This window comes from Gymnogyps californianus, chromosome 4 (assembly GCF_018139145.2).
Source record: "Gymnogyps californianus isolate 813 chromosome 4, ASM1813914v2, whole genome shotgun sequence".
NCBI classification, from domain to species: domain Eukaryota; kingdom Metazoa; phylum Chordata; class Aves; order Accipitriformes; family Cathartidae; genus Gymnogyps; species Gymnogyps californianus.
In genome coordinates this window covers 31,238,260-31,357,959 of record NC_059474.1, presented here as the reverse complement: position 1 = coordinate 31,357,959, position 119,700 = coordinate 31,238,260, and the positions used below count along the sequence as shown (strand labels likewise).

Genomic DNA, 119,700 nt, shown 5'->3' with positions numbered 1-119,700 from the left:
CTGTTTTGATTTTGTCAAATCCCAAAATGTAAGATGTGCAAGTCACAAGGAGTAATTTGCTACTGCAACATTGCAGTAGGCAGGTGTTACGCTCCCAATACATGGAAGGTGTGAAGGGAGACAGTACAGTATCTCTACTTTGTTCTTCTGAAGAATTACTACTGGTTACTAAAGATCTTGTGGCAAATTTGATACATACAGCTTGACGCTATTTTTAGCCTCTTGGTTTCTTGGCCATATTCTAGTTCTGGTAATTATGCATTTTTGTTGAAAATATTCCTGCATTTTCTCCTGGATTTTCCATTCCTGCTGTATCCTATTACCTTTACTACATTTCATCACAGGAGCATTATCCTTTGCATGAGTAATGAAATTATTAGTTTCGTTTATATCACATTTTCCTCAACTGAAAGCTAGAAATAGAGTATTATGAATCAGTAAGTAACAAAAATAAGTGTTTTTACTAATGCTTTTTAAAATTCTTCCAGTGGAAAAACTGAGCTCATGGTTAGCTCTTTAGCAGCGTTACTGCTAAAGAGGTTCCTGTCCCTACAATACCTTTGCGTGAGACTTTGGTCACAAAGTGAATCAAACGGGGAAACTGATCTACCTGAAAAGTAATCCAGAAGGAAAAATCCATGAGATTTTGCAGCCAAGTTAAGTTCCTTACTTCATTCCCGACACAAACACTAATTAAGCTTCTATAGATACACATCTGTAATTACGCTTTTAGATATATTGCTGTTTAGGAGATCAAGTGAAAAGTAAACATCCTTGTAACTGAGAAAGAAAACTGGGAATATTTACATACTATTACCACTGAGCGATGTTTTATTTTACAAAAAAACAGTTCGCTGCATGCAGAACAGGTTTATGCTAACGTAATCACTGCACATTTAAGCATATTCCAGTCCTGCAGTAGGCAGTATGGCTGGAATCCGTTACAGTTGTACGTAAAGACTGTGCAGTATCAGTTAGTCATCTCTCTGATTAACTCTGATACCTGATGCTGTTTGTATTTACTAGCTGGGCTGTTTCACAACTTTCTCTGCAAAGTCAGTAATGCAGGCACATCTCACAGCTTTTATAAGCTTCGCCAAACACACAAACACAAGAATGCTAACTTTTATTATCAGAGATAGTCCTGCAAACTCCTACTCCTCCTGTGTCTTCCTTTGCTGAAATGATACATTTTCTGAACAAATCTACACCTCATCACTGTGTAGTCTGCCTAACAAAAATACTTCAACCCCATACAGGGCACTTCAGTTTATCAGGTTCACAATTACTCTTTTACCTTGCAGCCACACAAAAAAACCCCAAACTGTAAGGCTCAGCAAACAAGAAGAACGGACTTAAATTGCTGCTTTTCAGGCAGAAAGCAGGAAACTTACTTGCTTTGAGCCTTCCACCAGTTTGGTGGTCCAGAAATCTCTCAGATCTCAACAGCCAATATTAGTACTGTACAACACAAATTGTACAAACCGTGCAGTATTAGTACAGTATTTTAAAAGTTACAGGATTTTATTAGGTGTTGAGATTTTAAACTCAGCTAGGGTCATTTCTTATTTTAACGTCAGGCAAGACTGTTTTATAAAAACGGTACTAAAAGCATTGTACACAGACAAAAGAAGAGGTCAAGTCTGTTCTCTGCCACTCCGTTAAGTTTTACCAGTTTATGGACACCGATAAAAGAAACCACCGCCCACCGCCAGGACGGGTTGCTTGTATCCCTAAATAACTTGTGGTGGCACGTCTGTAACCAGAGAGCACCCGAGGTGCTGCTTATCCCCCTCTGGGAACGAACGTATGACCGGGTACCGTGCCATACGTTCAGGCACTGCCCGGTTTGTACCAGGTTTACTGTTTCAGTAGGGAAGCGCCTCTGTTCAGCGGAACCCTCTCCGAGGGCTCGGCTCCGGGCTCCGCGCCCGCCTGCAAAACAAGCCCCGGAGCATCGCGCCTGGCAGCGGCGGCAGCCGCCCCGGCCGCCGGGCCACCCCGGCTGTGCCGCAAGGCGGCATCGCTCGCAGCCTCCCACGGCGCCGCTGTCCGGAGGCGGAGCGCAGTCGGGCACCGTCCTCGCTCCCCGGCTCCCCACCTCGCAACCCGGCTACCGTCAGCCCAGCGACCGGGCGAGCCCTGACGCTCCGAGCCGGCGACGTGGCGCTGCGGGGTCTCGCCGAGTCGAGCTTCCCCGGTCCCGAGGCGCTCGGACACGACCTGGCGGGAGCGCCGCCCCCGGCGGCCGATGGCCGAAGGCCCACGCCCCGCTCGGTAGCGCGGCCGCCGCCATTTCCTCCTCAAGCGCAGCACAACGCAGCGGGGCGAGGTGAGCCGAGGTCAGGGAGCCGCGTCGCCCACTGCGCCTGCGCAGGCGCCCCCCTGCCCAGCCCCTCGCAGCCTAGCCGGCTCCCAGGCGGGCGGGCGCGCACGCGTAGAAAGCCGGGTAGAGAGCAGGGGATCCCCTCCCCGGCCGCCGCCGCCGCCGCCGCGGCGCTGCGCATGCGCCGCGGCGGCGGCAGCGGCCCCGCGCGAGGGGCCGGGGTGCTGCGGCTTGCAGTGCGCCTCGGCGCACGCGCGGTGGCGCGAGGCGCCGCGGCTGCCGGCGGTGGGCTCGGCGGCGCAGGCGCGGTGGCGGGGGACTCCCGGGCCCGGCTGCTGGTGCTGCCGCTGGAGGAGGCTCTGTGCTGGCGGCGGGCTCGGGGCAGCGCGCAGGCAGCGGCTTTCGCCGGGAGAGGTCGGGCGGGCAGCGGCCGTGCGGGGCCGGGTAAGGAGCGCGTTGCGGGGCGGGGCGGGCGGGCGGCTCCGGCGGGCCCGGCTGCGGCGGGGAGGAAGGCGGGGGTTGCCGCGGAGGGGAGCCGTTAAAGTTTGACAGCGCTGGCGGGTCCCCCGCCGCCGCCAGGGCAGCGGCGGCGGGCGGGGAGGGCAGCGGCTGCCCTTGGGCAGGGCGCGGGCGGGGGCGGCCGCCGCCGGGGGCGGGGGGCGCTCGCGGGGCACCCGCTAGGCCCGGTGACCCACTTTGCTCCTGTCACAACTCCCGGGCACGTTTGGAGCCCTGCCCGCCTGGCCCAGCGCCCGCCCCGGCCGCTCCCGCCCCCGCCGCCCGGGCTGTGCGCAGGCAGGGCGGGCGCGGGACTCCCCGGCATCCCCCGCCGCCGCGCCGGGCCGTGCCGTGACGAACCGCGCCGAGCCGCCGCCGGCCCCTCGGCGGTGGGGCGGGCAGAGCCGCGGGCGGCGCCTCCCCCCGGGGCACGTCCGCCGCTGGTCCTCTCCGTGGGGCTGCTAGTCTCGCGGGTGCCGAGGGGCTCGCCCGCCCGCGCCGCCCCACGCGTGGAGGAGCTTTTCTGCGGCGGCCCCGCGCAGCGCGGTGAGCGTGTTTACACGGCGGGCGGGCGGCTGCGCGGGGGCCGCGGCGGTGGGTGCCCGCCCGCCCGGCGGCTGGGCCGTGAGGAGGCGGCTGGGCCGTGGCGGGCCCCCGGGCCCTCCCTGCGGCGGGGCAGCTTTGCGGGGCCTCGGGCGCCAGGCGGTTAGGGGGTGCCCGGCGCTTCTGCGGTGCGAAGTCTCCCTGCTGCAGGTGTGCGGGGTTGAGTACGCACTTCGTGGGCTTCTTTTTTTTTTTTTTCCCTTCTGATAACTTTATTGCGGTGCCTACAGCATGTTTGTGCCCTTAAACGTGAGGACTTCTCGGTAGCCCCCGGTCCTCTCCCGACTTATGTGCATCCTTAAAATCAATGTGTCAAATACTCTGTGCGTGCATGTGTGAAGTATGACCAGCGAGGGACTGGAAATCCGTGGTACTTCATTTTTTGTGTTTCTGTTAAGGTAGATTTGGATTTTTGGTTGGCTTCACTTTCAAATTCCTGGTACTTCAGGCCTGGATATAAATTCGAAATGTTTTTTTTTTCATGAGGAGGAGTGCTTGTAAACTAATCAAATGTATTTGTGGTGAGATTTTTATAAGGCCGTTGTTTTCATGTATATGTTAAAAGTTGACCTACTAAGAGGCGGAGGGAAAGTTGGGTATAGTTCCAGCTGGGATATGAAGTGGCATATAGAGGCGGAGTGGATGATCATATATCCTGATCCTCTAAATCCTTCAAGTAAGTATTTTTTTTGATGACACAGTTTGTCAAGCAGTGCTTTTGGTGGCAGTGTTGACTTAAGCAGGCCTGTCTGTTCCTTGCTCCCAGCTCTCACCTCTTTGCTGCCCCCCTCAGCTGTACCAGCACAACGGTTTGTGGAACCCTGTCCCGTAACTGGGTTGGGGAAATGATCCAGGTTAAAATTAACTACCTTTTTTTTTTTTTTTAATGTGGTTATATTTAACCTAGATCGTTTCTCTGTGTGACAGGTGTGCCAGAAGGCAAGAGGATTGTTTACGCAAATACTCTAGTAAAAGAAGTACTTGAGAAATACACCTCAACTGTGGTAGTCCTAGCAAAGTTCAATACGAGCAGTTGCAGTTGTTTCACACTGTTCAATCTTGCAGGAATAAAATTGATTTTGTCTGTGAATATCTGTGGGTTTTGGGCCTGTTATTTGAAATTAGACAGCATTTGATTGTTATAGTAGAGGAATTCTACTTGACAAGTAACTCTGCAATATTTTTTTTTAATAAACTATTGATTTTCATGTATATCCATTTAAGATACTCTCTCAAAAGTGTTACAGACACTGCTGTCAGATTACCAAACTTTACATGTTTGGGTTAGGGTTTTTTCATTGAATGTAGGTCTAGTGTTTTTAAGGTCTGAGAATTTTGTTGGTAAGGCAAGAGTTACCTCTTCTTAAGAAACAGTCCAAACAGGAAAAAATAACTCCCAGGTTGATATTTAATAGCTTAAGATGTCATTCAGCCATGTCTTGTTTTTTATTTCTTCCGCTTCATGTTGTTACATAGAAGAGTTTAACACACATAGGTAAAATAAAAGGATGTGAGGAAAGCAGAGAGTGTTTGCTTTATTAATGCTCCAAGGAGCCCATAAACTCTCTGTTGTAGCTAATTTTACTCTTTTTGTACTCAGCAATTTAAAAACTGAGTGGTAATTACTTTAAATTCAATTTGTAGTGTTGGTTAATTATCTTGTTAGTATAGAATTTCACCAAAGTCATGAGTCTTCATGGATGGATTGGTCTTGCCAATGAAATTGCTGCTTTCAAGAGCTTTGAGCTTTTGCTATTTTTTTGGACCTATTCTGAATTTGTGCAAAAAGATGAAGATATAAATTAGTAGTAGAGATATTGACCTCCACCCTCCCCACATGTTCTTTATATGAAATGTTTTTATCAACTTGAAAAGTTGTGGATTTTTTACCAAAAATAATAGACTTGTGTTGAAAATAGTTGTGAATCAAAAATGCAATTTTCTTCTCTACGTAATTTCATCATTTGAAAACAGCTCCTTTTTTAGCTATGCACCCCTTCAGGAGATATGTATAATTTGCTGTCTAAAGCCTCACAGCTTCAGCCTAATTTTGTAGATTGAAGAATATGGGTAGTTCTCCTCTTAGAATAGAAAATTGGTACCCTATTACAGTTTTTAATGCAAAACACAGAATATAATTAGGAAGAAGTGGAGTTACAGCTAAGGTGCCTTCCTTTTCATCACATTGTAATGAGTTAGTTTTTCTTGAGGAAAAGACTTTGGTAGATGTTTGAAGTAAAGAAAAGTGCATTTTAGTGTTTCAGCCTTTTTAAAGTACTAGTTTCCATATGAATGCTAGAAATTGTAAAGGCCAGATGGTAAAGCAGATCTAGAAATGTTTCCGAGGATAGATGGTGTTAGTAGATAGTTGCGTAGCAAAGACAGTAGTATTTCTTACCTTCTATTTATTTTGCAAAGTATTTTTAACCTTTCTATGTTAATTGAGCTGGTTCACCCTGTAGAAAGCTGTATTGTCACCACTGAAGGGGTGGCACAAGAACAGGAGAGAGTCGCCAGGCTGCTGGGGGAGCAGTAGCTGTTTTAAGGTAGCTTTATCCATGGAGGGGAAAAAAAATATCTGTGAGACTACAGATGGACAGTGGCCAAACCATTCAACTGTCTCTCTCATATTCTACTAATGCCGAATTATTATTGGTAGTATTGGTATTATTATTTTGCATTTAGTGCTCTTTCAGAATAAAAAGAGGTGGAGGAAGCGCACCTTCGGTCACGTAGCAGAGTCTGAAATGAAAGATTCCAGTGTCCCAATGTAACTCTGGCACAAGCAAGTTCAGCTATATACATTGGGAAGATATCTCATTCACTTCTGTGGGTGGTCCACCTGGGGAAAACAACTTACTATTGCAGTTGGTTATTTTGTTAACTCAGTTAAGGGGGGGTCTGTAATAATTTGAAACAGTTTGTCGGCCATTCCCCTGTTCATTTGTTGCAGGAGTTAAAGATGTGAAATGCAAAATCATGGAAGAGGAAGGAGACTCATGGTTAATGCAGCTGTGTGCTGCCCTGAAGGATTGAATTCTCAACCTCTACTGCTGCCACAAAATTCCTTTGTAATGCAAAAGCCACTTTAATTTTGGCATACCTCATGCCTGAGTGTTTAATTTTATAGTCCTAATATTCTCTTACCATACTTTTTGTGTATAATATAAATTCTTAATTATAGCCGCTTTCAGAATATATAATCATATATGTAAAAAGTTTCAGTGCTCTGCGGTTGTCATATATTTAGTATTATGTGGAAGCAACAAGGCTTCTCAGATTCTTTCAGTAGTTTAGCGTTGCACACTTTGGACTCTTTCCAACTGTTACATTTTGTCATTACAATCAGTGAATTAGTTTTCTTATTCTGCACTGATATTCTGAGGAGCATTGCTGAGTATATTATAAAATCATCATTAGCAGTATTAATATTTTATTAAATACAGATCCTTAAAAATTAGATATACCCATGAGATTCAAGACTGATAAAGACTTATATTTAGAGAGTGAAGCTTATGAAGCTTAGTAGATACTGTGGGCATTCCTCATCTTCATGATAAGAATGTAGCCAAATTAGCCATAAATGTGGCTACTTAAATGCTTTATCCTTAAAACTATGTGTTTAATAATCTCAGAGTACGTGAGAAAGCTTCAGTTTTGAAGCTAATATCATTTTACTCGTAATGGCAGCCTGGTATCACAAGATAAATGGCGCTAGACTATTATGCTTATGTTAAACCAGAAGAAAACAGTTCCTGGAGTAAGACAGATCCATTTAAAGTGGATTTTTAAAATAAATATATGTGGCCTTGCTCTTCTGTAGAGGTCTTTTTAGAGTTCCATTAAAAAGGATACTTGCAGGTATGTCTGAGGAGGTTTTTGATGTATGTTATTTTGATATATGGCCAGATACATAAAATAATATAGAGGAGTCAAAACTGTGATTGAGATGGATTTTAGGTGTCTAGCTCCAAATAAAATTGTAGCCATGTGTTGGCTAAATTTTACAGGTCTCTAGGTTTTCACTAGTAAAGTTTTCCAAACACCTTGAAGTTTTGTTCTCACTCAGATCTTCCATAATGTTGTCACAGCTGAGCATCTTGGCATCTAAATCTGTTTACTATTCATAAATTAGGCAATCTGTAAATTAGGCATTCACTTGTCCAAAGGCATGTTCAGACCACACCTCAGGCACACCTATGGGATTGGACTCAGACCAGAACCCTGTGGTGACTCTCCCTTTTGTTCAGAAATGCAAAGGGGTGAGGAGTAAGAGGTTTTGTTGATGTCTCCTTTAAAAAAAACCGAACAACAAACCAACAAGAACCCAAACCCTAAAAATCCACTTTTCCTTGTGTACAAGATGATTACAATCTAATTGGGCCAAAGAAAGATACTAGGCCAGTTATTTTCTTGGAGAAAAAGGAGGTGAGTACCTGTGTTCTGGCCTGTGTTCCAAAAACTGTTTTGTATTTTCTTCCATTTAAAATTTTAAATGTCATTGGGAACTGGAAACCAGGACTCGTCTCATTTGGGTGCCCTTCTCCCTAGGGAGGCATGCACACTGCTGGTCCTGCTCTATGCAGCAAAGGTTTACTTTTTATGTTTTCTTCCATGTTCTGAAGATTACCACTGAAATGAGAAGTTATGAGTTGATCCATCTTCCCAGTGCAGTGTGGAGCCTGCTGAGAGATTATGGTTTGAACCCCTTCTGGCACAGTAGAGATTGGCTTTCAGATTTGTCTGTTCCAGGTTACTGTGCTGTAGCCCTGTGCTGCTGGAGAAAATGAGAGCACATCTTTTTCCTCCTGCTGGCATGTTAAAAGAATGTATTACTCCAGTTTTGATGGTAAAAGCTTAGCTATGTATGTCAAGGACAGGGACCAGGATCATGACTACTAACCTTACCTGTGTCCTAGGCCTTCAGAAACAGGTGAAGGTGTAATATTGTGTTCAGTGGTTACCTTTATGGTTCGCATCTCTACTAACTTTTTCAAAAGTCTTCCTGAGCGATGCAACTCTCCCTGGCTTTGGTACTTTAGAATTGTGGATCCTATTGTATGAAATCCCCTTTTTGTGCCCTGCTGATAATATCTTTTAGTGAAGACTATAGGGTAGTATTGCCTATTACAGCCAGAGCAGGCAGCAGAACTTAATTACTAACTCATCGTGTGGTAGTGATGTTGCTGTGGGACACTTAGAAGACAAGGAGTAACTGGGAATGGGTTGCTCATCCAGCACGATGTCTGAATTTTAAGTGCTTTATAGTAGGGTATAGTATTGCTAACATCATCATCTACAAGAGCTTTTAGCTTGCAGCTCCACAAGTTTGTGAGTATGTCTCAATTGCTTGCAGAATGATGATCTCAGATCCCATAAGCATCTCATTATCTGCTGAACTGGTAAATATCCAGGAAGTTCCAGCACTTGCTTTTAAATACCATCGGGGCAAGTATTTGTGAACATAGAGGAGGCAAGCTGGCCTGTAACAAGTGGCTCTTGTAGGAGGTAGGAAAGTTAATGTGTGAATTTCTTAACATGTACATTAGAAATCTTGAGGAAATATATATTTTTACATATTAAATCATGATCATAGAGAATGAGGGTATGAGATACTAAAAAAAAAAAAGGATACTTCAAAATAAATTGTATTAATATAGCTAATTTCATTTTTCCAATTCTGCGAATGCTGCTGCTGTTGTAAATAAAACATAAGTTGCCATTTTTACATTTGACTAAAGTTTTCAATGACATAGTAAATACTAGTTTCTGGCATTTAAGAGCATTTGATGTGTTTGGTGGCTATTTCATTGCATGTTTAATGTAATGTTAGAGACTGGCTTTTGCCTTTTGAGTTGTGACTATTACTGACATGCACCCTGACAGAATAATATTCCATCAGTTTGGTGGCTGCTGGCGAGAAGGTGGTTGTGAATTTGGAGAGGGTAAACTGCTGCTGGTGTGGTAAGGTAGAAGGTTCGTAATTTTTCAGATGAGTCTTGTTAGAGAAATGCCAAAGGTTTGGATTTTCATCAGTCATCCAAAAGCTTCAAGATATATTAGGGGAAAAACTGTCTTGTTACGTAGAGTAACTTCCTCAGTTCTTAGTCCCCTAAAGGTATATTTGAAACCTAAGTGTGAAGTTGTAAAAAGTCAGAGAAATCGGAAAATGTTTTGCCAAAATCTGCTTATTTCCCTTGGCTCAGTAAACAACCAAGAAACTTTCTCCATTAAAAGCTGTAGGTAGTTGCCTTTTTTTAATCCTGATTTCCTAAGAAAACGTGATTTATGCTTTTCCGTGTGTTCTCTCATTCTTTCCTTACATATTCACCAATAGCTTTTTAAATCGTGGACCAATTGCAACCATGTTTGTAGGAGGGATAGAAACCTCAAAGACTGTAATGTTCCTACAAGTTTTGGGAAAATAGGCAAACTGAGTCGAGGGAAACGTGTCACTACCCTCTCTTGAGAGAGAGATAATGCAATGTAAGTTTGGCACTGACCTGTTTTTTTCAGTACACGCTGGGTCTGTCTGTGTTGGATAGGACAACAGGAGATAGTTGTATGTGCCAATGGGGCTTGAGGAGACAGGCAGAACATTGGGCTGTTTTGGACGGGGATGGGGACTGAGAATATCGTGGTGTGTCAGAGGGGATGTGTGATGACAGGAGGGGAAGCTGGCTTCTCATGGTGGGGGAGAGGAGAGTAGAGCTATCAGAACGGTACTGTACTGCCTGCTGAAGAACTCGCTTAATGATAAACTTGTAAAAGATATTTTGACTGTTAACCAGGGAATTATTGTCCTGATCAGAATTAGATGATGCTATGTTTCACTGACTGCAGGGTTGCCTGACTCTTAATTTGGTTTAGTATGTAAAATAAATCCTTCTGAAATTAAATTAATAGCTTTAAGCTGTGATTAAATTCATATTTTAACATTGTTTTGTGGAAGACAATGGTTTTGGTGTATTTCTTTGTAAAGACTAGAACTTAGACCTTGCTTTCAGCAGTAAGAGGAAAAGAAAGTGTGACTTGAGCTTAAGAAATAGGACTTAGTGAGGAAGCCTTAGCGAATAGCTTAAGGCCATAGCAAGTAAGTGCTTTTAATAGTGGAGAGAGAAAACTGAAAGGGTGCTGTCTAAAGATTTCTGTTTATACCAATTACTGTATGAAATATGTCCATTAATAGCCAAAGAATAAAATTTTTCTCTCAGCATAAGAACAAAAGGTAGTACCTCCCAAATGGGATTTCCTGTAAGCCCACTCCTCTGTCTTCTAACATGGAGTTATTAGTTGAAAAGCAGAAGGAGCTGGACCTCTGTCTAGAATGACATTTCTCTGGTTCTTTCTTGTCTTGCCTATATTTGCATTATCTATTAATTATTATAAACAGCAGCGTGAAATTTACCTCATGTTCAACTTGTAAGATTTTATCAAGTCTCAGTGGAGAGTTGTAGTGTGTCCTGCTGATCGGTTTAGAGAAACTTCTCATGGACTTTAGTAATGGTGAAAATGAAGAAAACTTTATTAGCTTGCTACTTTTGTTTCTAGAGAATTCCCTACTCAAGGACATCAAATATACTTTTCAAGCCTTCAGTAACCAATATGATCTTCACAAATTTTAATTCATTAATTTCAAGTATTAAAATACTTCAGTTTTAAAATATCATAATGGATTGCAAAATAGTTAGGTGACTTTGACTTGTGCTTATTTTAAAGTAGTTTTCATAGTAACAACAAATATTCTAAAGGAAACCGGATTTTCCTCTGACTGTGAATAGAAAAGCAAGTAGCAGCATGAATCACAGCTTCCAAGAACTGTCAGGATAAGAATGCAGGTTCTCCCCCCACACACGCTTTCCTCGCTGTCAATTTTAATGTAGTAATGTGATTTAATAAAGTTTTTCTTGCCATCCACAGCAGCAACATTCATTATATGTAATCAAGCTACTAATAGCAGTTGCATGGTTGAGGATGAAACTAGAGTTTGGAACTAGTATGGTAGTTCCAGTGATAACTCTCTAACATCTCAGCAATTTTGCTTAAAATACGTTTTCTGAAAATGTTTTTGTTGTTAAAATACTGTACTTCAGGTTTTTTTCAAATTGTTTTTTTTTCCAGCTCAGAAGCATTAGTTAAACATTTTGTGCTGCACTAAAGCTTTGCATGATGTTTCATAGATAATAAGATACAGTTCTAGCCTTGAAGAGTTTGTGATCTGAATTTCACTGACATAGAAAATGAGGCGAATGACCTCAGAAAGGGGGACAAGGAACCAAATGACTAAGTGAGTCATAGTGAGTGAATTAAACAAGTTGTCGTTTCTAAGAACAGAATAAGGTAGATCGGCAAGGAGGAAGATAAGAATATAGAAGCAAAAGACAGCATAAAGCAAGTCCAAATAGTATAGGGATTTGAAGGAAAAGAGGGAAAATCTGTTATTTTGCAGGATCTGGAAAGCATAATAAAATCAGAAGAGTAGTCTGAATCAAGATGAAGAGTAACTAGAAGGGGTTAGGAAATGAGGCAGGAAAAAGATACATAGAAACTTAAAAATTATGTTGATGGGTTTGGCTTTTATGAAGAAAAAAAAAGATGAGACAGGAAAAGGATTTGAGAATGTGCTGGTTTGATCGGTTTGGCAGGAAAGTCAGGCCACAAATTCTAATACTAAGAGGTTTTTTTAACCCCTTAAGAAATTTAGCTGTCAATTTAACTTGCTTTTAAAGTGACTGGCAAAACAACAGGCAACTGTGCCTGAAAATTCAATTCAGGCATTCATATTGATCTGTCACTACCTCCTATTACACTCAGGTTTTGTATAAGCTGGAGGACTTTTTATGAGTTTCAGTGCAATTTAGGTGGGGCTGTAGAAGCCTCTAACATCAAAGGTAATTGAGGCACTACCACTTTATCTAAGTCAAAAGGTTCACAAACTTTTTTTCATTAAAATAACTGAAATTGCTTTTCAAAATTATTTTAGTTAAACTGGTACTACCTTTATATGGACAGTTAAGTTTATGGTTGATTTATATTGAGTTATGTTAATCTTTGTATTGCTGGCATAAGAAATGAAAAATAATCTCTCATAAACTTGTATAGATTATTTTTTAAAATGGCACCTGGACACTTTTCCTGCCCCATAGAGTATAGTTTGCCATTTCTTATCTATATACTGGTATTTGATTCAAAACGTTGATTTCTAACGTTAGAATGTTTCATTTTGCTGTATAGAAAAGTAGATAAGTAGATGATAATGGTCTGCTTTTCTTATCCCATTAGGCTTGTCCAGTAGACGTTCAAACATTGACATTCTTCTTCCCCAGCTTGACAGCTGCTGCTTTCTATGTTGTATGTACTGGGGGACAAAGTGGTAAAGAACAGGGGTTTTGAAGTTCTTTTTTTTGTTATCTTATGTCAACAGAAATCTGCCTATCCTTGCATACGATGGAAGGAAATAGATTTATGTATGCCTTAAAGGATATACTTTGCCACATGGGAGTGCTGAATAGAAAGTATCAATAGTGATAACTAGCAGTAATTTTTCCAGTAGGATTGTCAGCAGTAAGCTTGTATTACCAAATTGGTGCATGTGTATTAAAAACACAGCACTATATGTAGGAATACAGAATTTGTGATCTGTAGTAGATGGGGAGCTATGTCTTTGTGGAATAAGTAGAGTGTTTGTGTATAGAAATACCTATTGTTTAGTTAGCTTCTGCTCAGTACAGCTTACTGACATTAGTTTTTCATTAGTGAGGGGAAGATGTTTGAGTCTGTCTTACGCTGTTGTGTGCCATGTTCTCTGAGAGTTTTAAACTGTTCTGAGGCAGATCACATGTCCTGTTTGAACCATAATACCCACACAGAGTTAAGATTGTATTGATGTATTTTCTTTCCAGAAATTTGCCTGGTGTATTATTGACGTTCTGCAAGGTCATAATATACCCCAAAGCAATTGTAATATAATAATTGTAATATTAATGTTTTGTAGGCAGTGTTAGAACTGTAACTTTGATGTTGCCATTAGGCTGTTGCATTTGTCTCGCAGATTTGTATTTCAGGCAGTGCCAGAGCTACGTAAAAGGTGGTATGCAATTTTGAAGTTCTCCTTCATGTGTATTTACTTCATTATGTTGAATAGAGGAATTGGAAAGTGAAATTGTGGACAGGTTAGGGATGGAAATAAAGTGACTGAAATGGCAGGAGAGAAAACAGAGAGCAGCAATCAAGGGCTCACCTCTAAAAGTTGTTTTGAATGGATTCATCTTTATAGAACTGTGGGGTTTTTTGTTGTTGTTTTTCAGAAGACTGTGCCAAAGAAGACTTTTGCTCAGATGACATCACATTTGGACTACTAATGCTATCCACCCACTCTACAAGGCACAATGCATTTCTAGGTAATTTAAGTAAGTATGTAGATTTTATTGCTACTAGAACAGTAATGCTTTAAACAGAAGCATCTCTTTTTCAACCTCAGGCAAGGTAGACATTCCACTTCAATTTAAGATTGAAATTAATGTTGTGTGGGGGCAAGAATAAACTTCAAATAAGCTTTTAATAAGCTTTCATCCTGTACGCGGGAGCATGGAATAAAACAATTGAACTAACTGTACCTGAGCTGCCTTGGAACCTAGAAGGAAAAAAAAACCCAAACCCTCATGATGGCACTGTCCCCAGCAATGAAGTGTGCTAATGTGGCCCTGTGGCTTCTGGAGACTGAATTGGTATCTCCCCCAGGGATGCGTTGCAGTGAATGAGCATATGTATTGCCGTGCTCACAGCTTTTTTGGGTGGGTGTTTTTTTCGCAGATGCTCTTGTTAAAGTGGAGATGGGCTTAATACCTCATTAATGTAAGAATATATAGAAGGCAAAAGAATGCATCTTAATAGGTTCAAGTAGCAATATCTCTGTTCACATGTCATCTTATTTGCAAAAGGGTTGCATGTCCCCACTTCCTTGTTTGGACACTATGTACTATCCAGCTGAAGATAGGCCAGGAGGTGCAGATTCTCATCTTTGCAAGATTGGTCTTATCTTGCAGTAAGGTTACTGATTGCTTTGTACATCCGTGGTCACACAAAGAGAAACACATGACAGATGGTGGTTTGTTTAAGGTTTGTCTTATGAGTGACAAAGCAGTTTTGATTCGATGTATCATGAGGGTCATGGCCATGGCCCCCTGTAGCCTTCATGTATGTGTTTATATGCTTTTTCTTTGTAAGTAGATATTACTATTAAACTTTTTCAGATGTTCCTTTGGTTTTTTTGACTGGGTCAAAAAAACCCAAGAAGCTAATCTATTTAGGTAGATCAGACATTGTGCCAATCTTGCTGAAACTGGATTATTTTGTTTTGCTGGCAGAAAGCCTTCCTGTATTCCTAATGGTTTATCATGCGTTGGAGACGTTTGGTCGTGCATGAAGTTTGGTCGTGAATGGAGTTACAGGTAGCAGTGCTTGTAGTTAATGACGCTTGACACTTTCTATTCTAAGACCCTGGTTTTAGTTGCTTATAATTTAGCAAGACTTAAATCATTGAGCAGTAATTCTTTGCATTGTATGTCTGCTTCAGCTAAAACTTTACCAAGAGTCAACCTGTGTCTGAGAATGAGATGAGGGGCAGGAACGTACTGTTTTCTTGATTCAAAATGCAGTGAAAATCTTACCAATGGAAAGATAAAGCACCTGCATATGTTAGAGCAAGCACTCAAGGTTTTAGGAGATGTTATGCTGCAGTATCAGGCTATTTTTTTTTTTTTTGTGCTATCCCAGACTTGATAGATTGGCATGATAGATTTCTGAAAATAAGGTTTGTACCAGTTCAATGATTTGCCTAAATCCATTTCATCTGTCCAAATCAGATGAGGTAGATATATTCCAAATCCTTTTAGTCATAACCAGAGCTACTGAGCATGTTCTAGCTGGACTGTGAGAGGTAAACAGGCCTAATCTCCTCCACTCCATTGTAATGTCAGGTACAAACACTGAGTAAGGAGACTTTCTTCTGCATTCCTTGTGCTTTTCCATAACCCCACCCCCCATCTACTGCTGATGCTGTCCTTCAAATGCTGCTTCAGCAGTATATTTCCATAACTTGTGCATTTTTGTTTCAACTTTTCTGTATTCTTTGATTTTTCTTCTTTATTGCTGCTCTTGTGTTTAGAACAGATCATAATAAAATAGATTGTTTTGAACAGTGCATGCTGTGTGTGGTTAAAAGTTACAAAAGACTTCTTTTTGAGCATCCTGAAAACTTATGCATGCTGTGCATCTTTGGTGTTGCTTTTCAAGTAATCTTTTTAGACCATGAGGATCTGCTTTGTTTTATTAAGAATTTGTGTTTTCCAGGGCATACTTCAGCTTTATTTACTGCTTGTCTCTCCATGGGCTGTTTTCCTTCACCTTTTACTTGTGTTTCTTCCTCAGAGCTTTTTTTTTTAGCTTGTGCTGAAAATCCTCAGTTTAAAACTGTTCTTAAGGTACAGAACTTTTGTATTTACTTATATAAAAACGTATTTTTATACTTTTTTTCTTAATGTTTTTCATAGAAGCATGAAAAGCAAATAACTAAATAGAGAGAAAATACTTGTGACACTGATTTATAGAAATAGACGAGAAGAGAGATTTGAAAGTTGTTGTACTCTCTCTCACTGACTTGTGTGCATGTGTGAGTGCTTGTAGTAGTGCCTCTGTGCTTCTCTGGAAACATGCCCATGTCACTATTTGTGCAAAACCACATTTACTGAGAACAGTGAAGTCAAATCACTCTCTTATTCAGATTTGTTCTTGTATGCCTGCTGTAGAAGTGCAATGAATAAGGAGTAGCAGCAGCACAATCAGAGCCCATCCACAAGGAATGGTAAATGTAGTATTGTAGGGTAGTTAGTTATCTTGGTCATAATTATTGGGACTGCTCTGCCTGTCACAGTAAAGAAAAATTGCAACTCATTAAATCAAAATTTGTTTAATAGGATATAGAGAGCTAATTATCTGAAAATGGTCTCTTGGTTCCTAACTGAGATTTAAGGGAAAAAAGAGATTGTTTCTGAGCAAGCCTAAGAGATTATCCTAGGTTTTACATTTAGATCAGAGTAGTTGACTTAAATTAATGAAATAAAGTAGGGGAGTTGCTGACCAAAGCAAAGGTATGCTCTGGGCCAGGCAGAGAGGAGGGAGAGGTGCTATGTAGGAGAAATCACCACCCTGTTTATCTAAAGATTCAAGTTATGAAACAAATGAAGACAGACTTACAAGACAGGCTAGACACTTCTAGTTCCACTTTCTTTTGCTAAAACTAGAATTTATAGTGTGGAGGATGATCTTAACGTTTCCACCCCTCCCTTTTGCTTATTATAGGACTGCACAGAACTTCCTTTTCAAATATTTTGGGTTTTTTGTGTTGAAGTGACCCAAGAGCGTCTGGTGTTCATGAGTTACAGGAAGATGGAATCTGTGTTCAGTATAGCAGTAAATGGAACAATTTATTGCTTCTTAGATTTTTATGGATTAAAAATGTAGTATTGAATTCATATTAAAATTCTGTAATTGCTTAATAGGATTTAAAAAAATCAGTGGAATAAGTTGTATTTAATGTTGATGAAAATTGCTGCTAATTGATTTTTTGTTACTAAAACCAGAATTACTTACAAACTCTGGGTTTTGCTTTGAAGCCCAGGTCCACACAGAAGGAAGCTTCTGAAATGAAAAGGATTGTCATTATACTTAAAATTTTCAGTTTATGTACATGTGAAAGTTTGTATAGTGTTGTTTTGTGGTTTGTTTTTTGTTTTTCTTAAAAGGCCATTTTTCTTTAGGAAATGCTTTAAAGACATCTTGATTTTCTTTTCATCTAAATTTTAGTAAATGCAGAGTGAAGCCCATTCTTTCATTTGCAAAAATCTTCTGGAAAATTACTTGGATGTTGTATATTGAATGTCAGTGAAACTAGATGAGTCTGAATATTTATCTAAGCAACCAATGAGTTAATAGTGTGTGACAAAATCCTGTTTATAACTTACAACGCGAAGAGAAACTCTGGCATTTAACCTAAAATCTAGAAGATTAAATTATTATGTAAACAAATGACATAGCTCAGAAAGGGAAAAAAAAAAGGCAAAGATTAAGCAATATATTCCTGGCTTTACTCCGAAGGTAAAAAGCTGTGTATATACCCAAATATATTTTTATCTAGTGTTTCTGTAATGAAGTTCTTCCATAACATAAGTTGCTTGATTAGTTTCCCTTAGCATTTCCGTGTTCCTGTGGCTGATCTCTGAGGTGACGTTTAGAACTAGGCTAATTTCAGTCTTACAGGAGACTAAATTCCCGTGTCATTAATCTGATTTTTCTCAATTCACATAGTTGCTTAGCACTGGATTTGGAGATCAGTTTGAATGATTGAAGCAAACACATGTTCATCTTTAGCCCTTTTAAATTTTGTTTGAGTTAGGGCAAGTTAAATCACAGTGGTAGTGCTTGCATGCCTGTCTCAGTCTACACCATCTGAATTTCCAAATAAAAAACAACACTGACAGCTCTGTCTGAAAGTTCAGAAATGCCAGAATCTTTAGTTTTCTCTTGCTGTATTTAATAGCCCAGGTAATAGGAGGAAATAAATAAATAAATGAGAGAAAAATCTGAAAAAATAAGGGGGAAACAAGAAAAGAAGTAAAATATTTCAAGTGAGAAAAAAGGACATAAAAGATGGATGAAGAAATGAAGAAAAGAGAAATTAAGCCAAAGTGATAGGGATATCCAGTTTTAATGTCTTCTGCTGAATTCTGGGATAGGGGAAGTAAATTCTTTTTGTGGTAGCCAGTAGATTGCCATGTACCATGATCTTTTTTTTTTTTTTTTTTTAATTGTGGTGAGGAGTTACGAAGAAAAGCTTACAGAATTTTTCTAGAGTCTTTCAGTGCCCTCCAGTATTCTCTTTTCTGAGGTGACACCTGCTTTGGTTAGTCTGGTTTGGAAAGGTAGGATATAATTCCAGTGTATGCATTACCATTTTGATGTGGATCATTAATACTGTTTTGGAGAAAATCCCTCAATTATCTCCCCTTACCAGACACTTGCTCAGGGTGTTCCAACTACATTCCTTTCCCAGAAAACTAGTTTGTAAGTTCTGCTGCAGGTGCAAAGTGTTCTTCTGTCTCTACTGGGGACATACAGGTCTGAATCAATTATTAAATCCCTGGAAAACTTTGAATGGCCTGTGTGATGGTGATGTTTGCTTCTGGAGACCAGATGAAATCTAATCCAAAATAAACCCTCTTGAGCAACTAGCATAGGAGTGTCAGCACCAGCTGCTTTGATCTACTGATCCATTTCTACTGTTCCAGATTACTTGCTAATGGAGACATAGCCAAAATTGTTCACTTTGGTTATAGGTCAGTAGATGAGGGCAGTGAACATCTGTGATATGTATCTGTTCTACAAATCCAGTTATAAGTTTCGGTGCTAATATTTACAACTTTCAAAGTGCCTTGGATGTTCTTTGCAACTTTTGTTAATACAAACTGTCAAGGAAACAAATACTACAAGTGACAGTGAATCAAATGACTAAATCGTAACTACCTTTTGAAATTTTGATCATTTAGTCTGTTTTTCTTACCTGCTTATATTCTTAGATTGTTAAAAATAGGAGTCTTCTGGTTTCTTTCATTTCATAATTTTTATATAGAATTCTAAAGTTTGTGTACTTCCCACTCGAGGTGTTTTACTTGAGCTGCTCATCTGCATTGAAAAAAACCCAAGTCCAGTGTTTTATTGCAGTCATTAAGTAGGAGCAAGACAAAAAAAGAAAAAGAAATGGTCTTCACAGGTGTTTGCAGTTATTACCCTCTTTCTGTGCATTGAGCTATCATGAATCAAGACAGATTCCCGCCCCCCCCCCCCCCCCGGACTGAATTCCTCAATTTGAGGTTGTAGATGGCAGTTGTTAAGGTTTTGAAAATTTAAGTAATATTTAGTTGCCAATGTTAAATCATTTTATCTTGAAGCAACAGTTGTAAGAGTTCTCCCCATCAGCTCCATGTAATTTTAAGCTCAGAGATTCCCAAGAATTTTGCACACTTAGTGCTAGTGTAATATCCCGCATGTCTAAGCCAATGATTAGGACTAAACTCAGTTATATTTCTTGTTTATTAAATCTTTGCAGAATCTAGGCCTTAGCTTTCAGTATTTTTTCCAGAAGATTTCCAAGATTCAAGTAAGATTTCTATTGTTAGGGACATTTAAAACAACATCCCTTTAATATAATAATTAAAAAAAAAATCTAAGGTTGTAGCAGCACAAGTATCAGCAGCATTTTGGAGAACTTTATATTTTTCTTTTATTAAAGCTGGTGATTTTTTTCAAACCAAGTTATTTGCAGTGTTATTTAAATTGTTTTTTTTCAATCTATTCCCTCATGTTGTAACTAGCATAAACATATTATAAAAGCTAGCATATTTTATTCTGCTAGGCTTAAGCATCTCCATTCAATTTGTATAATCCTTTCTAAAAGAGCGATTATTACTGTCAGGTGTGTATGTAGCATTTTAGCCCAGGGAGGTGGTTGAGTCACCATCCCTGGAGGTATTCAAAAGACATGTAGATGTGGTGCTTAGGGACATGGTTTAGTGGTGGACTTGGCAATGCTAGGTTAATGGTTGGACTTCATGATATTAAAGGTCTTTTCCAACCTAAACTATTCTATTCTTGAAAAAAAAAAAGCATTAAGTAAAAATCAAAATTTAGTACTTAGCTGCTTCATATAGCAGCTTTGGGAGGAGGCCTCATTGAGGCAGGTACAAGCCTCAATTTAAAATGAAGAAAAATGTTGAGAGTCAAAATGTGAGAATTGTAAGCCAGCAAGTTATGAAGAGTCCTCGTTATTTTAAGTAATCTTGTCTTACAAATATTGCACTGTTATGTTGAAGTGTATATTTCATTCTCACTCTATTTGCATACTAGTTAATGTGTCAGGCATAGCTGAACTGTTTGAAGCCTTAATGTATGCTTAAATACAATACAGCTGTTTTCATTAGCCTGTTAGCATGTGGCCTCATATTGATAGCTTTTGGAATCCCATTCCTCAATACCAGTGCTAAATAGGCTACTAGCAAGATCCTAGGTCATTGAAACCATATTCACAATGTTCTGAGCAGGAGAGAATCGCCATTGAAAATAAAACTTGATTATAGTTTTACTTTTTGATAACTGATATTAATTGAAAATTGGAACAGCTATAATGCTTTTATAAATACTTTCTTAATGTTACTTTTCAGGACTTAAGTGCTGGATGATCTAAGTCAGGTTCTGTTAATAAAGTGGGAAAAGAGCCTATAAGGGGTGGGTTACCAGATTTGCTTTGATCTAAAATATTAATTGTAAAATGCATCTAGTGCAACTTGATTTTTAACTAGGTCCTACTTGCTAGTTGAGATGGCAGTCTTTTAAGCAGTGCTAATTTTAGCATCTTCAGTAATGACCTGGAAGGGAAGGTTTTAAATGTTTGCAAATAAAATATGGTGATACTAATTTGGGAGGTGTTGAGAACTTGAGAGTGCAGAGAAGGCTTTGAGGGGCAAGAAGTAAGCATACCGAGACGTGTTTTGGTAGATAGAAATAGTGTCGTCTAATCATTCTGTGAAAGAAAAGCTTAAGAAGTGGTAAAAGAGAAAAAGAAAAAAGCTGAGGAAAAGAGTTTAAAGTCATGCAGTTGTAGTGAGTATGGTCCCAAGTAGCTGGTGTGATTTTGTTTTGAGTATTCTAGATGGTAAAAAGGACTAGTAGTTCTTACATAAATAACTTCGAGGACTCATTTGAAACTTTTTAAAGTTTATATGGAAGTATCAGGACAGAATTTCCAAAAATACAAAAAGGAGCTGAATTTGTGACCTTTTTTCCCCCATAACCTAATCTTGAAAATTCTTATCTCAAATATGGTAGCAGCAAAGCTTAAAAAAGCTTGGCTTAGAAATTCCTCAGTTATATTACGTTTTATGTCTTTCAGTCAATATCATGATCTTATGATATTCTTGAAAGAGCTGGGGGAATGGGAAATAATTGACAGAACTTTTGCTATGAGTGTTGAATTAGTCTGCAACGTCCCGAAAGCCTTCATTAAAAAAATTCCTAATGCTTGAAGAGTAATATTGTCATCATAATTATCAGCTTAATTTACAATTAAATTGACTGGGCCCAACATTTTGAAGATCGTACTGATCTATGGGAACAAGGAATTTGTTGGTTGTCTTTCGCTGCTTCTCTGGTGACCCTCAGAAGGTGAATGCAGTAGGTTTTCTGAACTCAGTCAGCATAAGCTCTGAAAGTTTCTGCTCGTGTCAGTAGCAAGCCACAAAGGAGGAGTGCATGCTGCTGGTGCTCAGGAGAATGAAGAACGAATTTGAGCAAATTTGATATCTACATAAATTGATAATGTTTCAGAAACACACAATGCTAAAAGACAGTTGGTTAAATGTTACAGTGCTACTTCAAACTATAATTTTCCTTTGAACTGTGTTTACTGAACATTCAGAAATTCAGTTGTGTTCAGTGCTCTAATATTTGAATACTTAAGTAAAGATGTTCTTCCTTTTTTATTTCCATATACAAAAGAATATATGCAGAATGATTACAGTAAAATTACATTAAATTTAGAGTTGACTTTATATGCTTTTTTCTATTGCTGCACTGCTGTTTCTGCTTAGTTCATGCAGTACTATCCGTTTTGTCAAAATAATGCCCAACCTTTCCTGGCTGAGCAAGTCCAATTATTGACTATACGTTGGCTGATGTTCTGTTTCCTTTTGATTCTTGCTTATAGCAGGGTGGTGAGAGGATACCTAACACCTGTCCCCAAAGTGGTTACAAAGTGTTTTGCAAAGAGTTTCCAGGGACAAGAAAAGTAAAGTTTTTCTGCCTTGGTTTTGTCCATTCTTTAGCCAAGACAACAGTTAAGACATTTCCTCTCTGTACCAATTGCAAAACCTTTTTGTTTTGGTTTTGTTTTTCCCTTTCCTGTTAACGCACTTCTTGCCTATGTAATATGAAGGACTCGTCCTGTATCTCAGGTTTTGTAATCACTGTAATTCCAGTTGAGCCTGGATTGTTATATTAAAAGTTCTGACAAAAGAGTAACTCCAGTGTTTTGTTTATTGAAATGAAGGAGTAGTGCAATGCAGGGGTTTGGAATTCTGTAACTATAGTATTGAGGTTTTTATTTAATGTGTAAACTTGCTCTTTCTGTAACAGGTAGTTGTATTGGGGGAAAAACTGAAGGATCCATTGGCAGACACCAGAATTTTAGAAAAGTCTTTACTTCTGTTAAATCTTGTTACTCTTATGAACATAACAGTGTCGTGGTTTAACCCCAGTCAGCAACTAAGCACCCCGCAGCTGCTTCCCCCTCCCCCCTCCCGGTGGGGTGAGGAGGAGGAAAGGAAAAAAAGTAAAACTTGTGGGTTGCGATAAGAACAGTTTAATAACTAAAGTAAAATATAATACTAACAATAGTAATAATGAATTATAATAATAATAATAGTAATGAAAAGGGATGCAACAAAAAAAGGAAGGCGGGGGGGGGGGGAAGGAAAAAAACCAGTGATGCACAATGCAGTTGTTCACCACCTGCTGACTGACACCAGAGCCACAATCCGCACCTCCTGGCCAACTCCTCCCTGTTTATATACCGGGCATGATGTTCCATGGTATGGAATACCCCTTTGGCTAGTTCAGGTCAACTGCCCCGGCTCTGCTCCCTCCCAGCTTCTTGCACACCCGCTTGCTGGCAGAGCATGGGAAACTGAAAAGTCCTTGGCTTAAGGTAAGTGCTACTTAGCAACAACTAAAACATCAGAGTGTTATCAACATCATTCTCACACTAAATCCAAAACCCAGCACTGTGTACCAGCTACTAAGAAGAGAGTTAACACTGTCCCAGCAGAAACCAGGACAAACAGTAAGCATGCTAATACAGAAGTGTATTTTGCCACATCTTTTTTGAATACTTCAGTTAGCATCCCCTAGTGTTTTCCTTGTTTTGTTTTGTTCTCATTTTCTACTACCTCATTCTTTTTTCTTTTGTTATCACTTTCTGGTCTCCAGGATGATGTGCATGACTTCTAGGGGAAGGGGGTGGGGAGAGGCAGGGAGGAGGAGCTGCTTGTTTGGTAATTTTTGACTTGGACTGTGCTTCAATGTTGGAGCTTCAAATGTTCCTACTCTCTCATTTTATGGAAACGTGAATGTAAAGTCTCACTTCTTTCTTTTTGAAGACACTTTCCAGTGAAGTGCACTGCCTACTCCGTTCTTCAGGCAGTCAAACAGTCCACTCTTCACAAAAGCTTTACAGAATAATTTAGCTGTGCATGAGTCACCCGTGCTGGGAAATCTAAGCATCAGAAGCACTTCCACAGCTGCACAAATCGAGGATTGTGCAATCAACTTGGAAAAAAAATTATGCCTATCACTGAATATTTTTAAAGTGTTTTATTTACATGTTTGCATTTCTATGTGAGGTGGATAATTAAGTTTCAGATTAAATACTAGCTTTCTGAAACACCTGTCACTTGTTCTTGGGTGTTACTGTTAGCAACTGTCCTAATCTTTTTTTATATATGTCCATTTGGAACACTTGTACGATTCTAAGAGTTACAAATAGCTGCTGTTGGTGTAAATCATTCTTTCATTAAATTTTCTCAGTTTCATATTATTCATTCAGGTGACTACACTTGTATAAGTATCTGTACTGAGGATCATCTTAAAATAGCCACAGTTCATGCTAATTGACATGTTATTTGATAGATAGGTTGGTAACTACTTAGCAACGCATCAGGTATCTATACTCCTGTGCTTTAAATTTTGCTTGACTTTCCCATTGACTCTAAGGCTGAGTTCTGGATTTTTTTTCATATCCAGAAGCTGATCCATGAGTCTGGATCAGTGTAGATAAACGAACCTCATTCTGTCCAGAAATTTCATTTGTCACGGGTTGCCACATGAGATGCAGCAATGCATGGGAGAGTACAGATGTTTCATTTAAATACGAAGCAGACTTGTCAAGTAGTAACTACAACGCTCGTTTCTTTGAGCACCAATTTGAATCTCATTTTTCCTAATTTTGTTCTCTGGTTGTAATTTAACACATGGTGTAGGTCAGCATGAAATGGCATTGTTGCCAAAAGATGTCTAACCTGGTGATTCACTGTTTCCCCTTCCCCTGTGCCAACACAGCTTTTGAGCAGCCATATGGTGAAACAAATGTAGTTGATTTAGCTGAATGAAACAGTATGCGGGTTAGTTTTAGGCTGGACCAGTTTTAGGCTGTGTTGACTGTGTGATCACAGATACTGATGCTAGCAGAAGAGAGGGAGTTTAATATGGGTGTGGAAATGAGTGGTCAAAGTAATGATCAAAGGCTAACATAACGAAAACTTTCAGCTTGACCAAGGAGTTTGGTAAAAGTGCTTACAAATATAAGTAACTGTTAGGGTGTGAAGTGCCTAGTGTCTGTAGCCATGTAGTTACCTGCATGGTCTGTGTATATATTGGTCTTGCTATCTTACATGTGGTAATTCTTTACCTGTGGACTGATTCAGAGGAAGTACTTAGTCTGTTTCTGCCACATTCTAGGTGACTACCATGTCCAAGAGTTAGGAATAAGTCTTTGTCTCCTGTTTAAAAATAAAAAAAAAATACTTGATTTCATTTCATTGAGTTGTCTGGTATGGCATGCCGCTTTCCCTCTGCCCCCTCCACCCCTTTTTAATGTGTGTATAATTGAGAAGCGGTAAGATGTTTCTGGATGTGCTAGATAATGGTATCTTAAAGGAATAAGTTGTTGATATGAAATAGTTGGTTATCCCTTAAAAGGTAAGGTGAATTATAAATCAAGCAAAACTGATTTAAGACTCATAGCTATATCCTTAAAATTTCTCCTAAATAGACTGTAAAGGCATTGGGTGCAGAAATAACTTGCATAACTTCTTACAGACCCTCTTGGCCATCTGTTGACTTCTTGGATTTCTGAAGATTTTAGAATGCAATAGTGAGAACAGAACAAGAAATTTTGACTGAAGGTTTTTCCAGATTAGTCAGTACTCTTTATGTAAAAAGTATAAGTGTTCCTTTGGATATAAAAGCTAATAAATCTTCATTGGGTAAATTTTTCTGGTCTAGGATAGAATTTTGGAAAGATTCATTTATGTGAATTTAAAAAACTGCTTTTTCGCTACCTTTCCCACCTCGCAACACACTCGCATACTAAAGTCCTGCAGTTAAGGTGCTCACCTAACATGTAGGTTCATGTTTGTCTGCAAGATTAATTGTAGTGGATACCTGAGTGTTGTTGCAGTAACAATAATTGTAAAGTCTCATTTTCTAAATTTAAACATGACTGTATATCAGTACCGAGCAGAAATTTTGTATGGCATGGAAGAATAATTTACTTGGTGTTATCTTGCTTTGACTGTGTAATAATTATGTCTGTTGAATTTGATAATAAATTTTCTCCAGGACAGTTTTCAACAATTGGTTTACTTTCTATATCTAGACATTCTTCCGTCTTATTATTGGGGTAGGGGAAAAACAATGTTTATCCCTTTGATCTGTCTCATTTCTTGGTGAATTTTCATGTATATTTTTCAGTGTAGGAATAAAGTGTTTAATAACTTTTTCCTCTTTGGTTAGATTTATTAGTATTCTTAGTATTATTTATCCTCTGAGGACAATGTGACAAACCATTTTAGACAGATTGTTGTTTAAACTTAAAATCTGTATCTGATACAAAACATTTAAAATTGCTAATGCTCTGTTTCATAAATATGCACATTTGTAATTGGATGAATTATTTCAAAGTGGTGTTAACTCCAGGATAGATATCTTGGTACCCTATTTTAAAGTTTTTCCTTTAAATTTCTGTTAATATTGAGAAATTATCAAGTGAAGAACTTTTTTTTTTTTTTTTTTTTGTCTGGTAACTTTATTCTGTAGAAAATCATTGTTTTGTATGTTGCAGATAATTTTCTGGGATAATTAGTAATATTCAGTGGGAATTTAAACTTTTGAGCGTGTGTGTGTGGCATTTTTTCCCCTTTTGAACTTCTGAAAAAACCCTGTCAACTGCCTGCCTTCTCAGTTCCATTTAAGAGGCTGGAAGAAGGAAGCTGGGATTTTATTTGTTCATTGTAAAATATAGCAAGTTTAGATGCCTCCTGTGAGAGAGAATAGCAGACTCTCCAGATTTTACACCATCTACAGCACTTTTTCCGCAGCACGGTGGGCGTTAATTTAGAATCTGTTCTTGAGCTGGCTGGCTGCAGGTTGTTTCTGCCCAGAATCCCATTAAAGGAAATGGAGATTTACAGAGATGTGAAGATTTTCAGGTTTGAGTTGTAACACTAACAGGTTAGCTTCTCGTGATTAAAACTCATGTTGCGAAGTATTGGTTTTTTGTTAAGCACCATTTCAGGAGGCAGTAGGTGTATTTTTCAGCCAGGCTTGATTATGAGCTAAATTGTATTTTAGATGTGCAAACACAATGCATACTCTTAAGTCTAACCCATGGTTCCCTGTTACAGATCCAGCAGTGGTAGGTGTAGTTAAGAGGTTCCTGCTCCTCTTTGTAGAGGGGTGCTGTTCCTCAGCTGTGCCAATTTTCAAAGGTACATGAAGCCACACTTTTTAATAAGAACAAGATAATAAAGATTGTATTTAAAACTATGTGATATGTGGGTTCTTTTAGACACATCATTTCACAAATCTGCTTAAGTGTGTGGCCAGAGCTGAAAGGGCGCGCACTTCCAGTGAGAGCCAAGGAAGGGTGGCAAGAAGCAGGGTGGAGCCTTATAAATACGGGTGCAAGTGGAATCGTAACGTGTAGCCACAGTCTTTCTCTTGTACAGACTAGTTGCACAGGATTTACAAGCATTATTTCTGCCACACTTACGGCTTTGTTGTTGAAGGAAGGGGATCTCCAGTAAGGACTGAGAAAATATTTTAAATGAGAATACAGAAGAATAGCGATTGTTTCTGACGGCCAGGTCATTAAACATGGCCTTTCAAATTTATCTTATAAAATTAGTTAGGTTTGTACTATTTTATCCTTTACGATTTTCTGAGACAGGGAGCATGTTCACTGACAAGCTCTGAAAATCAGTATTATAATCACTTTCTTTTAATATCTTTGTTAATAATTTGAAGGGGGCACATAAACAACACCTCAGGTATCTCTAAATGTAGTTAATTTGGGCCTTAGAAGGCAAAGATAATACAGGCAGCCTGGAAAGGGATGGAGGGGAAAAAAGCCTGATGAGTGCTTCAGCACCCCACAGCTGAGGACCGGTTATTGGAAGCATGACAACCTGCTGACCGCTTTCCTGGTGACTGCCAGGGAGCTGGAGGGGCAGGCTGTGCCCAGGGGAGGGCAGCCAGGCTCAGGCAAGAGCCCAGATCGCCAGCAAGTTCCTGGTGAGGAGACAGGTCTGAGGATGAGTCGAGAAGTTAAATCAGTGAGTCAGAGGCCAGATCAGTGAGGTACGTGGCCAGGCATGGGCCAGGCTCCAGTGTAGCCCGGGCAAAGAGTCTGAGGCTTCTTCCATCTTTCTTGCACGTATCTTCACCGCAGTCTGAACCAAGATGAGAGCTGCACTGTGTTGGGGAGGGAGCTGTGGGCTCATCTCTATGGTGAGGAAGGGGAAGGAGATGCAGACTCCAGAGAAGAGTGGAAGAGTGCCAGCAGAACAGCTGGTCAAACAGAGATCAGCCCAAATGATCTGGAACAGCGGAGTGGTGGGCAGGGGTGTTTTCTTTAACCATAAGCTAGAGAGATGGAAATTGCAAACTGCATTCAGTCCCAAGTTTACAGAGCAAAGTTCTCTCCTGATGGCAGGACAGTCTAATACATGAAGAATGCAGGCGAGAATTGCTTTTTCCTCTAATCCTCATCATCCATATTTCTGTGAGGATATTATTTACAGTGACTTTTAGCCAGACTTGTCAGAGCAGCTTGCTTAGGTCCATTACCTTTACAGGGTGTAGACAAGGACACATCTGTGTGGCAAACCATTTAAGAACTTTACCTCTTTTTACCTGTGTGGTTGCTACTTTGTTCCCACTCGTGGTGATCTGTAGGCTCTTCCAACTGCTGCTGTTTGTTTGGACTACGTACAGATAGGTCTGTGGGCAAATAGTATGCACTCTTTCAAGTGCCATTATAACTCAACTAAACCTGTGGTATCTCTGACCACTACCACAACAGGCCTCCTACCAGGCAGTTCATGTCTCGTATAGACTGCCTGGACTTAGCCTCTTTCCCAAAAGTCCCTCAGGAACAGACTTGAGACTGGATGAATTATTCTGATAATGGCAACCCACACCACCATCTGTCCTACTGCCCTTTCTTCATGTGTCCTTGTCTACTCCATGCAAAGGTAATAGACCTCAGCAAACTGCTCTGCCTGAGCAGGCTACTCATGTCCACTCACAAATTTTCCTATTAAAAGCCCGTCTGGGATCAAGTTGTGTGGATGTCTGTGCTAGAAGCAGCCCTCTCCTACTCTGTTTTCCTGTGAAGCAGCTGAAGATGTATACCTGCTGTTACAGCGTGTTTATCTACAGAAAATTACATTTCTGGTATATGTCAGCTCTTCTGCACAAGTACAGATGAAGATTACAGTTGGTTTGTTGACACGGTAGAGAAAAGGTTGCAATATATGACTGTTCCCAGCTGCTAGAGTAACCTTTTCAGCTGCAAAGTTTGGACACCATTTCTTGAAATTCTTTTCAGCCCTATCTTCTGATATTTTTGTTTGTTTTGCTTTTTTTTAATTTTGAGGTAGAAAATGAAAGAGACATATGTCAGTTTTAAAAACATAGTATTTTAACAGCCTTTGATTAGCGAGAAGTGAGCAGTCATTACCCTAATTTGCTTTCTGTTGGTGTGTATACCATTGCAAGCAAAGGACCAAGTATCTTGAAACCTGCTGGCTTGTTCTATTAGGCCAAACTATATCTGATTAGAGAGCAGGTTATGGTTTACCCTTCTAAAGATCTCTTGCGCTCTACAAAAGTCTGTGGTTACTAGAGAGGAACTAAACCAAAGCAAATTCTTCCCCTTCTCCTCCCCTCTATCCCACCTCCAAAAAAGAAAAAGCTAAAGAGGAAAATGGTTGGGCTGGAGGTAAAGCTATGAAGCAAAGAGCAAAATGGAAAACGTGAGTGATAGTGATGCGCTGTTCTGGGCATGAGATAATGGGTGGATCTCTGCTTGCCCATTATGGTGTAATATCCTAGTAGAGTAAAACCCCAGAAGTTCATAATCCAAGTTATCAGAAGCAAATGTGTCTTTGCTCCCAGAAAGGAGTATCAAGAAGGTTTATAATTATCCTCAGAATCTGTATAATGAATAGGGCTTTTGGTGCTGTGCTTACATTGGGAGTCAGGTTCTGGCTCAGCTGTTTGCTCACAGTGTGATTTTTCTGCTCCTTGGCTTGCTTACTCTGGTACGTAACTAGTGTTAGAACTCTGCTGGTGCATCAGGTGCTGTGGAAGCACAGACTGGTGTGCTGTGATTTTGATTCTTTAAACAAGATCTTCTCTAAAGCTAATCCTCAGTGATTATAATAACTAGTTTGTTCCCCCAGAAAAATAGGATTATGGCACAGAGATCAGGTTGTATTAAAGAAGTTAATCTATTTCTGTTTGAAGAAACTGTAGTGTTGGAAAACTGCATTGTTTCCTTTATTTTTCCTGTGGTCTTTCCTGGGTGAAATTATTTGTCTTAATAATATGTCACCTCACATTAATTATGTCTGAGGGCTGTAATCTGTAAAGTCATGAAAATATTACTTATAAAATCAAGACATTTATATAAAAATCCCTTTTACAATATAAGGGCAGTACTGATTCTTCCTCAAAAACATTTAGCAATGTTACCGTTAAGGTGAAGTGCTGGAGACGTAGAAGTTTCAGTCACTGACTATGTGCAAAATTAAGTACAGGCAACTCATTGACTATTGTCCCATCCATTTTTCAGTCCAGTCCTGACAGAACATCTGTCATGACCAAGACTGTAGTGTAATCTCACAGTTTGTTCAATCTTTGAATTTCTTTCTAAGATTTAATATCACCAACATGCATACCAGTATTGACGATAAAATTGGACTGAAGTTACTGAAATTCTTTCAGTCTAAGACATGGAATGTTTTATCAGACGGTGTGAACTTTTCACTGTTACCTTAGGTTGGATTGTGGCTTTTTACCCTATGATTTATTCAGAACCTTGTGTCTTTGGCCAGGCAATAACTTGGCACCCAATAACTTATTGCCTCTCCCTGAGTGGTAAGTCAGCATAGTGCAGAAGTTGCAGTGTTGCTCGTTTTTGTGATTTTGCTACAGATTGAGCAATGTTGTGTATTAATAGTTTGTATATCCATGGCAGCAGCTAAAGTTTTTGATTGAGGACCTCAGCTTTCTTAAAGATAGTAAGTTTCTAGCCTTCTTGGTTGCGGAAAAGTTTGAAAACATGCACTGAATGTGTGCAAAAGATATAGTGTCTGAAGACAAATACACATAATTCATTGTATTTAAAGAAACCTCATGAATTGTGGAGACGAATCCATGACCTTTGAACACTTGTGGCTGACAATGCTGGCGTGTAGGCGTCTTAACCTTTCTGCTGGCTTTCACACGCATGCCATTTCTACTGAGTTAGAGATCTATGTGGTTTTGGTTACAAAAGCTTTTCCACTGTGATTAGCTTTCCTTTTGGTTGGGTTTAAGCTTGCTTATGTTCATTTATGACATAAACATATTCCTTTCCTCCTCATTTTAAAATCCCTTTTTGAAATATCCTCAAAAACTTCTTTCTTTTTAAATTCTGTTTTAGACATTATCAAATATGGTTCTATGCTTAAGTCCTGTTGTGTTTGTCTTATGTGTTTAACTGTGATTTAAAAAAAAATACACCTCTGCATACTGCAGAGATGAGGTCTAAAATGTTCCTCATTAGAACTGTGAGGAGCTGGGTGAGAGTTGGCAGAGTTGTTCAACTCCAGGCAGTTTAAAAACACAGGTTTCATGTTGCAGCCTCTGTAACCTAGACTTCCATGGGACTCTTTGTCACTATTAATGTTTGCACTTGTCAAATGGAACAAAACAGAATAGGAGAGGAGGCTGTAAGCACCTAAAAAAGTAGGTCAATGGGCCAGCAGGTTATTTGGCCAGAAAAGAACGAGTGGCTTCATTGAATCATGCTGTTACTGTTTTTCTCCTGTTGGCAGGTTGTTCTGCTGTGCTTTAACTTCCTATGTTAATATTTGCATCTGTATTTTAACCACTTAAGAGCCTCTGTTAGGTGCAGGGGAAGGAGAAATTTAACTTTTCTAATCAAATAAGAGATCCTTCTGGTGGTTTCCATAAAATCCATTAATGAATTCAAGAGTAGCATAAGCTTAGTTTTTAGATCCCAGCTTCCTTTTTAGAATTTAATATGCTTTAAAATAAAATTTTTCGGAAGTGGTACAAGTACATTGTATAGTGAATACATTTTATTTTAAGAACAATAAGCAAGGCAGATAGAAATGGGATAAAGATGAGAGAAAAAACTGATTTCATGTAACTTAAAAATGTGGAAAGTAGCATGATTCAAGGGAAGAAACTGTATAAATGAAATGTAACGGTACAAAGAGACTGGAAGTTGGTGATCACTTATACTGGTGCTGAGTTTTTTTATGGAAGAAGTGCGTTTGTGAGTTTGGAATGCATTCTTGAAAGTGTTTTTGAAGTGGGTTTTGAAAGAAGGGGTTAATGGCTGTGTCTGAGGGAGTAGCAATAATGCAGCTGGGCAACTTTGCTAGTTGACAGCAGCCGCATTCTGCACATTCTGGAGTCCTGAGAGTGGCAATTTTGGAGACTTGGAGAGAAGACGTAACTGAGAAAGCCAGGAGAGGCCCGAGTAAGAGTTTCAGCAGAAAAAGTGTTTAAATAATGGTATAAAGATACACTTTGAAGGTAGCAAGTGAAAGTGAAGATGTAGATGGTGTGGGTGATACCGAATTCAAAAGTAAAAATGACATCAAGATTAAGGATAGGCATAAAGTGATAGCTTAAAGCAGAGATGAAATTGTGTCAGAATATCAAGGAGAAGAGCATTAAAGCAAGGTGAATTCGGATAGTGAAATACTTGGGATTTTTCTAATAAGCAGAATATTGCATTTATAAATTACTCTTGTTGGAATGATTACTTCTCTTTTATTAAAAAAACAAATAAATGATCATTTTAAAACTTATTGATTTTAAAACTCTCCTTTTTTATTTTTTTACAGTTCAGATTTTAATGCTTTTCTGCAGAAGAGGATACATCTAACTCCACATTGTTCTTCAAAGGAACCAGGTTTCATCCCTAAACCTCACACTTTAACAAGTCCCAAAGTTTAAAAGGTAAAATTGTATTCTTATAATTAATAAGGTTCCTATAGCTTTCAGTTATCAACACTGAAGGGCTAAGTAGCAGTGTTAAGTAGTGCCTTTTGTTCTCCAGAACACAACTGAATTTGAAACTTAGACATAGTCCTTGATGTATGTAGTGTTTGCTTTAAACTCGACTGGTTTCATTGGAATTATCTCTGCAGTCCAGAGATTCTCGCTGAGAATGTTCAGTGTCTTGCAAATCTGGATGCAAAGACAGAAGGGTCAGACCTTGAAAAGTGAGAAACAAATGCACTACAGGTGCATTTCCTGTAGTCTTTAAGTTCTTTTAACTATTTGTCTTGGATACAAATCTAAGTTGCCAGTTCTGACATAGGATCTGTATACTGTAACAAGTGAATGATTTTGTTGAATTCTAGAAATTGAGTGCTTTGTTAAAGTGAAAATACTGACTTTTAAATTCTGATCCTGCATAATGAAGATGTCAGTTATGTCACAGGTGAAAGTTTTTTGTATTTAGCTATACATGTATTATTCTTTTGCAGATTAAGGGAACAATGTATCATTTGTCCTACAGAATTTCATGTTACTCTTGATCCCTATAATGTTAGGTACCAAATTTGTTTAAAAGTTAACACAGGGCTAAAAGCTTAATTAGTGCATACCTGTATTAGTGCATACTGTGTAAGCTAAATGAAAACAACTTTCTAATTAGTGTCTTGATTTTAAACTTAATTCCATGCCAGTGATGGTAGTTTGCTTTTACTGCTGAGCAACCTGTCTGTTGTTGCATGCTTTTGACAAAAATTCAAACAAACGCTTCTTCATAATTTACTTTCCTCGTGCCATTTCTGCCTGGTTTTCAACTAGTGCAACTCCATTACTTTATAAAACTTGGCCAACTAATTTGGGGAACTTAATTTGTCGGTATGGCCAGTGCAATTGTTATTTTGAAGAATTGGAGTGAAGGAATGGTTTGCTTCCGGTGTGTCTTCAGAGCACTAGATTTTGGAGAATAAAGACAAGACGAAGTTGGGCCGTATTAATTGAAGAAGTGGGTAGAGGGCATTTGGGCAAAACTACATGCACACCTTGTGATGCACCTTGAAAGAGATTGTGCTGCAGCACAGCTCTCCCATTTACTTTCCTGCCGCACTCAAGTTATGAAACTGTGGGGAAAAATACTAGTTTTGTGAAGCTAACCTGCATAGGATGTGGCTGTTGTAGACTCTGAGACAGTTTGGTTGAAACATAAGCTTTCTTCCTCAGTTTCCCCATATTTTAAAAAACTGGGATAAGATTTTCCTGGAACATTTTGCAGACTGTCTGGATCATGGAGTTGCTGCCATATTTCTTGTGGTATTAACACTGCAAGTTCCACTGGATTTGGCAATCTCAGAAACAAACAAATCCTTCCTTCTCAGAAACTATGAGTCACTGAAGTGACTAAACCCAGCTCCTTTGAAATAAATGCAATGCCTTTTTACTATTAAGTTTGTAACATAGTAAAAATTCCCAAAGATCTGCAAGTTCAGCTCATATGAAACTTCTTGGTGCATGCAGTTGTTCCTTAATCACTGACAATGTTACAATCTTGCTGCTCCATTTGAGCAGCCTCTGACAACTGACTTTTCTATATCAAAGAAAAAGGTTTAATTGTATTGGTTTATGTTTGGCTTTCAGCCTTCCCATAACCCGTGTAATTTTATAATTTTTGGGTACCTAAAAGTAGGTACTTGTTGAATTAAATACTTATTTTAATTTTATATTCGTTCTCTCACTATTAATATTTCATTCACTTTCTTTATTCAAAATCATATGTACAGCTGGAAAACCAAAAACTTCCTGCTGAAACTTGGTAATGAATAAGTGACTGCTTTAAGAAACGGCCAGGTTAACTAGCTTGCTCTAGTAGTGAGATCCCATTCTAATAGGTATCTTATTGTTGTCATTTCACATGTCTATTATAACAATGTGCTCAAGAAAAAAATATAGTAAGAAATAAATTATAGCTGTAAAATACTATATCCCAAATGCTTTCTGTTTGCACAATTTCTAAATAGAATGCATTACTACTAAGGGGTGTATTTTACATCTGTTCAACCTTCAAAATTATGAGAGTCTTTTAGGTAAAAGTTGAAATAAAAATGAAAAGCTATATCTGAATTCCGAGTCAGAAAAAGGTTTGTATTGGTTTAGTCCAGATTTATTTATTGTGGCATTTAATAAAACAGTGTTCTCTTGAACTCTCTGTCATGTAAAATGAGATAAAGTCCAGGTTATGATGGTAATGGAGACTGCATTAGAGAAGGTAGGAGGGCAGAGCAGAAGGTTGGAAGAGAGGGGAAGATTAAGAACAGCTTATAGAGTAAATGAAAACTTCAGTATGCTCTAATGAAGAACATATTTGTTCCTCCAGAGTCACATTTTGATATTTTTTCTTCTCTTACAGGCAAACGTACAAATGTCTACCACAAGACTAAAGTGTGATATGTTATGTTTTTTACCATAAGCACCCATAAAATGAGCTCCATTGCAGACAGGTATGTTAATAGATACTGAGAGTTTTGGGGGAATTACTGTTCAATGCTTTCTTTAATAGTTTTTTTCTTATGGTTAATACGTAGAGATATTAATGTATGCAAAAAACAAGAGGAGTGAGTTTTTGGCTGTTTTTGACAAAGTTATTTTGGTAGTTGTTAGATGTGTTGTTTTGTAGTCATTGGAAATAGTGACTTTTATTGTTTGAGATTAATCTTAAAATATATTACTTTTTTTCAGCCGTGGAACAGCATCTGTGCAAGTTGAGCTGATTTTTAATGTTTACTTGAATTTTTCTTTTTTAGTACTTCAATACTTGTTTAACGAAAACACATACATTTAAATGATTAGTGATGCTGCAGATGATAGTAAAGTGACCTGCTAACCTATTTCAAGGGAAAAGTAATAGCTGAGACATGTTTTCTACTTGATTCCTTGAGCTGGACTTTCTTTGCAGCTTAGGTGAACATCTGTCCTTAATATTCTGTGTATTACCATTTTTGAGACTTCAGGAAATGAAACTTGCATCAATTTTACAGAAAGTTAAACCCGATTGAAATAAATAACAACAAACAAAGGGTAAAAATTCTAAAATGCTTGTCTGACTTGTAAATTCTTTTACTGAAGTTTTGTGGCATTTCACTGAAACTTCAGCCTTTTGAATATACGAATTCCTTTTAAAAGCTTTATGTTTATGTAGTAGCGTACAAAATAATTACTTTCTAACATCACTGCTTATCATAATGTACCACTGCTTGATCATTTATCAGTTATAAATCAGAGAGATGAGATAAGCTTTTTAGAAAGACTGTTACTTGCCTTAAGGGAAGCAAACATTAGGATAAAAAAATAAAGGGTGGACACACAGAGATCAGTGTGGACAGCACTAAATAGACTGAAAGCAGACAGAAGAAGTCAGAGAAATAAAATGTGAAAGTCCATTATACAGCAGTTTTGGAAAACAAAAGAACAGTTTTGACTTGACTTTTAAAACAAAAGGTAATGAAACAAAGGTGTTGTATGAAGTACACTGAGGCATCTTCAAAGGAAAACACGTTCTCATTTTGATATTTTAATATCTCTTTAGCAGTATGTGAACAGTTGTCAAGCTGAGGAAAAGTTATGTGATACTTGGTGAGGAAGCAAATATAATGAATAATTGCTGTTACTGTTTAACATTGATATTAATTGTGTATCTATAAAATTACATACGTGGATGAAGTATAGCATATTCCTCAGCCCTCTTCCATTAATAATACTTCAATATTTAAGAAAAATATACTTTCTTGCTATAAGTATTTCCAGTAATTGGAATAGAAGGTGCCAATAAGTAAAAATAAATTATATATGTCCTCTCATGTTTTCAAAAGGGTAAGGTAATACAAATAATCAAGAAGATAGAAAAATAAAATTAGTGTTCAGTTAAGCGTTTGCATAGGGTTGTAAGTTCTCATTAGAAATAATCTGAAAATCCTTTGAGTTGTGTTAGAAATGTAAGGTTTTTTGCTTTCTCTTTAGTAAACATTCTACAGAGAGTAAAAGTTCTCCTTGTAGAACTTATAGCAGACTTGGCTTCAGGTTATTGATGATGGTCCTTGTGAGACATCACAGTACAACAGTGCTTTGGTTTCTTGATGTAATGGAGATGATTAATGAGCTCTTCCCTCTCCCACCCCCTTCATTGTGACTGGACGCCACAAGAGAGAAATTTTACACTCCAACATTTATTTCGTTTCTTTCAGAAATGATGGAAGCATTTTTGATGGGCTGGTGGAAGAAGATGACAAAGATAAAGCAAAAAGGTAAGTTTTTAAGTTATTTAAAGCTAAGAACTGTTCTATACTTGTACACTTGAACTTATCAGGGTGATTTCTAAACAATAAAAATATGATTCTTTTATAAATAACTATATTACTCAATAGCAAGTCTTTTACTGTTATTCTTCAGATATGTTGTGTATTTATACAATAAATATATTTTCTGTGGTTCAATGATTTGTGTTTTTGTAAAAGGGTGCTTTATTCCAAAGGCTTAGCTGCACCCCTCCATGAGAAAGAGGAAGCCACTCTTCAAAAATGGTGTCTGAGATATGGAGTAGGTGTTTTTGTCACAGTTCTCACAGCAGAAATTCTTAAGGGGCTGTTTGCATCAGGAACCTGGCAGCAGTGTGCAGCTTATTATAAGAAAGTTTCACAGTTGTTATAAAACATTTTCTGTTTTGTTTTTCAGAGTGTCTAGAAACAAGTCTGAAAAGAAACGTCGAGATCAGTTTAATGTACTTATCAAAGAGCTGGGTTCCATGCTTCCAGGTAATGCTCGGAAGATGGATAAATCCACTGTACTGCAGAAGAGCATTGACTTTTTACGGAAGCACAAAGGTAATTATTTGTAACAAAAAATATTTGCAAATTCTTAATTTTTTGTAATGATATTCACTTAGTACATAAAACATTAACCGTTTTGCAGCTCTTTTAAGGAAATTGTCAAAAAAATGTAAAAAGCTCCTGAAGAAAGATATTCTTAAGATCATAATTTAGGTAGCAGAGATATAACTATGTTTTTGCTAATATTTTGCAAGAGCCAGTACTAATTTTTTTTTTTGTCCCATAGTTGTCAAAGAAGTCTGTTTCATAGAGAGAAGCGTTTATTTTTGAAATAACCTTGAAGTTTTTTGTTCTGGACAGATGGAGATCTTTAGAATATAGTTGCTTCGTAAGGTGCAAGTTGTCAAAGTTTTGTTTCACAGGAAAACTGCTGATCCATTTCAGTGGAAGCACTTGCTGGAAGTACTTACTTTGATATTTAGATAGGACTGGTTTGAACCGTTGGTTTGTCTCTCCAAGTTCCACAAAAGCAAGATAAATCACTGAAAAAGCTAGTCCGAGGGAACTTAGTGCTCCCTCTCATGTCAGGTATCTACACAACTGGCTGCTTTAACAAAGATGATAAGGCAATAAGGCATTGTGGTTTCCAGCAAGTGTTACTGGGTGGCAGGCAGTGGGCATACAGATGAGGAGCATGGGCATTTTCTTTTTTCCTTTTAGCTGGAAAAAAACCCCACAAAATCTATAAATACTTTTAGCTGAACTTTCTAATTTTCAAGACATATACACTGATGTATAACCCAATGAGTTTGTTGTTGTTTTGTAAACCGTCATGTGAAATGTCAAAACGATGCATGTCTTTGAACATCCGTGCTATATTTTGTTTCTCTGGTTGTTTGCATCAGCTGATGGTGGGATATACCTAGATATGTTGTACTGAAGTTCATTGCAGATCATTATTGCTGTCACGAAAAAATTCTTCCACCGAGCGTACACTTATTTATGGCTGTTTGATATTTATGTATATAAAAAAATCCCTGTTCCTGCTCCTACACTTGTTCTTAATATGGCACCTTGTGGTTCGCACTGCCAAAACCAAGATTAAAAATTCAAGAAAATGAACTCTTTCGCTAGTTAACCCATTTCCTTGAGTAATTTCTGAGCATGCATACTAACTAGAAAGCAGTAGGGACAAAAGAAGCAGCTATAAGATTATAAAATAAAATACGTAAAGCTATTAAGTGGATAAATAGGTATGCATTTATCAACAGTATGTGTGTCAATTTAAGGTATGTTAAGGTATGATAAATATTTTTCCATGCCCTAGCATGTCTCTTCCATTAGTGTTATGGTTCAAGTAGCACCAGATGTGTACTGAATAGTGCCATTAAAAGGGTAAACATAACAATTAAAATGGAAAGGGAGGGGGGAATAATTTGTGTGAGAATTCATAGGTTTGGGGTTTTTTTGCCAATTAAATATTGATTATGCTGTTTTAATTCTCTGAGACATGTTTGTCTCATAATAAAAAGAAAAGCAGTATGAAGGCTCCTTTTCTGTAAAAGTCAGTTCTGTAGGTTCTAAGGCCTTTGTGAAAATTGATTCTGTTTCAAAATCACTTTTATCTTGTATTGATGATTCCTGTCATAAAATATAGAGTATAGAATGAACACGCGTGTCAGCCAGTCAGCAGCACCAGTCATACTTTTTTCTTCAAAGTGCCTTCTGAGATTATTTTTTAAAATTATTAATATTTTTTATTTTTTTAGGATAAAGGGGAAAAAAGCAGCTCTGGAGATGGATGCCTTTTAGGGCATGGCGCTTTTGTCCTTCACCTGGTGGGACAGAATGCAGCTTTGTGTGACTGCACATACCATATTAAGGTCTCTAAAGCTCTGGCTGCCAGTGCTTACTAGCATTGCTCTGCACTGGTTTACATTAAAATGTTTTGGACAAAACGTTGGCAAAGATCAGAAGCATATTTTGCCTCCTGAGGTGCTTGGATCTGTTACAATAAAGCAGAGTGACCCTGGCAATAAATGAGTTGTTCAGCACTGATTAGCTGCTTTATTGTTGAAAATCCTACTGTGTTCAGCCACCAGGTTTTGATTAACTGCGTTGCTTCTGGTTCTTTCTGGACCATTTCCACATTGGCCAGGCTTGGTACTCTGGCAGCAGCTCCAGATGAACTATCTGAGCTGGTTATTGGCCAGTGTGGATTCTGTTTCTCATTGGGAAAAAAAAGCAGGCTAAACACACTGAAATTGTATTACTGAGAGCTTCTACTTGGCTAATACTGCCTATCATCATCCTTTGAATTTGTAAACAAGAAATTTTTGAAAATTATGAAATACTGAAGAATTTCACTGCTTATAATTATAAGTAGTAGACTGATATTCATACAACCCACAGATAAATGCTACAGATCTTGGCCCAGCTGGCAATTTCTTTTGAGGATGCTCAGTGCGGATGCAGAGTTGCTTCAGATCCAGGATTTGAAGACTGGAGTTTAATGTGCAAGTTTGGTTATGCTCCTCTGTCTGGTATCTAGTTCAGGAACATGACCTCAGTGCCATTTATCTTTGAATGCAACCTTCTGCCTGAATATTTAGGCATTTCTCTGAAGTTACCAAGTGAAACAAGTTCTTTCCATGTTACTTTGGCTCTGTTTTCCAATATCATACTTGTTCTTCTAATTACGGGAAATGTAAAAGCACCTGTACTTGTGGTTACATAATTCAGAACGGTTTGTTAAAGGCATGAACTTCAGCTTTTATTTAGTATAAATCCTTTCTACTGCAGAAGCCAGACTAACTTTTTTTTTTTTTTTTTAATTCTGAAGTAGGATGGCTATATGGACGAGAATGAGCCAATGAATCAGACTTTTCCAGTTCTAAAGTGGTGATTGTCTGTGTCCTAAAGTGGAGATTGTCTGTGTCCTGTGGACTGAATGCATTAAGTTCATTGAATTTTGCCTCTATTTTGGTGGCAGAGCTTTTCAATTCCGTGTCCTTTGACTTGCCCCTCAGTGTTCAGTATATTTGTTCTGACTGAAAAGTTATACTTAGGTTATGCTTATTCTCCATCCCACTCTTACTGCTTTGGGATACCATTTCAAAACAGATAACAAAAGCCTGATCAATTTATGTCTTTTGTGAGATCTGATCGTTGGAAATTCTGGTCCGTCTTATTTGTTGATATTTTTTTCCCCTCTCCTTACAGCTCTTCTTGCCAGTTTCTTGCATGACATTGCTGCTGTTTACTGTTCTTTTAGTTAAGTCTAAAGCTCTTCTGTAAAGTTTTCCTCCTTCAGTCTGGGAACCAAAATTCTGAGCTGTTCCAGCCCTTTGCATATTTAACTCAATTCCAGGTTTTCTGTGCTCCTTGAGGCATCTGAACTAAGAAACTAGCTTACGGCCTTTGTACAGTCTTGTCCTTTAGAAATCAAAAGCCTTAAAGACATGGTTTGGTTCTTTCGATTCATCTAAATACTTGATTCACGATTACTTGTTCAAGGTTGTTCTTACAACCAGTACTTCTGTAATGCCCTTGTTACTCATCAAAACTGAAGTACTACGTGGTCTTGCTTCTTCTTGTTTCAGTTATCAATTGATAAGGAAGCATCAGCTTTCAGAACCTGGGGTCTGATTTTGCTTAGCAGCCGTTGTTTCTCTCACCTACGTATTGGAAGTTAATCTACATATTTCTCCTAAGTCCTACAGGAATCTCTGTTCAAAATTAGTCTCTGTGTACGAATCAGACAGTAATTCTGCAGTGGAGTCTGTCATACAGCTCTTAACAGTCTTTGTTGAAAACCTACTCTTTTTTTAATGTAACCTTATTTCTTTACAGAAAAGAGTGGGAAGAAGAGAAAGGACAGTGACAATTTTTAGTGCAAAGATTAGAATGACCAGGATTGGCCAAGATACTTGAGGATTAGGCATTTTAATGACCTAAGCTGATCAGGAATTTTGGCTTTCTGGATCTTTGAAAACAACACTCTCAAGAAAACATTTCATTATAGTCTCAGAGGAAAGAGTATTTTTCCATTGTCAAAATCCATTACCTACTGTCATTAACTTCAGCGTTACCTTGAAGTCTGGCAGGACTGTAGCACAAACTGGTAGAAGGAAAGAGAAGACAAATCTAATTATGACAGAGGGGAGAAGACATTTATTTTCTTTTTAAGGAACAACATCTATATGTAATGAATGAACAACAGAGGAGACTGGAGAACCTTCTGCTATTTCCTACTGCGTATATGTAGCTTAGTGGGAAAATAACGGCTTTTGGAAGTGTGAATCCTTATATTGTATATATGTTTGATTGTAGAAATTACTGCACAATCAGATGCCAGTGAGATTCGACAGGACTGGAAACCGACATTCCTTAGTAATGAAGAGTTCACACAGTTAATGTTAGAGGTATATTATTTCTGGTTTTCTGGGAGTAAAATATTTCCTCAGAGGGAGTCATTCCATGATGAAATTTTTCAGTTTGATGACATAACTTTTTATTTTCATATTTTAATTCTAACTATATGTTTTCATGAAGATAGTCGAAATTCCTATGTATGCAGTGTAATGCAAAAGAGTTTTCCTTTTAACTGCATTTTCAATTACATAAAACATTATAACAGAGCAAGTCCACAAATGAACATATTTATTGTCAAAGTAAAGTGGATATTTTAAATTATCAACATAAGGAAGGTACTAGTTAAATAAAGAATTGCTGTGCATAAATTAAAATCTTAATTATAAAAGAGGCTCAACACATCCATGTAACTTGTGAGCAATGAAGTGTTTAATTTGTTTGCTTGCTACGCTTTCCAAAAATGGTGTGTGAGCATTACTTTGCTAAAGAAGATTACATGAGTAGTTGGATTACTACTAGAAATAAACTTTCAGTATAAGCTATCATTTCATTGGAAATGAAGATAAGTCATTTATATCTTGTTAGTGAAACAATTTCTAATAATAGTTAAATGAAAAATATTAAAGTAAATGAACAAGCACTTTTAATTTTCATTCCATAGTTAAACCTTTTCTTTGAGGCACAGATTAAAAACGTAAAAAGTTCTGATTTTCTGTAGTTAAAAAATTTTCAAAAAATCCTCTGTGGTGAATTTCCATATTTTTTCCAACAAGTTCGTGAAGTAGTTGCTTCTGTTTTTCAAGTTTTTTTGTAGCTGTTTTTGATGTTTCTCAAGTCCTTTTACAAAATATGTGTCCGCAACTGGTGACTGTAAAGCTAGAACAGTATGATATAACAGATTTTTTCAAAGATGTGAGCTTTAAAATTTCCTATTTAGAAATACAGTTCTGTCATGCTTTTATGTTTGGTGGTGTTCAACTAAAAGATAATTGTGTTATGTACAGTGGAAATAAGTTTGAGTTAAGTAGAAGATATGGCAGTCAGAACTGTATTTCACAGTTTTCAAGTCTCAATAAAATATTGCTACAAGTTTCTTTTATTGAGATTGGGAATATTGAGATTTTAAATACTGAAATTCATTGATTTCACCACCTCTTTTACTTGTTCTTCTCTTAGTTTTTCCACCTCTTCTTGCTTTTGTCTCTAGCTCATTTTTCTGAGTTTTCTGATGTTTAAAATGATGGTGGAATTAAAAATAACAGGCAGGCAGAGTGGGAGATGGGGGAAACTGTGGCTAGCTGTATATGGACTTGCTTCTGAAACCACAGATTATTTAAGAACAGAACAATATGGGAATTGTAATGCTTGTAGTGTAAAAGCAAGACTAAGAAGTTTTAGTAGTGAAAGGCATTCTCATTTTTACAATAAACTAAACTAAAATTGGTCTAAATTATTTTCCATGTTGAATATAGCTTAACATTCTTAATATGCTCTGTTTCTTTTTATTTAACTACTCATTATGTTTAATTTCAGGCTCTTGATGGTTTTTTTTTAGCAATTATGACAGATGGAAATATAATATATGTGTCTGAAAGTATAACTCCCTTACTTGAACATTTGCCAGTAAGTACAAATTGCTTTCAGTAACATATCAGTTTGTCTATGGATGGTGTTCTGCTATGAGTACTAATTAATCGTTAGCTTTTTTGGCATTATAGAACAGACGTATGCTTTGTTCTAATGCTTCTGCTTTTTCTTCAGCACAGCTCCTTCCTACTGGTCTGTCTTCTATATTAAACATTTCCTTTGGAAACACAGAATGCAGTCAGCACTCTGTTAGGCAGGATTATGAAGTGCCAGACTAGCATCAGTTTCTCTTCAACATAACTGAAATAACACAGTTGACTGCAGGAGACCCTTTAGAGTTCACAGCTATCACAGCCTCTACAGTAGAGTCAGAAGAGTATTGCTGAAGAGCTATATCCTTGGAATTTTTTTAAACTACTTTTTTACTCCTTTCTTCCCAAAGAACTCTTATAAGAAATACATTGCTGCTGGTTCTGCTTTTTAAGCTAGTGTCGCGGTTTAACCCCAGCGGGCAACTAAGCACCACGCAGCCGCTCGCTCACTCCCCCCACCCAGTGGGATGGGGGAGAGAATCGAAAAAAAAAACCCTCGTGGGTTGAGGTGAAGACAATTTAATAGGACAGAAAGGAAGGAAAAATAATGATAATGATGATAATAATAATAATATTACAATAATAATACTAAAAGAATTAGAATACACAAAAAAAGTGATGCACAATGCAGTTGCTCACCACTCGCCAACCAATGCCCAGTTAGTTCCTGAGCAGCAATCCACCCCTCCTGGCCAGCTCCCCCCAGTTTATATACTGGGCATGATGTTCCATGGTATGGAATATCCCTTTGGCCAGTTTGGGTCAGCTGTCCTGGCTGTGCTCCCTCCCAGCTTCTTGTGCCCCTCCAGCCTTCTTGCTGGCTGGGCATGAGAAGCTGAAAAATCCTTGACTTAGTATAAACACTACTTAGCAACAAGTGAAAACATCAGTGTGTTATCAACATTATTTTCCTACTAAATCCAAAACACAGCACTATACCAGCTACTAGGAAGAAAATTAACTCTATCCCAGACGAAACCAGGACAGCTAGGTATATACTTTGGGTTTTATCACGTTCACTCATCTTTAATCTTGGTGGCATTGCTCACTGGTAAATTTAACATTCTAGTTTTTGAAGTTACCTTTGAATAATGTTATTCTGAAATGAGGCAAATTAGTACTCAAAAATGGAAACAATTGATAAGTGAAACAGTGAGTTCTTTTCTAGAAGAGAAGGACAAGTTACTGTCAAAGGTTAGTTGTCCTACTGTGATAAGAGTATTTGTGAAACTTGGAGTGGCATATTTAAAAAATGATTCTGCAAAACACAAATTCCCCTAAAGTATGCATGGTATCAGCCTGAGAATTTTGAAAAATGTACAGGTAATTGTGATTTTTTTTTTTTTTTAAAGTAGAATTTACCAAGTTCTCAGAGGCACGTTTGTTCTTTGCTTTTAGGTGTGATTTATATATTCTAAACACATTCTGTGACCCCTCTTTTCTGAATACTTAATCAAATGCATTTATGCATATAATGAGTTGTTCAGTTGTTCAATTTTATTGCATTCATCTCTATTGTTCCCAGTTTTGTGTACATAGTTGCGGAACTGATTATGAAATGTATTCATAAAATCAATTGCAATTGGATATCATTATTGGTAACATAATAACCTATATGATGTAGGGAGGGGCTGTCTTTTGTTCCAGGATACCATTTCAATGTATTGGATTCCACCGACAGGTTACAGTGCCCTAGAACAACACCCTATAAATTCTAATTAAAATGCTCCTTTACTTGGAATTGTTGCATCCCAGGGAGGTTAATGCAAGCTCCATTGTACTTCAATGTGCATGTATATCTGCTGCGTTCATGGTGTTTTTCATTAAATGGTTCACAGTGTCAAAATTAAGACAGATCAGCGTGAGATTTTTTTCTTGCAAAATATTCATGTGTATTCCAGCAGGTGGCTTTGTTGAGTCAGTAATGTTCTTCTGAACTGTGGAATTGTTTTGCATTAAAATAGTAGGCTTTGTGATGTTGTACGTCTTGCATTAGTTTAATGCTTATTAAATCTTTTTCTTTCAGTCTGATCTTGTGGATCAGAGTGTATTTAATTTTATCCCAGAGGGGGAACATTCAGAAATTTATAAAATATTGTCTTCTCATCTGCTGGAAGGTGATTCATTGACACCAGAATACTTAAAATGTAAGTAGTTATTGAGGGTTAACCCCGGTAGGCAGCTCAGCCCCACACAGCCGCTCGCTCCTTCCCCCCAGTGGGATGGGGTAAGAATCAGAAGGGTAAAAGTGAGAAAACTTGTGGGTTGAGATAAAGACAGTTTAATAGGTAAAGCAAAAGCTGCATGCACAAGCAAAGCGACATAAGGAATTAATTCGCTACTTCCTATCGGCAGGCAGGTGTTTAGCCATTTCCAGGAAAGCAGGGCTCCATCACGTGTAACGGTTACTTGGGAAGACACATGCCATAAGCACAAATGTCTCTCCCTTCCTCCTTCTTTCCCAAGCTTTTACTGCTGAGCACAATGTCATATAGTATGGGATATCCCTTTGGTCAACTGTCCTGGCTGTGTCCCCTCCCAGCTTCTTGTGCACCTCCAGCCTACTCGCTGGCGGGGCAGTGTGAGAAACAGAAAAGGCCTTTGCACTGTATAAGTGCTGCTCAGCAATAGCTAAAACATCCCTGTGTTACCGATGCTGTTTTAGTTACAAATCCAAAACACAGCACCTTATGAGCTGCTATGAAGAAAATTAACTCTATCCTAGATGAAACCAGTACAGTAGTTATGTTAAAAATAATCTGCTTTGTATCACATGTGATCAGTTCTTTTCTTCCAGTGGTATTTAAGCAGAAACATATGGGTGAGCCCTGAAGAACAGAAGCACTTTTTTGTGCCCCCCCGTCCGTCCGTCCGTCCCCCCCCCAAAGAGTAAAATTTCCAGTGTTGCATTGCATTTCACTCTATGACTTTCCCATATATTAGGAATGTTTGTCTTGTTTATATAGCTTCTATTTAGACAGTTGTAGCAGTTGGCAAGAATAAAAACATAGCAGCCTAATGGGGTTTGGAAGTGCATGCTTTAGTAAACTTAAGTTTAGGGCAGCTGCTTCTTTAAAATAGCTCTAGTTTTCAGGGGTTTTCTATGTCATTAGCATTCAGACCCTTCATGTGCAAATTCTAAAGGAGTTCTCCTTTTCTGTAGGTTAGTTGATATCAGGCTGGTTAAAAGCAGAGGCTGTAGCCATTTGTAATCACAACACTTACAGTATCTCAATAAATATGCAGCTTAATTATTCCTGCTTTCCATTTCATGTTGCCTCTGCACTTCATTAAGCATGTAGCCTATTAATTTGTTTATTCTTTTCTCAGCAAAAAATCAACTAGAATTCTGTTGCCATATGCTGCGAGGAACAATAGATCCAAAGGAGCAACCTACATACGAATATGTAAAATTTATAGGAAATTTCAAGTGCTTGAATAATGGTAAGTCATTTCAGTGATGTTAGAGTGGAATATTTAGGCAGCTTCACAGCTAAACAGGCTTGGGACCATTGTGCAAAACTTAATGATGAACTAAAATCAGTCTTTCAAAAGAAGAGCTTGAAGCAGAGTTATATCGCTTCTATATTGTTTTAATGAAAAAGAAGAAAAACTGCCTATCAGGTATTATAGGTCTGTGCGTTTGAATGCAAAATGTAGTAATTATGCTTAATGCTTTCAATTAAAGAAATTAGTATCTTGTGAAACTTTTTTTTAAAAAAAATGTAAGAGAAATTTAAGCAAACGCTTTAAAATAAAGAGCCTGAATTTAGTTAAGCATCATCCATACCTAAGCAGGTGACTAAGTAACTTGAAGATCAGTGGTACTGAGTACCTGCAGTTCTCATTATGCAGTGAGCTGGGAAGTAAAATGTAGGTTTCCCCCCCATTTCAATTCTGTGCTTTCACTGACAGGAGTTAACACTCAGATGAGTGGACAGGCCAGTACAGTTTTCCGCACTGAGTTCCTTCTCCCTTCCATTGAAGTTATTTTTATTAGTTATGTACTAATATTATTCCTCTGTACTACATCTCTAATCTGTTTGGCCAGCCTGTGCTGACTAATTACTTGAGAGGCATATTTATTTGGTCAGCCAGACAAATGGGTTGTGCAGTGTGGTCAGTAGTAGATCTTCATAAAGATCACCCCCAAAAATATTATCAAAACCAGTGTCTTGTAAATAAACCTATGGTTTTTTAAGTGATACCAGTATTTTTCTCACAAAATGGGGAGAAGTTGAGTCTTAGTGCCAAATGCAGGTATGTAATATTATAGGAAAGACAAGAAACAGGCCTGAAAAGGCCAAATATGGTGCTAGTCTTGGAAAGAGGAGGAGTTGGGAAACTGCAGACGGTTTCAATTCAATATCAGTTGCAATTCAATATTGGGAAATATTCCAGAACAAATAATTAAACTGTATGTGAGCTTCAGGAAGCTAGCAAGGAATTGAATAGCAACCATTGTGGATTTTTTGGGTAAAAATAGCATCGAATCAATTCAGTTTCCTCTACCAAAGAGTAACACTCTGTGTGGATTAGAGGACAAAGCGCAAATAAATGATGGACTTTTTTAATATGCTTTTGACAGTTATCATGTTCTGTTCTCACAAGCGTGTAAGGGAAGCACATGTTAATTGAAATTGCTGGAGAGTAGGTGCAGAAACTGGTTGGAAAGGTTACCAATGTTCACTGTCAAAATGGAGTTTTAATGGACTTCTGGATTTGATCACTATTTTCATTAATGTTATGAATAATAGAACATAGTTTGCAGTCATGAAATGATGCAAGAACACTAAAAACAAGATAAGAATTCAGCCTCAAATTTAGAAAATAAATTATTTTGGGGGGAAAAAACCAGACAAATTGACTAAGAACAAATGCAAGTTATTACATTTAGGAATAACAAACTATATGAACAGGGGAAAAGCTTACAGTCAGCTAGATAGCAGTCCTTTAGAAAAGGGAGTTACTGTGGAATGTAAACTGAACATGACCAAATCACCATGACCAATCACCAAATTGTGAAAATGCAAAAGCCTTTCTAAAATACAGTCTAAACCACATGAAATAATCCCACTGCACTTCTTAGCATCCATATGTCCTCATCCGGTTTTTGACACTGTTTGTCGGGAGTAAGTAAAGCAGTTGGAGAGAGTTCAGAGTAGAGCAATGAAAGCAATCAGAAATTTAAAAATAGAACTTACAAGGCAAGATAAACTCTGAAGAACAAAGGAGAAGAGAGAAGATAAAGAGGAATGAAATTACCTGTTTTCTTTCTGATGGAAAGAGCAAGGAGCTGTAAGCTTAAATTGCATGAAGAAACTTCAGTAGAAGTTCTGATCTAGAGTTGAACTAGAACCAGTTAGGCTTGGAAGAGCCTGACAGCATTTTGGAGTCACCATCATTAGAGCTTAGTAAAGATAAACTAAATTGAGATCTGCTGGAAATGAAAGATAAGGTTAATCTGTTTGGAGGTCTAGTCCATCCTTTGCCCCCTTGTGATTCCATCCATCTCTGTGATTCCATCCATCTCTGTGATTCAGTAAGTGGAATTTGTTTGTTCTCAGCTCGGTGTCCTGATTCTTTCACGTACATAGTTGTTGTGCCTTTGATTGTTCTGTTACTCAGTATGTCTTCAGCTTGTGTCGTTTGAATGTCATGGAAGCCTAGAAAAGAAATACTTACCTCAGAGTTCAAAAGAAAAAGTTAGCAAAACCGGATACAAAAGAGAAATTTTAAAGATATTTTTGAAGAAGGTGTATTCCAGTCATTTTTAGTAGTTACCAAGAAGGATTAGAATTGTTATTAGTTTCTTAAAACTGCTTTGTCAGATAATATCATATTAACTCTAATTTTAGTTCTTTGAGAAAGTTACTTGATGGTTGTGTTCCCATTACTTCTGTACAACTACTATTCCTGTGTGTATGTGTATATATTATATGTAGCATTTTTTGTAATGCCTGTTAAGTTATAAGCAAACCACGTTAGATAAATATTGGGCCATTTGTCTTGTGATATTACTGCCATTTTCCTCCATGCTGATATTGTAATCTGTGTTGACCTCTTCTGTATCTTCCCTCAGTTCCCAACTCAGCGCACAATGGATTTGAAGGAACTATTCAGCGATCACACCGGCCTTCATATGAAGACAAAGTTTGCTTTGTAGCCACAGTTAGATTAGCTACACCTCAATTTATCAAGGTATGTACAAATGAAATCACTTTTGTATCATTGTTAAATGTACTCTGAACAGGAAAACTTCAGAGAGAATGCACGGAACGTTTCAAATATTATTAATGAAAGCCGTAAGAAATTTTATTATATGAAACTGAAAGTGTCTGTGTTTCTTACTTCACACACAAATAGGTTAAATGTTATGTGAAGCATCAAATGAAGCTGTTATGGTGAATGCCATTTCTAAATAGTCATACAAAATAGTAATATGCAAGAAATAAATTTAGAAGGAGTCCATAGGAATATAATTTAGCAAGCTTAACTTAAAATGAAAGTTAACATCGAGATTCCACTTTCACTGGAGAAATTAATAGTTTTAGTTGAAACTTGGATGTGAATTTTATGTTGCTGATAATCTTGCTGTAGTTTGACACAGAAGCAAATCTGGTAGGGCTTAATGAAAGTTTACATTACTTGTCAGTAACCAAGAGTTGGGTTTGAGGTAATAGAACTCTTTCATTTTGTTTCAGTACTGTTATTCAGTAACTCGGTTGTTTAAAAAGAACATTTTGCTTAACTGCTAATGTACAATGAAGATATCTTTCCAAGTTTAGAATTGGATGTGTATGAAATTTGTAGTTTACTAAGTATAATCCCATTCCTCACCAAAATCAGTCAAAATAAATACTCAGGATACAGTACAGGATAGTCTGTGATTGTGATTCAGATTATATGTTTTATACAAATATATTAATCAAGGTACAGGATAGTCTACTATCTAACATTTTTTTTTGCAATTCAGTTGTAAAGAAATGCCATGAAATGTATATGGCACATGGTTAAGCTGCTGTCTGTCGTGCAGAACTCTTTGAACATTTAAATATTCTGCCTGTAAGTTGAATGCACTGGTGTCTTAAGCTGAAGGTTGTTGGTGGTAGCCTCTGAAGACATGATCTATATACTTGGCACTTTGAAAGCATAGTAAGGAGCCGGTGGACAAATCATACAAACTTCTTCAGTTCTGGCAGGCTGAATAGGAATTGGATCTCTCCAGACTGCATGCCAGAGAGAGTTTGTTGTTTATTTTTCCTGAAGCCGTGGAAATCTTTCATCTGACACTTTTCTTCCCATGCAGGTCTAAATAATGTTCTTCCTGTTATGCCTACAGTTGGTAGAGATGTTAAATGTGTGATTTTTGCTTCATGAAATACTTCGGGAAAGAAGACCAACCCGGCACTATTTGCAAATATTTTTGTCTTTTAAATTCTGACAGTTTAGAATGTACTATAGTAAAACTTTTGTGCTTCCTACTTCTGGAACAGGACATTTGAAGTTGAGGAACATCCATTTACGATCTTTCAGGCCTCTCAGTCTCCTGAGGGTGAAAGCCTTCCAGATTATACTCTGGCCAAAGTTTCATTCCTCTACCTGAACTTCTGAGCCCCTAGTGCCTAAGGAAGCTTTCATGTTACAGAGGTTTTAAGATCCTCTCAAGGGTTTCAACTAGTGCTGTTCATCTGGGAAATCTTGTGAGGAAAACTAACATTCGAGTGAAGACTTTTAATCTGACGATACTTGTTTAGACTCCTTTGATACTTTCTGTCATAATTGAGGCTAGCATTGACTAGACTCTAGCAAATAAGTGTTATGTCAGGAACCTTACCATCCCAGTAACTTTACTAACAGATGTGTGATGCAGCCAATAATGAGATGTGTATTTGAGTACTGGATAGCCTTATTTAAGGTAGAACCTGCCTGCTTATCTGCCACTTTTTATTTCAGATGGTATATGATTCTGGATTTTTTTTTACCTAGAATGTCATTTCTCAAGGATATACAGTGCTTTTGCAGAAAGCCATAGTATTCATGAGAATAATCTCTAAAAATGCACATTTTTATTTTCTGCTTATGACCCCACCACTTTTGTAACAAAATATGCCACAAATTTTGCTCCCCAGTGAAGGGATTTGGCTCTACACATTCTTTAAAACATTTGTCGTGCATTTTGGCTGGTAAATGATTGAATGCCATCAAGAAGGCAGGATTAATCCAGCCAGAAGGATTCTACCAGAATACTTTTTGTTACAAATGAAAGTCCTTTCTTTTCTAGATGCCTTGTTGACAACTTCAACAAGATGCCTTGTTGAACAAGAGAGCTTCTGCCCAGGGATATTTTACAGTGCAATATCTGCAAATCATTAATACAAATGCATTGAGTAATCAGATACTAACCTGCTGCCAGCTCCTCACTAACGATGTTTTTACTGTGATTTTACTGCCTGCACTTAAGTTATTTTTACTTCTGTTTTGACTTGTGCCAAAATAATTAGATTAAAAGAAACAACAAATCAAAACTATATCTTAAGGATATACTCTTGCTCTGTCATCTCTTTTACTTTGCTGTGAGTGGTGCTTTATTAAATGCTGTAGTCTTAGGAAAGTAGATGAGCTTTGGGTTTTAGGGGTAGTTTCAGTTTTGAAGGTTAAGTCTTGCTAACTGGCAGTCACACCAAGAGTCATGAATTTGTGCCCAGGGTGGTTTTGTTCATTACCTCCATCATATAACTCACTTTCTAGTTATTGTCTTCAGATTTTACACAAATGAAGGTGAGGAAGAAACATTGCCTAGATATATTCACTTTTTTCTTTCATAGAAAGAAAACTTAGAAATACCTATTTAAAGAACTGCAAATATCCCCTTAAACTCTTTGTATTATAACCTGAAAGAATGAAAAGGAAGGTGGTCCCTTTGTAGGAACAACATTTAGTCTTCTACTGTATTTTTTCGCAGGACTGTTTTAGTTACAGATGTTTGCAGAGCAGCAGTGTGCTCATCTGTCCACATGTGTCATGAAAATTGTGTCAGTGCAGCAGCGGCTTCCATATTGTAGTCTTTAGGAAACTGTTGTGGTACCTGATCATGAGTAGATGGTGCTGTGTTCCTGGCAATGGGAATACCATTGCAAGCTCCTGCAAGCGTGCCAAACATGTGCAGGTGTCCAAAACAGAAAGATTTACTGATCTCTAATTTTATCATAATTCTTTAAGGGGTGTACTTGTATGTATGCATGTATTCCATCATCCATCTTTCTTCTTGTAAGGCAGTACTAGAGGAGTCTGCAAAAGAATCGACTGGCTTGGAGTACTTAGCTCCATTACTGTCTCAGCATGAGGCACAGTACTTGGTGGGGCATCTTTACCTCTCTGGAAGGGGACAATAGAAATTGACTGACATGCACTGATTGCACATAAGTCTGAGCGGAATACATTTAAAACGATGTACAGAATACCTTGAGGATTTTTTGTAATAGTGGAAATAGAATCATTCTCTTACTTTTCATGAGTTCTAAACATAAGAATAGTGTGTTATTTGTAGTACGTGTCCATGCCCTCAAGCCAAAGTGATTTAGAGTACTCTGTATTCACTAAAAGGAAGAATCCTATTCCTAAACTCAAAATAATGTGACCGCCTTGCTAATGTTGGTTTTTACCCATTATAAGCATATACTGTAATCAGAGCATCTGTTGGGAGTGTTTAATCTCTTCTTTTGCTTGTTACAAGTTAAAAGCATAACTGCAGGAACTATCGATTTCTGCTTGTACTGCTGTGTTTGTAGATACTGAGCTTGAGTTTAATCTCATGCCAGGGTTGTTCCATCTAAATCAACTGAGTGTCAACCTGGCACAGCTGAGATTAGATTCTACCTCAGTACTGTGCATCTAAACAAGCAAAAACAATGAAGCTGTCTAAAAATAACATTATAACTATTGTGGAGTTATCTACTAACTTTAGGTAAGTCTGAATTTCAGAAGAGCTTATGAATTAGAATAGAGCAGTTTTGAGAGAGATTTTTATTTTTTTACTTTTTAGGAAATGTGCACTGTTGAAGAACCCAATGAAGAGTTCACATCTAGACATAGCTTAGAATGGAAGTTCCTATTCTTGGATCACAGGTGCAATTCCTTCTATGTATAGCAGCAATAGTAGCTGAATCACAGTGGTGGCTATAATATTTAGAGTTTGCTAATCAGCATTAACTACTTGTAGCTTGTGTTGGGTTTAATTTTTAATTTTTTTCAGAGCACATACTGTAAACAAGAAAACTTATATAATGAGATAATTTTGTGTGGGTTTTTTGTGTGAAAATAAAATGACATTAATTTTTTTATTAATTAGGGCACCTCCGATAATAGGTTATCTTCCTTTTGAAGTTTTGGGAACATCAGGCTATGATTATTATCATGTGGATGATCTAGATAATCTGGCAAAATGTCACGAGCATTGTGAGTACGACTAAGTTGCTAAAACGAGCAAGTTTGCTTTATAGATGTTCAGTTTAAAGTTTGTTAAATTGTACAACTGTAGTAGTGGAATTTTGTGATATATTTGAGTGAAGTGTCTTTACTCCCATTCATTTGACATTATTGCACTGCTGATCTTCATCTTTTTTCTTTTGATACTGAACTACAAAACAGATTTAACCTTATCTTATAATTTAGAGTTTTCATTGTGGTAAATTGGAGTGCACAGCACTATGACTAATAGTTCTCCAGTTCTTCCAATAACATCTAAAAGGCTCTGTGAAGTTTAATAAATGCAAAAATTGTTTAAACATGTAATAGAATAACCTTTCTGTTTAGCTATGTTTTTCTTTATAAAGCTGTATTAAATTTTTTGCACATAAATTTTCCACAGTATGTAAAAAACTCCACAAAAATGGAAGTTTGAATTCTGCAGTTCTCTGAAAAATGCAGTGTAAAATTTTTTTGGTAGAAAGCTACAGTTTTAAACCTGTTCTTAGTCGTTGTCATCATATTGGATTTACACACAAGTTTGGGCCATATGAAGCTGGGAAATAATGTTTATTATGTAATTGCAATATTTACAGACTGGAAAGTCAGTCAACTTTATTCTTCACTTTTATAGTAATGCAATATGGGAAAGGGAAGTCATGTTACTACAGATTCCTTACAAAGGGACAACAATGGATTTGGCTGCAAACACATTACTATATCACGTATCACCAGTGGAATTCCAGGCCAGAGTTTATTGTCTGTACACACACTGTTGTAAGGTAAGTTATTTTTTAAAAATCTATATTAGAGAAATTCTAATGGCATGGGAGCTGTATTGCTGGTCTTTTTGGAGGTAGAGAAATCATAGCAGTTTAAAGAATCGTTGGAAAACTTCCTGAGATACTTTGTAAGCAAGGTAGCTCTGAGGAGTTTGTTTTTTGAGGTATGTTTTTTAAATCATCCAAGAATATAGTAGTCATATTTGGTTTGTTCTTCTAGTTATGCAGAAGTTAGAGCAGAAAGACGACGAGAACTTGGTATTGAGGAGTCTCTTCCAGAGATAACAGCAGATAAAGTGAGTGTCTTATATAATTTTATTTTACCTCTTCTTTCTTTCATACTAAAAATAATATGTAAGCAAATAGACAGCAGCAAGAAGTGTTTTGTCCTGTTACAGATAAAGTAATTATTTTGATCTATAAATAATATGACTATTTAAAATGATCAAAGAAGTCTAGGAAGGGTGTTTAACTGTATTCTGGCCTGAACACTTACCCTCCTCTTTTCAGGAGTTCATGTGCATGTAGTTATAACGTGGCAATATCCATAAGTCCTTATTAAGATCTGATTCCTGCAGTTTGATTCATAAATAAATGTTCTTCCTTACTGGAAGCACCCATAATCTGAAAAACCAAGGTCAACGCACAAAGGTGGTGTAAAGGAATTCACAAGAGGAAAGCAGGAGCTGTTCCATTGTGTGAATCTGTCCCACTTCACAGAAGTACACAAAATTCCTTTTGAATTAAGGTCCTTGGAAGCTCAGTGAGTCTTAGATAAGCCAGCTTGTGCAGATGCTCTGTCATGTTTTCCCTGGCAGTTCAGAAATGTTTTCCCTTGGCAGTTCAGCAAATTTCATCTGACAGTGCTCCTTCTAGTAGAATTGACTCATCCTTTCTCAAAAGAATAAGCAGTTCACTCATTACTCTGGTGTTCAGAATGAACTGAGTTGTTAGAGAAGGAGGTCAGCTCAGCAGTCAGTTTGTGGCCTGTGTCTGCATGCATGTTGGTTTCTAGGCGTATATGGCTTTGGTTTGGTTTCTTTTCCAAGGATAAAAGCTGCAAATGGAAACTGAGCTTACAGATACCAAACAGGCCACTACTTCTGCACAGTCACCTGTGTAAGGGGGTTGATTAGCCACAGCATGGTCTTAGATATTTGCTAACAAAAATGTACATTGTGTGCTGAATCAGATAAAATAATTGTTGTTTGTGTGTGTCTCTTCAGAGTCAGGACTCTGGGTCTGACAATCACATAAACACAGTGAGTCTCAAAGAAGCACTGGAAAGGTTTGATACCAGCCCCACACCTTCTGCTTCCTCCAGGAGTTCAAGAAAATCTTCACATACTGCAGTATCAGATCATTCATGTAAGCATCAACTGTTGAAAATATAATTGCCTTCCTAGTGAAGGCTTTCTCTACTTTACTTACTTTGATTAAATGCATAACTAGCAGTTAATCATCATTTTATGAAAAGTGTGCAAATGAAAATGTCCTTTTTGATGGTTCAGAAATCTGCTGATCACTCATTTTCAGAGGTTGTATAGTGACTTCTAAAAGTACAATAGCAGACCATAGAACACCCTGTTTCAGTCCATCAGATTGCATTATTGTTGGATAGTCAGGGTAAAAAAAGAGTCCAAGCCTTAAGCTTTTTTTTATTCATGAAAAGCTTCCTGTGATTTGATTATTGAATTGCAGAATTGAGATTACTATTAACATGTCTCTTTCTGTTGTAACTCTGAACATTGTCAGCAACACCAACTAAAATGACAGTGGACACTAGCACTCCTCCAAGGCAAAACTTATCTGGTCATGAAAAGACTGCACAAAGAAGATCATCTCTGAGTAGTCAGGTAACTCTTCAGAGAAAAATTTTGTACTTAATCAGTGTAATTCACCTTTAAAAGGTATTATTAAATCCATATAACCTTTGTTTTATTTCTTCTGAAAACACATAATTTAAACTATAACAGTTTCTCTTGAACATGTGCCTATCAGAATTGTATCATCAGTATGCAACTTCGGTATACTACATTTTAAGGGAATACAGTAATTAAGCATATAAGTATTTAATTTTTGGCATTAGGATTTGCAAGCTTGTATATGAATCTCTGCTTTCACTCACACCTAACTTCTTTCTATGATTCTGCATTTTTAATATATATATGTATATGAGCAATTATATACATATATATAAAATTGCCAGCATAATGCTGTGTGTGTCCCTATAGAGAATTCATATACATTTATGACTCTAAGAATATTAGTGAATATTTTCATATAGTTTCTGAAATCTTGGTAACATGAGAAAATATCATGCTTCATGTACTTTGTGCTCATGTTCCAGTTGAACTAATACATTCACTTCAAAAATAGAATGCTTATGAAAATATGTATTTTTAGAAATCATTAATTTAAGAATAAATCAAAGGTGTCAACTTCCAAACTTGTTGAAAAGTTTTTTTCTTACTACAAAGACTTTTTTTTTAAGACTTTTAAAACAGTTGTAATTGTAATTTCTGTTTTTCCTCTTTTATACCTACTGCTTTTATATATTTTTAGCAGTGGAAAAATTATATATATATAATGTATATAATCAACTGCTCTAATGTTCTTAATTCTCTAATATTTAAGGTTAGATATTTCAGGAAACATTTACTTGTTTTTATCACATCTTCATATGATGCTATTTTGGAATTGACACTTTATGTAAAGAAATATTTTATGTCAAGTATGAAGTTCATTCTTTTCCAGTTATGGAACAATTTTTTAAATCCTAGTCTTTAAGCTCCCAGTCTCTTGGACAACCAGTAGCACAGCCAACGATGTCTCAGCCTGCAACTTTACAGCTCCAGTCTGGCATGTCCCAGGTATGGATCAAGTTGGTTTATTGTTTATTATTTTTTAAACAGTCTTGTTCTGAATATAAGGTTAATTTCTCTTTCAGAAATTGAGTTGTTTGGTGCCAAACTCACCTTTAAAATTATTCTCTTGAAATGAGCAAATTCCCCAATTTGATACTTTTCCTTTATTTGTTTCTTCCTGTTACTTGTGTGGATATAGTTTTCAGCCTTGGCCATTAGAAACATGGATATAAACACAATTTAAGATAAAATATTTTAGGATATGAATTTAAAAATCCATCAACTATGCTGGTAACTTTCTACACATATGCTTATAACACAAGGCAATTTAGTCTATGAAACACTTTTGTGAAATAAGAACAGTGGTATCGAGTCCAACCGAAGATCTGTGTCCTGTAGATAGGATGTAAGTATCAAAAGGTTATATTGACTTGTGGCCCGTAGCAGACGTCTAGAGAAGAATAGAAGTGGCAAACATCGTTTCTCTGTGGGCTCAGCCTTCCAACAGTTTGTGACTGAGGGTATTCCCAAGTTATTTGCATATGTTTTAGCTCTGGGTGAATTTTTTTGGTAAACTGGTAAAATTCTAATTTTTAACTTGAGAGAGCTTTAACATCCACAGTACCGTGTAAACTGCTAACGCTTTTTATAGAGTCTTGGTGATTTGGACACCAGTCCATTTCTTTTGCTATGGATTTTTTTTTTTTAGTTCACCAATTCTGATGCATCAGTTAAATGTGACATCAATTAAATGTGAGTTCTGTGACATTTTCATACTAATGAATTTGTCCTCAGAGTATGGTTACAAGCAGTTTGAAAAGCAGTGCTTGATTTCTTTGCTACTGTGGAGGAGTGTATTTACTGCTTATAAATAAAATGTCATTAGTTTTGCTCAGCTTTTAATTTATTCATTGCACTACAGCCTGTGTTTCAGTTTTCAGCTCAATTAGGAGCTATGCAGCATCTAAAGGACCAGCTAGAGCAAAGAACACGCATGATAGAGGCAAATATTCATCGGCAGCAGGAAGAGTTGCGTAAGATTCAAGAGCAGCTTCAAATTGTCCACGGTCAAGGACTCCAGGTGAGTTAGTGTAACTCTTACAGGTTTGATCTGTAGAGAATTTAGGCATGTAAAATGAGACTTGGGCACTTAATTCCACAAGGTGATCCTCCCTACTTCCTGTCAGCTGCCATCTGGACCTAACGTGCCTAAAATCCGTAGCATCTGAAGCTACTGTTCCTGAGGTACCTGCCATTTTGCTTCTGAATGTATCTGGAAGGGCCCCAGTGTAGCTTTGCAGTGTTGAGCAGCTTGAGCCTAGTTTATGCCTAAACCTAAATGTAAAAGCATGCAGTGGTTGTTACTTCTTGCAGAGTTTTGCAGCCGTTAGAATATTAATCCAAAATGTGCAAGATAAGCATTTATTTCCTCTTTTAGCTCGAGGGTGTCAAATTCATACCTTTTGTTTCTTAAACTGTCCTAACTATCAGGCTGTGGTCCTCCTACACACCCTCCTGGTGAAGTGGTTCTACTTTGCATGTTATACTGAAGTAGTTACTGAGCCAGAAAGACAAGCAGTCTAGAGGATGCATTCCTCAGTCTAGCAGCTGACTACCTGATTTCTGTATTTTAACCAGTATATTTTTTTCTAATTTTGTTATTCACTTTTCATCAGCTATCTTTGCAAGAAAAGAATGACCCTATGGGGTTTTTCTAGTTAAAAAAAACAAAACCAAAAAAACCCTCACCGAAACCTAAAATACACCTTAAGGAAATAATCTAAATATTTTCAGTGTGGATTGTGAATAAAGAGTAGAAAAAAATACTTCCTGGAAATACTGAGTATGTTGCTTAAGTTTTGTTGAAGAGTAGGAGTTTCTGGCATGTGCCATTTTCAGTGTTCTATCATGTCTAGCATAAGCCTGCCAGCAGTAGACTGCCTTGTAGATGCCTCAAAAGGAGAGATTCACAGCTCTCTTCCCATGCACTGTGGAGGGACCTTATTCAGGACTGTGGAAACTGGGGAAGATATCTAAGTGCTGCACATTCTGCCTTATTACCCTGTCTTGTTGTAGTCTTGGGCCTAACTTTTTGTAAAGACTCAAATATTTTTGTGCTGAATTCAGTTTATTACAACAATGTTGGAAAGTTCAGTATAATCATTCTGATTTCTTGATTGCCAAGGAAAATTATGCTCTTGGTGCTATGCCTGGATCTAGTGATTCTGAGATTTTCTTCATTTGAATTAGTTTCACTGCTGGAGATCTACAAATAGAAACGTGATCTCAAATACGTTTTGTCTTCAGAAAATTGTAGACTACATAACAAGTTAGTCTCTAAATAGTACTTTGTCTTTAAGAACAAATATTAAACCTTAATGTTTAGGGCTCTAAAAATCAGGATTCTGATTCTTATCAGTTACAGTAGCGTCTCTGAATACTGACCCTATATGGGAGTTGGGCCTTTTGCTCTTGGTGTTTGCAATGCTGTTTCAACACTTCTAATAACTAAGATGAAACTTTATCTTACATTGATTTAAAATAATTAAGTTTAGTTTCTCTAAAACATCTTGAACAATTAACAGATTTTTCTTAAAAGCTAACTTGTGGGTTTGTTTTGGTTTTTTTTTTAAGATGTTCTTGCAGCAGTCAACTTCTGGACTCAACTTCAGTTCTGTGCAGCTTGCTTCTGGAAATTCTTCAAATGTTCAGCAGCTTACGCCAATAAACATGCAAGGTCAAGTTGTTCAAGCTAATCAGGCTCCAAGTGGGATGAACACAGGCCATATAAGTACTCCACACATGATACAGCAACAGCCTTTGCAGAGTACTGCAACACAGGTAAAAGTCTCATCATTGATTTTGCTGGATGGAATATATGCTCAAAACCATACCTGAAACACAACAATAGCTTCCCTGACATCCTCCTCCCAATTTTTTTTTAACAATGTCCTTTGAGTCGTATTAATTTCTTCCATGTTCCAAGTTTTACAATTGAAATGCATTTATGTTCTTGATAATGCCATTTCAGATCTTGTTTTTATTTTAAGACTTAGGCATGTAAGTAATTAATAACAAGTAGCTTTTTTGAAAGACCAGTATCAAGAAAACTTTCAGGTTGCCTTTTTTGGAATGTTTATGAATTTTCTGTTGACAGAACACATAACTGAGATATTTGTACTAGGTGAGCTTGAAACCCGGTGTCCAGACAGCAAATAAGTAGAAAAGCATAGGAACAGGACAAGCATATATTGGTGATTCTGCAGTTGAATTTTCTACTCTTCAGCAATTTCAGTGAGATGCCATAGGTGTATGACATCTGTAAAGTAATAGCCTTTTTCTTCTATGAGTTTATTCAGTTTCTTTCAATTCCATGTAAACTTTTGAAATCCACGGTATCTCGTAGTGAGTTCTACAACTTTACTGTCTCTGAAATATGATTGCTTGTTTTTTAAACTTGCCACCCAGCTCATATACTGAGAAACACATTGAGCAGCTATTCACTTTTCATCTTCTCAGTCATACATGATTTCAAAGTCCTCTGTCACATGTATCTCCATAGAAGCCTGTTCTTCAAGCTGAACACTTCTAATGGGTTTGACCATTTTGTGCATGGAGGCTCCTTATACCTCTGATCTCTGTGGTCACCCTCCTCTGCACCTTTATCCAAATTCCATACTTTCTTTTTGAGATTTGTGAAGAGGCAGACTAGTGGTAGACAGTGTTACCATCTCAGCAGTAAGCTAGTTCCAGACTTTCAAGTAAGAAATTGATTGACGTGATGTGCACATTTTAGTCTAAGTCTGGCACAGAGATGCTAAAGGAGTGGAAAATAGGATCTTGAACAAACAGTATGCAAGTAGCTGAAAAATTCAGGAAAAAAATAACCTGAGCAGGAGAAGAGGTTAATCTAAGAGATTTTCAGATGTCTGAGGGCCAGTCCCACCTCCAAATCCTCAGTCAGTACAAATACCTGTGTACTTTAAATTAAGAATTCATTTGTAATAGAAGAACATTGGCAGTTGTGAAGTATGGGCAATGACAATGAGGAGGACAGCTGTAGTACCTGGCTATTTTCAAATTACTATCTCATAAAATATTTTTTCTTTTCAGCATAATCAACAAAATGTGCTTAGTGGACACAATCAACAGTCTTCTCTTGCCAGTCAGTCACAGAACACAGTCTCGGCACCTTTGTATAACACTATGGTGATATCTCAGCCAACAACAGGAAATGTGGTCCAGGTTCCTTCTAGCTTACCACAGAACAATAACCAGAATGCTGCTGCAGTAACCACTTTTACACAGGATAGACAAATCAGGTAAATCTTCAAGACCAATATTGCTATAATGATATGTTTACATAGCTACATCATATACAAAAGGAACTAAAGTAGCATTAAAAAATCGTGTGATTTATTATTTTAACTATATATGGATACAACTGTTAAACTAAACTTTGCCCAAAATAACATGTTTGCAGGCTTTTCAAAACCCATGTTGTTATAGCAAAGTATGAACGTGACAAATCTGCGTTTCTCAAGTGCACGTGATGCTTAATTATTTTTTTTCCTAAAGGGACTCCAAATGTCTTTTTCTATTAACAGATTTTCTCAAGGTCAGCAACTTGTAACAAAACTTGTCACAGCCCCAGTAGCATGTGGAGCGGTAATGGTACCAAGTACTATGTTTATGGGACAGGTGGTGACAGCTTATCCCACTTTTGCTGCCCAACAGCAGCAGCCACAGACTTTGTCAATAACGCAACAACAACAGCAGCAGCAGCAGCAGCAGCAAAGTCAGCCAGACCAGCAGCAGCAGCAGCAGCTCACCACAGTTCAGCAACCAGCTCAGCCACAGCTGACCCAGCACCCCCAACAATTCCTACAGGTAATGCAGCATTCTCTACAAATTTTTCAAAGTTCTGACACTTTCAGCATTGCTAGCTTATCCTCGAAGTGCTTTATCTGAAAACATCACTTAAAATAGCAACCTATGAACAAGCCTGATGCATGAGGTAAGTTTATTCTGTAGCTATTCTCTAAAATCTTGCTACTTAAAGGAGAGGTAGTCTTTCCTGCAATTTCACTCTATGCTTTGTCCTATTTTACATCTTCTTCCCTTTGAATTGCTGCTCTTGATTGAGCATGGGATGAAGAAACAGATGCTTCCCTTTAAAACAGCTTGTGTTTTCTTGCATTCACATATTAACGCAAGAAGGTACGAGAGATGATCTCAAACACAATTGGTTGGTATGGAAAGCAGCATGCAGCCCAAAGCAAGACATGTCCCTGTGACACAAGGCATGAACATCTGTCTAGGCTACAGGGGAGCCTGAGCAGCAAGTAACCTTGTAAGCAGAGAGTAGAGAAGAACCTTGTTTTAGTGGAGGAAGAAGAGAGATTGGATCAAAAGAGAAGGAAGGCAAAACCCAAGGAGTTTAGAGATAGGAAATCTCAAAAAGAAAAAAAAAGATCCAGAAGGTAGAAAGAATTGATGGGGAAAACTGTTGCCATTTGTTCATCCCAGTTAATCGCTGGCCCATAGCTCACCCAGCAGGTGATGTTGGTGAGGGAGGTGTGGTAGCTAGAATACTAGAGAGGAAGTGCCTCCAAGAAGACGTGGGTTAAAAAAAATCTTAATTTGGCCTCTGATGTTGCCTTCTCCAAAGAAAGATAAAGTCCGTGTAACTATCACGATGTAGTTTGTGCACATTCTTAACATTCTTTAACTACTCTGGGAACATAAATTTACTTTTTTTTTTTTACTCTTTAAGAGTATACATAATTAAAAATCCTTATTTTGCAAGTATTTCTTACTATGTGTGGTCTCGTATTTGCACTAAATTTGGGATCCTGTGCATAGGTGGAATATATACAAATGCAGTAAGTAATTGGAGGCTTAACCTACATTTATATGCACAAGGAATGGTTACAGTTCTGTTTAGGGCTGAGTAAAGTTTTCTTTCACTAGGTCATTGACAGAAAATACTGACTTGCTGAAAAAATCTTTCATGGGAACATACCAATTTCAGTCATGCATCAGGCAAAGGCTTTTCAGCTACAAGTTGACTCTCAAAAAGACAGCTGAAGAATACCTAGTGATTTGCATTTCAGCACTCATTTATGCAGTGGGAAACTCTTAAACTGAATCAAACCAGAGCGCAGATTTGAATGTGTTCTCTGACAAGTCAAATAAATACTATAACAACAGTGCTGTTTAGCAGGTCGGTAGTGTCTGTATCTCAATTTAAAAGTTTGTACGATTTTGACTTAATTCTGGTGAAACAGAAGATTTGTGAAAGATGAAGATCTCCAAAGGTGTGTTCCTGTCCTAGAATTTCTTTCTAGGCAAAAGTTCAGTGTTTTTAACTAAAAAGTTAAAAAGTTAAAAACTAAAACGTTTTCAGGCAAAAGTTTAGTCTTTTGGGCTTCTTACAGTCTGATTCTGTAGGTGCAGCAGTCGATGTAGTTTACTTTCTGCTGCAGAATGTGTTTCAGGATTGAGACATCCAAGTGCATTTGCACCCATCCTTTGTTGCTTTTCTTCAGTAACCATCATCTTTTGGTTCCGAGAAGATTAATATTAAAACTAAGTACTATTTCCAATCGTAATAAATCTTCAAAGGGGATGTTTGGGTCTGCAAATGCGGCAGTTTCTTTGACTGTTCAGTTTGGCTGTGGGGGATAAATGTGATCTGTGCCAAGGCATGCACTGTTTTTTCATTTGACTGCAATGACAGCCACCTGCACTTGTTCAAATAGATTCCTTAAGTCCTGTTGTGCTCTTGTGGTTTGAAATGGAAACAAATTGCCATGTGTTCCTACCCATTGTCACGGGAAATTACGAAGACCAGTTACAGCTGCTTTATTAATTGGTCAGATGCTCTAATTAACTTTATTAGTATGAACTAATCTTTGCATTGTTTGCTCAGCTTAAATGACCAAATCAGAAGTTTATTTTGATTGAACCCTTACGAAAAGTTAAAAAGCAGCTAGGCCTGTGTTTCTCAGTACAGCAGGAAAAATAATCTTTTTCTATTTCCATGTTTTAGACATCCAGGTTACTTCATGGAAATCAGTCAGCTCAGCTTATCCTCTCTGCTGCTTTCCCACTACAACAAAGCACTTTTACTCAGTCCCACCACCAGCAGCATCAGTCGCAGCAGCAGCAGCAGCAGCAGCAGCAGCAGCAATTTTCACGACACAGAACTGACAAGATGACTGATTCTTCCAAAGTTCAGCCACAATAGTGTGGGGCTCTGCCTCTTTTTGAAGCAAACTACCAGGAGGGGGCGGCTCCACAAACAGTTGCACTGAGGCTACAGAGGTAGCAGTACAAAGGCTTTCTAACACCACAGTGTTGAGATCCACTTCTAACTTCTGGAATCTGTTAGGAAAAGCCACAAGATGATGACGGGGACATGGCCAACTTTGATAGTTGCCCCAGTTTCTGTGTTCTAAAAGATTTGCTGCCATGCGTTAATTTGTCCAGGTAAAATCTCAAAATGTGACTGAAATGAGAGGGCTGCTGAAAATACTGGTATTTTTATCAATCCTGTACATTTTTAAAGTATTAAAATGGACATGGAGCAATTGTTTGAATTAGCAGAAAAAAATGCCAGGAATATAGTCCAAAAACCATCTAATTTTTTTCAGATGATTATGGGACAGTAAATACTTTGAAAATGTTGTGTGAAATCCAGTTCTCTGTTGTACAGATGCTGTAAAATATTGTGTATATGTCTGCATAAAAGGAGAAAGAGCAAAATATTTTATATGATGCATGAAAATGTAATCTGTTATTTGTAGGTTTGAATATGTTTCCCTAAATTCTCACGCCATACTCAGACTAATATTTTCCTCTGTTCTACCCTTTTGTTTACAACATGATGCATCATTATTTTCACCCTCAATGTGGGCACAAGTCTCTTGTTTGTGCTTTGTCTGTGATGTCAGGGTTTGTTCGGTGAGGTATAGCGTGTTGGTTAGTTGACTTCTCGAGGTTAAATTATTGATGAAGCTGTTTGAACTGGTGATCATGCATCAGGGTTCAGGACATTCAGATTCATGAATATCATCCATCATTTCATAATTAATTCATTGTTTTATTTGAAAAATAGGAATTTGCACTGCTTTCTTGCGGATGGTTTGGAATTTTATTCCCCAAAGCTATCTTTTGATATAGTTCATAGTTGGAAATATTTATGTAAAAGGTTTAAAAAAAATGACAGTAATTTTCAAGAATGTTTCAGTTATAGGAGTAATTTGCACAAAAATATATTTACATTTAATAACCTTTTGGGCACTTTTTAACCACTTTCTCTGTGGTGAGAATTGTAACTTGTTAAAATATGTTGGAATCTTTTTATTCTCCTTCAAAAATTAGTCAGAACTAATTCAGGGTCATTTTAACAACAACAACAAAACCCATAGTGCCTTGATTTTAATTCAGGTGATAATGTTGAACATCTTGAATTACAATGTCTTGAATCTGTAACCATTTTCAATTTTGAAGTCTTAGTACATTGTCAACCAAACTTGTCTATCTACTTCATAGATATTTCTGTATTGTGTTGATTTTAATAATGGTCTGAGTTGAGACCATGAGCATTTTTGAGTGGTACTCCCCCTCAAACACTAGCCAGAAACAGAGGAGTCTCTAAAATCTCAGACCTTGAAGGTAATACTCTTAAAAGATCAAAAAATCTAAAAGTATAGAACTCCTTTTGCCGGAGGAGGAATAGTAAGCTGATTTTTTTGTTGGGTTTTTTTTAAATCATTTTCGTAGCATTTAAAGTGTGTTTTGGGGGAGATCATGACTGCATTTAACACTACCAGGCAATTGATTTAAGAGATATCACTGAACTAAGACTTCAGAAGGCAACTTCACTTCACAAAGAAAATAAAAAGTTCCAACAGATATGATGTGCTATTTTAAGTAAATGTTCAGTAGGGTTTTATGGTACTAGTTTGTGGAAACCAGAACTTCAGAGGAAAATGAATAAATGCTGATAGATCTGATAATTAAAAACAAAAACAGTAAAAGCAGTTAAAATTAGTACTAGGGAGAGAAAGCTGGATTAATCTTGAATACTGAGGAGGAGTTGAATGAATGTAACCAAATGGTGATGGACTATTTTGTACTATGAAACAGTTTGATTGTATTATTGGATGAACCAAACCCACAGGAAGGTAATACCAGTTTAGCCAAGCGTTTGATAGAGCTGGTTATGTTTTGAGGCTAGCCTTTGCCTCTGCACGTGCCCCGCCATTAGATCTTTGTTATTCCCCAGTTATAAAGCAAGAGTTTGGCACCAAAAAGCGCAGTAGTGAACAAGGAAGGAGAGTGCGAGAAACACGGTACCAAAGAGAATCAGATTGCTTTCTGCTCCAAGAAGCCTCTTGCCACCTGGAGCAAGGAACAGATGCCAATACCAAACAAAGCAAGGAACACTTCCCCTTCTTTAAAGGGATTTCTGGCATTCTCTGGGCTGGAATAATTGTCAGAAACCTGTTTCTGTAAAGTTCTATGTAAAGAAATCCTGCCTTGCTCTACTCTCCCTACCACGCCATTCCACCTGTTTCTAAATTAAGCTGCGTTGACTAGAGGTCTGTGCTATCAGTACTTTTGCTTAATGGAAAATAGGTTAGATAAAAATTTTTTTAACCAATTACAATAATAATAATATAGCACTAAGAAAGAAAACTGGGAGAGCTTTAATAGTGCTGTTAGAACTACTGAATAGTGGTAAAATAGGTTTATTAAGCTATTATACTGAGAACTACAGAAAATAGAGATACCAGCCAGACGGTTAATGATGCAGCTTTTTATATAAAGCTTCATTTAAACTTCTCTTCCCATCTCCCCCTTCCCAAATACTCTGGTGTGCTGCTACAGGTCTGTCGGTAAAAAGGCTAAACTAGGTGAGAGAGAAATTAGATGATGACAATAGCGTGACTGCTGAAAGAGAACTATAGAAATGTACGCTTTGATCAAGAAGCTTTTTGTAACCTCAGAGAGAGGTCATTCAATTACAGAACTACCAGCTAGTAGAGAAAGTATAGAAGATGGGGAAATTCAAAGAAACTGGAAAAATATAGCACGCATTTGAAAAATTCCTGCCACGAATCAGGCAAACTTTTTACAAAAGCGAGTAAGTAGAACTTGGTCCAGATTCTGTGCAAGTATGCAGATGCTTTGTTTCACAGCTAGTGACTAAAAAGTGTATATTTAAAGGGTCTGCAGCTTCCCCTGTTGCTGAATCAGTTGCTGAACTGTCCTTGATTCTTAGTGGGAAGAGGACCAGGCTATTGCCTCTTTCTTAATGAGCCTTTTGCTTCTGCCCGACTCATTTACTACAGTCATAGACTTATTTGCAACATCCTAATCAATAGCACGATAATGAATGCTGTGATGCTGCAGGTTCTGGAGCGTAAACGTTACAGAACGACTCTGACAGAAGGGAAGGAGTCTGTTAAGGAGAGGATTGTTATTGATGAAGAAATGGGACGGTGATGATACATAATGGAGTGAAAAAGACGGCATAGTTGCATGGAGTTTAGGAGACAGACGTTGTTTGCCTGCGGTGGGTGAGGAGTTGAAGAAAAGCTTCTAGGATAACTTCAGAGAAAAAATATAGCTATTTTTATATTATATTTAATATATATTATATTTGTATATAAATATGAAAGGATTCTAGTAGGAGCTCTCCATATGCCTTCCATTTCATCTAGAAGGTTTACCTTCTGCACTATGGTTCCAGTGTGTCACCACCTTCTGCGGGCATCTTGCCTACTGCCAAACACCAAAATTAGTAACCCCGTATCCTTACAAGAGATAGGTTTCATTTCAGCTTTATGTAAAAATGAATAAAATAAAGCTATATCAGGCAGTTTTTCACAGGAAAAAGAAATTCTCTTAAGACTCAAATAGCACTTTCTCTTTTTTTTTTTTTTGAGTAATAACAAGCACTTTACTGAAAAGACTATTTGAAAAACAGTTTATTTCTTTAGTCAGTGAAACTGTTAAAAGGGGGGGCATCGAGGAATAACATGCATAAAACTGTCAAGAGAGACATTTCTGGAAAATGTTTCTTTAATATGGTGATCCTTTGAGGCTCAAAGTGCAAGATTAAAAAGGCTTCTAAAACCGGTTGGCTTTGTGTTTTATATGGCCAGGGGAAGGGATTAACGATGGTAGCTTCCTTGGAAGCAGACTTTTTAAGTTGCACAGTTGCCTATGAGAGAGAATCATCTGGAGGCTCATTTGCCTGCTCAATAATTCTAAGTGTCCCTTAGGATTATGATTTGTGTGAAAATGTTCTGAAGGTTTAAAGATGTGGCCTTTTTCAAATGTTGAAGTCGATTCAAGAACCATTTATATTTCCAGAGATTTAACCCGGGTATTGTTATGAGTGTTTTAAATGTCATGGCATCAGGAGATGTCAAACATGTCAGATTCATAAGTTTCTCTATTTGAAATCATTATTAAAATTAGATATACTGTCAGAGGGCAGGAAAAATGGTTATTTTGATTAAAAGGGAAAAGAGACTAGTTTTAATAATTAACCTTTTATTTTTTTACTTATCCCTGGTGGAAAAAGTTGAGAATTAAGTGAATTTGGATTAAAAAAGACATATTTAAACAAATCATAGTAGGTGAGACAACTGTGAGAGAACATTTGAAATTGTCTTGGTTGTCCATGAGACTGAATAGTTGCTTTTTCACTATCATGATTTTTAACACTACATTCCTTGTCTTTTTTTTTTTTAAACAGGTGATTTTAAGCTCTGCTATGCTTCATGCTATGTCATCTGCATGAATTTTGCCAGCATGATATGCTATATTCAAAGAAATTGTACCTAAATAAAAAAGGGGGGGGGGAACCACAAAACACTGTGTCTGAACAAAATACTGTATGGCCTAATATAGAGACCCCAGCTAAGACTGAGAGATGCTGCATTAATAGACAATCAATGGGTAATTATTTATGAAACACTTTTGGGAATGGTCTTAAAGATGTTACTGCTTTGAAAGCAGTTGGTGAGTTGTCTTTTTTTAACAAGAAAGGTAAAAATTATTTATTTTCAAATAGATTGAATTTTGAGTTTTTAAGCAGTGTTGATTTCACAGTGTCTTGGGTTTCAGTTTTGTTTTGTATTTTTTTAACTGGCATTAGATTTGTATACGTAAAAGAAAACAAACAGAAAAACCCTAGTGCCGCTCATATTGACGTCAGGAAATGTAGATACAGTTCCCTGGTGTTTATGTGACCATTACTAACTGTCAATTTTTTAACTGAATAAATGTAACTCATTTAAAATTTTGCTTTTTGTAGCTTCTAAGGTTCTAGAAGTTTTTTTTCTGAGTTGCTTGATGTCAATTTTATCCAGGTTTCACAGCGAAGCGCTCTTACCCTTCCCACGACTGTAACAAAGGCACTCTCTCTCCCCCACCTACAGAACTGACTTGTGAGAAGTTGCTTGATGTCGATTTTATCTTCTCTCCCCTACCCAGACAAATGACTTGTGAGATTTCAGTAAAAACGCATACTGTATTTTTTTTTTCTTGTCTTCTCTCTGTATCTCTTTATAAATTGATGCCCCACTCTAAAGGCTAGAGACCTTTGATTTGTGTATTTACATTACTGCCTTGGAATTTACTCACGCAGCACTTATTTTAATGTGCACAACTTGAAAACTACTTTTGTATCTTCATCTGTACGGTCCCTGTTCTCTCCAGATGATGGGGCAGCACTGCAGAGTGTTGGTATGTGCACGGGAGGGTTTATCAAGCATAGCCCTTCCCTCACTTTCTGGCATGGGCAAAACACCCTTCCTTCTTTAATTCTTTCAACTCCCGTCCCTGGGTATTTCTTCTGCTGGTGACTTGTCAAAGAATTTTAAAGAAGCAGAGATGATGTGAAATGTCGGCTATGCCACTGAAAAAGGAAGCAGAGACTTCCATTTAGCTGAGAGCCCAACTCATTTAGAGCACGCAGCTCTTGCTTTGAAGAGCTGTGTGGTAACACGTAACCTGTCAGGGTGGTCTAACCCTTTCTCCCTGATCCTTTTGCACTGATCAAAGTGTAAACGTTAATAATTTGAAATTAATTAAATGTTCAAGGACAGGCGGGGGGGAAGGAAATCCTGTAATTGAAGCTGAATGCCTGGAGAAAATGATAAATATGCTTAGCCATTTTTACAGTCTGCAGTTCTTTTCTTTCTGTAATATCACACTAGATGCCCATGTGAAGATACTGATCTTTTGCCTTTGGGAATTAAGTAATACCTGTGCAAGTTGTATATTACTTCCATAGGCCATAAGCCCCCTGTGCCCCAGGAGTCAAAACAAAATGAGCTATAGAAGTGCTGTAGTTGTAGTTAAAAACTGTCAACACCCACCAGCGATAAGACCGATAGCATGTAGCAAGCAGGATTATCAGCTTTCTTAAAATTGAACTTTGGAAATACCAATATATTTTTCCATAAACTTATCAAGAAGAGGAGCTGTAATTACAACTGCTGCCACACCTGAAGCAATGCCATTCAATGGCATTTTGCTGTCATGCAAAATTCTTAGAGAGAAAAACCATGCTTATATGAGAATGCAACTGTTAAGTACTTGTAAAGATTAGCAATCCAAAGGTTAGTTGCCCTTCGGAGTCTCGGGCATTAGTGATATAAATTCCAGAAGATTTCAGCTGTTCGAGGGTAACATATAATAAGAACTAAAGTTTCCAGTGTCTTACTAGCATTCTTTGTAGTGCATGGTCTCTATCACTGTCAGATCCTTTGGCAACTATATTTTCACTTGGGAAGTAAATTTAAATAATCCAGAAGAAATACACATCTATAGTACATACCACATATAGATGGAAAATGTTACAGGTTAAATGTAACCTGTATCTGCATTAGCAAAAGCCTGCAGCTGTAACTTGCCAAGGGTGCTGACTTCAGGGGCTGTACGAGGTCATCTATGGAAAAATGCCACGTCAGTACGGCAAGTGCCATTACGTTATTATTTCCACGTCTGGAAATTAAGGATAGCTCGGGTTATATTAGGATGAAACTGCCTGATCCTCTTAACTCAAGATCAGAGTTGGGTTTTTTTTAAACACACGATATCTGGGACTAACACGTAGATAAGCTCAACCACCAACCCCTTTCTAGAAACGTGTTGTAAAACCGCTCACGTGAACACGGTGGCAGCGTTCCAGCTCCTGCGCAGCCTGCCCCGAGCTGGGGGTGCAGCTGAGGTCAGGGGAGGCCTGTACGGCAGCGGGCTGCCTCTTACAGCACTCGGTGAATAGAGCCCCTCATTGACTTGCAAGTTTCCAGACTTGGTATCTGACTAACATATCTCAAAACAGCAAGCCCAAGCACCAGCCCAGCATATACATACCTGGTTGCATTACCCGAGGAAGAGCAGGCTGGCTTGTGAACTGGACCTGTACTTCGGTTCAATAGGTTTCCTTTGAAAAAAACTTTGTCCTGGCAGGACAGAAGATTAGAAGTTTACCTTAATCTTCGCTTATTGCACTTTGCCACATACAGTGTAATGAGACAGGCTTTACCTCAGGATTGGGAATAGGCACCTTCAAAAATAACAAGCACAAGCTTTTCTCATTTCAAGCATCTCAGTTGATGCGAGATTTTTTTCATCCCAGTAGAACTGACCAGCATCTCCATTTTGTTTCTGTTGCCTGGAAATGAGTAGTTGGAGGCAGCGTGCACTTTCAAACCTCTGCTGTGTGCGTACACAGTCAGAGATGCAAATTCCTGCTTTCGAGGCTGCTCTGGAGGTTCCTTTGGCAGCGACTGAAATCTGCCGCATCTCACCTCAGCAGGGAGAGCTGCAGGACGGACAGGACACCTGTGGTGGACAGTTGCCTATTTCCAATGTTGCAGATGCAACGATTTGCAGAGCCCTCCCTTCAATGCTTAAACACGCACTCACAGTATTTCACATTCTCCAGCTACAAAAGAACAAGCAATTGCATAGGACTGTGGCAATTAAAACTTCAGCTAGTTACCTTTTTTTCTTTAACATTCTAAAATGCAAGGCAACCCCCAAACTTACCTCCATTTAAATAGGGAAGGGCACTATTATTTAAACTTTTTCTGTATTTTCTTCCTGAAAAGCCAGGCCTTGGCTGGCTAATATACCAACCAGCTCCTTCCCCAAAAGTACCACCATCTAGGAAGTGGCTATGCGCAAAGCCTCAGGACAGAAGCATTTATAAAGCCCTGTGGGACACGTTTCCCCACCTGTACAGCATCAAGCCTGCTCTTATCCTCTTGAACCTTGAGATCTTGCAATTCCCAGCTCTGCAAATGGCTCCTCCAACCTACCTGAGAGCAGCTCAAACCCTGCCACTGCAGGACTGAACTGCAGGTGCCGTTGTGTTTCTTCCACACGAGCAAGCTGATGCAGCCAAAAGCGCTAAACCGCCCTCCCCAAGTGCCTGGCTACAATTTCATAGCTTGAGCATCTCTATAAACATCACATCTCCCCCAACCTGATCACGCACAGATTCTGCTCAATCTTGGTGCTTTTAACGCACAGGCTTAATGTTCCTGCAAGTTGGTAAATAACTTGTCAGGACAGTATCTTGGAAGAGAGAAAGCCAGTGTTACAGCTAGCTGCTGAAAAGACAAAATAATCCGTTCCCAATTGCTCAGCTCCACTGTTAAACACCTTTCAGCTCATTGCGGATCTTGAAGGAAGAAGTTCGATGAAGGTGCAACACAGGAGCCCACCGAACTGCACAGCCCATTCAATCAAAGAGACATGCCCCATGGCTGCCACTCTCTCTCGGCATAAGGAGGAGTAGAGAGACAGCGTTTCTTTTACTAAGAGATCAGTAACTTCCACTTTGGGCACAGGATGGGGAAAGGAGGCGCAGGGAATGAATTATTGCTCACCTGCCATCAGCACCTCAAGCATCAAAACACTAGCTTTCAGCTCCCCGCCCACTGAATTCAGAGGGCATCACAAGTCACTGCAGCATCAGTCCAGATCTTCTCATGGTCTGCCTTCAGCATCTCCTGCACAGGGTGTTTTAGCCAGTCACTGGGCCAGTGACCCAGCTCACGATTTCCCACAATGTGTTTTAGCTCTAGTAAGCAGGCTTACTTCATCGTACCAACAACGCACCTACCTCTTCAATTAAGACCTGCTGCTCTAAGTATGGGCGAAGGAAAGGCTTTAACAAAATCTGGAAGTTTTTGATGCAAACTCACCCTAAAGACACACACACACACATATATATATATATATATGCGCACACACACACACTCCTTAAGATATTACCTGTATCTCGAGTATCCAGGTATTTCGAGACAGACCAGTGCCACGCACCTCTCCGATGGCAATGCGCTAGAAATACAAGGAAGAAGTATGATGAAAGCTGCTAAAATCCCAACCCCTGAACCAGCCAACAGGCAAGAGAGATGGCCGGGGTGCGAGTGCTTTGAGACGCTGATGGGAGGACACCATATGCGCTAGCGACAGCGCAGCAGACACAGTGCTGCTAAAAATACGTCATGGGAGTCTTCCATCACCTTCAACAGGCTTCGGTTACATCCCAACCAGATTCTTTAAATTGTGAAAAATTCCAACAGGCACTTGACAACATTAAATCACTGTAACTAGTAGCAACTACTAAAGCACCTTTCAAAGCTTTTACTAAAATTTCATGAGCTATCTAATTTTATAACAGAGTTCCAAAGATAAGTCAATGTTTGTGCTTTAAAAAAACCCAAAAAGTAAGACCACTGTTCAAACTAACTCCTACCTGCCTAGCTAGCATTAGAGAGCAGCCAAATACATTGCTGTGACTGGTCCAAAGCAGTACTTAGCATCATGTTATCAGTTTGTAATAGTAAAATATAAATGTGGAAGTTGCAGAGATTTGTTCTGCAACTTCACACCGACCTCTACAAACACCACGTTAAATAGCTTCATTTTTCTGTTGATACTAATTGTTTTCCTATCAAAACAGCTTTAAGCAGCGCATATAAAGTTTGGATGGCTTCTACATTAGAACGTGGCCAATTGGTTTGGCTTTTTGGATTTTGAGCAAGAATCTTCAGCAGGATGAACCACGGCGCCACAGTTACTTTACCCACGACACATCCGTATGAACGTACTGTAGTCCAGCGGCACCACTTTTGATAAATACAACAAGCAGTTGTCCAGGAAACTGTTAAGTTTAGGCTCTTCCCTATGTTGGGTTCCCTGTTCCTGCCCTGTTTTAACATGACCTCTGCTACAAATACTGAAACACACCAGGGACAGAGTGTGTGTTTCCAAGCTGTGGGAAAGAAGAGGCTGCAGGTTTTGGCTACAATGTTTGGTTCAAAAGGAAAAAAACAAAAAACAAAACAAACCAAAACAACCCACAACACCAAACCAACACAGTGCCTCACCTAGTAATTAGCAATGGTACTGCCAGCAGCACCCTTCCTTCAGGCCAAGACATGAACATTTAGACCTGGAGCCTGAAATTGCAGCCTGTTTTCATACCACTGTGCATGGCAGGCGTTGCGCTGCTGCGGTCTTAAGAGTTTGAGAAATGTGGCATTAAGGGGTTTTCTGGGCAGAGAAACCTAAGAGAAGGCTGAGGGACTGCTCTGTTTGTGAGCTACAAATGGAATGGTCAAATTTGTAATGCTCCCTCTTACGCCAGCTTCAATAAAAGGCAGATTCATAATATTAGAAATCATATCTTCTATTTTATAAGACTGCTACTGAGTAGATCTCAGCGGGTTATTTAAGTCACTAGCTCAGAATCCAAATCATCACTGAAGAGCAGAGAAAAGCATCTGTTTCTGCAACCCACATACCTTCTTCAGTGGTCAACATTTTCAAAGTCTTTATAACACTGGCATTTACCAGTATCCAAAATAAATTTAGTAAACTTTCCTCACCATAAGTACATAATCACTAGGTAAACCTTTGTGGCAGGAATTATGGGCACCATCAAAAACAATACCGAAAGTAACTCAAATGGAGACACTATGTTTTATTAATACTCTTCCAGATTACATTTCTATTCCTAAAAAGAAACACAGGAACACATCTAAATCTAAGAATTCCATTATTGTTCAATCCTGGGAATGGAACATTGTTAAGTTGGACCATTTTATTACTTTCCATATACTTTAATATTTCAAAATAAAAAAAAAAAAAAAAGAAAAATCAAATAATACTAGCTCCAGACAGATTGCATATTGAACATGGTAGGCTGTTAATCACCACACATCAGTTTCCTGATAAAAATCCCTGATTAAGAAGTTTTCCCTCTAAATTAAGTTTATAAAATTCTGTCGGTGGCTCAGCCACTCGATGGTATAGGAACTGCTCCCAGGTTTCTTGTTGCTTAGATTATCCAGCCTTGGGTGCACCCGGGAACCAAAGTCCTTGGAGGTGGGAGCCAGCAGTTTCCGCCTTAACACCTTCTGTTGAGCAACATGGAACAAGACACAGTCTGCTTCGAGAAGCCTTAAGAATCAGTTCTTGAAGAAACAGGAAAGCTGGCCATGTGTAACAGAGGAAAAGAGAAAGCCTCAATACTTATGAGAGTAGATCCTCAAAACTCAGCTGAGCCAGGTCCAGCAAGCAAGAAAACCACGCAAATCCCACCAAGGGAGCAGGCACCACAGACTAAACAAACCAGACAATAAGCAGATCTCCACTGCAGAAGCTGTCTGAAAGTGTGTCAGTCCCACGAATCATTCGCTATAAAAAGTTCAGCGTCTCATCTTCAGTGCTTAACTATAATTCTGTACATTATATACAAAAATGCACAAGGATAGCTGCTTGATGCTTCCAATCCTTGTTCTTTTGCAGTGATGAAAAATTTTAAAAACCAGAGTCTGGACTTATAAATAGTGCAGAAAATGCAAATGCTAAGAAGACAATGCCTCCTATGATTGTCACTGAAAAGAAAACACAAACCAAAAAGAAATTAGATACTGAAAGTTAAATATCTTCCATGACACATTACTTTTTTTTTTTTTTTTTTTTTTTAAATAACTGATTCCCAAATAACCTTACTTTAAAATTTATGCTGCAAACAGTGGATGTTGTTTCTAGCTCAGTGTCAGGATGCCCATATGCCATCCCACTGCCTAAATGCATCTACAAGAATATATTCTGGTCCTTAGGAAGAAGCTTTGTTTTACTCTTATTACTTTAGCTAGTATAAAACTGAGGTTGACACCTGCTGTTGAATATTTGGCTGTATGGAGGAAAATAAAATACAATATTCTCATGCTGGAGCAAGCCATCAGTTAAGAGTGACATGCTAATTAGCATTCTTTGCACAGTTTAGGTAACTATATTGAAAGAGACAGTATCAAAAACATTAACTGCTTGCAATGGCCACAACCTGCTAGGGGCTGGGACAGTATTCCAGAAAAGCACCACTGTGTATGTTCTCCTACTCTTCTCTGAACAAACTAACGGGCTAGATGGATCTTTGGCCTGACCTAATATGGCTATTCCTGTGGTCAAAGATCCACACTGAGCTTATTAGGAGCATATTAAATCACTGTTAGATTAGCATTTCGTCACCAATTTCCTTGGCAAACAAACACAACAGAATGCATGTTTCACTTTTTGCAGTGAAGTTGGTTTTTTACAACCTCTGCAACTACAGAACAAATATTCTGAATGAACATTTATAGGAAGCAGCTTCACAGAATCCTTCCTGGGAGCAAGAAATTTCACTACATCACAGGACTGACAGTTGAAGCAAGCTGCAACCTAATCTAAGGAAAAACAAACAACCCAATGCAACCTTACTGGTCTTTCCTGTTACAGATAGCAGGTATGATAAAAAAAAACCAAACAAACATTTATGCCACATACAGAGTAGCTTTTAAAGCTTTTATATGGCTGGCATAACTTGTAAGTATGCAGTTCTCTTGCTCATCTGAAGGTCTGTACTCAGAATTGCAAGAGAATTTCTATTATCCACTGTCGAACAACACATACTGACTATTCAAAATACTGTATTTCCTTCCTCTGGTCTCCTACAAGGTAGCTAACAGTGAAGCAAAATGTGTTTCACCTGTGTCCGTCTTTAAACCTGCAGCTATAATACCCATTTTGATTCTTTAAGTTAGAGTCAGTAAAACATTAAGTTCAATTAAGGCCAGACCCCTTAGAAGCACCCTGCACAGGGTGATAGCACGCGCTTGGACTCTGCCTGGCAGGAGGGACATGCAGCCCCGGGAAGAGCGCAGGGTCACCCCCGCGAGGGGAGCTGACTCCAGGCCGGGCGGCGGGGTGGGGAGGTGGGATGGAGGACACAGATTCAAAAAAAAAAAAAAAAAAAAAAAAGTTTTCGGGTTTTCCAAAAGTTTTGAGAAACACTGTTCCGTAGTCTGCACGTAGTCATTTACACCACAAACATTACCAGCATTAACACATTTTTTTGGTTGGAGTGAGTTTTTACTTACCAGTCCTAACAGAAATTTTTTGTGCTATCATTCTCCCTCCAATAACTGCTAAACCAGTGCATAGGCAATGTCCCACTGTTCCTCCTACCGCCACACCATAGGGGTCCTGAGGAAAAAACACAGAAGGGAAACATCATCACAGTTGAAAACCCACTGGTCCTACGACAACCTCCTGCCATGAAGGAGCAATGCCTTGATTCCCTGATTGCACTCTGTCAAGCATGGAGGATACTCTCTGGTGTTTACTCTGCTCTGCTGTCACTGCCTTAAAGACCAGAACAGTGTACATCAGCTAGCAAGACAGTCTTAAATCTAAACCTGACTAATATAGAAGCATATGGCATGTTTCAACCAAGAAGCATCTTCAAGTCATTAAATACAGATCCAGAAATTGCTCTGCTGTACTTAAACAATTAAGCAACCTCTAGAGGGAAGGTGGCAGCTGTTGAGAAACACAATATGCATCAGCTGGAAGAACACCAACCTAATTATAAAGAAAGAGAAAAATAAATCCATGAACTGCAAATTAAAGCTTTCAGCAGCTAAAACATTCTGACTCCTTTGTCCAGCTTCACAAGCTTGTGCTCTACACTCTGCCCCCTGCAATCATCCAAAGAGGGAAGTATGAAAGAATTTAAGTCCAGAGGATAAAAAACTGTTTTCAAAGTTTATTGTCAATGACAGCTTTCACATCACTGCATAAGAAGCAGCTACTCAGTATGTGAACAACGCTACTATGTAAAGAAGTGTCTCAGATCTACTTACAACTTACACAGTTAAGGGCAGCATACATATTGAACGCCTCATAAAACAGAAGACTTCAGCATTAGAAACAGAAAACAATCTTTTAATGACCGATAACGAAGGCGAGGTAGGAGCATGACTTTCTGCTGCACAAAGATGAATGAGGGAAAGTGGAGCTGAGTCCCCTGCACATCTCTAAGTGAGACTTTCAGCCCTGAGAGGAAAAAAAAGCTGCTGCCGTCACATGAGGAATGCATGAAATCTCTAACAGGCAAACAGCAAAACTGTCTAAGAAGTGATATGGTATGAAGAAAAGACAACACTGACTGGCCAAAAGAACCAAAACCACAAGCCGGTGAGAAAAGGTGGTGAGCACCAAGCAGAGGACAGGTAGGAAACCACCAAGAAGCACAGGTCAGAAGCAGGGCTGTGCCAGCAGAACACACTTGCCTCCAGGATCAGGACCCAAAGTTCCTGGAAATCCCTGTTTCCCTGCAGTACAGCCCCAACCAGCAGAGGGTGGATCTCACCCCCCACCCCATTCCCTAGAGGCGTCCCTGGAAGGTAACAAGTTACAACGGCTTCCCTCAGCATAGTGTCTCCAGGAGCAGAAGTGCTCAGACGCAGCACCTGAGGCAAAGCCAGTCTAGTAGGACATGACGGAGTTTCCTGTTCTGTTTCCTTAAACAGATGAACAATTCTTATACACAGTGAACTATTAAGGTGTAAAATCAAGTTCTTAAGGACTGTTGTCAGGACTAGGTTCATGAAGACAGACTTAACTCATTCCGCTGGTGTATGCACTGAGACAGCCAAATTATCACCCTTTTTTTCCTCCAAAGGAGCCCTGTTTGTTTGTTGTTGACAGGATGGACACTACTCGCTTAATGAACGGTCACATAGTATTTTGTTTTCTTTTCACTGAAGAATGTGTGGTCACAGTTCACTTACCACACTGCTCAAATCTCCACATAAAGATAATTTCTTTCCTCATAAGCGTTTCTGTAATGCTCCTGCTATGTATCTTAGTACTTCACAGACAAGGATTTATCTGAATATATTATCAAAGGGGTATAAAACAATCCCACAGATAAAATGAAAAAAGTTCCAGATCATAATCATTCACTGATTTTGAAAGCCAAGATCAAGATAGCTTCAATTAATTTTTTATAGTATTTATTTTTGTAGCACTTACACAAACACTTCACATGCTAAAGGCAGAACATCCCACAGTCTTTAGTTGCAATGCTCAGCACTTCACAAACCAGACCACAGAGTCTGATGGACACTTCCTAATGGGACACTCAGAAAATGCAAACCAGAAGTCAACAACCACCTGTGAAAAGATGGGCTTAAGCAACTTGCCCAGCACCGTATGAAAACTTGGGCAGAGGCAGTAATGATTCCTCGTTTTCCAAGATGGCATGTAACTGCCTGAACAATGAGATCATCCTCTTGTCCTGCTGTTCCCTGCCTTGTTAGCTCTAAGCACCTTCCCTACACTGTAACAGAGACAAGAGGTTCCTATAGATTATAGCCTCTTTCATTACGCAGCCCTGAGTTATCCCTAGGGAAGGTCTGAAAGTGCACTGAAAGAAGCATGAATCCTAGTGAAAAAATGTAAATTATCTCAATGCATGAAAGAGCACAGGTAAGCTACTTATGTTTATTAAAAGGTTGACTATAAGCCTTAATTTTCCTTTAAATATAATACAGTTACATACATTCCAATCATCACGCTGAATATAATTTAATTTACAGTATTACTTACTGCACAGCAGTTTAGAGTTTATTTTAGTTCTATACACAGTACCACATTCACTTAGATTTCTAAAAAGAGGTATCTTTTTAACAGCTTTACATTTGCTGGGATGAAGGTCTCTTTTTAAAGCTACTGTGTTAAAACTGTATGACCACACAGATCAAAGAAACATCTGTTCTGTAACGTCTCTCAACACTGTACCAAAAAAAAATTGTATTCAGCTGCATGATATAAAACAACTATTTGCAGAAATGCCTGTGCAGTCCCAATCATGTAACAACAGTTTTAACACTACACAGAGCTTCAGTGCATTTATTTTCAGGTCTCAGCACAGCTGTAACACTAAGTAAGGCACAGCAAGGCAGCAGGTGTGAATCTGATACCTCCTGCAAGAGTATTTTGTCTCTCCCACTTCTCTGCAGGCAACCCAAAGAGGGCAAAAGAACAGGGCATTCTGCAACACTCACCTCTCTGGCGGCCAAGACTATGGTTGTTAATTGGGAACGATCACCCCATTCTGCTAAAAACGTTAAAGTAAAAGCTTGAACAAAGATTGGAGAAATAAAGTGTAGCCACTTCTTCTGAGGTATAGTGGTGCCTGGCCCTGATTCCACATCTCCTGGCCCATTTAACAGTTTAGTTCTCTGAAGCTGTGGAGGACAAGGGGAAAAAAAAAAAAAAAACAAAACCAACCAAACAACCGTAAGATTAGAAATGTCATCTAAACAACCCAAATGAAATACTTAAATAGTAAAGCTAGCCATTTAGTATCTGGAATGTTATTAGCCACCAACTGCTGCATTATCAATGTATTATTTATATTAGACACCATTGTAAAAAACTAGCTACATAAATGCACACACATATGTGTGTACTTGTAATCACCTCTAACCTCCAGTTACTGTCCATCTCATACTGCTTGCACTTACACAGCAGTTTCAGTAGGAATGACACCCGGTTTTTAACCAGATTTCCTCCTATTTTTAAAGCAGGGATCCCCCTCTTCCCAAGTGGTGGCTCTCAAATAAAGATTTGATAAAATTAATGGGAAGAAAAAAATCTTAAAAGAAACAAGATTAATACTCCACACTATTCCTTAGAAGTGGACTAGTGTATTTAGACTTCACTGCAGCACTACAAACCTCAGCATTAATCTGCCTGACCATAAAAAGAAATAAAAGTAGAGGCAAGAGTAAACTGTTGATGTCCTCTCTGCTAGTAATGCATTTAAAAAAACCCAAAACATAAAATGAAAAAAAACCCACGCTCTATGGAGAAAGTCCCTTTTCTCCTGAGAAGCCAGGCTTGCCACAGAACTGGAATCACCTGTTGAAACAGCCTCCAGGGGCCACTTCTGTCCCATTTACCACACATTTTCTGTGTCAGATTATCAATCACAGACACAGCTGAACACTCCAAACACGACAGTGCCGTTCTGCAGCTTCACAGCTATAACTATTTCATCAGCCATAATTCACAGAAAGTTTATCACTTACTTCCTCGTCTTTTTTTTTAATTTCTGCTTGAACTTCCTCCAGCTCTTCCTGACCCTCATCTGGACTCATTTTCAAGCCTTCCCGAAGCATTCGGATGCCAAAAATTGCAAACAGTGCCGTTGACACATAGTATGTGTACACACGAGGAATAACTGTAGTGGCATAGCCAAACAAAACTGAAAAGAAAACAAATGCGTCATTTAAAAAAATAAGCATGAGGATCATAATTGTTTTTCCCACATCTAAGAAATGCTTGCTAGCAAAGTCTGCCACTAAAATATCCACCAATAAATAAATATTGCGTCTTTTGTTAGTTTTATATAATATTCTTTTTTTTTTTTTTTGCAAGATAATGACACTCTAGAAACTCCAACCATTACTGGTCATGCCAGAGACTGAAGTCCATTAACACACAGACAAGGCACACCAGGCAAAGTTGACGTGCTGCTATTCCCAAGAGCCAGTCCAAGCAACATTATCTTTCCCATCAAGGACTATGCAAGTCCTGCCTTTCTCCAAGCATGCCATGAAACCATCATCTGTAATCATGTTAGATTAGTCACAGTGTATACCAGTTAATTCCATTTTTATATATGACTACATGTTGGATAGCATATCTTTCCAATCATTTCATTTATCAGATAAAGTTAGAATAAGATTTTCTACAAGTTAAATCTACTAGACATACCCACAAATCATCCAGCTGCGTGAATCCATGTCTGTCATCTTTTGCCAAGTGCAAATACCTGCACATTACTATTCCCTTCTCTCCCACACTCCCCACAAACACACATGACCAACTTTGATCTTCCTTTAATTTAAAAGCACTGATCCCACTCAAAGACCAAAAAGCTACCTCCACGGTGCACCTACTTTTACAGGTATCAAAGGCGATCAAACTAAGCCAAAGCTAGTTCTCAAATAAGAAGAAATATGTATCCAGGACAAAGTACTTCTTCACAAAGTAAGACTAGTTAGCTTTTTTGGACAAAAAAAGGCCTGTAAAATGAGAGGAAATTAAAACTCCACACCTAACATTCAAGGCCGCTTGGACCATGCACTCACAACTGTCTCTGTTGTTTTACTCCACATGCAATTAGCTAAAAGGAAGATTATTACCATGCGTGTTTTCTTGCACACACTTTCTTAGTTGAAAAATGTGCTCAGAAGTTACTACATAATCTGGAAATTAATCCGCACTGCCACTACCAAAAGTAAGACTATGAGACCAAAATTAATCAGGTTGTACTATTAGTAAACATGGCACATACATACATCAATAACAGTGTTAGTTGCACAGCTAAATAAACCAGAAGGAGTTAAACTAAACTTATTTTTAAAGACTGAAAATACTAAAGTAAAGCAACGCAAGAAACTATAAAAGGGTTTTTTTTAGCATTACTTGCATATACAAGCATAGACATAATGAAATAATCAGAACAGTAAGGCAGCTGATTTTGTCAAGCACAGCTTGAAAAAACACCCCAAGTAATGATTACTTGGAACTATTGAGTTTAAGTGAGCATGTTTTCATGAAATCAAGGTGGGCAAAAACCCCAGGAATTTCCAGACACAGCTTGGATAAAACAAGGGCAGTGGAGAGAGGGGAGAAGGAAAAAAAAGAAAAAAAAAAAAGAGGCTCCTTTCTGAAAAGGAAGAAATAGTTGGGAATCTCTAAACTGGGGGATAAAGCAGAAAAGAAAGCTTTTATGAAAAAGCATCAGGAAAGATTTGAAGACAGACTTAGTATAGAAAAAGGGAGAGCTGTAATGGACAGGAGAAGAGAGCGCAAGATTTACAGAATAGTGCATCACCTATGGTACTAAATAACATTAAATGAAGCAAGCAATGCAGAAGTGAAAGAGTCAAAGACTGTGATATTAAGTGAGTAATGGAAGAAACTTATACAATGCTATTGCTACACACAGTGCAAATGGAAACTGCTCTAAGACTGCAATAATAATTGCAACAGTGTATCTAACAATAGCTGCACACCCAAAAACCATTCATAGAAACACTTGCCGAGAAACCTGAAGCCAGTTAGTCTGCTGTCTCCAGTGTATATAAACCAATGAACGCTATTTCAATTATTTCTGAAATGGGCATGGTTAGAAATGAGCACACATACAACAAGTTTATGCTGCACCTGATATACCTGAAGGCTGCTCCATTTTATGATCACGGCTACGTAAGCACCCACAGCTACAGGTTCCTCAAGTGCCACCTGACACCTCACTTCCCCCCAGCTCTTGGTTCTGTCAGTACCACCCATCCCAAAGGACTGTGGCAGAACATCATCTTCCACTTACGCAGCTCCCAGCACAAATCCAAACAGCTACATGTACAGGGATACAAGTCAGACGAGGGAAATTTGTCATCATAGTAAGAATCTTTCGCCTTAGGAGGAAAAACAGAAGTCACTCCCACATTCCCTTTAGGCACACTAATTTAACAGGAGCTAAAAATAAAAGGAAACCACTGGCCCAAAAATCAAAGGAAGTGCTTAGGGTCCCAATCCCATTCCTCTTCCTTAAACTCATACTGAGGTCTAGGGAGCACAAACACCTCATTAGAGGTAAAAGCCTAAATATTCAATCTGAGCCATGGTCCCCAGGAAAACCTTCACACTCTCCTTAAAACAGAAAACTGCATATATCTACTACCTTTATTTTAATTTCAATTTCAATTAAGATTTATTGATAAATACATACCCAGCACATTTTAAGAGATGAAACAAAAAGAAGAGAGTGCTAACCTGATAAACATGTCATCAGTCCCAAGGCAAGCATAGCACCAGCCAGTACAGTCAAACGGTTGTACCGCATTGCCATGATGGCTGCAATGAAGAAGGTCTTATCCCCGAGTTCTGATACAATGATGACCGATATAGCAGCCACAAATGCATGAATAAAGCCCAAATTAGTCTTGTCAGCCGACTCTTCATTGACAACGTGAACTGGAGCAACTGGCGAGGAACCCTTCTGTAAGGGGGGGGGGGGGGGAGGAGGGGAACCAACAAAAAAACCCACTAGTTAATTAGGCTTGAATAGTTAGTTTGCAGAAGTACTGAGCCTTGTATTTCTCCTGTCATACCATACTGCGTAGTGTGACATTTTAAGTATACCCCTCTCACACAGCATTAATGATCATTAACTAGTTACTGGCTGCCACCTATCTCAAATTGTTAGTTAGGCACTTAGCAAGAAGATCAAATTGTGCACCGATTATTAAAGCAGTACTTCACCGTGCACACCACTGAACATGAGAACCACTATTACAAGAAAACATGGCGAAAGCAGCTTTAGTTCAGCTCTAATATTGCTGTCTTTACAATCCCTGGCTATTTACTTCATGATCTTGACAAAACAAGCAATCTTCTGATATAAATATTAGGAATTAAACTCTTCAAACCAAAATTGGGTGACTGGGATAGCTCAGGAGAAATATGAAGTCCTTTCAAAAATTGTCAGAATCACTTTCTTCCCTTGCAGAATCTTTGCATTTCAGCCGCATTAGAATTTTGCGCACGTTTTCATCAGCTTTTTTTGTACATACTCTATGTTTATTGAAAACTAGCTTTAAGACTTTCCAGTGGTCAAACCGGACCAGCACACTCCAGATCTCACTTACTCACTGAAGTGCTTACTTTTACAGAGATTACGATATCTACAATCGAAAGCAAGACCCAAAACAAGGAAGTCGATGTTCACATGCTTTACCAGAGATGGCTAAGAAAGCTTGTTTCAGCACATCTACCAGCAGAGACAGATTGCAACTTGTTTTAACATGGTGACTTCCCAGCATTCCACTTTTAGCACTACTCTAAGTTTTTGGCTTTGATATTTAAAAGTTTCCATGCTTTATATGACACATAGTGACTTTGAGTTCCTTCACCTTTAGCAGTGCTGTAAATTTTTGGTTTTGATATTTAAAACTTGGCATGCTCTACAGGCTACATCAGGCCATATGTTAATAATTTTTCCATCCCTCTGTGTGATCACCCGGCACTAGAATCCCCTAACCAAGAACACCATTTAAAAAGCTTTAACGCAAAGAAATTAATCTTAAATGTTGAGGAAAACCTGGCAGGTTTATTGAGTCGCAACAAAGCCTGCTTTCATCTGCTTCTATGAGGAAGACCTGGAGAGGTCGGTTCCCTCCCTCAGCACGCAAGCAAGCGGGACACAAAAATATTTATCTGGTGGGGAAAAAAAAAAAAGCATCAGCCCGTTTTTCACGTCGGACCTGAATTCCCCTCTTTTAGCAGAAAAAGGGAAAGCTGCAGGGCCACCTGAGGTGGCCCTGCAGCTTTCCCTTTTTCTGCTAAAAGAGGGGAATTCAGGTGTCCGATGGCCTCCGAAAGGCGAGGCGTCCAGCAGGCCGGGCCCGCCCCACCGGCTGAGAGCTGCCGCGGGGGGCGACCGGGCCGCTCCCGCCCCCGCGGCCCGGCTGAGAGGGGGGGAGGCGGGGTGTGCGCAAGCAGCCGGTGCGGCCCGTCCCCCACCTCACCTCACCTCACCTCACCTCAGCCCGCGATTCGGCTCCTTGCGCCGCCGGGGGTGGCGGTGGTGGCTCCTTCTTCCTGCCGGGCTCTTCCTCCGGAGCGGCGCGCAATCCCCCCGGGACCGCCAGCAGCAGCAGCGACGTCGCCAGCAGCAGCGCGGCGGCCCGCGGGAGAGGCGGCGGGGATGGCGGCGAGCCCATGGCGGCCGAGCGCGGTGATGGTGCTGGTGGGGGGGGGGACGGGACGGGGGGGGGGGGGGGGGGAACAGCACAGCACGAGGCCCCTCTTAAAGGCGCCGCGTCATCGCCCTGCCCGCAGCGCCCCAACCGCGCGGCCCCGCAACCGTCCCCCAACCGCTTCCTGCAAACGGCCCGGCCCGGAGGGGCGGGGCCGCGCCACGCCGATTGGCTGCGGACGCCGCTGACGGACGCCCCGCCCTCCGCCCCGCCCCGCCGGAACGGGCCGGGGACCCGCCGCCCGTCGCCGTCCCCCGTGGGTGGCGGGGCGGTGGGGGCAGGCCCGCAGCACTCGGGAAGGAGACGCAGGCGTTGGTTTCTATCCCCTTCTCCGGCTCCCGGCGTCGAGAGGGGACGGGCAGGGCGGCTGTGCAGCCTTCCCGGGGGAGCGGGCGAGTCGAAGCGCGTCCCCCCTCCGTTCCGAATTGCCTACGGGCAGGGAAAGGGCGCTGAAGGACGGAAAGCAAAACGGCTGCGTAAGAAGGCAAACAAAAATTGCATAGAAAGGGCCTGGGCACATCCAGGTTTCTAAAAGCCTAAGTACAAAGCAGCGCTCTGGGTATGCATGACCCGAGGGGGGGCCGCGCACCCCCACGCTCTCCCCGGGGACCCCAGGAGGGCCGTGCACCCCGATGCTCTCCCCGGGGGCAAGGATAGGAATGTGCTCCCTGAGAAGCAATTAACAGTCTAGTAAACAGGACCAAGCACGCCAGTAAAACAGGAGGTGCTTGGAGGCAGGCTCAAGGAGCCTCCCGAGAATCACTAAAAATAATAAGGAAAGGTGCAGTCCCAAGACAGGGCTGTGTTCCACGGTGCACTGAAGCGATGGAAGTGTCAATGGAGAGAGGGCTGCGAGAGCCAAGAGAGGCACAACATTTTGTGCAAAGGAATTGCTCGTTTTGCAAATACATAGCTCAATTTTGAAAAATTATACAAAATGGAAATAGAAGGTGTAATAAACTGTTTTAATTAGATAATTCATAGGAAATACTTCAGTATATAAAAATTCTTCTCATACACAAAATAATATACGCATGTAAGTAGAAAACATGCTGAAACACCAGCATCCATATGCTAGCTACATCATGCAAACTGATCATTCACTCCAGTATCATGAAAAGGACCAGAATATCCAATGGTTAAGTGCAAAAAACCCCTGCGCTGAGTGACATCATCTCCCCAGTAAAGAATTGCTTTGCAACGCTTGTCAGGTACTGGTTTCCGTGTGTTCTCTGCCTCGGCAGTTCATTACATCTGCTCTCACAGGCTGTTTAAAAACCAGTGTAGTCGTGGTTACGGTCATCCTGCATAACTGCCCCCTCTAAGACAGAAGGGATTCCAATAACACGCTACAAGGACGACAGAACCATAACCAAGAACATTAATTTTCTGCAAATTCTCTTCTACTGTCTCTCTAGACAGAGCACCTTCCATGATTTTCCCAGTTTAGGGATAAAAAAGGAGTTTTCATCAATGAATGAAAACACTGGTGCAGAAGAGATAATGCAGAGAATGGGTCTGTTTATCTCCACTGCTGAGCATGAGTCACTCCTCCACCGCAGCCTTCTCCACCGGTTTTTGTGCTTGCAGTTATAAAGCAGTGGCTGGTTTTAATTATCAAGCGGGAAGCACAGAAAGACAATACACAATGTGCCTCCCTCCGAAGTGATTCAAAGAAAAGAGACTAGGAAAACAATAAGCTTAAATATTAGACAAGATGTGAAATACAGTAGTTAAAATGATTCCCTGCACCCTCCTTTCACCACGCAGTTTTCATGTATATGTATTTGGGCTTGCTGCACAACAGCAAGTGTTTTATGCACAAGATATAATTATGAAACAGAAAAAGAGCCAATTAGCATCTCTTCAGTTTGAATTAAGGTCTTCAGTAAACCTCTTTTTAGCTTGTATGATATGCAGAGACCTTACATTTCCCCACATAAATTGGTAACATGGATGAGATTATCATTAAAATTATGAGCTTTTAAGCTAGAATTAGAGAAAATGTGCGATTTTACCTTGGCTTTAATAAACCGTAAATCTCTTATTCCCTTATAGAAAACATTTCCCAGTTTGCACTAAAGATACTGTAGAAGAAATATTCTAAAAAACAAATGGTATAAATGCTTTACGATGCTTTGGGTAGGAGCTAAAGTTTTTCTGATAGAACTCGTGACACAAAACAGCAGCCAGTGCCTGGTTAAAAAGAACACACATCACTACGCACCACCACGTCACGTTGTGAAATCCAAGTGTGATGGCCATAGATACATATATGAGGAGCTCTGCAAAATAATGAGGGCAAGAAACTCTCTCAAACCAGTCTCCGAAAGGTACACTGTGGCTCAGACTTACCACCTTTCCTGCAATCAAACAGAAAGAAATTAGTGGAGAACAACATGCATTAAACAAACTTTTTTCTTCTACTCACAATTATAGAACAACACTCTCATTAAAGTTATCATCATCATCATGCACCTCCATCTGATCTGGCAGCTTTGCACTTCTTAATGAAATAAGATGCCACCTCTGGCTGTTTGCGCAAATACAGAGTGAGGAAACCTATTTTTAGCCCACGTGCCCGAGGAGTGGCACAAGTCCTAAGCATTAGCATGTGCCTGTCCTTAGGACACTAGAAGCTAGACCTTCATTTTAAGTTCTATAAAACTATATATACAGACACAGACACCCCCCGCCCCCCCCATTCAGCCATCCGATCTCTTTTCCAAGCAGCCTCATTTAATCTACTGAAAGTCTTACAGAGAACACCACACTAAAGGAACTGAAAAATACTCTTGTTTTAAGGGATTAGAAGCTACAGAAGCCTACTGAAACAACCAGGAAAACATTACCTAAGTAAATGGTTGGCAGAAATGAAACATCTTACCTGATTTACTTTTTCTAAGATTAGCTAGAATCACAAGACATCTGTGTTGGTGAAGAGAGGCCCAGATGTACATCATAACTCCTACAATGTGATACCAGCAGATCTGCACAGAAAGCTCTTTTCCTGAATGAAATTTTTCATTAACATACAGCCAGGAAATACCTTCCCAAGCATCATCCCAAAACACTGTATACATTTTTTAAATGTTACTGTCTTACAAAATTCTAGTAGTGAGCCTCCAATCCCTTGAAAGATGCTTTTAAATCCTTCATCATTTAAGTGCTCAGCTGGTAGTTCATTTCCCTTAACCGCTGTATACTAAAAATATCTAGTTTTTAATCCAGTAGCTTGAGGTACAGCATGACATACAACCGATACATAATTGATAGTCTAAGACCTCAATATTCAACACTTTGTAATTCTTATCATCCTAATTAAAGATGTTGTCATGGCTCAGGTCAACATATAAGTACACAGTTGTCTTGTTCACAGTGAGTGAGATACATAGATACACCTACACACACACACACACACGTGCACAGCGTGAACCGTTTAAGCCTTCAAAAAAATTTTAACTGTGTTAAGGATGATTTCCAATGTACAAGCCAATACACCATCTCTAAGAATCTACAAGATGTGAAAAGTAGAAGACAGGTCCAGAAAGAAAAAGGTTTTATTTACACATAGGAGATCTGCAGGTTCTTTAAAAAAATCACTGGATTAAACTAGAGCTGATGTGGTTGGAAGTGGTTAAAAACTTCACTAAGGTTACATACTTGGTAATGACCACCTTAGAAAAATTAGTCGTGGGAGAAGTGCTACAACCAGCTCATGGTTCATCTGTGCAGGGGAATAGCAGCTCAGTTGTGAGACTCAGTGGAATGTGTTGGCAGAAACAAGTCATATAATTCAAATTTCTGCTGTATTAATGGAGACATTACAGTACTGAGGGAAAGAAGAGACTGACTGATGCAAGGCAGAGCAGTGGCAAGTTCTCAATGGAACACAAAGGAGGTGGCCAAGACAGCCTTGCAGACTCACCTTACAGGAAAGCTTACAACAAAAAAACAAACTCAAGTTTGAGAACTGAAGTTGCGTAGTGGCATTTGAGAACTGGTACCTATTACTGTCCTTCGTAAAGCATATGTATCTCAACGCAAAACTGATCGGTAATGATCCTGAAAGTATCTATGTGAGATGTCTTTCAGGAAATAACAGTGATGGTTAACATGAAAGTGTGTATCAGTGCCTGTGTTTGTGTATAATGCTGGCTGATTACGTGATATACTGAAATGTAATTACTTTGAACTATGCCAGTAAATATTTTTATGTCTCATCAGTTAACACACTTCTTGGACAAAGCAGCCCTCTACGAAACTGTTTGCACGATGGAAACAAATGGGAGCAAAACTGCATCTTTGGTAATAACTAAGCAGGCACTTACCATTGCTGACGTTAGTAGGCACTTGACATAGCACAGTTGAGCCAACGGCAACGTAGTAACCAAGTCCAAAGCAATACTGCACAATATGAATGACACCATTGGAAAACACGCTGGTCCAGAGGCATTCTGCAAGTCTTCGACAGCTATGCAGCCAAAGCAGCAGGAGAACCAGGAGCGCAGAGAAGTGTTCACTATCTGCTTGCAGATAAACAATAGCAACTTTGAGACAGATAGGAACAATTTAACCCCGACAGTGCTTAAAAAAGGCTATTTTTTCCCCTCCCCACAGCAAAATTTTACCCTCATTTTAAATTAACTGAGCACTGGGGAAAATATTTGTACGTGAGGCACTGCTGACCACAGCAAGATTACTTCTAGAAGGTGCTAACGGCCCTTTCTGCTAAAAGGACAGCTGAAAGCCATCATATCCATAAATTAGAATGATTTCTGCCTTGAATAATGACGAAGCGACTTGGTTTTCCAGGAAAGTCACTTGGAGCCTAGTTTAAAAGCAGCTGATGAAGTAGCACTTGAAGAATACAAATTCAGCACAGGATAGTAGTGCAGCTTTCTAATATTTATATGGCTGCATCATAATAGCTGCAATACTTGCCTGTGTCCTCACTTTGAGGATCTCTACCAAGAGCACGGTGCACATGCTGAATCCATGATGGGAGCAACCCTCCGAGGAACTCAGCTCGGAAAAGCCAGATCAGCAGAAAGCCATTCCAGAGCACAGAAACCACATAAAAGTGAGTAAACCACCTGTGGGAACAAAAAGGGTCTTCATGAATGTTCTCATCATTCCTTAGTTGGAAATGTAGCTGCAGGACATGCTTGCCTGACGGTGAGTACATTCCCTTTTGGTCCCCACATCAGTAAGTAGAGAACTCAGGACTCCAGTGGTACCAAGCAGGAATAACCCTAACGCCTTCTTCCCCCAGCAAAATGCTGCCTGGAATAACCTCTAACTTAGCTTACCTTACTAACCATAGCTGCACTAAAAAGGAGAAGGCATAAACCACACATTGCAAAGGTACTCCTCAATGCTTACAACTCATCATGATGTGCACAACTTTTTCTTTATAATTTACACCACTGAAAGCACATCCAAATTCATTTTCTGGGCATTTCCAGGCTGTTGCGCCTAGCAGCACTCCCACTTTCCTCAGTTCTAGTGGATGCATTACATGATGTGTTAAAGTTCATAAATGACAAATGCAGATGGTAAAAGGCACCCAGAAGTAATTACTCAGCTGTACACTAAAATATCTTGTCCCTCTGCAAATTCAAGGTCTGCAACAATCATTTAGAAAAAAAAAGGAGAGACCACCAATACCACTGGGTGATTACAAGGCAAGACCACGTGGTTTTTTTGAAGAAAACAAAGAATGTCCCAACACCATAATGCACTTATAAAAGCACATTATGCATTATTGAAATGCAAGACATTACGGTCAAGATGGGTAACTGGATGGAGTTAAACAGCCTACGATATTCAGCTCAAACTAGGTGATCCAGTATTTCCTTTTGCTTTTAAAACCAAAAGTCCTTCTGGCTATGAATAAAAAATCAGGACCTCTGGAAACACCTGCAAAGAGATGAAATAGGTACCATGCGAAGACGCTGATGGCCTTGTCTTGACAATGTAACTATTGGTACAAAACTAGGGTATAACTGTATAGTCAGAGAAGACTATATTTCTCTGGAACATGCAAACTTTTCTTTTGGGGGAGTGTAGGGGTACAACACCCTTGCTTAGTGAAACCAGATAGTGACCCCCTGCCAAAGCAGCTCGGGTATCTCTCAACAGCAATACAGAGGCCAAGTCAGAACCACAGAGGCAGCGAGCATCCCTGCATGCTCCAGAGCACCTTGCGCATTAGCGCTTGGTAGCCCCTTCAGACGATCACTTCTCTTCCTTAGTTCCTTCTCCTACTGAGCAGAGACAGCAACATTCACTCTGCTGATTTGCAACAGCAGAGGTAAAATTTAGCCCCTCTCCCTCATTTTCTGCTTAGAAGACAAACAGAACTTGTATACTGATAAAAACTCATCGTCACCTCCAAGTTTCAAGCTCTTTCCCTGCTGTTCTGTTACTCAGTAGACTTCTGTCTCACCACTCACCAGAGAACTTTCTCCACACGTTGCTCTTTGTTACCAGCACACAAACAAGCCCTGCCAGCTCAGCAAAGACATGCTCTGCGAGCTTTCAGCAATCCCAGTTACGCTGGGGATGTATCTGACCTACAGAGCAATCCAGCACTGCAGTAAGTACATGTGTCATCCCTCAAGGAGAAGAATGTTCACTATTTGCCAAACCAACCCGAAATGGATCATAACATTTGACGAGATGGAATGGCAAAGTTAAAAACAAGCCCAGGCTAGTGAAAATACAATACTTGTTTGGAAATAAGACACAGATGAATGGAAACAGAAAATGCCTCAATGGCTACCTTCAGGATCTCCTCTATTCTTTCAGCTAGCAGGGTTACGGGTTCACTACTCAAGTAACAGAATCGCTCTGTAGATGTTGAGAGCTCAAGACCAATTCCCTGAAAATGCCACATTCTTCAGACACCATCTTCCCTAAGATGGTGGTGGGAAACTTCTGTTGGAGAAAGGTCAACTCAAACGAGAACCTACCTTAAGAATGTGGCACTTTGCAGTATGCTGCAATTAAGACAAAGCCTTTACGAGCCCTTATTTTCGCTCAGGGTACCGCAGAGCTTAAACACATCCCTGGGTATTTTCTGTAACCAGAAGCCTGATAACCAAGATACTACATTACAACCTTTCCATGAATAACATGCTGTGTCACAAAAACTTTTTTTAAACATTTGGTTTGAAAGCTATGTATATAAAATGTGTCAGTGATAACAAGATCATTACATTAGGGGCGATCAGATCTTTGGGTTAACTAGCCTCCCAGTCCTGTCCTGCTGGCCTTGCAAGATCCTGTCGTGCCTACGTGCAAGTCAAAGGCTAGTTCTAGTCATGAATCTCGGCTGATCAAAAATGATGAAATCCCAGTAACGTATAGAAAGCTGTACATTTTTTTCCCCCCCTTTTCCCTCTTTCATCCTGTTAAACATCTATTAAGAGATGTGTTTGGATAACAGAGCAGTTCTTTTGCCTTACTAGAGACTGTTCATGCAGGGTCCAGATCGTTATGTTAACATATTGTTGTTAGTATCCTAAATCACATTTTAAAAAGAAACCCTGAAGGAAGACGATGACAACTGAGAATCGGTTTAAAACAGTAAATCTGCAGTATATTTGCATAGTCACAGTTACCCTCAGGAATCCATATTCCCAGGTCCCTGACCTGAGTCTTGCAGGGAGGTTTGTTTTGCAGATACTGCATGGGACTGGGATTCAAGGGATTCGGCTTTTGTTCCAATTTGGAACATATGGACTCTGTATGATCACAGTCTCTATGCTCCCCATCTGTAAAAACAGAGTAACGCTTCTGCAAAAAAATTGAGCCCAACTCTATAAAAATACGCCATGCTATTTGCCTATGCTATTTATTTTCTCCATCTTCAGTTGAATTAATTGGAATGCATATATAGTTATTGCTACGCTACTGTGGCATAAGGCACGCAGCATTGCAGGAACAGAAATGGCGGCAGGCTTGCTGCCTCGCACGGAGGAGCGCAGCCCTCCAAGCCGCCCCCTCACCTCTTGGGCACCTGGAGGAGGCGCAGCCAGGCCGGGCGCTGCCCGTAGCCGCGCTTCGTCTTCCCGTAGCGAATGAGATCCTGGAAAAGGCCGGAGACGACGCCGACGCTGCCGGCCCCCCGCAGCGGCGGCAGCAGCACCAGCACCAGCCCCGCCAGGAAGGCGGCGGCCAGCAGGGCCCAGGCGGCGCCCAGCACCGCCGGCATGGCCCCGGCCCCGGCCCGCCCCGCCCCGCCCCGCCCACCGCCGCGGAGGGCGGCCGGGGCCTGGCGGCGGCGGCGGCACCGGCGCTTCTCCTTCCTCTTCCCGCTGTCGGGAACAGCGGGGCCCGCCCAGCGCCGGGGCGGGGCGAGCCCCGGGGGATCGGGGGATCCGGGGGATCTGGGAGTCGTGGTCGGTGCGCTCCGTCCCTGCAGCTGGCTCCCAAAATAGCGGGGTGGCGGGGGTGAGGGGGGGGAATCTCTGTTTATAACGTTACCTTGTGCGTCTTTCAGTGTTTGCACTGTCTCCGCCATCTCTTTTCGTGTAGATTCAGAGGCGGCAGGGAAGCTGCCGCAGGTTTAGCAACGCTGGGGAGAGGCAAACCCGCCAGTGACGCCGTGGTCTCCTCCGGTAACCCAGAAACAACTTCCCTGCCGCTGCCGGTAATCTCACCAAGTTCCCGTTTCGGGGCTCATCTCAATTGCATGCTTACCCATCAGCCGCCTCCTTCATGTTACATATAGGTGGGGTCCCACATTCAGAATTTTATTCTAATAATGTTATTGGTTTTGTCATTACAAGAAAGGAAAGGCTTTCTTTGCCTTTCTTTAACCAAGAAGCCAAACAACAACTTTTCCCAAGTGAAAACATCCTGCCTGCATCCCTCTTGCATGCATGCGGGGATGTGGGTCAAGCCTTCCCTTCGTAAGAGAAACCCGAGTGTTACTTGGCAGGCGTTCAGGTGTTGGTCTGTGTGACAAAATATCACTGAGTCAATTATCTGACTCACTGCCTCCGAGGAGATATCAAAAGATACTTCAAACTTTTCATAATATATATGAGAAAAGTAATGATGTTTAGTGTGGGCATGGTTATGCTAGTACTTACTAATGCTCTAGAGTAAAATAAGATTTTAAGTCAGGATTCTCAGGAAAAAATAGTTGGACTGTATTTCCAAGTCTTTAAATACAGAACAACCTAATTTTGTTAGTCTTTAGTGCTGCTTCAAACCACCATGAAATCGATAGATTAAGAGAATAAGGCAATGGCCACCACCTTGCAGCTCACTGAGATTCGGGCCTGAAGTACACACAGGTTTTTGACTTCAGGAGGAACTTCTGTTGATACCCATGTGCTTCCACAACGCTGGTGTGGCTGCCTTTATAGTGGTACCTCCCAAGGTATCTTTAAAGGTATTGGTGACTTTCTCCCACATGGGATTGAATTATGTCATAAGCACTTTAATTGCATCCCTACCAGCTACCAAACCCATATAGTACCTTTTTTTTTTGGTGTAGATAAGGCTTGATTGAAAGAAAATTCTTGAATTTTACCAATGTACTTTCCTAAACAGAGGTATAAACCCTCCCTAAATTATTTTGACATGTATGACTGTTAATCCATGCTATCAGTGAATCCTGCAAAGCAGCACATGCTCAGCTGAAGCACTCATGACATCAATAACATTGCTCTGGGAAAAAATCATTGGAGTTCACATTTTCTGCTAAAACATGTGTTGGTAACTCTCCAGTTATATCTGCATAATGGGTTATAATAAATATTTTAAAGTCAATATAATTTATGTCAAGGTTTGGAGCTCAGTCTAATTCTCTTGTCAGTTCAGTATAACTGAATCCTAAATCTGGTTCGGGGATTTCATGGCTAGTTGTTTTGGGTAATTGGCAGGAGGTGAAGATACCAGGCAGGCGGGTGGACATTTTTGGGGAGTGGGAGGGAGGAGTGGGCAATGTACGAGTAATCCCACAGCTGGTGAGGGCAGGGGGAAGGAAAGCATGCCCGGGCAGCACTCGGGAGGAGGGAGGGGTGCTGCCATCACTGCTCCCCAGCCTCGCACCCTGGGGAGCTCAGGCAGCAGCCGCTCTGCCGTGGCTGCCCTTGTCCCGGGGAGCACATGGGCTGGTGCGTATTTCTGCGTCCCACACGGCCACATTTCGAAAGTGCTGCTGTGGTGACTGGTTTGGGCAGAGCAGGCTGTGTGTAAGCAAGGAGCAGCCGCATGTGGTTTGCAAGCAGTGACGGCACGGGAGCCTCCTGCGATAGCCTGCGGGTCACGGCAGCGATGTGCTTCTGCGGGTCCTGACTCGAGGCACCATGTCCTCTTGTGCTGCACATTCCCTACAGATGGAGGTTGTCCACTCTTGCAGCATGTCTCTCTGAAGCACGGCAGATGTACCTCTTTCTTTTCAGCCTCAGGTCCTCTCTGAAACATGAAGGAGATGCATTGCAGCCTTGTCTCTGCAGGCTGGTCCTTTTATGGCTTTCACAAGACAGATAAGGCAAGGGGGAGGAATGGTCTGGCCCATAAAGAGGGTCCTTCCTTTGTCTGAACAGTGGACTTTTAAAACTTAAAATAGCTTTGCTCAGCAATTTTGGTGGCCAGTTGTCCTGGGCTTGGCTGGGATAAGGTTAATTTTCACAAGAAGCTGGGAGGGGGCACAGCCAGGGCAGCTAACCCGAACTAGCCAAGAGGATGTTCGATACCATATGATGTCATGCTCAGTATATAAAGTGGGGGAGCCGGCCAGGGGGAAGAGGGATTGCGGCTTGGGAACAGGCTGAGCATTGGGTTCTGAGTGGTGAGCAGCTGCATTGCGCATCACTCGCTTTATATATTTTTTAATTAGTATTATTGTTATTATTATTTCTTCTCTCTTTGTGTTGTCCTATTAAACTGTTCTGATCTCAGCCCACGAGGCTTTACCTTTTTCTTCCAATTCTCCTCCCCATCCCACCAGGGGGATGGGAGGAGTGAGCGAGTGGCCGCGTGGTGCTTTGTTGCTGGCTGGGCTTAAACCACGACACCAGTGCAGATGCCATTTTCATGACATCATGGTCTGAAGACTCCTGGCTGGGTGTATGGCATGGCCCTGCAGCATATTGAGCAGGTCCTCGGCTTCCACTGCACTCAAGTTATATTTTTCTGTGCAGTTTGGGCTTTGGGGGTGTTTGTAAAGTGAAGGATAAGGAATATGGCCGTTACGGTGCCCATGAGACGGTGGAGGCCAGAGGGCCTACAGGCATGCTGCTGGGGGATGGAGCTGATGAACGACAGCAGGACTCCAGCAGGACAGTCACATGCACCCAGAGACACGCAGTGCATCGTGCCGTGTTCCCCTTTAGGGTGTCAGGTACCCAACTTTTTGGCACTTCAGTCATCTCCTAAATTTAACTAACCCAGAGCCTTGGAGCTACAGCTCTCATGGAGGTCAGTGAACTAGCAAATGTTTAATATCAAATATTCTTCCATCAATTAACCTTTATTTAAAGAATAGAGAACAGGAATCCTCTATGCATGGGTCTGTAGTGCACAGTAGGATTGAGGCACTAATTCTACATGGCACCCTGTGTCACCAGCCATGATGTATTGACTGCAATGTTACTAGCAGCAAAGCCAGGCAAGGAGGGATTTATTAGGCATGAGCCGAGACTTGCTCTGCACTCTACCAGAATACATAGGTGGGAAGGGAGAGGAATTAGTGTCTGAGGAAAACTACAGCTGTAACAGACAGAACAGGTCCCTTTTAATATCTTATTCCTTGGCTCCAGTACTGCTACCATGTGGGATTTCCTGTGGGGCAAGTAAGAGCCACAGCATGAATGCCATGCCCACAGACCAACCCATGGCAGCGACCGTGTGCAGCAGCTTAAGGGTGAGGAAAGCACTGTGGTCCACAATGTTTTGGTGAACACTTGCTCAAAAATTACTTCAACCAACTATGCAGAGTCCACCCATCAGCAACAGCCCCCCAAGCTCCATAGTGTCCCTGCAAGTTATCATCCCCACTGTAGTTATCACAGTGAACCATAGGTTGTAGGTGGCAGATTTAATGGTAAGAGAAAGACAATGACTTATATTTATGCACCAATCCTTCCTTTGCTTGTGGATGCTGGTTCTTTTCCTGCTATAATGCAGAGCAGTTTTAAGTTACGCAGGCAGATGCTGGACTTCAGGTGGGTCATTCAGAAGAGCTGGTGATCAGCAGAGGGCTGTGAAGTTGCATCGCCGAAGCTTTCTTGGCCACGCAGTTGGTGCTTCCTGGACGCCCAAGGCACCCCCCGCTGCCAGCTGGCTCCAGCCGCGGCCGGTGCTACAGCAGCGCAGGGAAGCGGGATCCGACCTCCAGATGTGCTCAGTTTGTCGGCTATTTCCTCGGAGTTCAGAGAATTGGAGGAAGAAGGCAAGGAATACAGCTGTGAGGCTGGGAAATGGTTTGAAGGGGAGAGGAATCAGCAGTTGGTCGTCTTAAATATACTTTCTATATTTATTTTTGCAAGTTATGTTGAGGAGAAGATGTAAGTTGTACGCTGCTACTTCTCATAACTGTGTATATTTTTTGCACAGCAGTAAGAGCCCTTCTCTCCAGGAATTTTTTCCCCAGCGCTCTACATCTGTGGCACATTTTATCACCCGCGTGCGGTAATGATTTTCCCACTTTTTAGGCGACTAGTTCCCTCTAGGTGGCACCAGCACTCTTCGGTTCCCCCGAAGCCCGCCCGCCCTGCGCCGGGCTCTGGCTCCTGCTGCCCGGGAGGGCCCCGGAGGTCCCCGAGCATCCTTCGAGCATCCTTCGAGCATCCTGCGAGCATCCTCCCACCAGCGGCGCTGCGGGGCTCTCACCTCGCAGTCCCTCCTGGCGTTAGCTGTTTGTAACAGTTGACATGCCGATAGCATTTGTAGGCTTTGTAACTGGACAATTGCAAACGTTTGTGGCTGCTTGTGAGCTTTTCGTGGCAAACGTTTGCTCTCAGCACTGTGACGCTTTTTCCATCTTGATGGGTGGAGTTCAACTTACCTAACTTTACCCATCTAAAAATTAGGTACCTAGCTGAAACTGTTTAGGTGGGTTCCTAACATAACAGATGGAGACAGGTACCTCCAGAGTGCCAGGTTTTTTCTTCCTAAACACAGATATCTCAGCTGTTGAGCTGAATTGTCCTCCCTGGTGAAGATCGTCCTGATGGAAAGAGCATCTTAAAGGATCCAGAATAAAAATGGGTATAATTATTTATGCTTCTGGATCTAGAGTTGGTTCGATGAGTGTCACGCAAAGAGGCTTTCACTGAGATAAAAAAAGCACTTTTTCACAAAGGCCTGGGCCACGCGAGAGAGTTATCTGTAAATGTAACTGTTTCGTGTTTCCTGCCTGTTAAAGGAGACCGGCCCGGACAGTTTACAGGCTGCTGTGAGACATCACTTATAACAAAAGTTGTTCACCAAGGGGAATGGAGAGGGAGCCTGAAAAGATGCTGTGCAAAAGGTGGGAAGGAGGGTCAAAGCTTGGCTGAACCATATAGAAAATGCTGGAGAGAACAGACGAGAGCTCAAATTTATGTATCACAAAGCTGGACTTGTGTGGGCCACTGTGGACCATAATGTCTGATAGTGCTTTGTGAAATGTCTGTAGGGGTGGGAGAGCAAAGGTCTGCTTCAGAGATTTCCAACTCAGACCATCATATTATTCAAAGGAATTTGTCTGTGTGAGGGACAAAAATCAGCATCGTTTACTGGCCAGCCCACAGCAGATTTCACTGCAACTCCAGACTTAATAGACTTACCCACTGATTTTACGTTGTGATTTTGGTTTATTTTTTTAATTTATAAGGGAGAATAAGGAAGTTACTCAGTTACTCAGATACTTTTTGCTGGTTACTTTGTTGAGATTTTTTTTCCAATGAAGATCTTAATTTGCTAACGAAGCCCAAAAAGCTTTGTGAGTAAAATAGCTATAGGTGGGTTTCTTGGTAATCTCTGTGAGACAGGATTCAATGTGAATTTAGCACAAGGGCAACCTTGAAAGTACAAATAGAGGCCACGGTCCTTCAGACCTTTATGAACATGCTTAAAGCCAATATGGGTGAGGACCCTAAAATCTAGATACTCGGTTATGGGACATGATAATCTATGTTAATTAAGTTGGTTGGTACCAGTGGGTCTAGAAACTTAAATTATTAAAACATTCTTTGTTTCAGCTAATTAGCGTAATGGGGTAAAGTCACACACTTCTGTGATTTGTGGGAAAATAAACCAAGAAAGCCAACAGATTGCTACATTTTGAAGGTTAAAATACTAGCCTGTGCTCTACTGGTTTTAATCATTGGAAGATAATACTGAGATACTGGGGCCAAGAAAACATAAATCACAGAGCACAAAAAAAGAACGCTTAGAAATGTGAGAAACTTGCACTGAAACACACTTCCCACCATTCAAGGATCACTACGTGCCCTTGGCTTTCAAATTAGAAAATGTGACTGTTTCCACTAGCTGACGGAAGGCAGGAATTACTCTCTGATAAGATGAGAGCTCCCGTGTAGGACTGGTGCCGTGCTCCTGGGATAAACACTGTTATGTTTGCATAGCTTGTAATGCATAATTCATACACGTGAACCCGTAGACTTCAGGGTGTGACTTCTACATCTCTTAGAGCCATGATACTAAGATATATGATTTATCCACTATTCAGCTATATTATTTGCTGAGTTTTCACTGATCACAGCTAGCAAGTATCTTGCTGACATAGTCGACTTGGAATCTTAGACAGTTTGGAGTTTCACCCTGGGAATAAAAGTAGCTTTATTCTAGCCTGTATGATATGGTATTGATCGCAGGCTGGTCACATGCTGTGAAGGCTAAGTCTGGAGAAGTTGTTGTTTGCTATATGAACCTGCATTTGGATTTTTAAAAAACTATCATTATCTAAGGAAGTTTGTAAGGGAGAAAGCTACCTAAAGATCATAATTATCACCTGAATCATTTTGATTTGCAGAATAGCTTAATGAAAAATAAATACACCTTTACTTAAGATTATAGGTAAGTTATGGTTAAAATGAGAGCAGGGAAGATGACTTAAAATTCTCAGGGATGAATTGTTAATACTTTCTTTGTCAAAGGGCACCGGTCCATGATACAACCCCAGGGCTTGGCAGGAGCAGAACTCAGACCCTTAATAGTAGCAAATAATTGTCTGACTCTGTACCAAAATCCTCAAAGGACATACTCACCTGTCTGTCTTCTGTATATTGTTTTATGTTATTTTAGAAATATGCCAGAACATATTTGCTTGCAAAATGATCGGGGTTTTCCTGGAACAGACAGACTGCATTCAGGCATGTGTTCAAAAGTAAAGGTTTCTCCCCAAGATTCCTGTTGAAACTTTCAGACTCAAATACAAGAGTTAAGAGTTCAGGGGCACCGACTGCCTGCCAGAGGAGAAAGACCAATGCTGATAAAAGCCATGGAGGGCAGTTAGTTTTAACAGGGCTATCAGCTGAAGAGGGAAAGCTCTAAGTAAACTTGGCAGGCAATGAGAAAGGTAATAGCAACATTTATAGCTCACAATTGGGAAGGGTCAAAATTTCCTCAAGGAAACAAAGACCACTTGTACACTGCTTTATGCACTTGATGGAAATGGATGGCATTAGTGGCCCTTTCCTACACCCTCTGGGACTGTGAATGGAAAGTGTTTTAATGCTGGTACCTGTTTCATAAGAATCAGCTGGGAAACAGAAGGGAGTTTGGGACATAGCTGCTGTTCTCTAGGGCTGTAGAAGTTGTTCCAGGAGAATAAAAGCTGCTTCAAAACTATCTGAAGAGAAATACTTTGTCTACACCGCATCTCGTGGACCACTCTGTGGCTCCTTTCCCTTTTGACGTTGCTTTTCATTCAGAGTGCCAGCCTGAAAGCATGGCCTATGTGGGGCCAAACTCCAGAGCAGCCAAGCTGTAATGTGCATGAGCACGGCCAGCAGCTTATTTGACTTATACAGCCTGGAGAAGCTCTACAGTGGCTGTCATGAGGAGCCTACAGATGGTCCATAGAGCTCATGGAAAGCACAGTTCAGGCATTTGCACTTCTACCACTCATTAACTAAGGAAGTCATTCACAGCAGCAAGGACTGAAAACTACCATTTTTTCCCTAAGATGTGTTACAGAATAATCTTGGCTATGAATTTGCTCATTATTATGTAGAACTTGTGTTCTAACTCTGAGATTTCATCTGCCATGCAGAAAAAAGGAAAAAAAAGCCCTCATGCTTTGGTGTACCTGGGCAGAGGCAGGTTCAAGATGTGACCATGGATCTGGTCACATCTCAAATATCCATATGGCCCCATTTGGAAAGAAGAGACTCCGCATTTTGTATTGCGATGTTGTGAACATAGAGAATTATGAATGCAACTGAGTTCGTTTCAGATACCCAGTCTATACATGAAATCCCGTACCAGGACATTTGAAGAACATCACCCACATTTATCGTGGGCTATGAGAATGCTATTACTGAGTAGCAGAAGCACCTTCTCAACTAGGCAACATCCAGAGTGGGTACCTCTCCCTTGGTATGGGAGGCTAAAGAAAGTGCCTGTATTCCAGAGATACTGCCTGCTTCAACAAGGCAAGTGCTAGGTTTGAAAATGCTGGGCTATTGCCCTGTTCCAGAATGCAGATGTGTATTTTTTTCCATATGTTATCAGTGTTCTGCTGAGTTGCGCCATAACATGAAGACATATGCTTAATTCATGTATCTGCTCATACTTACCGGTGATCCTGCCTTGGGAAAGACACAGCGGCTCAGTGAACCCTTACTGTCCATGACCTGTGACTAGAAAGAAATTCAGGTTTTCAACTACTAGGTACAGTTAACAGCTGTAAAAACAGCTGTGGAAAATCATTTGTATTGCTAAACTTAAACATGTCACAGGGGAAATGAAAGCTGTTTATGAATATTCAATTTTTTTTCCATTTATCCTTATTGTATAAATATCATTCTGGCAAATTAACTCTTCTGATTAACTCAGTGCAATATTGGAAAGATAATGTAACATCTTTGTTTTCTTATTAATACAAGTATTCACACATGGGTATAAAGGGCAAAAAAGGTAATAGCACAGATAACATGTAGGTCTGTGCTAATAGTATATGGTTTGTGCTTCAAACTGCTAAGTTATCTTAGCAGGACTTGACCCTAAATAAGTCTGAGCTCAAGCTTTCAGTTTGATGTTGGAAATCAGACAAACTAGTGCTGGCTTTGCAGTATTTCGAAATGAAGGTGGAAGAGAATGTGATTTTATTAAAAGGAAATTAATTTTATCTGTAGCTTTTGGTTACAAATCCCAGTCTAGTTCTGAATGAAACCAGGAGCGGGAAGGAAATCAGCTCCACTTTAGCTCACACATCTTCTTTTATTCTGATAAACCCTTACTTTGCTGTGTACTTCTTCCCTTGATGGCATATGCTTAATTTTGTATACTCCTTTTTGCCAGCTGTTTGATTAATTTTTATCTTAGCTTGCTTTTCTAATTGGTATTTTGTAGTAACAGAGTTTTAAAGGAAATTTTTTTCCCCGGTGTGCTTCCTGACAGAAAATCTCTAGTAAATATTTATCAGGAAAGTGTTATATTAGTAATTTTCTCAATAAATATTTATTCGAGGCTTAACACTACAAACCCCATTAGAATTGTGATAAATATTGACTACAGTCGAGAGGGAAACAGTGCCTGAAGAGCACTGCATGCTGCAAGCATGTTCAGATGCAGCTAATCGGTGATAAATATCTGGTGATTTTTAGGTAGGAGAGCTGAGCTTTCCTTACCTACTAGATCTGTCATATGCGTGATGGCGCAGGATTAGCTCCTGAGCTGAGGGCACAGAATTAAGAGGCAAATCTTTTAAAATGGCAGCAGCCAAACCAGGGGAGCTGGGGGCTTACATCGGTTTTAAAGCACTTTTAAAAATATGCTGCATCTTCTCCTGGTGGAAATAGTCTTCTTGGTTTGATAGACATGTGAGAAGCCAGAAGGGCTTCTTGATACAGCTAGGCAAGCACGCTGGTACCCACTTCATTCGTGTCTGTGAGCACGGCTGGGCAAATTAATAATAAAAAAAAGTCTGGAAGTGGTAAAAGCAAATAAAAGTCATCTTCAGGTTAATTATTTGTAGTGCCTTACCTACAGATTTGCACTGACATAGGCTGCTCTGTTGCTCTCTGAACTAGAGGCTAGAAAAATAAACAGTTATGAGCGGGTAGATACGATTAAGGCGTGTGGGGTCTCCAACAATAAATAATCTCAGCCCTTGTGTTCAGATACTGCAAGCAGCTTTGGCTAACGTCACGATTTACTTGCCAGATTCATTGTGTGCCGTTCAGCAATTAAGACAGCAGTTAATAAATATTCTTATTGTCCAGACTCAAAACAAAGCTGAGGTCACACGGGGCTAGCACTGTTACCTAGGAGGAGATGCAGGCTGCGCTCTCCAGACTGCTGATTTCTGGGCTGTTTTAACGAAATCTTACCCTGACAGGCTTCAAAACCCTTGGAATGAGGGCAACAAAATGACTGTCAGAGCAATGGGGATGTATTGCTTGCATGTGCCTCTGCCCTTTGTGCCGGGAGCACAGAGCAATGCGCTGGGTCTGCCTTACCCATAGCTCTGCTGTGCTTTACATACAGAATACTATTCCTACTGAAATCACTCCCAGTCCTGAAGTAGTTAAAGGAAGAAAAAAGGGGGAGATGAAAACGGCAGCAATTTGGACCAGTACGTAAACAATTTAGGTTTTTCTTTCCAACCACACAGCCCATAGGTGCGAGAAGAAATACAGCCAAGGAAGGATTGCTAAACCTTCTAGGCTGGCTCGTCTGAGCCAGCGCTCAGGGTAGACAGGGCACAGGGCAATAAGTGATAAAGACCTCTCCTGCACTGCCAGTCATTTACACCATTTCAGAAGGGTGTAAGTGGCCCTGTCGCGTGCTGTCATTGACAGGGACATAGGGACAGAACCACTGGGCATCCTGCATGATGGGTCTGTGCCTGGTGGGCTGGCCTGGTGAGGTGCACGAATGCTGCTGGCCAAGAGGACAGGCCGTGGCACGTCACAGCTCTAACTGGGCAAGAGTGACTCTCCCTGATCCTTCAAATTCAGTTATCTTGTGGCTGACTTAGGTCTTATTTCAGGAGCCTCTCCCTGTTCAGCAAAGGATTAAACCCAAACTTAAGTGGCTTTTCTGAACGGGGATAGAGTTAAGCTCAGGACCTTCCTCATACTTATTAGCACGATAGTCAGAGGTCTGGCTGTGAGCAGTCATGAGCAGTGTATGTAAGAATTGTGAAGGCCCACTGAATGGCCAGCTTGCTTCTTGTCACTCCTGCATTTTGATGGGACCATCTGTGCAACACTCATGCCAAGTCCTTCTGCTTGCCCTCAGCCCCTGCCTGACTGGTGTCCAGGGGACAACAGCACTTGCTTCCTCCCCGCCTCTGCAAAAATCAGTTTTAATGGTATCTCCTCTGCCTACCAGTTCTCAGTGATCAGAGGGTCTGGTGGAAATCTTTGGATTTGGCATTTCCTACCAAGGCCACCCCTTTGGTTAAATTCAACTCCTGACCTGCTCAATGAGCTCCTCTGAAAATCCTGGCTGAGGAAACATGCATCTAATGTCTAGTTTTTCATTTCACCCCGATTCGAACAGTTTTAGTTCACTGTCCCGCCTAATTCACCTCCTAATGGAATCAACAGCTTCCAACTTGTTTGAAGACTTCAGGGAAAGCATAAGTTTAATTCCCAGCAACCCATGCTGGAGTGACGTCTGTGCTGGAGAGGCAGCTTCGGTGTTGGTCACACCTAAAAATGCGATGACAGTGAATGTTTTTCTCTGCTCGGTTCCTTCCTTTTATCTGCATGCAGCATTTGTTTCCACTTACATCTAGAGAGACTTGGAAAGTGATCTGATGAATTAGAAGAGGCTACTTGGGAGGAAATGAAAATAACTCGACGCAGCTCTCTGTTACTTCCTCAAGTCTTTCTGTAACTAGTACTAAGCTGTTATGATACGTGGTTTTTGAGATGCCAGGGAGGGAAAAACAAAGGGATTTCTGCGTAGCACTAAGTTTTCCACCCTGGGGTTTCGGATTCCTGTTTGTGGGACTGACACGGAGCTACCCCACCACTGCCCACCAGCAGCACCGAGCCCTTGCACAGAGGGGGCTGGCTCCTTACACCTCACCTTGCAGGACGGCCAGTCTGGTCTGTACCGAAACCCCTGTACACTCCCAGAGAAACAAAAGGGGATTCTTTCTTCATTTCTTGTTGGAAATAAAGAACCGGCATATATCTTAGCAAGAAATACCACTGCTTCTTACTTACCTCTGTTTTTTCTGCTTTGGCAATCAAATGTGGTTGGTGAATTCTGCAGCCAGCCTGGCCTGCATGGGAGGACAGTGGGGCTAGTCTGAACATGCCACTGCTGAGGATCCAATAAATTCTGCTTATAGCTTTTTTAAAAATATTGAACTGTATTTTGTGTCTTTCCTGTGCAAAAATCTCCCTTTCTCTTTCTCTCTTTTTCTCCCCCTGTCTCTCTTTTTTTTTTTTTTCCCAAACCATGCAGGAAATGTTTTGGAAGGGAGAGTCAAGAGACTTAAGTCTGGAATTTTTATGTACACCAGAAACTTAAATGTGTGGTTCAAGCTGATAAACTTACCACACCTCTTTCTGTTTTCTTTATAGACTTATTACAAATATCTGGCTTGGAACCTAGATTTATGGTGTGAACAAAAGAAATATAGACCATAGAGACATGAAAAGATAAATCTCAGGAGGAGACATAAAAGGGTTTGTTCAACTTTGAAACTGTTTCTTAATGAAACAAATTAACAAAAAAAATCAGAACACCCATTTTTAAAAATGTTCATGTTTAAAGAAGCTGTTGAACATTAGTGAAGCCGCATATAAAATATCACCTCTATTGTTTTATGCCTGAGTTGAGATTGCCTATATAGTCCAGTCCTGAGTTTCTCATAGCATCACAATTTGCATTGCTCTCAACTGGAGGTTTGTACAGAAAAAGGAACAGCAAGCATAGAGCACTCAAGCTATGTTTTGAAACTAGAGCTGGCCAAAATTTCCCAATGGTGCCTTTAGGAGCACTTTTTTGGATTCATTTCAGGTGGAAAGTTTTGTGAAAATGTGTACACTTCAATGATATTTAATTGAGAAAAGAATAAATAGAAAATCTTTCTTTCTGTTTTTACTTTTTCCTTGTATGGTATTTTAAATAATTCTAATCAAAATGAGTCTTTGTGACTTCAGTTTTGACAGTGCCATGGACTCTGAAGCCTCTGTGAGCACACAAGTCCCATTCTTCCCCAGCAAAGATGTGAGACTTCTGTGAAAGTTTGACCTAGAACATCTTTTAGGGAAAAAAAGGACATTTACTCTTGACTTATAAATTTTCAGTGGTGGAGAATTCCCACAACCTTTGGTAATTTGTTCCAGTGATTAGTTATCCTCACAGGCAAAGAGCATGCACTTTATTTCTAATCTGAATTTGTATGGCTTCAGCTTCTCACTCTATGGACTTATTATACCTTGGTCTCCTATAGATTTAAAAATTCAGCTTGTAGACTCAATACAAGTGAATGCACCTATGATCAAATAATCTCTGTTCTTATTTGTTAATTTAGATGAGAACCACCACTTGCATCTGTCTGTGAAAGACATACTTCCTTTATGGCCGTTCTTTGAATCTCTTTCAGTCGAGCAGAGCCGCTCTTTGATTGCAAGCACCAGAATGAATCCCACTGTACTGGCAGCAATTTCATCCGCGACAGATAGATAGAGAAGAAATCTAACCTTCCTACTCAGTTTATATTACATGACCAAGAATTGCACAAGCCATCCTATTGCAATAGGGGTTTGTGTTTAAATGATTATCAACCAGTACCCCATTAATACCTAAATACAGTTTAGTTTGAATAAGACAGTGGGTTCATTTGGTCCACCTAATTGAGTTGAAACCTCAAAAATTTTGCATGTCAACATCATATGTCACTAAAAATGTATGAGGATAATTTTGTGAAGTCAGTGGGTTTCTACTGTGTTCACAAATAACTGGATTATGTCCTAGGTCCACTTTTAGGTTTTTATTGAGGGTGTCTTTGCCTAGAATGGAGCTCTTTTGCCTTTGGAAAAGGGGATTTTAGGAAGTAAAGATTCATATAAGGCATAGACTCAAGCTAACATTTTTGAAAAAATGTGTGCTGTAAGTCTGTGTAATTCAGTCATCTAATTGCCCAGATAAATAAATAAGGATTTACTTTCCACTGGGAAGCTAGAAGATCTTGGATGAGGAACTTAATTGTAGGTTTAGTCTGTCCCTATATCACTGGTAAGTGAGAGTTATTGACCTTTAATGGTTAGTTGGTGTCCCCTGTGAAAGGAATTCTTGAGTCTTATAACCACAAGTAGCTACACCATGGTACTGCCACCACAGCTATTCTTAGCAGGCACCTTTCCCAAAGGCTAGGTAGATGTTCCAAGGCCAAAATGACTATAGAGACAGACCTACCCATTCAGCCCCGTCAGGATGCCTCTCAGAAAAAGAAATGAGGCACCTCAATAGGAACAGGTGGGGAATTTATGCTGCTCCTACCCGAGTTGTCATTTCCCTGTGGCTAAATAAGGTATTTGCTCCCAACCCTTTCAAGAACACTAAATTAACTTAAAAGAAAATCAGGTCCAAATCCAAATGTAAACAGATTATCTCTGGGCCCTAACAAACGAGATTGCTGTGAAGAATTATGTAATTCTCAAATTTGACCTCCAGTCAGTGCAAACCTTCAAGAGCAGCCTCATCTTTATGGGGATCTACTCCAAGCTTTAAAGCATCTATGGCTCTGTGGTTTTGTCATGAGCACCTAGTAAATGTGTCTAAACATAGCTACTGCAAATGTCTGGAACTTACCAGCTAAGACAGAAGCAGCTAATTGAATACAGCACCAGCAGGCATAATAAAGGTGCATTGATTTTAATGTTATGTGGAAGATTTAATATTCAAGTGACTAGATTACTATTAATTGCATTGCTTATTCTAAAAATGCAAAAGATAAGCAATTTCTAAAATTTATATGTTAATTTGGCTCAAATGAAGTGATTAAAAGTAGAAGGAAAAAATCAAAACAAAGCATTACCAAATTCTTTTACTCACTTTTTTTTTGGTAAACAAGATATTTCTGTAATACAACTGCTGTTCGACTAAAAAGAAACATTGATAATTATAATGTATTATGAGCCAACCAAGTATTTTCCATTTGAACAATGATTTTCACTTAGCACGTTAATGTTGACAGAAAAAGACCAAAGGCACCCTTGTGACTTTACCAGCATGTCATAACAAAATGAAGGCTTAACCTGTTTCTGAAGGATTGACTTTCAAGCAGGAAACTGGGCTATTTTGGAAACTTAGCTAATGACACTGTTATTTTTTCTCCTGAGTGATAAGGTTGATGGATACATACCACTTGTATTTCGCTTAATCCTTTTTCTCCCATGCTCAGGACTATCACTTACACCATAGTGTTGATCAATCAATATATATTAGTGTCTAGGTCTACTGACAAATGCTCTTGCTCCATCATTTGCAGCTGTAAATTTATTTCGACAGAATTATCTGACACAGGATATCTTTTTTCCTTCGGAGAACTGTAAAGACTAAAATTTTCAGAGGGACCTAGAATTTGGTGAATTCACCTCTTAGTGAAATCCCAGGAGCACCAAGTGCCCATGTACCCCAGGAGACCTGAAAAACCCAGCCAAAGGCTAATTGGGATCTTCCTTATGCTCCAGAATGATGTCACAGTACATCTCACGTGATAAAGTCAGTTTCTATAAAATGTGGAGATGTAAAGAGCAATAAATATACAGACTTAACGAGATTTAGAAAGGGCACCAGTAACAGTGACTACCACAGGTGTTCAAACTGTTAATTATTTTCACCGAGGTGAACACTTCCAAGCTACCTCCCCAAAATAAATTCTTACAATGAGCAGACAGTAAAGGATATAATCGGATTACAGAGCTCTGCAATATCAGTGCTTGGCTTCCTTATAGAATTTAAAATGTATTTTAACTGATGGGGAAGAGTTTCCAGTTGAAGAGAAGAGATGCTCAATAAAAACATGATTTTACCATCGCCCGACACTTCTGCAAGGTCACGAGGGCAGATAAACAACTTCCTGCAGCTGTGGCTACATCTGGCACACGACTGAGGCAGAGAGCGTGCTTCGCAAAGATAAACATATCAGGTTGTATCTCCATAGTCTCCTACACTTCTGGATAAAGCTTGGGGAACTGAACTTGGCCCTGCAGTGCCAGCAGTAATTAATATCTGAAACTGCTTTGCCACTAATGAATCAAAGCAGCCCTGCAGTGAGTTTAAGACCACCCCACTCCAATAATGTTTGGTGACTGTGGGTAGCTTGGTGCCACTGCACTGCCCCTGAAGCCCCCGGTGGTTTTTCTCACCTGGAGACTATAGCTACCGTCAATCTGCCGGTGAGATGCTTCAGGGGCAGACAGCTGAAAGAGGAGAAACGAACTGTGAATCTGCATGAGGTCTGTAGGCGGACAGTGCGTGCTGAGAGCCAGGTAGCAGACCTGCTCCCAAAATTGTCACGTGAGCAATACCTGGGCTGGGGAATGGGTTCCTCGTGGCCTGGGGTTAAGGGCTGCCTGTGTGTTCCTAAGACATATTTTATTAGCCATTTTAGAAGACGATCTCTCTTTGGGTAGCTTAAATTCAGCAGACTTGGTTGGTGGGTTTTTCTGGCATATTGTCACACAGGTGGCTGGCTTTTTCCTCAAAGGCTGCCACGGTGCTTTTGGGTGTAGGGTGGGATAGTTTTTGTTTGCTAGCTAAACAAACTGAAATCAATAAATGATGTTCAACTGATCCCAGGTTGAAACTTTTTTGGCATATGCAATGAGACAAGCTGAGTCAGCTTTAACCTGCATGGTAATAGCAAAAAGGAATTAATTACATTTTGCATCATTTTTGTATTTGGACAGTAGCATAGCGTTGCACAGCTGGAGAGGTATTTCCCGTGTAGCCCCCTGGGCAAATTGTATGTGGGTGCCTCTGCAGGTTTCTGGAGGGAGATCCAGTCCTGAAAAGGTGCCTTCCTCTCTCCCTGGACTATCCCAGGAACCCAGTTACTCCCAGACGGCAATCCAGACCCTCCTCTGAGGCTGGAGAGGAGCAGACCACCCACTCCTTTGCTGAGGCTGGGCACCCTGTGGAGTAGGGAAGGGCATCTGAAAGGGAAGGGCAGGCAGTGCCCAGCATTTGGATTATCTTATGTATTATATTATGTATTATATTTTGGATATTGGTTCAATGGCAGTTACCTTGATATGGTCAGAGCACTTGCCCACGATTTGGAGCTGCAACCCTCTGAGCTTGAGGGAGCACCTGAAAAGTGCCCCACAAGCTCTGTGCAAGAAGTCCACGGAGAGCCTGCATGCCCAGGTCTATCCATAACATGCCACAGAGGCAGCCCTTGGTGGATGTGACACGGTGGAAGTGCTGGGCAGACACAGAGCTCCCAAGGCAGCCTTTGGCCACCCTCTGTTCCAAGGACTACTCAGACAGCAGCTGGTGATGGAAGGATCACATTTATACCTCTTGTACCGGCCAGATCGTCATCAAAAGGAGCTTTGCCACTCAAGAGGAGAAGCAAAATTCCTCCTCTGCCCCATAACTTGGCAGTTTGCACTGAGGAATAGCTGTTTGACTGCATAGCTGTGTTGGTAGGAGCATTGCTACCTTGCCTGCTTGTGTGTGGGGAAGTTGCTGGCCCTGTTGCCTGTAGATGCTTACGATATCTTCCATGAGAAAACTAAAGTTGGTGGGACCTTGGCCCCAAGTTTATCCTATCTGGAAACAGCATAGGTTTTGGCTGAATTTATTTCAGTTTAGCAAACAAAGAAACAAAATTCATGAGTTATAAAACATCTCTTTTCTTTGCAAAAGCCCCAGTTCTGTAACAAGCCATGTCAGGTAAGTATTTGTCCGCTCTTCGACACATCACAGGGAGAACTGTAGGAGCTGACAATATACAAGCTATTTGATGTTGTGTTTCTGCCCTGCTTCCTGGCAGACACCTCTCGGAGATGACAAGGGAGTATCATTTTTACATGACGGTGTTTCTACCAAACTGCTGATAGAGCCCTTCACAAGATCACAGAAGGGTCCGTATCATCTGATTAGCATTTAGAGAAGCTGATCGTCCGGGAGGGAACCGCAGGAGACCAGAGACTGCCACCCTCAAGGGCTGAGAGAGGAAAGACTCAATCAGTGGTTGATAAGGCTTAGCAATGATAAATCACAAACAAAACTCCAGGCTTAGGAATTCACAGCACAATCTGTCATGAATTTCCTTCCCTTCCCTCCCTCCCCAATATCTGATGAGAATTTGCCTTTTAAACGGTCTCTGGCAGTACAAGAAACGAAGTCAGCGAGAATTGCTGAGCTGCTTGGCTTTTGTTAGTTTTGTTAGTGCTCTTTTTTTAATAACTGTATCTTTGTGTGTATGTGTGTCTCTGGGTATATTTATGCAAATTTGGCTGCTAGTAGGTGATAGCAGGAGGAATTTTAAAGTTCAAGGGTTTTTTTTAATGTTAAAATGCAAAAATCTCATGTGGAAAACACTTGATACCAGACTATCAACACTTTAAAAGAGGGAGATTTGAAACCTGCCTAGGAGTCCCAGTTCCCCACTGAAGAAGACTGCAAAATCCTTTAAAAAATCACTTTAGAATGGATTTAAAATAAAAAGACCTTCTCTACAGGAGGTACTTTTGCCAGGAAGAGTGCTCTCCGCATCAGATTTCCCACCAGTTCTGAGACGCTGTAACACCTTAGTCTGCTAGCTGCATGTATATAGAGTATATGGGTATGATGGTGTAGGCCAATGCATGGGCTGGAGATACATCTTCCCATGCTGTAGCTATGGAGGAGAAGGAGCACTGCGGTGTCAGCGTAATGGGACAACACATTTACTGAACACACATCTCAGCACTAACCTGTTGTGAATGATGACATTGCTATTGGTCTGCCCGGGACACTTCTGCTTCATCCCCTCTTCCCCTTGTTAACCAGTTAATTGATGCAAAGGGAAGATGCAGAGATCTTTAGGTCTCCCTTTGCCTAAGAATGGTATAAATAGGACTTAGCAGAGTACCTCCCCTGATTATAGCACTTTTACAGTCACACGTATATATTCTCTCTCTCACTTTTAGGGTACAGTGAGCAGGGGTGGAAGCCGGTCCTTGTTTTGTCTCTGTCTCTGGGCACAGGAGCACCCCTGTGGACTGTGAATCCCCTCCCCAGCACCTTTTCCACGCTGCCGCTTACATGAAGGATGGAGGCAGATGAGTGCTATTAGCCATCTTTCATACAAACCAGTTCCCTCCATCTCTTCAGAGAGACGCCGGATGAGCCAAGCACGCACGAACGACATGCCTCCCAGCTGCATGTCCGCTGCCCCTTGCTTCTCAGACATGTGCACACGTGGGCTCAGAAGTGGGGTCAAATAATCCACATCTACCCAGTTAAGAAGCTAAAAACAAGGAAGAAAAATACTGTTAGAATGGACCAACTGTGGAAGAAAAAAATACGGATTTGAGGGGGAACGATGGTAAAAAAAATGCCAGAGACTGCAAAAAAACAGGAAAGAAGAAAAGAAGGCACTTCGAGAAAAATCCACTGCGCTAATCATACAGAAATTGCACGTATGCTGCTGCCTAGTTTGAGGGATGGATGGTAGGACCTGCATTGAGCATCTCACAGAACTGCACTTTAAAAATACATTAAAATGTTGGCTAGTGGGCTTGCAATGAAACCTGTGGGTTTTAACCTAAACATCACTGTGATCCTCCTCGTCTTCCATGACGGGGATATTTTGAGGCAGCGTTGCACTGGTTTGCTGTAGCAGCTGGTAGGCTGAACTGAAAAAAGCATAAATGTTCCTTCCAAACTGATGTGAGAGAGAAAACTGTTACCAGAGGGGAACACTGAGGATCTTTTTTTAATTTTTACCTTGTTAAAAATCGTTGTATGATTGCGATAGCCTGCTTTTTACATCTGTAACAATTCCTGCCCTGTAAAAGCAGCAGGATTCCTCCAAGGGATGCCCAAGTATGCAGAAACACTGATACTAGCCTGATGCTGGTGCTAACAGCGTGCACTGCTTACTCTTATTAGACAATAACACGTACCCTGGGGTGTCTTCTGGCTTTTGATTAAGCTCCCTGGGATTCTGGCTTTGTAGATTGGCCATTGTAAATGCAGAAGCAGAAGAAAGATGCGATCGCCTCTGCTCCAAGGGTGGTACAACCACCTCTCCCGGCAGGAAGCGTTCAGATGCCCTTGATGACAATGGGCAAACAGACAGTGTTTTTGTTTATTTTCTCATAAAGTGCTGATGAACAAATGAGGCAGAGGCATTAAGAAGCTCACGCTGTGAGGAGAGATTTGAGTTTATCAGCTGCTTCTTGGCAGGGTAAATTTTACATACAGTGAGAATATAAAGCGATCCCTCCCTGGGGGGTGAGACTCTAGAGTTCTATTTCATAAATAAAAAGGGAGGAGTGCTTTCCTTAGAGATCTGCTCTTTTCTTGAGTCAAGTTTGAATAATACCATTTATTTTCTTTGACCTTCTTTGGTGGAACATGATCATGAAACACATCACAGCTAGCTAGTCTATAGTTGAGGGGCAGTAGAGAATGAGAAGAAGCATCTATGGATAAAGCACAGCCTGGGAAATACTGAGGAAGATCATCTCTGACTAACAGGCTAAACTCTGCTATTAAACTTTGTTCATTTGATGGTCTAAGCTCTACAATGAAAGGTGCTGTTCAAAACTTGGGCTGGTATCTGCTCTCACTGAAGTAATCACAAATGGCTCAAAAGACTATGTACAGAACCTTGCCCAGCGACAAGAGGCAATAATGACCCCGAGCGATCGCACAGATCACATGCAGAGCCCCGTCCTGCCAAGTGGTGAGGGCTGAAGATACTGAACCTCACAGCTAGCACACACGAGTCTTCTTTTCCCTGGTACCCTTACCTAGGACATCTTTATATATTTCAGCAGAGAACTCATAGTATGTGGCAGATTTGGAAAACAATTTGGAATTTACGTTGTGAAGCAAAGTGGGATCTTCCCTCCAAAGCACCTAGAGGCCAGTGGCAATGTCCACGTGATCTCTTGTAAAAAGGTGATGCCATATGGCAGGAAGCCATTTATCTGGCTTCATTGCTGTAGGGAGTGAAAATTGACAGGACAATGCTATCTGCAGGGCTCACGGGGCTGGGTCAAATCCTGCTTACCTTACTTATGTAAATAGTTCCCCGCATCTCAATAGCTCTGTGTTGTTACAAACTGTCCTGATTTGCACTTTGCAAACTGAGAGCAGAAATTGCTTCCAAACCTTCCAAATGGAGCTTTTCCCTTCAACAGAAAAAAGCTTTGTCCTGCCCAACTGTGTTGTCCGCATGACTGCAGAAACCCAGTAGCGTTTCACAGGGAGTTTTCTTTTGAAGTTTGGTAGTGTAAGACAGGAGGGAAACCTTCCCTCCCAAGCATAATCCTGTAGTGTAAAATCAGCTTTATATTTATTTATTTTGACATTCAAACCGCTCTTTTTAATGCATATGTATAAGCTCTTAGGGATTTAGGTCTTCATTGCTTGGTGATTTGCCCAGTATTTCTCATAGTACCCTATCCAAGGGAACTATTTTTAAGAAGTTTCGGCTTTGCTATTCCTTTACAATGATTGGAGAGGGAAGGCTGGGGTGGGTGGGGGGCGTTTAAACAAAATGTTCAAGGGTGATTTTACAGACTCAGTGGACTCCACAACTAGGAACTCAAACCTCTTGAATTACTGCCAAGTCTTCCTCTCAGATCCATCTGAAATGACTTAGAGCTGGTGCAGGTCAGGTCTCAGCTTCGGCAAGAGCTGTCCTGTGTTACCCCTAGGGAGACCCTGCCATGCTGCACCTGCCTTCAAAAAATAGAAGATCTGCATGATGAAGAAGCACTAAAAACAATAAAGGAGGGTGCAATGTTTAGGAAATTATCCTTGAGCACGGGCTCCGCATGTGCAATAACCTTCTGCGCTGCAGTCTTCCTGTGCAGCTGCGGCCGAGCCCCCGGGACTGCAGTCCGTAAATGATGGAGGGCCCTACTACTTAATGGGATCGCCAGCCCCAATGCCCGGGAGTGTGGTGCTGAGCCCCTCCCTGGCACCCCAGCTTCCACCACTGCACTTCCACCGGTGCCCGTGGCTGGAAGCGGCTGGAAGGGTCCCAGTCCTGGCAGCGCTGTGATGCCCACGTCTCACCCATGAGTGATCTGCAGTCACTTTCTTCCATTGCCTGACAGTGTTGGAGCCCAACTCCTTAATTCCCCCTTGCACCAGATGACACTGACTGGGGAGAGAGGGGGAGGACTCATGCATAGTCTTGGATTCAGGAACAGAGATGTGAGCTAGAAATTGATTTTGAAATGTTTTGCTTAGTTGTTTTAAGTATGCAAGCATTTCTTCTGAATAAGATGCAAAATATTATCATAAGATGGAGCAATTCAGATGTGCTCATCTGGAATTAAATGCAATCTTGATTTGTTAATTTTGGCATTTGTGAGCGTGTGTGAAGCTGGAAGAAGAGGGATTCCTGCAGATCTGTGTATTGGCCTGGCAGGAGACTAAAGAAATCAAAATAGCATAAAACCTGGGATAGGATTTGATCTGCCTAAATCCCACACTGATCCTACTTCCTTGGACTGGCTAATCTCTCTACTGAAGCCAGAAATTATAAGCATGGTGTTAGCAACCCACACCCACACTTTTAGGCCTGTCCCCCTTTCTGCAATAATCAAATTGCTAGAGAACCCCCCAAAAATGGGGTCCATGTCTGTCCCAGTCTGAAGGAGTCCCTCTGCCTGCATCCGACTGGGACATGCAGCCATCCATCTGCCTGTTGAACAGCTGGGGCGAGCGCAGCCCACAGTGGCCCTTCAAGGCCGGGTCCTCTTCCTCCAGGCAGGGGGATCCCCCAGCTTGTGCTTCCCCTCTCAGGGGCACCCCAGCAGAGGGATGGACACCAAACCTGGCCTGAGCAGATCACCCTTTGGGCGGGCGTGCTCTCTCTGTACAGGTGAGAGGTCTGGTTCACCAGATGGGATCTGCTTCTGGGGGTTGTCAGAGACACCTTCCTCCTGCCATGGCCTTTATAGTGAATTTAAGAGCTTACTTTCAGAGGAATAAGTCACCCCCTCCTTCTTCATATGTACAATTTAAGTGAAGTAACTATTTGTATTTGGAGGACTTGATTTTACCACCATGTAGGTAAGTTAGGCACCTAAATTAGGCAATGAATAAGCTACAACACGGCAATGACTTCATCTTTTCCACCAGGTGAAGATGTGCCACACAGAGTCCTCTGATCTCAGCAGGTCTCCCCTTTGTCTCCCCTGGGCTTCTAGTTGTATCCCTGACACACAGCATGGCTTTGAGGGAAGGCTAGGAACTGGTTAGAGCAACTACACACACCCCGTCTCCTATCTACCTAAATGAAGAAAGTTAGCACGAGTTTGTTCCACACATTGATTTACCTGCATGGATGGGGCTCAGGATTTATATTTTGGAGGTCAATTTGTTGTTGACATACACTTCCAAGTATCCATAAATCCACACTTACAGATAGGAGGAATATTACCATTGTACTTCGGCACCAGTTTCCACATCAGTTTAATCTTCTGTATTCATAATGATAAAGTCTAACATTCTTCAGGTCTTAAAAATTAGGCTCCAGATTAAAACATATTCCTTTTCTATGGCTTTGCCTGCATAATATAATGCTCTTAAAGTGGACACTAAGGGCTTGACTGAGTTTCCTATGCTCAGGTATAAGGTACCATCTGAAATGCCCTGGGGTACCCAGGGCATCCCCATGGGTGGACAGCTATGACAGATGGTCTTCAAAAGGCTTACCCCTTCCTGGAGACTAGTGGGATACCGCAGGGCATCTCCAGAGGTACTAAATGCAATTTATGGACAGCTGAGTCAAGCCTGCACCAACTTAATCTGTGTCCTCTCTGCTACAGTTTTAATGGGTTGTGGTAAAGACTTGGAAAGCTTTGGCTCCTGAGTCACTCAGCTCCCTAACGGCTTGTTTGATAAAAAGCAATTTAAAATAGAAATACAGAATGGTAGTAATTGAGGGAGCCCACTTCTACTGCTAATATTTTGGCTTAATTAAGTTACTCTGTGGAAAGGTCTATCAAGGCTTGTTTTTCTAGAAAAAATGCTATGAATAATGAAGGAAAAATGCATTCAAAGGGATGAAATTTCTAAATGATAATTTATGTCATTTTCATTACGCTTTGTAACTCTTTGAAAAAGTTCCATTGTTTGGTGTTATCAGGAATTTCAGTGGGAACTCCCTAGAGAAAGGTGCAGTTGGCTCACTAAAAAGCTTTTCATTTAAAACATTACTGTAGATGGGCCCATACATGAGATAAGATGGAGAGGGCGG

At 40.1% G+C, this 119,700-nt stretch overlaps 3 protein-coding genes across 3 annotated transcripts; 1 reads left to right on the top strand and 2 right to left on the bottom strand.

The window, feature by feature from the left end:
- Positions 1-2,705: 2,705 nt before the first annotated feature.
- CLOCK (clock circadian regulator) lies at positions 2,706-66,387 on the top strand. The gene is made up of 23 exons (XM_050895773.1): positions 2,706-2,770; positions 13,735-13,827; positions 32,740-32,854; positions 35,295-35,385; positions 37,126-37,185; positions 37,613-37,761; positions 42,040-42,131; positions 43,615-43,704; positions 45,787-45,907; positions 47,091-47,204; positions 49,843-49,961; positions 53,806-53,888; positions 54,112-54,218; positions 54,862-55,009; positions 55,230-55,305; positions 56,236-56,377; positions 56,765-56,865; positions 57,793-57,882; positions 58,799-58,957; positions 60,511-60,717; positions 61,990-62,198; positions 62,484-62,766; positions 64,931-66,387. Exons 4-23 carry the CDS (start codon positions 35,339-35,341, stop codon positions 65,126-65,128), a joined length of 2,595 nt encoding a protein of 864 aa, XP_050751730.1. The 5' UTR covers positions 2,706-2,770; positions 13,735-13,827; positions 32,740-32,854; positions 35,295-35,338; the 3' UTR covers positions 65,129-66,387.
- A 9,500-nt stretch (positions 66,388-75,887) lies between these two features.
- TMEM165 (transmembrane protein 165) lies at positions 75,888-87,056 on the bottom strand. Its single transcript, XM_050895816.1, has 6 exons — positions 86,877-87,056; positions 85,108-85,333; positions 82,353-82,528; positions 81,324-81,506; positions 78,351-78,456; positions 75,888-76,823 (listed from the first exon to the last, which is right to left on the bottom strand). The coding sequence occupies exons 1-6, from the start codon at positions 87,054-87,056 to the stop codon at positions 76,747-76,749; spliced, it is 948 nt and encodes a 315-aa protein (XP_050751773.1). The 3' UTR covers positions 75,888-76,746.
- A 987-nt stretch (positions 87,057-88,043) lies between these two features.
- Positions 88,044-95,313, bottom strand: SRD5A3 (steroid 5 alpha-reductase 3). The gene is made up of 5 exons (XM_050895804.1): positions 95,108-95,313; positions 92,037-92,188; positions 91,424-91,618; positions 89,980-90,102; positions 88,044-89,455 (listed from the first exon to the last, which is right to left on the bottom strand). The coding sequence occupies exons 1-5, from the start codon at positions 95,311-95,313 to the stop codon at positions 89,196-89,198; spliced, it is 936 nt and encodes a 311-aa protein (XP_050751761.1). The 3' UTR covers positions 88,044-89,195.
- Positions 95,314-119,700: the final 24,387 nt, after the last annotated feature.

Excerpts from the sequence above, each read along its gene's own strand:
- CLOCK (XM_050895773.1), top strand. The coding sequence starts at position 35,339 with ATGTTTTTTACCATAAGCACCCATAAAATGAGCTCCATTGCAGACAG. Across the intron at positions 37,186-37,612 it reads GACAAAGATAAAGCAAAAAG|AGTGTCTAGAAACAAGTCTG; the intron begins GTAAGTTTTTAA and ends TTTGTTTTTCAG. Across the intron at positions 55,010-55,229 it reads TGTACACACACTGTTGTAAG|TTATGCAGAAGTTAGAGCAG; the intron begins GTAAGTTATTTT and ends TTGTTCTTCTAG.
- TMEM165 (XM_050895816.1), bottom strand. The coding sequence starts at position 87,056 with ATGGGCTCGCCGCCATCCCCGCCGCCTCTCCCGCGGGCCGCCGCGCTG. Across the intron at positions 85,334-86,876 it reads GAGCCGAATCGCGGGCTGAG|AAGGGTTCCTCGCCAGTTGC; the intron begins GTGAGGTGAGGT and ends CCCCCCTTACAG. Across the intron at positions 76,824-78,350 it reads AAAAATTTCTGTTAGGACTG|TGACAATCATAGGAGGCATT; the intron begins GTAAGTAAAAAC and ends TTTTCTTTTCAG.
- SRD5A3 (XM_050895804.1), bottom strand. The coding sequence starts at position 95,313 with ATGCCGGCGGTGCTGGGCGCCGCCTGGGCCCTGCTGGCCGCCGCCTTC. Across the intron at positions 92,189-95,107 it reads CTCCTCCAGGTGCCCAAGAG|GTGGTTTACTCACTTTTATG; the intron begins GTGAGGGGGCGG and ends TTGTTCCCACAG. Across the intron at positions 91,619-92,036 it reads TCCTCAAAGTGAGGACACAG|ATAGTGAACACTTCTCTGCG; the intron begins GCAAGTATTGCA and ends ATCTGCAAGCAG.